The 129,654-nt window shown below is 32.8% G+C and overlaps 2 protein-coding genes across 2 annotated transcripts; one reads left to right on the top strand and one right to left on the bottom strand.

The window, feature by feature from the left end:
- Window positions 1-26,050: 26,050 nt before the first annotated feature.
- On the bottom strand, window positions 26,051-62,309 carry LOC139481074 (uncharacterized). Its single transcript, XM_071264149.1, has 12 exons — window positions 61,925-62,309; window positions 59,392-59,517; window positions 53,662-53,799; window positions 51,342-51,479; window positions 49,022-49,159; window positions 46,700-46,837; window positions 42,560-42,685; window positions 41,518-41,793; window positions 37,987-38,111; window positions 35,622-35,802; window positions 32,102-32,239; window positions 26,051-30,249 (listed from the first exon to the last, which is right to left on the bottom strand). The coding sequence occupies exons 1-12, from the start codon at window positions 62,253-62,255 to the stop codon at window positions 30,152-30,154; spliced, it is 1,953 nt and encodes a 650-aa protein (XP_071120250.1). The 5' UTR covers window positions 62,256-62,309; the 3' UTR covers window positions 26,051-30,151.
- Window positions 62,310-108,572: 46,263 nt separating this feature from the next.
- Window positions 108,573-122,568, top strand: LOC139481068 (uncharacterized). Its single transcript, XM_071264138.1, has 5 exons — window positions 108,573-108,688; window positions 118,858-119,187; window positions 119,657-119,752; window positions 120,102-120,188; window positions 122,062-122,568. Exons 1-5 carry the CDS (start codon window positions 108,616-108,618, stop codon window positions 122,490-122,492), a joined length of 1,017 nt encoding a protein of 338 aa, XP_071120239.1. The 5' UTR covers window positions 108,573-108,615; the 3' UTR covers window positions 122,493-122,568.
- The last annotated feature ends 7,086 nt before the right edge of the window (window positions 122,569-129,654 follow it).

Raw genomic sequence — 129,654 nt, 5'->3', positions numbered from 1 at the left:
TCCATGGATTTATGAGTTTTGAACAGCGGTATACTACTGTTGCCTTTATTTAAAGTCAAGATACAAGACAGTACGTGTACTTATCGAAACCATAAACTCTTGAACACGTTGTAAATTTGGATTTCCAAAATGGCGTCCTGGGACGGCAACGAAGTCTTAAAAAACATTAAAATTGACACGGATATGTCAAAGATAGATACAGAATAACCATCTAATTGTTTACCAATAAAACTGAATAAGCGTACCGGTAAAGCAAAGAAATGTCAATTTGAGGCTATTGATGTAAATATGTACGAAGAAAGTGCCCATATGATTACATTTCACACTTCTGTAAATAGAATACAACCCTGGATAAAGGCTCTCAGCCTGCTTTACTTTGACAATATGGGTAATCAAAAAGATAATGTAATTAAATGGTCAGATGTACCAGAAAGATGGTCTGACAGACATGATGTTGCTAACTCCATATTAATAGAAATCAGAGATCCAAGTGAACATATCTTGAAATATAATGTCACCTTTTTTGTAACAACAGGTACTATTAGAGTACAAGGAAGTAACTACCTCTCCTTTGTTGAAAAATATTTCCCAATTCTGATTGAAATAATGAAGCTGTTAGATACATGTGAAAATGACGAGACCCCCTTGAAAACAATCGAAGGTCGTGAACCTAATGAAGTGGTCACACAGCAAACAATAAATGATCAAGTAATGACGGTTTCAGAAAAACAAACCAAGACTGATGCTAACAATATAAATGAAGAAAAATCTGAAGTTTCACAAAACCTAAAACCAACCAACCCAAAAATTGATAATAATAACAATGCAGCAGATACCCCTTCACAAACTGAAGTCAATTTGTCTCGTCTTCAACAATGCTTCCTTGACACTATATGCAAACTTCAAATTAGTCAGGAAAAAGACACTACAACTATAGTAGAAGCTGTTAATGGGTGCAAAATACTTCTTTTGCAAGGTCAGTCTCAACTTGACCAAAAGAGCACTGATAAGGATACTCTGTCTAAAGAATTACAATCAGTACAACAAAAAATCAAAACATTACAAGAAGAAAAAGATTCTCTGAAGTCACAACTACAAATTGAAAAGGGTAATGTTACGCTTCTAAAATGTCAGTATGACGATTTGAATATTCATAGTAGAAATCTGCTAGTAGAGACTAGAAAGGAATTAGAAAAACTTGTCTCATCAATAAACTCCGAGCTTGACTTTAATGCAAATAGGCTTATTATAAAAAACCAAGAACTACAAACACTTCATGAATCTGAGCACAATTTAAGGTTACAGTTGGATAAAGCGATGGATGAAATACTCAACCTGAAAAGTCAAATTTCATCATTAATGGATATTTCTGGTCAACACGCTGGAACTGCAACATCCAAGTCACAACACCAGACTAAAGAACAAGTTGACCAACAACCAATTTGGAAACCTAGTGTCCTTCTAATAGGAACGTCAAATATTCGTGGGATCAATGAAAGTAAATTATCGCCAAGTATAGATGCTATTAAGGAAATATGCTTTACTCTGGATAAAACAAATGAATATATCCTTGGTTATAATCCTCAAACTCCACCAGCTGTTGTTGTTTTACACATACTTACCAACGATCTAAAGACAAAAAACCCACAGAATTGTGCATGTGAGCTGTTTGCACTTATATCCACTATTCAAGAGAAATGGTGTGAAGTTAAATGTATAATATCACTTGCTACACCAAGAAAGGATGACATGGTGCACCACACTAATGGGCAGATTGTTAATGCTCTCATCAACCAGAATTTCTATGGAAGGCATTACACAGAGCTTAAGAAATTCCAACTAATAGAACATAATAACATGTACTATGAAGGTCAAGCGAACGAGGATTTATTACAAAATGACTTGTATCACTTAAACGATAAAGGTGTGTCATTTCTGGCATCAAACATAAAACAAGCAGTACACCAAATTCTCAATATTCCGCTCCCACCCACTCGTCGACCTAGGAGCCAATCGCGCAACAGACGAGGAAGAGGTAGAGGTCGTGGCCGTGGCCGTGGAGATTCAGATTAACTTTGTATAATAATACTAATGTCAATTTTATTCTACACATATATAATGTATATTGTTCATATTCATATCACATAATTCTCTTTTTATTACAAATACATGTATATGCAGTAGAACTTGCATGTTCTATTTTTTTTGTTTTCCATATAAAATTCAGGATGTCATAAATGAACAAACGTTATATTGTAAACTTTTAATATTGTTCATTATTATTTGAAAAGTTAAAAGTCATATATAAATTCAACTTAGTTCTAAATAACATAGTGAATATCAAATAACGCAAGGATTGCCTTAATTTTATTCCCTTTATTACAATTGAATGTGTGAATTGCACACAAGGGAATTTTGGTACACTACTAACTAAGTTTATAAAAAGAAAGATAAAAAAGGAATCAAAATCAAGTCAAGGACAAAAACAACTGATTTAACTTGACGGCCATTTAATTCTAATTCTTTAATTGGCACCTTATAAAAAGGTTTATCTTTTTGCATATATTCTTTATCATATTGTTTATAAAATATTTATATACTTGGAAAGTATTTAAATAATTCTTTTTCATTTTGCTTTTAAATTTCTTTGATATTTAAAATAAATACAAGAATAGAAGGGACTATGTCACCAAGAACAGTCACATCATTAAAAATGTGCTTTCTTAATTTAGGGGGCCTTATGAACAAGGAGGGTAACAAAACGGACGATCCCCTTTTCTTAAACAAAATTGATAAATATGATTTGGCTTTTTTTGCTGAAACACACATTGGATATGAGTCCAATATTCATAGAATAGGTCCTTTTAATTGTTATAATGTATGAAGACCTAAAACTAGGGCAAACAACAGATTTTTTGGTGGGTTGGCAGTATTAGTTAAAAAAAATATCAAACCTTATGTAAAAATTCTCAAAAACACTTGTACTGACATTATGTGGATAAAGTTAGAAAAGGATTTTTTTGGTTTTCAAAAAGACTTATATATGTGTGTAGTGTATAACCCACCCTCAATGTCATCATATACTCAGGGACTCGACCGGGACATTACTGAATGTTTAGAACAGGAAACTGCAAAATATATGAAAATGGGTAATGTTTTACTGTGTGGTGATTTTAATGCAAGAATTGCCAATTCCCCTGATTATATTTTAAATGATGATCAATCTTATTTACCTCTTTTTGATAACTATCCAATTGATAAGCAAATCTTGAAAAGACAAAGCAGTGATACAACAATTGATTCAAGGGGAAAGAGTCTATTAGATCTCTGTATTCTAAACCAGTTAAGGATACTAAATGGTCGAGTCCTAGGGGATGTTTTTGGAAAGTACACATGTTATACGCCAAACGGCAGTAGTGTGGTTGACTATGTGATGGTGTCGGAGAGTATTCTGGATCAAATTATATATTTTTATGTTCACAACTTTATGCCTACTATTTCAGATTGTCATTGTATACTGGAATGGGAAATGTCAAGTAAATTTACTGTTGATGATATTAATGATTGTAATATTAATATGTTTGATAAATCTCCAAATTTCATATGGTCAGATGAATCACCTACAAACTTTCAGACAGCTCTATTATTACCAGATATACAAACACAAATTGATACATTTAATAAAAGTATAATCAAAGAGTCTCAATCCTCTGTCGATGAGGCTGCAGCAGAATTATCACATATTTTCCTGTTTGCTGCTACTAATTCTTTAAGAAGAAATAAACTAAGAAATAAGAAAATAAAGACAAAAAAAATGGTTTGATGGAGATTTGTACCATCTTCGAAACAAATTAATAAGTTACGGTAAAATATATTCAAAATTTCCTTATGACCCATTAGTGAGAGGTCACTATTATAAGCTTAATAAGCAATATTCTAAACTAAGAAAATTTAAGTATAAAGAATATAAAAAATCACTTGTTGAGCAGTTACAGAAACTACATGATGATAATCCTAAATCTTATTGGAAGTTAATTAATGATTTAAAAAATAATAATAATAAGGACCATAGTTCTGCTGTGGCACCATCTGTGTGGGTTTCACATTTCAATGGATTATATCAATTACATGAGTCATTCAAAGAAAGAGTGGCTAAGTTGGAAAAAAAGCTAGATAATCTTGAAAAAAAATGTTTGTTTTAATAATCTTGATAAACTTATAACAGAGAAAGAAATTTCTTTTGCCATTTCTAAACTACGTTGTAACAAATCACCAGGCTTGGATAACATTTCAAACAATATGATTAAACACAGTCAAAATGTTTTACTATCGTCTCTTTCAAAAATATTTAATTCTTGTCTGTCTCATGGTTTATACCCAAGAAATTGGACCGAAGGTTATATTACAGTATTACATAAGTCAGGTGAAGTCACTGACCCAAATAATTATAGAGGACTAACAATCACTAATGCAATTGGTAAGCTTTTTAACAGTATACTTAATATAAGGTTGGATAGTTTTTTAGAAGAAAATAATGTAATTAATGATTGTCAAATAGGTTTCACAAGAAAGGCAAGAACATCTGACCATATGTTTGTTTTAAAATGTATTTTTGATAAATACTGTAATACTAAGGATGGGAGAGTGTTTGCTTGCTTTGTTGATTTTCATAAAGCTTTTGATAAAGTAATACATACAGGAATTAGAATTAAGCTGTTAGAGATAGGGGTTAGTTCAAGGTTTTATAGCGTTATAAAGAATATGTATCTTGAAACTAGATCTTGTATAAAAATACATGATAAAATAACTGAATTCTTTCAAACAAAGCTTGGTGTTAAACAAGGAGATAACTTGAGTCCTAACTTGTTTAAAATATTTATAAATAGCCTTCCAGACAATTTTACACGAACCAGAGATCCAATTATGCTGGATGGCAAACTCATTCATTGCCTTATGTATGCTGATGACATTGTAATTTTATCTAACTCAGCTGAAGGACTACAAGAGAAATTAAATGAACTTCATAATTTTTGCAATGACTGGTGCTTAGATATAAATACTAAAAAAACTAAGGTGTTGATATTCAACAAGGCAGGCAGACATATCTCTCAAAAATTTATTTTCAACAAAGATGAGCTGGAGTGTGTATCTAATTATAAATATTTGGGTATCCAATTTAATGCATCATGTTCTTTTTCATATGCTCAGAATGATTTATACCAAAGAGCCTTAAAAGCATACTTCAAACTATGTAATGATTTTTTAGTGCATAATCCTACTGTTAAAAATGCAATTCATGTTTTTGACCATACAATAAAGCCTATACTTTTATATGGGTGTGAAATTTGGGGATATTTCAATCCCTTTACTGCACGTTTAAAAAAAGAAAACATAACAGTGGATACAATTTACTCAAGGATACTTTGTGAAAAACTTCATATTAAATTCTGCAAATATATTTTAGGCGTTAATAGGAAGAGTACAAACTTGCAGTTTTGTCTGAATTAGGCCGTTTTCCACTTCACTATGATATAGTCAAACATGTTTTAGGATATTGGCATCGTTTAGAAAATATTGGCTCATCATTTCCCTTGTTAAAAGCTGCATATAATTGTTCTAAAAAGCTATTTGAAACAAAAAAAACCCTCTTGGTATGGATCAATTAATATTTTAAGGGAAAAAATGTCAGGCATAGAAAAACATATTCTTGAAAAATACTCAACATTTAAACTACACTGTGGTCAGATAGTTAAGGGATACTATACTGCATTGTGGAAAAAACAGCTAGACAAACATAAAGATGGTAAACTACGAACTTATGTAACAATCAAGTGCAACTATGGTTTTGAAAATTATTTGTCAATAATTCGACATTTTGAGCAAAGGAAATGTATTACTAGATTAAGAATATCTGCTCACAAATTGCAAATTGAATCTGGTAGATACCAGGGTACTCTTCGACAAAACCGAATTTGTCTCAGGTGCACCTCAGGTGAGGTTGATTTTTTATTTAAATGTGACACTCATTTATTAAAAAGAGAGGAAATGATGCAAAATATATTAAAATCATGTCCAAACTTTCAAAATTTAAATATTGATAACAAATTAATTTGGATAATGAATAATGAGGATCCTAATGTACTATTTGCATTTTACAAATATATAGAACAAGGGGTACAATCAAAATCACGTGATGGACATACACACACCGGAAGTAACAGTCGAGCAGACCGCTTGAAAGGTAAGTAGTCGTATTTACTTGTTTATATCAATAAAATTTAATAAATAAGCTAGTGCACCGAATGTCGGATACTATCTAGTTTTGAAATACACAATTATCCTTGCTGGAAAGCGTGCAGTTAATGCTAACACTTCGACACAGTTCCAAAATTTCACCAGATAACACACACACCTCATATGTTTTTATAACAAAATTTCTGAAAAGTCAATGTGAAGGGTGTTTTTAGTGGAAAAAGAATGCATTTTTTAATTCATCATCTTTAATTTTGATTTAATCAATCAAATAATTACGATAAATGGTCGTTTGACAGTAGAATAGCCGATTTTCACAAATGATACCACACACACCCCATTAATTTAACGGATAACACACACACACAAACCGAAACTGAAGGTATGTACAAAGTTTCAAGCAAAGTCAAATGATGTATTTTACTACATTATACTAAAAACATAAGAACAATTTAATATAAGCCTTAACCTATATAACATTTTAATTGAAAAGCAATGAGGTCAGCAATCTCTCATCGCTTTAATTTTCTTGTATGTCGCGTGGTGTATCTTACAAAACCTGGTTAGAGGTCTTAAAAATTTATACAAGTGAACTCGGAATGGTGTTCTGTTCGACAAATCAATCATTTTGCAGTTCACGACCTTGATTGTTAATCGAAGGGACTTAACGCATTTGTATAACGAAGGGCGAACAGGTTTGATTAACATACAGAACCTAAATCATCTCATTTGCATATCAATATAAATACATAAATTTCAGTTTTCCTACCGTAAAGGGCTTTATAGCCAGTCATAGTCGTTAACTTCTCCCGTAGTAGTAACTCACGCATGACACCAACATATCTTAAAACAGAAGCGATGAGAGATAAGTTTTTAAATAGATTATATCTATTGTTAGATTGTTTTTCTTATATTCATTTTATAGAATATGTCACATTTGTGCAAGCACTGTGGAAAGAAATTTAAAGGTCGAAGTGGTTTACGACAACATGAGATAAGGCATGATGGACAGGGGCCATATTCATGTAATGAATGCAAGCTTGTTTTTTTTCAGCAAGTCAAACTTTACTTCCCATTATGTCCTAAAATTAAAAAAAATAAACATTTTACAGAATACGTAAAAGCATGGCATGATCCAATCACAAGTCGCACAAATGTTGCCGCATTTCTAGCCAAAATTTCATTATTTATACGAGATAAACTTAAATAATGAATGGTTTAGACTATAAACTCATGAAGACAACCACTTAGTATACGAACTGTATGTCATGATGATTGTTTGTTTTTACGTTCTTTGCGATTAGCTTAAATAATGTGTGTGTGTTATCCGTTGTTTTTTTCGGTGTGTGTGGTATCATTTTTGAAAATTGGATTTTCGACAATAAACCAAGCGTTTATCGTAAACAAATTTATTGTATAAAACAATAGTAGCGGTGTTGAATTGAGACATGCATTTATTTTGCCAAACAAATCATAAAGAAAACAATTTTATCAAATTTTGATTAAAAATATTCAAAGTGTGCGGTTATCCGTTGAAAAAATATTGAGTGTGTGTGTTATCCGTCGAAAATTTGCCCAAACAGAAAAATAAATGAACAAATTGCTTTCAAATCGTATTCAAATCTCTTTCAAATCGTGATTCTGCGATTTGTTAGTACCATTTGCTTGCGATTCATTAAACAAATCATAGACAAATCAGAATTTTCTAAATTCCCTAAATCTGATTTCTATGTGATTTCTTTCTATTGTATGATTTGTAAGCCATTTGTTTCTGTTTTTGTGTGATTTCTTTATGATTTGTTTACTTAGAATATCGTATGAAATGATTTGAAAGAGATTTGTTAACTTTGTTAGCTAGAACGGTGTGATTTCGTTATGATTTGTTAACTTTGAATATTCTATGAAATGATTTGAAAACGATTTGTTAACTTTCTTAGCTATCTTGATGTGATTCATTGATGATTTGCTACAATGAATAAAATGTTAATGCATTCCAGTTTTCTTTGTTTATCTATCTCTCTGACTTCCGGTTGAGGTCAAATTCAAATTTCAAATACTGTTCTATATGAACTGAACAAAGAAGGTTGCAAGATGAGGAGTTTTATTCAGTCTATGAAAGATGACGAATGGTAAGGAATCTTTATATTTATAATTTCACATATTTAACTAATACTATTCAAATGTTAACCTTTAAAATTCAGAAACTTTGCATTTCAGTATCTCGTTATAATCATGATAGTTTAGTGCTGTTAGGATTAATTTTAAAAATAAAAATGTGTAAAAGATGTGTAAGCAGATCAAAACATTTCAAGAATAGCTTCCCGAGCCAGCAGATAAAATTCACTGGCAAGTTTAATGTTTTAATTGTTGTTTACTGACCATGTCCCGGGCAAAATCTTTTTTTTTGTATTTTTATATATTGACATTTCTCCGCACAAACTACTAATGCCTCATGTTTGTCTTCTCAAAGTGAAGATACACTTACCGGGTGCACTTGAGTCATTTTCAACATAGTATTCATTGAATAATAATACATTGCTACTATTTCGTTGAGTGTATTTTCTGTGTTATATTATTTTATTTTATTATTTTTATAACACTTGTTACATATCTTTACTGTGTGTGTATTGCATATGTTATTGTTTATAATAATATTGTCTGTATCATATGCCCTCCTGGGGCCCTAATTTGGTAAATAAAATATTCTATTCTATTCTATTCTATTCTATTCTATTCTATTCTATATAGTTATACCAAGCATGGTATCAATAAGCTACAATGAACAAAATGTGAATATAAAGCACCTGAACCCAAAACGAAGTCGCCAAACACAGGGGTTAATAATATATACATAAAAAAAAAAAAAACCAACAACATCAAATCAAGAATATAAAAATACACCGGCGAAAATACCCTAACACTAACTACCAATCAAATAATTCATAGCTGACGTAACCCGATACATATCAACACTAGCTTGTTTAATGTAAGTCTGAAAACAATCAGATCTCCAGTCTCCGTGATGTTTCAATAAAATCTCAGGAATGCCAGCCTTGGTGGCTAATGTAGCTCCTCCGTGTCTCAGCGAATGAAAAGAATAAACTGAAGGGTCTAAACCAACAAGAACAATTAACTCTCTAAAACGGTTCAACAAAACGGATCTAGATAAAGGCAATAATTTACCATGAACAGGTAAAGCAAAAACGGGAGCATTCTTATCACCAGGTATTAAAGACACAAGATGCTTATAAGCTCGAGCAGGACATATTGATGGCTCAACTGAGCAACACAAAGAAACCTGATGGGTGTAATCATGATTTTGTCTAGTCTTTGACCATTTCAATAAAAGGAGGATACCCTTTTCACTAACAACAACATTATCTCTGATCAATTGTTCACGGGAATTAAAAGATGTAGAGCTTCTGCTGACCAGGTTTGACGCCCTAAGCATACCAAAAAAAGCAAACGTTAGAAAACACCATAAACAAGCATCTAAATAATCATAAATATTCAACAACCTAACAATATCAATTAAATGTGTAGGTAACAATGGTAATTTTGACACAGCCACATGCTGATTCTTATGACTCAATCCTCTTAAAGTCAATTTGAATTCTGTAGATAAAAAAGGTTCCACAGTAAAACCAAAAAGTTGACTCCAGGTCTTAATGCCAGAAATATAATTCTTAACAGATGAAAAACTGCTTAAACTCTTGGATAGAAAGCATGCATAAGCACACAATATATCCTTAATACAAGGAAATGGTCGAAATTTATAATAAACACAAAAATATGGTATGCATTGAGTTGACTCTTCAAATTTGAATAAGTACCAGGCCGAAAGGCTGCACCCTTAGCAAGCTTGACCTCTTTCTGCAAAACTGCTCTTCTGGACTTAAGACCTGGAAGTCATAAACAACAGTAATTAGATAAACAACAATGTCATATTAATTATCAAAGTTAGTCATATCTGACACTAAATATGCGCAAAAAAAAATGTCAATGTATCATGTATGAAAACCTAAACGTTTATAATATCATTAAACATATGACCAAACACTTCTTTCTCAATAAAATCTGAATTGTAAAGTTTAGATTCTATAAAAAACTGTGATCTGTTCTTCTCCGAAAGATTCCAACGGGATAGCAAATCCGATAACCTATTTTCAACAGATGCTATACAACTCACACGCAGTTGAACATTATTTGACGCACACAAGTACCATATTTGAGGTGCCAAATTCAACATTTCCTGATCACGTCCTGTTCCCCTATTTAAAATTTCAACACATGATTGATTGTCACAAAACAGCTGTACCCGTTTATTTGAGATACTTGATGTCCAGAATTGAATTGCTATGTAAATCGCAAACATTTCAAGCACAGATATGTGCATGTCCCGCAAAGACTCCGGTATATCCGAATGAAAATATTCAAATGTCGTGAAGTTGACACCACCAATACCCTTGAGACACGCGTCAGAGGAAATAATTGCGTCTGGTGAAGACCAATCTACATCGGGAATTATACTTATTCCATTATAGTCATGTAAAAATAATAACCACCACCGAATGTCTTGTCTAAATTCATCTGTAATATGAACACGATAATGATTGAAATGGTATTTTCGTAATGTCTGTAACATGCGTGAAATAAAAAGTCTTCCGCTTCGGACACATTCGGAAATAAAAGCCAACTTGCCAATAACTTGTTGTAACTGACGTTTGGTGCAATGTTTTTTCTTTTCAAATCTTTGTAACAACTCATGAGTCTCCTGTAATTTAATCTCTGGAATTCGGACTGTCATGTCAATTGAGCTATACTCCTTGCCGAGAAATGTCAAAACTTTTGTCGGCGGCAAACACTTTTCTTTGCTGACTTCTAATCCTAACCTCTGAAACAATTCTAAAACAAAATTATAGTCATGTTCAGCGTTCTGATTATCACTAACACCACCAAAATCATCAACATAGTTTATTGTATGAATGTTAGATTTCCATAGCATATAGGAAACAGCATTCGTTGTTCGTTGACATGCCTGTGGCGAAGAGCGCATACCAAAAATAAGACGATTGTCAATAAAAATTAGTCCCCTCCATTCATAACCTTGTAAATGCAAGTCGTGCGGATCTAATACTAGCTGACGAAAAGTCCGGGACAAATCCAACTTTCAAATGGCACAACCACGACCGTGATTCAAGAGCAAAGCAATAAATTCTTCGTGTCTAGGATAATAAAGTTTAAAAGTTTCATTCAAAAAGATGTCCGAAGGTATGCCTTCATTTATGGACAAATTATTGCCATGCGAACAGTCAACAATTACTCTCCTATCGGAATCTCCCTTAGGAACTGTGAATAATGGTGATAATGTTAAATGACAACAAAGAGGGTTCTTTCGGAAAGGACCATAAATAGCCCCAAGGTCTGATTCTTTTGAAATATATGAATCAATAAAACTTGAAAACTGATTAAGATGATTTTGTCGACGTGTGGGGGGATCGGGCAGTGTATCTTTGATATAGTTTAACGGCCATCCATACTTCAAAAATTCAACGACTATTTTATCATGATAATCTTCTAAAAGTTGTTCCCACAATTGTATGTTGAAATTAGAACGTACTGGAATTTTACAATATGCAAAATTCGGCTTGCCACTGTAGAACACGGCTTCATGAACACTTGAAAAATTATTTATATTCATTTCACAAAATTTGGTTGATACATCTTTCAAAATATTTCCACTCATATCTGGTGAATACTCAAAATCAATAGACCCTGCTGTTTTCGTAAACCAAGGACAAATACTTGAAGCTAAAAGTACATTATTAGTTTCATCAACAACATTGTAATTCATGTAATTGTTATCTTTGACAACAGTGTCAAAATCAGTGCTACATAATAAAGATTGCAATAAATATGAATCATTTTCATAAATAGACACACCTGTAAACACAGGGGACGTTTTTTCCCTACAAGCATTGTCACAATAACCAACGCCTGTTAAATTAAAACCTACGGAACTTGACTCGCCTATAGATTCACATGACGAAACATCATAAATATTACTCAAAACATCTGCCTCATATGCAGAGGATATTCCTAATGAATCTTGTGAATTATCAAACAACACACCTATATTTGCAGGGGAATAAGATTTCGTTAACTCATCATACACACCTGAATAATCAGGGGAAGCAATCGCACCTGACATAATTGCAGGGGGGTTCACAACATCATTTTCGTAATTATCACACAATAACACACCTGTAATTACAGGGGAATATAATTTCTTTTGAATAATACTATTACTGATCATTTTAGTAGATTCACAATGTAGCACTGAAGTTGAACATCATTGATGATGCGGACAATCCTTCGAAGGATGTAGCACAGACGCATCACTCGAGTCTTTTCCTTTACGGACGCACTTTCTGCAAACATGCAATAGTTTTTTGTCTCCATAGGCTCCGAAATGATCTCCGGATCGACTACAGTTTCCCGCTTGATATGCGCCGCAAATTGGATTGCGATTAACCGGCTTATCCTTGAAAACTGTTTTAGTCGGGGTAGACGAAGACGAAGTGAGGGGGGTGACGAGAGTACGGCCTTGTTCAAATGCATGCGACCAATTTTTGTGACCTCTTTCTATGGAACGCAAAACTTCGGCGTGAAAATCCTTTATCTCCGCAAAGGGGTATTTTTCAACGAGATAAAGCAAATTAATGAGATGTTTTTGTCTGTGCACAGAAATGGCTTGTTTTTCAATGTTATGCATAATGAATGTTTCACCTCTGACTAGTTGTGCTAGACCGAAATCTTTATCAGAATAATTGACCGATTTGGTTTGTGCATGCTCATGTGGCCACGGCACATCATATTTAACTCTATCCTTAGCAGCTCTTGCTTCACCGGAAACTGCTGTTCTTTTTTGTTTATCTTTGAATATAACATATGGTAAATCATTACCTTTGATTTGAGCTTTGTCCTTATCCTCGTCGTTTTCATTTGAAGAATCAGAATCAGAATCATCGGAAGAGGACGAAGATTGATTAAGCAGCTGTCGAGTAAGCTCTTTAGCCTGTTTTCCAACTTTATCTTGATTCCGTAACTCATTAAGCGATGGAAGCTTTAATGTTTTAACTTTTTTACCATTGTCCTTCGCTTTGGTTCTTGAAGATTCACCACCGGGTGTTTTCTTGGCTACAAGGAGCTCGTGTTGTTTCGCCAACAAATCACGTTCCAAAATTTTGTTTTGTATTGTTAATTCTTGAATTGTCTTATCAAGTTCACTCACAATGTTCGTAGATGAAGGTACTTTTGGACGAACGCCAGCACTTGCTTCGTCTGATTTCGGTGTTGATGTCTGACGATGAACCACGATTTCAGAATTAATTATATCTCCAGCTTCTGTAACTGAATCGAAATCCTTCTGCATTTCAAAAGATGATAGAATAAAGTCTTTTAAGTACGCTGGAGGTTTTCTTGTTCTATTGTTTTCCATCGGATGTCCAAAAAAAATGTTTTATATCAATTACATAATAAAAGTGGCCTGGGACATGCTCTTTTGCTTAAAACCACATGGTAATATAAACCCGGATGAAGTATCAAAGGGAAGCAATTCTTACAAGGTGTTATCATTTATGTACAATGAGAGTTGCCTCCCATTGTACGCAATTGTATTATTTATTTTAATTGGAAATTCATTGAGTTCATATTGTACTCATATTATTATTCCTGAACCATTGGTTATAATTTTATATTTAATTACAGGGTCTTTTGTTTACAATAATAAAGAATCCAAAACCTGAGGAGTGTTTTATTTGTGTTTAAAGCCAAGAAAACCACTCGACAACATTTGCATTGAAGTCTATGGAAAATCTAGAGGAATCTTATTGGCATCACCTTTCAACATTTTTTACATAACACAAATGCTAATCATTGATTGGTCAGCTACATGTTGTGATGTCACTGCAGATCTGAGAATTGTTACCAGGACGGGTCTTTGGGTGTTGCTAAACGGCGAAAACGGAAAACGGAACGGAAACGGAAAGAAATATTGATATGGACGGAGTTAAGGGGGAAAATGACAACAACTACGATAATGAGTAAAGACTGAAATCATACGGACTTGACTACAGGTCAGATATATTGCACGTTAATCGTCTACGTGCATTTGAAAAACGTATGCCCCTACTATCCAACATTGGATGGATAGTACGGGCATACGTTAAGTCTTGAAATGCGCATAGATGATTAAAGGGCTATATATCTGACTTGTTGTCAAGTCCCTATGACTGAAATAACAAAATCACATATTATGTAGGTTAGAAATAGGGTAGGCGATATCAAGGAAAAAAGGAAACGGATTTGGAAATACATAACAACTAAAAAAAGATGACATTTAGATTTATAGATATGACAATTTTCTTTTTTTGTTGATCTTGCATTGCTGAACATTTTCTGTATGCAGTTTCTTCTTCAGTTTTTACCCAAAATACAAAAGAGCGTAAATGTCGTAAATAATGGACAATTACTCCTAAGAAGAGTTTACTCACTATTTCTTCATGTTTGCAGAACGTGTCTTGCTGATCAATTTTGCTATTTACAGTTGTTTCTATTTATCTTTTTCATAACATGTATTTCTATTCGCATCCCGGCAAAGTACGATCTAGAAATAAGTCAACATGACCAATTAAAGTTGTCAATTAACCCCTAAGGCTTTAGGAGTTATTGCCCTTTCTAGTCAATTTTTCTTAAATTTTTGTAATCTTCTCCATGCACTTTTAAAATCTATCGGAGCAAATAGAATTAAACTTAGACACACTTTTCAATAAGGTATTCTGATTATAAAATGTACCCGATGACCACGTAGTTCAACCAACAAGGCCACAAGTTCAAATGATCACAACTTGAAACTAATTAAAATAATGATAAGGGGTCTTCAGTAACTATTGTAAGACGAAAAAGGATGACCTTCTTTAAATTTAACTACTGGGACAAATCAAACCAAAGTTGACCTCAATCATTATTAGGGTATCTAATACTAGTTGCATTTCGTAAATACAACTATGTACAGTCATCAATTGTTGGACAAAACCACAGGCACTCGGCACTCGAGACGAGTGCCTGTGGAAAAAAACATCGGTAAAGTACACCAAACAGACATGTTGATATTAGAATTTGAAAAAGCCTCGACACAACCCAGCATGAACTACTTAGTACTAGCACTTAAATCTTAATTATCACAGTTAGTGACTATAAAGTAAAACACTATGTTGGATTGACTCATTCCTATGCCATACCGCTAGCACAGAGTCATGATAAGCTCGACAAAATCAACTGGTTCACCGTTGATACTGAAGTACCTAAAGGCACTATTCTGTGTCCTCTGTTTTTAGTCTACAAATCAATGATATCTGGGATAATCGGATGTTTGGCAAAATCGTAAAATAAAGAATCATCGTCATAAAATAATGAAATAAAAGAACAAGTTTAAACATTGCTTTAGCATGATTGAATATAAATGCATAAATATGTTAACGTTTTTTAATTAATTTTCAAAGAAGAATTTTAAAAGCAGCATGATATTCGAAACACTTTGGACTGATTGATTTTAAGAAACCATAGGACAAGACTACAGCTAGCTTGAAAAGGGCATTCTATCAATCGTATATCCATGTATTGTTTTCCGGCCAGTTTTTTTCAAATCATTTCGTATATATTTTTATATTTAAGTCTAGGAGAGCATCTGATAATGCTTTCCCGGCGTTAATACCGACTATATACCTCGGTGTCGATAAGAAAGGCTTCAAGAGTTGTCACGTAGACGAATGATTTTGTCAAGCGTTAGGTAAAGATTAATTGTATGCAACTTTCTATGTCTAGTTTCCAGGTTCCCATATCTGTTGTTGTTCATAATTGATTATCCCATCGTGTTTCTCTAACGCCTTCTTCATTATACTGGGGTAGATAACAGGAAAATCACCATTGCAAAACAACACAAGATACTCTACATCACTCATCCTAATTCAAAGCAATTAAAAAAGAAACAGAGAAAAAATGATGAAAAGCATTCCCCTAAAAAATTTAGTTTCTCCACAACCTATCTAGAATCGATGCGAATGTCCATTATTTTAGGACTATATAGATTAACTTTTGGTTGGTATGTTACTATCTTATTGATGTTTATTCCACATATCTTTTTCTTTCTTTTTTTTTCTTTTGGAAAATTAGAAATGTCACACGGTCTAGTGAATTGCATGAACGACTAGAGCGTTCATGATCTTTTAAGAACATAAGTGGAATAACAAATACATCATTTAATGGAACACTTGTTAGTGGATACCGATTGCAATTACATTATGTACAATATATATATAAGCTTGCCATTGTTAAACAAAATAAGGCTCATCCTCCTATTATTCATTTTATTTCTTGTAAACATGTGATATACAATATACGAAATGATTATGAACAAATATTACCAAAGAGAACAGATGTAAAATTCTGTTTGTTTCCGTATAGTAACGAATAGGTAACGAATAAGGAATAAGTAATGAATAGGTAACGAATAAGGAATAAGGAATAAGCAACCAACTTGACGTCCATCAAAGACAGACAAGAGCAAAATAAAAAGAGGCAGACCAAATACAAATAACCAACATTTCTTAAAAGTGCTTGATTTTTTGGAAGATAACCACGATTAACAATTAACCATCAGAGACATAGTTGATCGAATGAAAGCTTTGTGTGGTGATGAAGCATATAGTCAACCATACACGAAGCAGAAGGTACTAGAAGATTATGGGACATCAATTTTAATAACAGACTTCAATGGAAAAAAAATGTAGTAACATTCCGAGAAACTACGTCTACTATAATTCACAATTTCTACAAAGAATCTATTAAGCTAAAGAAATCAGACGAAGACAACAAGAATTTTAATCAAAACAACATCAGCACTCATTAAAATCGAAATTAGATCTATGTCAGTGGACAAGAATTTTATCCAAGCAACACGATATTTTGTCACATGAAAATCATATTCCCGAAAGTTTCAGTATTTTTTAAGGTCTTATTTATTTATTTATTCCAGTTATAACATTTGATCAACCACTTTACTGGAAATCTGTCATGATCACAAGTGGGGAAGAATGCAGTAACATTATTGTACGATTAGGTGGTTTTCATACACAGATGATTTTTTTTGGCATTATAGGGCTGATTATGTCAGACTCAGGACTGAAAGAGGTTCTTGAACTTATTTATGCACCTAATGCAGTGACACATATGTTTATATGGAAAAGCCGTATCCCGTCCTGTTCGTGGATTCATGCTCGTTGACACAGCTCTTTAAACTTTGATGACAAATGCAATTTTTGGACATGACGTTTTAGAAGAACATGAGAACTAAATGAATCATTCCCTAAGTATTCAACATTCATTGCTAACGGAAGCTTGTGAAATATACGAAAACTAACAGGAAGAGACAAAATCTCTACAAGATGCACTTGAGAGTCAAACTTTACAAGCCATACAAGAACTGCTTCAAAAGAAACGGAATGAGCTAAAACAATACAGGACATCTAAACTTTGGCTGTCCTTTCTAGACATGATGGCCATTTTAAAACGTTTACTAATTGCAGAAAGGACTGGGGATTGGCTGCTACATTTATCAACACTGAAGGAAATGTTACCATATTTGGCAGCTTCAGGCCACAATCTTCACACTAAATCTGCCTATTTTTACCTGTCTCAGATGCAAAACCTAGAATCTGACCATCCAGATATCCATGCTCATTTTATGAATGGTAAATATGTTGTTCGAAGAAGTGACCGATTTTGGGCTGGCTTGTCAACAGATTAGGTGATAGAACAAGTGCTTATGAGAAGCGTTAAGTCAACCAGAGGATTACCTAGGGGCAGAGGTATGGGAGAAGTCCAAAGAACACTATGGCTCTTGTCTATACCAACTTTAGCCGAATACAATCATACCATGCAGCATTAAATTTTAACTGACACGGGATATAAAACTAGTGACAAGCACATTGAAAACAGCAAAACTAGAATGGAAAAAGACAACAAAGATTCAAATCTGCTCACTGAATTCATGACAGAGCGAAATCCCTTCACAAATGACAAGACACTGTGAAACATCAAAACTGGAATGGTAGCGGATAGCGATGCCAATGCAGGGGAAGCAAAGATATTCGACGATAAAATTATAGTCTAAAACTGGAAATCTTGTTTCGGAAATTTCATTCTAAAAGAAAGAACAAATTGTGACACTTAACACGAAACGACCATCAGGCTCAAATATCTCTCAACAGCCACAAGTCGATCAGCTAATGTTTCAACGACTAGCAGCAGTATGACAAGACTCACGAAATAATACAGCAGAACTGTTTGAATACGAACTTCAAGTTTTCCATCTTCTTTGTTTGAGGCTAATGGTCTCCGGTAGCAAGCAGCAAAAGCAACACTTTCAGATGCTATTTGGAACATGGGTGACTGTCAAGCTCAAGAACTACCTGAAAGCAATATTCATTTGTTCATGTCATTGACGGAGGATCTCTATTAAATAGAATACCGTGGGTTAAAGGTCAGTCATTTTCTCAAATTTGTATGAAATGCATAGATCATATCAGATTTTCAAACCCAAAGGTAGTCATGGATAGCTACAATAGTTCAGCAACAAAAGACATCACTCTCTTGAGAAGAAGCAAAGAAGTATAATCAAGCAAAATCACATTCACAAGAGACATGGCACTACGAATTAGGAAAGAAACATTTCTCTTAAACCAATCTAACAAACAATGATTTGTTGAAATGCTGATTGATACATCTCAAGAACATAGCATCGAGGCTATACAAGCCATGGATGATGCAGATTTACTTATAGTTAAAAAGACAGCTGTTGAAAAATCAAACAGACAAGAAGTTGTGATATACGGAGTAGACACTGACTTGTTGATACTGCTTTGTCATTTTGCAGAAAAGAATTCTCATTGCATATTCTTTACCGCTGACAAGCAAATTGCGATGAAAAATTCAAAAGTTTGGAATACTGTGGATTCATTTATTTTCGTGGGTACCAATTTTCGTGGTTTGAGGAAAACTTACATATTCGTGGATATTTTATTTCGTGGTTTTGGCAAAGTCTACACCTATTCCTTTGGAAAACTTCTAATTCGTTGCACATTTGAATTCGTGGTTCTCCTCTACCCACGAAATCAACGAAAATAGGTATCCAACGAATATTAATGAATCCACAGTATACAAAAAACACAACAAGTTCTTGGTGAAGATGTATGCCATCAACTTCTGTTTGTTCATGCCATTTCTGGTTGTGACAAGCCGATTGCATGGAATAGGTAAACCTGCCGTATTGAAGAAAATAAAATCAGGCCATCATCTTCAGACTAAGGAGAAGTTTTTCTAAATGAATCAATGGGAAAAGATATCGTTTGCAAGGCTGGTGAAGAAGCACTAGTAAACTTGTATGGCGGCATGCCCTTAGAAGGACTTGACATACTTCGGTGGAGAAAGTTCACCACCAAAAAGATGGCACTAAACAGATCATCTGACTATTGTGTATGTTCAGACTCTCCCACCAACTTCTGATGCTGCAAAGTTTGAGTTCATCTTCAGTGTCATTATAGGAGGGGAAAACCGCAGAGGAAATTGATCCCCTGCAATGGGGTTGGACTTTGGAAAATGAAAAACTCTTTCCAATTGAAATGACAAAGCAGCCAGCACCTGAATTTCTCTTGAAGATAATTCACTGTAATTTCAAGACTGATTGTGACAACCGTCACTGTAGCTGCCGCAAGAATGGAATTCTTTGCTCCAGGCATAGATTACCTTAGGCTTGGCCGTATTTGGCACAACTTTTTGGAATTTTGGATCCTCAATGCTCTTCAACTTTGTACTTATTTTGGTTTTATAAATATTTTGATATGAGCGTCACTGATGAGTCTTATGTAGACGAAACGCGCGTCTGGCGTACTAAATTATAATCCTGGTACCTTTGATAACAATTTACACCACTAAGTCGATGCCACTGCTGGTGAACGTTTTGTCCCCGTGGGTATCACCAGCCCAGTAGTCAACACTTCGGTGTTGAAATGAATATCAATATTGTGGTCATTTTTATAAATTTCCTGTTAACAAAACTTTGAATATTTCGAAAAACTAAGGATTTTCTTATTCCAGGCATAGATTATCTTAGCCGTATTTGGCACAACTTTTTAGAATTTTGGATCCTCAATGCTCTTCAACTTTGTACTTATTTGGTTTTATAAATATTTTGATATGAGCGTCACTGATGATTCTTATGTAGACGAAACGAGCGTCTGGCGTACTAAATTATAATCCTGGTACCTTTGATAACAATTTGCTCCAATAGTTGACTTGTGGGGAGTGCCGGGGAATTAATTGTTCCAAACTCGCACAAGAGTAACTTAATGTTTAAGAAAACGAGGACACTTGAATATATAATTTTCTGTTGTTGCTAAATTTGATAATAAATTGACTAATGATAAGGCAATCACTAAACTATTCTTGGTAAAATTAAAACTAGAGGCTCTAAAGAGCCTGTGTCGCTCACCTTGGTCTATGTGAATATTAAAAAAAGGACACAGATGGATTCATGACAAAATTTTGTTTTGTTGATTGTGATGTGTATGTAGATCTTACTTTACTGAACATTCTTGCGGCTAACAATTATTTCTATCTATATTGAACTTGGCCCAGAAGTTTCAGTGGAAAATGTTAGTAAAAATTTACAAGTTTTATGAAAATTGTTAAAAATTGACTATAAAGGGTAATAACTCCTAAAGGGATCAACTGACCATTTCGGTCATGTTGACTTATTTGTAAATCTTACTACGCTGAACATTATTGCAGTTTACAGTTTATCTCTAGCTATCTATAATAATATTCAAGGTAATAACCAAAAACAGCAAAATTTCCTTAAAATTACCAATTCAGGGACAGCAACCCAACAACGGGTTGTCCGATTCATCTGACAATTTCAGGGCAGATAGATCTTGACCTGATAAACAATTTTACTCCATGTCAGATTTGCTCTAAATGCTTTGGTTTTTGAGTTATAAGCCAAAAACTGCATTTTACCCCTATGTTCTATTTTTAGCCATGGCGGCCATCTTGGTTGGTTGGCCGGGTCACGCCACACATTTTTTAAACTAGATACCCCAAAGATGACTGTGGCCAAGTTTGGATTAATTTGGCCCTGTAGTTTCAGAGGAGAAGATTTTTGTAAAAGATTACTAAGATTTACGAAAAATGGTTAAAAATTGACTATAAAGGGCAATAACTCCTAAAGGGGTCAACTGACCATTTCGGTCATTTGACTTATTTGTAAATCTTACTTTGCTGAACATTATTGCAGTTTACAGTTTATCTCTATCTTTAATAATATTCAAGATAATAACCAAAAACAGCAAAATTTCCTTAAAATTACCAATTCAGGGGCAGCAACCCAACAAGGGGTTGTCCTATTCATCTGAAAATTTCAGGGCAGATAGATCTTGACTTGATAAACAAGTGTACTCCTGTCAGATTTGCTCTAAATGCTTTGGTTTTTGAGTTATAAGCCAAAAACTGCATTTTACCCCTATGGTCTATTTTTAGCCATGGCGACCATCTTGGTTGGTTGGCCGGGTCAGGCGACACATTTTTTAAACTAGATACCCCAATGATGCCCTTAGAAGGACTTGACATACTTCGGTGGAGAAAGTTCACCACCAAAAAGATGGCACTAAACAGATCATCTGACTATTGTGTATGTTCAGACTCTCCCACCAACTTCTGATGCTGCAAAGTTTGAGTTCATCTTCAGTGTCATTATAGGAGGGGAAAACCGCAGAGGAAATTGATCCCCTGCAATGGGGTTGGACTTTGGAAAATGAAAAACTCTTTCCAATTGAAATGACAAAGCAGCCAGCACCTGAATTTCTCTTGAAGATAATTCACTGTAATTTCAAGACTGATTGTGACAACCGTCACTGTAGCTGCCGCAAGAATGGAATTCTTTGCTCCAGGCATAGATTACCTTAGGCTTGGCCGTATTTGGCACAACTTTTTGGAATTTTGGATCCTCAATGCTCTTCAACTTTGTACTTATTTTGGTTTTATAAATATTTTGATATGAGCGTCACTGATGAGTCTTATGTAGACGAAACGCGCGTCTGGCGTACTAAATTATAATCCTGGTACCTTTGATAACAATTTACACCACTAAGTCGATGCCACTGCTGGTGAACGTTTTGTCCCCGTGGGTATCACCAGCCCAGTAGTCAACACTTCGGTGTTGAAATGAATATCAATATTGTGGTCATTTTTATAAATTTCCTGTTAACAAAACTTTGAATATTTCGAAAAACTAAGGATTTTCTTATTCCAGGCATAGATTATCTTAGCCGTATTTGGCACAACTTTTTAGAATTTTGGATCCTCAATGCTCTTCAACTTTGTACTTATTTGGTTTTATAAATATTTTGATATGAGCGTCACTGATGATTCTTATGTAGACGAAACGAGCGTCTGGCGTACTAAATTATAATCCTGGTACCTTTGATAACAATTTGCTCCAATAGTTGACTTGTGGGGAGTGCCGGGGAATTAATTGTTCCAAACTCGCACAAGAGTAACTTAATGTTTAAGAAAACGAGGACACTTGAATATATAATTTTCTGTTGTTGCTAAATTTGATAATAAATTGACTAATGATAAGGCAATCACTAAACTATTCTTGGTAAAATTAAAACTAGAGGCTCTAAAGAGCCTGTGTCGCTCACCTTGGTCTATGTGAATATTAAAAAAAGGACACAGATGGATTCATGACAAAATTTTGTTTTGTTGATTGTGATGTGTATGTAGATCTTACTTTACTGAACATTCTTGCGGCTAACAATTATTTCTATCTATATTGAACTTGGCCCAGAAGTTTCAGTGGAAAATGTTAGTAAAAATTTACAAGTTTTATGAAAATTGTTAAAAATTGACTATAAAGGGTAATAACTCCTAAAGGGATCAACTGACCATTTCGGTCATGTTGACTTATTTGTAAATCTTACTATGCTGAACATTATTGCAGTTTACAGTTTATCTCTAGCTATCTATAATAATATTCAAGGTAATAACCAAAAACAGCAAAATTTCCTTAAAATTACCAATTCAGGGACAGCAACCCAACAACGGGTTGTCCGATTCATCTGACAATTTCAGGGCAGATAGATCTTGACCTGATAAACAATTTTACTCCATGTCAGATTTGCTCTAAATGCTTTGGTTTTTGAGTTATAAGCCAAAAACTGCATTTTACCCCTATGTTCTATTTTTAGCCATGGCGGCCATCTTGGTTGGTTGGCCGGGTCACGCCACACATTTTTTAAACTAGATACCCCAAAGATGACTGTGGCCAAGTTTGGATTAATTTGGCCCTGTAGTTTCAGAGGAGAAGATTTTTGTAAAAGATTACTAAGATTTACGAAAAATGGTTAAAAATTGACTATAAAGGGCAATAACTCCTAAAGGGGTCAACTGACCATTTCGGTCATTTGACTTATTTGTAAATCTTACTTTGCTGAACATTATTGCAGTTTACAGTTTATCTCTATCTTTAATAATATTCAAGATAATAACCAAAAACAGCAAAATTTCCTTAAAATTACCAATTCAGGGGCAGCAACCCAACAAGGGGTTGTCCTATTCATCTGAAAATTTCAGGGCAGATAGATCTTGACTTGATAAACAAGTGTACTCCTGTCAGATTTGCTCTAAATGCTTTGGTTTTTGAGTTATAAGCCAAAAACTGCATTTTACCCCTATGGTCTATTTTTAGCCATGGCGACCATCTTGGTTGGTTGGCCGGGTCAGGCGACACATTTTTTAAACTAGATACCCCAATGATGATTGTGGCCAAGTTTGGATTAATTTGGCCCAGTAGTTTCAGAGGAGAAGATTTTTGTAAAAGTTAACGACGACGGACGCAGGACGACGACGGACGCAGGACGACGACGGACGCCGGACGCAAAGTGATGGGAAAAGCTCACTTGGCCCTTCGGGCCAGGTGAGCTAAAAATGGTTAAAAATTGACTATAAAGGTCAATAACTTCTAAAGGGGTCAACTGACCATTTTGGTCATGTTGACTTATTTGTAAATCTTACTTTGCTGAACATTATTGCTGTTTACAGTTTATCTCTATCTATAATAATATTCAAGATAATAGCCAAAAACAGCAAAAATTCCCTAAAATTACCAGTTCAGGGGCAGCAACCCAATAACGGGTTGTCGGTTTCATCTGAAAATTCACAGGCAGATAGATCTTGACCTGATAAACAATTTTACCCCATGTCAGATTTGCTCTAAATGCTTTGGTTTTTGAGTTATAAGCCAAAAACTGCATTTTACCCCTATGTTCTATTTTTAGCCATGGCGGCCATCTTGTTTGGTTGGCCGGGTCACGCCACACATTTTTAAAACTAGATACCCCAATGATGATTGTGGCCAAGTTTAGTTTTATTTGGCCCAGTAGTTTCAGAGGAGAAGATTTTTGTAAAAGTTAACGACGACGGACGCCAAGTGATGGGAAAAGCTGACTTGGCCCTTCGGGCCAGGTGAACTAAAAACGGCAAAATTTCCTTAAAATTACCATTTCAGGGGCAGCAACCCAACAACGGAATGTCCGATTCATCTGAAAATTTCAGGGCAGATAGATCTTGACCTGATCAACAATTTTACCCAGTGTCAGATTTGCTCTAAATGCTTTGGTTTATGAGTTATAAGCCAAAAACTGCATTTTACCCCTATGTTCTATTTTTAGCCATGGCGGCCATCTTGGTTGGTTAGGCAGGGCACCGGACACATTTTTTAAACTAGAAACCCCAATGATGATTATGGCCAAGTTTGGTTAAATTTGGCCCAGTAGTTTCAGAGGAGAAGATTTTTCTAAAAGATTACTAAGATTTACGAAAAATGGTTAAAAATTGACTATAAAGGGCAATAACTCCTAAAGGGGTCAACTGACCATTTTGGTCATGTTGACTTATTTGTAGATCTTACTTTGCTGAACATTATTGCTGTTTACAGTTTATCTCTATCTATAATAATATTCAAGATAATAACCAAAATCAGCAAAATTTCCTTAAAATTACCAATTCAGGGGCAGCAACCCAACAAGGGGTTGTCCTATTCATCTGAAAATTTCAGGGCAGATAGATCTTGACCTGATAAACAATTGTAATCATGTCAGATTTGCTCTAAATGCTTTGGTTTTTAAGTTATAAGCCAAAAACTGCATTTTACCCCTATGGTCTATTTTTAGCCATGGCGGCCATCTTGGTTGGTTGGCCGGGTCAAGCCACACATTTTTAAAACTAGATACCCCAATGATGATTGTGGCCAAGTTTGGATTAATTTGGCCCAGTAGTTTCAGAGGAGAAGATTTTTGTAAAAGTTAACGACGACGGACGCAGGACGACGACGGACGCCGGACGCAAAGTGATGGGAAAAGCTCACTTGGCCCTTCGGGCCAGGTGAGCTAAAAATATTTCGACTTTTCAACTTCAAATTTATTTTTCGATCACCAAATTCATCAAAACATTATATTGTAATACACAACAAACAGGCTTTGATAGTAGATACAGAGATATCATGTGATAAATACAGTTTTAAAAGTTTAACATGTTTAAATATTACAAATATATAATAAGATTCAATTTCAAACGAAAAAAACCACCATTAAACTTTTAAAAATTTGAATTTTGCCCGGTATTAGCTGATTTTGTATGATGTTTTTTCTCTATGATAATGATAATATATAAACAAAATGATTGCAGACAAATTTCTTACTATCCTTTAACAATTCATTCATTTAGGTTCTGCATTCTAGAGAAAAAAGAATCCGCATTAGTAAAAAAAAAAACACTGATTATTTTTTTTTGCCCAAAAATAATCTATTGTCTGTCCTAAAACAGTTGTCAATAAGAGTTGATTAAACGATGTTTATACAGTATAGTCCTTTATTTTCAAAAGTTTTCCCCCTACATGTATTCCCACATGAATGTTAACATTTCCCACAAGATTTATAAAAAGTGGGAATAGAATGAATGAACCTGCAATATATATATGAGCAATAGTGCACTCCCTTTATTGTTTTGGCATTAAAACTAATCAGATAAAGACCAAGTTTGTATCACATAAATTAAAGATAATCGAAAAGATCCATGTACACCTTGCAATGGTTCTATATATATATATGTACTAAACATCCATGTAGATAACAGACATATGCCAGACAGAAAAGTCAGGCCATATAAAGGCACCTGTTAACCAAATATGGAATATACAGTTCTTTCATAGAAAAAGCTTTATATGTTGTCACCACTAAATAACATGACTATACATTATATCATTCTGAAACTGCTGCAGACAAGTCAATAATTTTAAAGCAGGCTGAGTTTAAAATTTTCTATCAAAAACGTTTTACAACAAAATTATTCTTAAAAAAACCAGTTTTGAATGTCAAATTGAACAAGAATTTCTGATAATCTAAATAAATAAAAGACATTATGACAGTCAATACAGAAGATTGCATACCGGTGCAATGAAATTTCTTACTGGCTTAATTGATCCTGAATGAATATCTTGACAATATTGAAATTTATTTTTGATCAATAAACCATTCAAATGAGGTCTAGGTCATATAAAATTTGTCAGACCTACAATTAATAAAAGAGTTCCATTGGCACCTGTCATCAACATAATTCATTTGTCCAAAAACAGTATAGAAAAAATATATCAGTTGTCTAAACTTAATAAATATTCTGCAGGATTTGTTTTTGCGAGATTGGTTATTATGCTATTTTCCTTTGAATTTCTATTGATAAGGAGCATTTCCCCTGTAAAAAAAAGCTGATTGGCACAGATTGTTGAACTTTTCAAGGTCTTGCTGATATAAAACTGTCAATATAAATTTCATGAAAATATTGTCAAGAAATGTAGGCATGGCAGTGCTTTCAATGCAATTTTCTCCAGATAAAAATATTTCAAAGGGACATAATTCCTGTAAAAACAAGTAATTGACAAGAAATGTACACTTGATACTGCTTACAATACATTTTTTCAATAAAATTTACATTTTCTTTAGGAAAATGTGACCAACATTTGATTAACATTTTAATTACCACTACTCATTGAACCATGGAAATGAGTTCAGGGCAATTAATTACATCATCATGATTAAATGGACATATTTAACACTTTTTTATATTTTCTCATAGATCAAATATATCTTTCGTCCCTTTTTTATTTGTTCAGTTTATGTTTACTTGTTATTGTTTATATGTTTTTGATTGAGTGAAGTCATTTCAATTTGTATTTTATAGTGTGTCTTTCTATGTTATAATGTTTCATTGCTATTAAAAAAAGTTAGGGCGAACGATGGTGCCTGTTCAAAGGTTTAAACCCGCTGGATTTGTTTGTATTTGTCTTAAGTAAGAAACCTGTTGTCGTTTGTTAATATGGTTCAAATGTGTTTCTTATTTTTCTTGGTTGTCCTGTTTGAATTGTTTTGCACTAGTCATTTTAGGGCCTTTTACAGCTTGCTGTTTGGTGTGATCCAAGTCTTTGTGTTGAAGGCCGTACTTTAACCTATAATTGTTTACTTTTTACACATTGTGACTTGCATGGAGAGTTGTCTCATTGCCATTGGCACTCATACCACAATTTTTTTATTTCTAAATTCATTGCACTTTTCAATCTAAAATTATTCTAACTTTAAACCAAATAAAGTTAGCATATTACTCATAGTTAAGACTTTCCTATCCATGAAAATGATAAACCAACTTTATTGACCTGCTATTCAGTAATATTGCTTGACGCTGAAAAATATTGAAGTTAAAATCATTTCTACAAAAAAGTTAATTTTCAAGTAGCAACTGAGGTTTGACTTTAAAATTTGATCATTACATATATACTGTAAATCAATTACACCCTTCTGAGTGGCATAATGCAATATTTACCCTTCTGGAACCCTATTTTAAAAACTTTATAAATGAATTATTTTAACTTCCAAAAGTAAGCAGTTATTAAACAAATAATATTAAGACATCAAAAAACTATTTATGTTAAAAATAAAATGTTCATAACATTCTAGATTAAATCTCACCCTTGAACAGGCCTTCAAAATGCCATTAATCGACACCATTCAAAATATACTACATCAAATATATAAATTAAACTAATAATAATGTACATCAATATACAGAAGTATAAAATTAAAGTTCACATGACAGCAATTGGTAGGTACAATTATCATCCTTACCAGCACAGACAAAAAACAAATCATCTGCAAGATACATCATGTACTGTGTTACAGTCCTAGATATAACGGATGTGGAAAGGCACTTTTGGACTATAAACAATCAAACAAGAGCCATATCTTATAAATCCTAGTTAATCAAGTGGTCTAGGGCGCTGGACACAGAGCAGACAGTGTTGCCACAATGTTACAGAAGCAGGGTTGCAAATCTCGCATAGGAAAAACATAATTTTTCTATAAAATGATCTTTTTTGGAATCATGTAAAATAATGTTAAAATCATAATTAATAGTATAAGACATCCTAATAATTGTTGAGACTAAGTTTGATTTAATTTGGTCAGTTGTTGAATTAGAAGCAAGTGATCCCATTGAAGTCTAACGATAGTTTCTGAAGACATTCTCGTTATTTAAATTTTCCCTTAGACTTCTATTTTCAACCATTGCACATTGGCCAGATAAGCTAAATTTAATTAAGACACAAACATACAAATTTATAATAATGTGTCTATGGGTCACAAATGCCTACACCTGTAAACATGCATAGGTCAACTTCCACATACAGATGCAGGATTCATATAGACTGTTCTGTGATGACATGCATTGTGAGCTATGATGAAATTTAAAAAAAAAAGATAGGAAAGGATATTTTAGTTTAAAAAAGGTAGGGTTAGCAACTTGTCAAAAACAAAATAAATCCAGCATGACAATTTATGTAAAAAAGTCAGAACAAACTAATAAAAAATAAGGCAGAACGAAATAGAGTGAAAAAATAAGAAAAAAAAAGCAATTTTCATGTTTATAAAGGAGCACCACAAATGAATGTTAAAAGTACCCAATTCCAGCTTAATCTGTGTTTGGTGGTAAAATGTATCATGTATTAGTTTAAAAACATTTTTTGAGGCAAAAGTGAAATCACAAAAATACTGAACTCAGAGGAAAATCCAATCGGAAATTCCATAATCACATGGCAAAATCAAATGACAAAACACATCAAAACAAATGGACAAGAACTGTCATATTCCTGACTTGGTACAGGCATTTTTCAAATCTAGAAAATGGTGGATTAAACCTGGTTTTAAAGCGCTAAACCTCTCACTTTATTGACAGTCTCATCAAATTCCGTTATATTTACAATGATGCGTGAACTAAACAGACATAATAAATAATATAATCAAAATATGCAAAGTAAAGTTAGAAAATGGAAACAAAAAGTGAAGCAATTTTTATGTTTATAAAGGGACATAACCATGAACGGTAAAAATCACGCTACAAAAAAATCACGCTACACAAATAAATCTGTGTTATGTGGTAATAATCATTGTGTAAAAGTTTTATAACATTTGATTGAGGCAAACTAAAGTTACAGAACGGAAACCAATTTTGAGGACATATAGACCAGCCACCATTGGACTGGACGGATAAAAATAATACTTATTGCGCCTGATACCCAGCGGTGGAGGCATAAAAAAAACAGCAGACTGATTAGTCGATCTGCATGTTTTGATTATTCATCATAAGTGCTTCTTATACAGCGAATGCAGTTATACTTTTATTAATAATCAGTTAGTGTAGATGTCTGTGTTCTTCTGGAAACTGCATCATCGTTCGTATTTGCCATAGGTTCCGTTTCATATCCTGTGTTATCTGTTTCTGTAAAAATACAGTACATATTTCCTTCAAATGCTTAAACACGCAAGTCATCTACAAAAACTTAATCAAACTTAATCCTATTTGCTCAATAAATCTTATAGACAGCAAAGTCCTCATTACAGTAGAAAAGTCAATAACTAAAAGAGTAAATATAAAATTGCTAAGTTTCTGTTTTTGTTTTTAACAATTATGCACAGTAACCAGCTTTTCCCTTTAAATGATTCTTAATGATTTTTATACCATATTTAGAAGGAACATTCTATTTGATTTTTTTTTATATTGAATTTCCAGAGAGTATAATGGCAAAATAAGGACTTAAAATTTATCCTCTTTCACATGTAGTCTAAGACACTACATTTTGTACCTCATACGAGTCAATTCCTTACTTAAATAGAGAATGGTTTAGAAGATCTTAATGTCAAATTGTGTTGTTTGTTTACCCGTTTCTCTGTTTTGATACATCAAATTCAACTGGAATCATCGGTAGAATATTATCTTTTCAAAATTGAATGTCAGAATTTCAAATCAGTTTTATTCTTAACATGTCCTTTGTAGTTCATCTACAGATTTTCTTTCTTAGGCTAAAGATGTCAGTACTTTTCATTAAGAAAAAATATTTATTTAAATAAGATTATACATCTGAATTTGAAATAGTATATAATGCATCACAGGGAAACCCATATGTATTTCTATTTATCAAGCATGCATACTACAGAAAAAATTGGTTCATAGATTTTTTTTACATATTATATAAGCCTACTTGACCAAGGTTGTAAGAATATGTCATTCTAATGTAAATTAAGGTGGCTCGCGGGTCTAAATCGAATTATTTTCTTAATATAGGATTTCGCTATATTTTTCCATAAATGAAGTTTAACTTGTACTAAAAAGAAAAAGAAAATAAAATAATTGGTCCACCGTTCATTTACGCTCATAATCTGCCTTCGAAAGTATCAAACATTTTTGTAAAGGTCCCTTTTTTCTGTTGAACTAATAGGAGTTAATATTGAAATAAAAAAAAGAAAGAAATTACAGAAAACTCAAAATTTACAATAGTTTAGTTTAGGTAAGCTTATTTGAAAATAATAATAAAAAATAAAAGTCACCGATGAGTTAACAATAAAGGCAACAGTAGTATACCGCTGCAATTCATAAATCGATAGAGAAAAAAACAAATCCGGGATACAAACTAAAACTGAGGGAAACGTATCAAATAAAGAAGATATTTCAATTTAAATGCTAAAATATGGCATTTTTGCACCAAAGGGAGATAATTTGGAGCTTTTTCAGTCATATATACATTTTCAAGGTGATCTGACGAATGTATATTTTTGAAAGATTTTTGTACCATATGATAAAGTAACAACTAATAAAAGTAATTAATAAAATTTGTAATGAAATTATTATTTTTTTTATTTTTTTCTAAATTGTTTATACGGGTCCGTGAGCCTCCTTAAGACATACAATTGCTTTAAATTTTGACACAAACTTATAACTGATAAAACATTTTTTTATAAAATAGGTTGATGTGTCTTTGAACCACTATAAATGTAGTATTTTTACCCAAGCATATTCACATTACAACAAACATTAAAACAACTTTTAATTGGTGCCTGCTAGTCTTCCCTTTTAACTGGTTTATTTCATGGAATGTTACAGATATATTGGTTAACAATCCCAATCACAACTAGAATTAGTCATGTAACTTTTAAAAATACCAGAGGTAAACTTTCGCAGTTTATTTTGAATATATCAATGATTAAGACAATGAATACATCTTATTTGATTCCTGTGAAACTACTCTTATAATATCTTTTGTAGACCAATCCCTAAACCTAAATCACAATCTCACCTTTTTTGAAACACAATAAATCTTTCTTGTACACAATACAAAAGGAAGCAGCTGCTAGTACCCCTAAACCCCCTAGACACAGTAGAAGAACTTGACACACTTTATCACCACATGGGATTTTTAATGAGTCTTCATTTCCTGAAATAGAAAAGACAATTAATATTAATACTTAAAACAACTGTAGTATTGATGTTCCTCATACAAAGAACACATATAAAAAAATGGAAAACAACACGTTTAATAATTTATTGCGTCCAAAGCTCTTTTCTGGATTTACCTTCATAAGGAACGCTCAAAGCCAAACATTTGAAATCCGAAGATGGATAAGTACCGAAAATCGTTACCTAAAATAACAAGTCAGAACAACAAAATGAAGGAATATCTTAGTCCATAACTTTTTACTGTTCTTCAATAATTAAAAAAGAACTTCATGAGTGTATTTATCAACTTTCATTAATGAATACTATTGACCTTTAATTAATATTAAATTTAACTTAACATTGACTTAATGAACCATGAATATTAGGCCAGGGATGAAACCTATAAGACAGACATGTACACTTAAAAATCATTCCATACACCAGTCATAGTTGACTTAACTGTTTATAACGAAAAGGACTAAACCAGCCACTCAATATTGTGTCACAGAGAAAAGTGAGTATTTAACATCACTTAAAAACTGCAAATCTAGTTTTAGTAGTTGCTGAACCATGAAAACAAGTGAAACTGCGACCTTCAGTTCACCTATGATACTCCCGTCAACCGGCCAAATATAATAATGTAAAAAGCTGCAAGTGTTCAGTTAAGAGGACCTTGTTTAAAGATGAATCTGAAAACGCATCACAATGTATAAACAAACTGATATAAATCTTCAAACCAAGTTTTAGAAATTCTTATGATGAATGTCCTGAGAAAGATGCAACGAAAAATATTCATGGGACAGATGGATGGACTGACGAATGGATGAATGAACATAGGGATGAACAGACAAAGGTAAAACAGTATACCCCCAATTTTTATAAAGCGGGGTATAATAAAGTCAAGGACAATGCATATATAAAAACCTTATAAAAAAGGTATACAAGGTATGAATCATAAATCATCCAGATCTTCTACCCGCTTAAATACTCAGGTTCGTACAAAAACACCACTAATTAGTTGTCTTTATGTCTTTCAATCCGATAACATTCTATTAGATTGACAACAATGTGTGAACAGGACAAACACAATAGGTATTAATGTAAAAAAAACAGGGGTGCAACAGTCAAATTTGTGTTATTTTCTTAACCACTATTAAAAACAAACAAACAAAAAATATTTGTTTGTTCACACAATACACCAAAGACAAATTTGATCAACTTAACAAGTAAAGTTGAAGCAACAAGACATCATTAAGATGGGAAACATCTCTGTTGGCCATGCTGTGATTAAATTGTGGTAAAAAAGTTGTATCTTTACCATAGGACATGGGGTTGTCAACTGAAACCAAAGTTGTTGACCTTGAATTTTGAACTGGTAATATATGTTAAGTATAAACTTTGCAATCATAATAGATCTCAATATATAAGGCAGACACAACCGTTACCATAGGACAATAGGGGTCAACTGAAACCAAAGTGTTTAACCTTGACCTTTGACCTAGGAAGTTTTACGTACTTTATGACACACCCTTTAGGGTTTGTCAAACTTTGAAAGTATAAAATTTCCCAAGATATAGAGTAGATATGAACTTTGCAATCATAATAGTTCTCAAGATATAAAGCAGACACAACCGTTTAGTTTAAACATATTTATTCATTGTGGATTGGGAAAAAAGTTTTACAACTTATATTAATCCCTTTCCACTTTGTAGGTGCGAGTGCTGCCTTGTAGCGGCATTAGATAGCTCTTTTTCTAACTCTACAATTGTATATTTAACGTGCAAGAGATATGGCTCTCTCTCAACATGGGTCAGTCTTTTATCGTCCCTTCCGACGAACTATCGTCGTTTCCTCAAGACCATACACGCAAATGGTGTCAAGGGAGAGCCGAAAATTCAGACACAACTGTTACCATAGGACATCAGGATGTCAACTGAAACCAAGGTGTTTGACCTTGACTTTTACCTAGGAAGTTTTACAAACATTGTGACGCACCTTCTAGTATTGGTTATTATCCCCGGCTTAGTATATTTCTAGGATTTCAATTGGTTAACGCAAGTCGTTACAAAACCCATAGCCCCTAGGTGTTGCTAACCCATATCCCCAGACGTTGCTAACCATTATCCCGGGGAACTTCACGCAAGTTTTCCTTAGTTCCATGATTGCTCCTTGTGAAATATTGAATTCTGTAGATTATCCATGATGTTTGTAATTAAATATTTAATTCATTAACGATTTTGTCCTATTATGTCGATCATTTACACTCAATTCATTAACTGAATCACTTAACTGCCGCATTTTCAAGGAATGGGACTACTGACCTAGCTATGCAAATGACCCACGTTGACGTCACACCATCTATACGTAACTCTCACAACATTGAGCGCCAAATTTGACTCAATCCAGTTTCTCTGTCTCCGTATTAAAATTAAAATGTCTTATATTTGACTACCAGAGTGTAGGCTGCTACCCTACACCCCGTAAAAACTATGTAAAATTTCAAAATTTCAATAAAACTTGTTTAGATAATCTATTAATGAAAAAAACGTTGTTTTCACGTTACACTTTGTTCCCGAATTTCCATAAAACTCGCCCGATTCGGACTAAGAAATTATAACAGTTCTCTAAATGGACCACAGTTTGTAACGAATGGATGGACAAACTGAGCAATGTAGGGCTTATGCAGTGGGCTTTAGGGTATCAAAATAGCAATAGATAAAACAGTTAAACAAATTGCAGTTTGATTACTCTTCCTACATACTGAACAACTGGTAAAATATCTAAACAAATTGCTAAAGTGAAAGGTTGTTAGAATGAAGTGCGTGGCTGTGCTGTGAAAAAAAATATTTTACAGGCTTATTCTACTATGAATTAAACTCTTCAATCTTTATACTAATTTGCTGCATATGGATAGAATTGATTTCTCTTGGAATGATACTGCTCTCATATCTCCAGTCATCACTTTTTTCTAACTAAGGTTTTTTGTATGAAATTATGTTTTTCGATTCAAATTATTAACAACATATATTTTATTAAAATGTAAAATCAGTAAATATAATGAAATTTAATAATTAACATGAAAGGAAAGCATGACTGATCATAATATTTTTAACAAAAAAACATTAAGCTTCATGCAAAACTTGAAGGTCACTTCTTGCGTTGAATATAAACAAATAAAACTTTTTTTTTTTAAATCACATGTTAAATTGTGGTTTGAGTCTTCATAATGATTAAGATTGTATTGAAGCTTACTTGAGAAATTGAGTGAACGATGTGACCAAACGCTACAAGGTCAGATAAATAGAATAACAAAATGAACTGACATAAGACTTACTAAAACCCAATGAACCCTCCCTGAAAGGTGAAACAAACTGACATACCTCTGCATAACTTTGTATTAATGACTTTCTTGATTATAATTTTTTCTTTGAACAAAATCATCAATGTTTTGTTATTGTCTTCTTCAGTCAGTTTAAGATTTAATTTGATCCAGGTTTCAATCCATGATCCATTCTTTGTTGGATTTTCAATAGATGTTAGGTGTTTTGTTATATTTTTATCCTGAAAACAATATACAATGTTCAATTAAGATAAGATATCTTAGGGTACTTACCTGACCCTGTCATATTGTGACAAAGAAATTGTTATTATACATTTGGGCCAATTTAATGCCCATGGGTTTAATTAAGCTTTATAATCAAACAATAAATTGAAAAAGACTTGATACATTGTACATATATATTTCAACTTCATTTACATTGTAATAAACTAGTCAGGTCACATGATGATAAATGCATTTAATAGCAAACATGTTATAATATGACTATATGTATATCGAGAAATTTTAGGAAAATAATTTCTTTTGTCACTATTCCAAAATTCCTCCTTCGGTACATCGAACGTGTAAGATAGCATACTCATCCTGGGTCTCATTGTCACGTAATTGGAGGTCATACAATGTTACAGACGCATAAAATAGTCAAGCGATACCAATCAGTCAATGGACCAAAACTCAGGAGTTCAAGTTCTTTTTTTTTTATGAAAATTTATGCAAGTAACCTCCCAAAAAATAACAGTTAAATGACATTGTCAATAGATAGGTAAGATGTTCAAGCATGAATAGATCAGAGGTACAGAAAAGTTTTCTACATAAGTCTTTCTTACGGAGCGAAAGACGGACATACAAATTGAAAGACAGATGTACAGAGTCTTGAGTAACCGACCTTCTTTCTTGCAATGTCAAAATTTTTAATCTTGAAATTAAAGATACTACCGACACAGATAAATCTGCTTCACATTTAGACCTTTTTCTCGAAATGACTACTTATTGTAGGTTAAATATCCATAAATTTATGACAAACGCGATGATTTTAATTTTCCTATAGTCAATTTCCATTTCTGTGTAGCAACATCCCAGCGGCACCAGCATATGGAGTATATGTATCTCAATTGATACGTTACTCTAGAGCTAGCTCAAAGTACGTTGATTTTGTTGAACGAGAAATACTGCTTTATCAAAAGTTGCTGAGACAGGGCTATGAATCAATCAAATAAGGTCATCACTCTAGAAATTTTACGGTCGCGATCATGAGCTGAAGTGTGTCAGAAATCATATCTGATATTCTTCCTCAGTCATAATAACATTCATTCACTACCGAACTGAACAAAGAAATAACACGACGGGTGCCGTATACGGTGCAGGAAATGCTTACCCTTCCGGAGCACCTGATTTCACTCCCGGTTTTTAGTGGAGTTCGTGTTGTTTCTTATTTATTATTTGTAACTGTTGATGTAAATGTCTTTTGGTTTTATGAGTCTTTGTTTACTCCTTGGTTTTGATTGTTATTGTCTTCTTTACGAAATACAATGAATGAAAAATGAATTGTCATTATGTCATCAATAATCTCTGGCATAGAAGTTATGAGGGATGTGCATACTCTATATAATGAAAGGGTGAAGTCCATGATTTTGTTAGGGAAATCCAAGAAATCATTCGGATGAAAATGTAAAATTGGAGATCTGGGACTATCCATATTATGGAGATGTACGAATACATAACAATATAAATGTGAGGTGAAATTTCTTTTAAATCAATGCTTTGGGTTAAGTAGCAATTTTGTAATTTTTCCATTGATAAAGGGGCATAAACAAGGCCGTTAGTTTTCTCGTTTGAATTGTTTTACATTGTCTTATCGGGGCATATTATAGCTGATTATGCGGTATGGGCTTTTCTCATTGTTGAAGGCCGTATAGTGACCTATAGTTGTTAATGTCTGTGTCATTTTGGTCTTTTGTGGATAGTTGTCTCATTGACAATCATACCACATCTTCTTTTTTATATAACTCTAGAACGATCGGAAAATGATACCAACATTCAAACGTGATCTGTATTTTGTGACAATAAGCATTGTGTAAAAGTTTCAAAACTTTTGGTTTAGGCTAACTCAAGTTAGAAAACAAAAACTAGACATTTTGCAATTTTTCCAATTAAAAAGGGGCATAGCTCTAGAACTAGAGGTAGCTTGATCTGTGTTTTGTGGTTATAAGCGTTGTGTTTAAGGTTCATAACATTTGGATGAGGCACACTCAAGTTAGAGAACGTACACGAATTTAGGACGTACAGACGGACAAGGGTAAAACTTAACGCCCCCTCCGCTTCGACGGGGACATAAAAAAGTCGTTTTGTTGTTAATACTAGCAGTGCCTTAAAAGGTAATGTCAAGATGAAAGTGTAAGAATAAGTACCTGAATAAAAGCAGTGAATGAAGGCTGTCTATTGGTATGCAAAACTTTGGCATTTAATATCAAGTTATTCACTCCATTGATACGCTTGCATTGAACCAAATCAGCATCAAATGGTTGATTCAAAACTGGAATGGAGTATTTGATCTGTTATATGAAGATCTATGGACAGCACTCAAATTCAAAACCATAAGTCTTTTGGTAAAGCATGTTTATTCAAAGCTTGATGATCAAAGATATATATATAATAATATATGCTAACTGTTGAGACTCAATAAAATTGAGAATGGAAATGGGGAATGTGCCAAAGAGACATCAACCCGACCATAGAAAAAAACAACAGCAGAAGGTCACCAACAGGTCTTCAATGTAGTGAGAAATTCCCGCACCCGGAGGCGTCCTTCAACTGACCCCTAAACAAATATATACTAGTTCAGTGATAATGAACGCCATACTAATTTCCAAATTGTACACAAGAAACTAAAATTAAAATAATACAAGACTAACAAAGGCCAGAGGCTCCTGACTTGGGACAGGCGCAAAAATGCGGAGGGGTTAAACATGTTTGTGAGATCTCAACCCTCCCCCTATACCTTTAGCCAATGTAGAAAAGTAAACGCATAACAATACGCACATTAAAATTCAGTTCAAGTCAGTCCGAGTCTGATGTCAGAAGATGTAATCAAACACACTATGAAGAAGACACTTGCTTCATGCATGGCACAGCTTGATATAACAACAGAGGTTGAACACTGAACAATTACGGCAAGTATGGACACTATATTAAAGCTTGACACAGCTATGAATATGAATTGTGATTAAATATTTGACACAGTTAAGGTTTCTGACATAGATTGAGTATGGTCAAATAACGGAAAAAAATGAAATTAGACTTTAAAACTCTTATGGTCAACATTTAATTTCAGCATTATCTCGCCTGCATACACCGATAATTTAATTTATTAATTCATTTGTATACAATGTTATTTAGCCAAGTTTTTAAAGGAGTTCACTTATTTTAAAAAATATATGTTTATTCAACAGTTCTCGAACAAATTTACCAAATAAATGGGGAATGTGTCAATGGGACACAGATGATGCCCAACTAGGATGTAGTATTATAGAGGGATATAACTCAAGAATGATAAAAGTAAGAGAATGGATACAAAAATTTCAGCATTTTTTTCCATTTGAAAAGGGACATTACTCTACGAAGGTAAAAGTGACGCAACCATATTCAAACTTGATCAATGTTTTAACTTTACGGTAATAAGACTATAGTTTCATGACATTTGGTCGAGACAAACTAAAGTTAGGGAATGAAACCAACTTTAGGACTAACGGACGGACATAAACAGGGACAACGGTAAAACTTAGTGCTACAGTAGGGTTATAAAAATAATAACATTCCTTACCGACAAACCATGTACATGAGGTCAAGGTCAGATGAACAACCTACTAGACTGAAATGCACCCTTACAATCATCCACATTGCTGTTCAAAGAAAAGCAACTAAAGTAGGTTTATTTTTTTATCCTTTCAACCTTAATATGGACAAATGTGTAAACCAGTTTAATGTTTATCCTTTGAACCCAAATGTAGACAAATTTGCGAACAGATTCGAAAAAAAAATGCAAAGCCATAGTTAAATTTGGCATATCAAAGAACCCTGTAAATTCTTTTTTTTCAGAAATCAAACAAATTTTAATTTTTTGGACCATTGGATCCTCAATGTTAAATTAAAAATTTGGGGCACAAAATCGAAAATCACATTTACATTCTCGTTCAATAAATAATCAATTTATACAAAGTATTAGAAAAGTATCGTTCATGACTCATTTTTCCATAATGGTTCGGACAGTAATCCCCAAATTCTATCCCGACCAACCTTTTGAAGAATAGAACCTTGTGTGGCATTTCATAGAGATCCATACACAAGTTATAATCTTGAAACAAGCAAAAGGCTTGTTTTTGGCCCATAATTCCTTAATGGTTTGGGCCATAACTCTCAAAATCAATCCCAATTACTTTCTTTAGAGAATTGAAATTTCTGTGGTACAATTTCAAAGAGATTCATACACTTGGCTTCATCTTACGGGGTTTATTTTTCACAACTGGTTCGAAACGCCGTGTCTGGTTTCTTTTATTATTTTAATGAACGCAAACTATGTAAATCATTAAGTCCGGGATTTCATTACCAAAAAATAGTTTAAATCTTGACTTAATTTTTCCATTGATAAAATATTTGGTTTAAAAGTTTGGTTGTATCTGTAGAAAGCTGAATTCAAACAGGATACCAGATCCTTATTTTTACGGAGATTTAGTTTACCTTGCATGAAAATTATGAAACTATCCAGTTAAGCTTATTGATCCTAAATGAATAAACTCTTTCTAAAAATTCACGGATTCCACACTGTGATAAGATGTATGAATATTGTTTTTATTGGTATTAATATTGATTTTCTTACCAGTAAACTAAAAACAAAATAAGTACTATTGTTAAATATATATAAACATTCATGACTACAATCTGTCAATATCTATAACTTGGCATTGCACAATATTATGTTATTCTCTGACTGTTAATGACGTCTTTACACTAAATGCATCGGAGGGTAGATGTGTATTTTGAATTGTTAATTCAGTCTTATATCCATGCTTTGTTTTTATTAGTTGTTATTGGCTCTGAACTAGCTGTCTATAACTGTGTGTACTCTCAGATCTGTGCTTAATATTGTTTTGTTGTTGGGAGGTATATGTACCCGACCATGTCCACTCTGTGTTCTGTTAGATGTATTTCTATTGGTATTCATCTAATGAGTTTATTAAGCCTTTTTCAACTGATTTTTATAGTTTGTTCTAATGTTGTACTGTTACATCACTGTCCCAGCTTAAGAAAGGAATGAGCACCAACTTCTATGTGTGACCCCGCCCTATTCTGTAAGTGCCTATTCCAAGTCAGGAGCCTGTAATACAGTTGGTGTTGTTTATTACTGTGTAACATAATTGTTTATTTCGTTCATTATTTTGTACATAGACCAGGACGTTAGTTTTCTCGTTTGAATTGATTTGTCCTTTCGGGGCCTATAACTACGAGCTTAGTTGTTAATTTCTGCATTATTTGGTCTCTTTTGACGAAATTGTCTCGTTGGCAACTATACCACACCTTTTTTTATATTGACGAAAACATGAATACTGAAATCTAATAGACTTAATTCCAAGGTCGTTACCTTTGAATGATTTCTTTTGAAAAATGATACTTTTTTGTTCAAATTCAAGAGATAAAACAGTGACCTTTATCAATAAACCCATCTCCGTGCACATTGACATTTCAATCTATCAATATAATTTCTCTCAATGATTTTTTCTTATATACTGATTACTTTGAAGAAATGTGATATTTACATTTCAATCTATTCAATTAGCAAAAACGAAAGTGTCTCTTCATCTTTGATGCAAGAAGCCCTACGATTATTTATAATTGGAAGAGAAATCATTAAGCTATTTAACCATTAGAAAAAACATTATTCATACCTGCTCTATTTACTATATTAACTATAAGTTTAGAAAATCCAAACCAACACTTATAATTAGCTTCAATATCTTCACGATTCCAGTTTTGAATTTGCATTCCAAACCATTTTTCACTTTTGCCATCAATGAATCTCACTTTTTCAGTTCGTTTTGTTTCTACATTGAAGAGTGTTGTACCACTTTTCCCACCAGTCCATTTTAAAGTACCTTTGCAATGTTCATTGTAGAAGCACTTTAATAACAATTTGTCTGAATACAGTTGACCAGCAAACATCACTATAATGAAATCAAAAACGTAATAGCTAAACAACTTGATTTTGAATGATTTGTCTTAATTAAACATAATACAGATTTAACCTGTCACAATAAAAAAAAGACTTTTTGTGTATCAACATAAATTTGTTTTATTTAATCAATATCATTATTAGGAAAACTAGCTTTGTATATAGATGTGATATGATTGCCAATGAGACAACTCTTCACATAAGACCGAAACGACACAGAAATTAACAATTATAGGTCACCGTTCGACCTTCAACAATGATCAAAGCCAATACCGCATTGTCAGCTACAACTGTGAGTGTATCCCTATGTCATTTCATTGTTATCCCTATGTCTCGCATTCTGTGACGTTTTTCACACTCTAGACAAAATCTGTTAGCTAAAGACAAATGAAATGCAGACGCCACAAATGACGCTGTTGATGAAATGTAGGATAACTCTGTCTGGCTTTAATGGCATCTCTGTAATATCGACTTAAAAAAGTGCGTTCATTTTTAAGTAAAATACAGAAATTAAAAAAATAGATAACTGTGGATTCATTATCAAACGTTGTAATTGATGAAAAATGCTTCATCTGGGTTTTTTGCTCTATCAATTATATAGATATTATCTCATCTATATAAATATTTTGTATTTAAAGCAGATGACTAGGTAATATTTATGTAGGAACTTTGGTTCTTTCCAACCATACAAATTATATATATTTTTAGTATGCAGCTAATTTTTTACAAAAAACTTGTAAGTGTTAAAATAAACATACACTGACACGGTGGGTTCTCTGTTGATTTTCCATATGTTCCACAAAAGCATACCATAAACAAAAGAAGTTGTAAAATTGTTGAACATAATGTCGTGAGCCTGACATATTGAAAGGCACGATTTAAATCTGAAAAGAAATTTAAGATCAACTCATAACTGTTTTAGCAGAGCAAGATTTTTTTCAGTGTGCAATGCATTTCTTGTTGCAATGTTATAAATAATCTCTGTATTTTAAACATGTTTGCCAATATATGGTAAAATGATCTGTATCCAATTTTATTAAGGAAATGCACATTGGATATTCACATGTTTACCATATGTACATACAAATGTATCAATTACACATGAGGACCTAGACCACCTAATCTATATTATTATACCTCAGTATGTTTTTTCTATATAAAAAATTATGAAATAGTTGTGCTATTTCATTCCACAGACTATTTGCCAGTCAATCGCTTCAAAGACTATTACTCGGTTACAGCAGATTTCAGTCAGTATGTAGCTAATGGTAATATCTTTGGTTTGCTTGCTTGTTAGCTGAACCGTGACGTCATTGTTAGGTAAAGTAAACTTCCCTCCTTTAATAGTAGACTAGCCCAACAGATAAAAAATCTATCTCTCTGTATAACTAAGCTACTTTAAAAGGAGGGTAGTTTACCTTACCTAACAATGACTTCACGGTTCTGCTAACAAGCAAGCTAACCAAAGATATTACCATTAGCTACATACTGACTGAAATCTGCTGTAATAGTTTCATAATCATTTTAAATTTATCATATGTACGGAAAATTTAACACCAGTTTTTCTTGTCTTGATTGCAATTAATGAACTATTTACAAATACAAGAAGAACTATAAAAAAAAAACCCGTATAGTTCATTTTGTGCATGTCAAGTTATGTGACATTTTTTTCCTTTTTTTGAAGTTTCAGATGATATATGTACATTTTTAGAAAATTAGTTAATTTGGTATATAAAAACATTTAATGACTGTGTTGTTCAGTATAATAAAACACCTAATGACTGGTTGTGCGGGTCATAGCAAGTTTGTTGTCCCTTCGAATACCAACTATTGCTCTCGGCTTTGCCTCGAGCAATAGTTGGTATCTCAGGGACAACAAACTTCCTATTACTCTCACACCCAGTCAATAGATGTACTATTAAACGAGAAGACGTTATTTTGTGTGTCGCTTATCTTCCTTCTGCAATAAATTAATCATCATGCTTCTGTGTCCTTTAGGTACCATGCATAGTCGCATTTGTCATCCATTCTTATGATTATTCAGTTGTTGTATTTTTTAGAAAAACGAAAATAAGGCGTCCGGATATTGTTTCCGTCATCTGACCGACTTTTAAGTCATACACACGACTTCCGGTTGTAAACTTTTAAACATACCATAATTACTCGGGGACAGGACAATTATTTTCACGTTATTCTGCATGTATACTATGATTATACTCCTATAGTATACTATATAGGGACTCTCTATATACTACAACAGAGATCGCCGTGCAGAAGAAACTTCGAATTGACAGTTTATAGCAAATACACTTTACTTATAATATACGTATGTTTATAGTATACAGTAACGCGAAAATCATGGAATTTAACAGATAAAATAACGGACTTTGTAAAACTAGAGGCTCTCAAGAGCCTGTATCGCTCACCTGATTCTACTTGGGTTTTTGAAATCAAATAAAAAAATATAAAATTTGGCTAAAAGTGACAACACAACCTCATTTATAAGGAAAGGAACATGATTAATTTCATTCAAAAGTCCCCCACTGGCGGCCATCTTGGATGACGGATCGGCTACAAAGTAACAACACTTGGTCAGCACCTCATAAGGAACATTCATGCCATGTTTGGTTTTATTCCATTCAGTGGTTCTCTAAAAGAAGTCATTTGTATGCATTCCCAATAGGGTCCTATGTTAAACTAAGTCCCACGCTGGCGGCCATCTTGGATAATGGATCAGCTACAAAGTAACAACACTTGGTCAGCACCACATAAGGAACATTCATGCCATGTTTGGTTTCATTCCATTCAGTGGTTCACTAGGAGAAGTCATTTGTATGCATTTCCAATAGGGTCCTATGTTAAACTAAGTCCCCGCTGGTGGCCATCTTGGATAATGGATCGGCTACAAAGTAACAACACTTGGTCAGCACTCCATAAGGAACATTCATGCTATGTTTGGTTTCATTCCATTTAGTGGTTCTCTAGAAGAAGTCATTTGTATGCATTTCCCATAGGGTCCTATGTTAAACTAAGTCCCCGGCTGGCGGCCATCTTGGATGATAAATCGGCAACAAAGTAACAACACTTGGTCAGCACCTCATAAGGAACATTCATGCCATGTTTGGTTTCATTCCATTCAATGGTTCTCTAAAAGAAGTCATTTGTATGCATTTCCCATAGCGTCCTATGTTAAACTAAGTCCCCCGCTGGCGGCCATCTTGGATGATGGATCGGCTACAAAGTAACAACATTTGGTCAGCACCTCATAAGAAACATTCATGCCATGGTTGGTTCCATTCCATTCAGTGGTTCTCTAGAAGAAGTTCAAAATGTAAATTGTTAACGACGACGACGACGGACGACGCCGGACGACGGACGCCAAGTGGTGAGAAAAGCTCACTTGGCCCTTCGGGCCAGGTGAGCTAAAAAGGGAGAGGGCTTAAAATAATTTTCCTTTCTCCAAGTACCTTTGACTTTTGATACCTTTTCTGAAATTCTCTAGACATTAAATTACAAAAATTCACCCTACAACAGTTTAAATTCTTTCAACAAAGATCTAAATGCCCGCGATTTCGACTACCCTGTAGGGTATTGGGCCAGATTATCATACAGTATAAAAATTATTCTATTTAATTTTTCATGTTTACAAATATATTTTATAGTGTAAAAAAACAATATTACTTGTAGATGTTTGTGAGTTTTTTTCTTAATCCATTGAGTCGTACCATTTGACTGATTAATTAAAATATCGGAGTTTTACTTTAAAAGTATATTCAATGATTTATATAGAATTAATTATCTACGTTAAAGGTCGTGGAGAAGAGTTAATGTGTAAAAAGCTTTGAATTGATCAATTATTGATATAAATGAGTTAGTAAAATTTGAATTTTTGTGAGAAGTTGAGTGCTTTATAAAATGCATAATGCAAAAGATAAGGACCATATTTTTTTCATTATATTCATCCCTTTTTTCTGAAATGTTCTCAGAGGTGCACATATTTGCTTTAATACAAGTACATCTCAGCTCATATGTCCTTAGTGAATGTGATATTAATTCTTCATGCTGTGGATTTGACAAAATTATACCTTTATTATATGTATAAAAATATGTAAGAGTGTGAGCACGTGTGTGAGCACGTGTATACATATAGTGATTTTTTAAAAATGTTTTTCAAAATACAACTTTCAATCAAGAATCCTAATAAATGTGTCTCGGGCAGTTGTTACTCATTTATAGATTTTTTTTTGTTTTGAACTGTTAGTAGGCCTAAACATAAAGATACTAAAAACATTATTTACATTCACTCTTTACAATTAAGGAACACCAAATTGTCATGTGACACTTTTATTGGTCGAAAGCACGTTGCTTTATTCTAAATAGGATAATAATAAAATTGTATATCCAACAGACAACAATTTTAATGATATAATAATCTGTGTTTATTTTGTTTCATATATTTGTTTAACAATTAAGTACTTCAATAATCATGCTAATGAGCATTTAAAATATTATAGATATAGGTCCATTATTTATGTTTTTTACTTTCAGTAATTCCTCGCCATAAAAATACACGCGAATTCATGGACAAAAATAAATTCCCGAAATATAGTACATGTAAAACACAAATTTACAATAATCTATCCCTAGGGTCGGAAATTCATAGTAATTCGAAAAATTCAAAGTTTTGTAACAGATAATTTATGATTATGACAACATAACTGATGATTCATGTCAACACAGAAATGCTGACTACTTTGCTGGTGATACCCTTGAAAGAAAATCCCAACCAGCAGTGGCATCGACCATGTGGTTGTAAATAAATTCTTAAGATACTCAATATCAATCCCCCTTCCACCTGGCCTATTTTGAATAATAACAAGTAACTTTGATGTACAAACCAAATGGGTCTTTCCATTGAAGTTTCTGTTTTCTTAAGTTTCGGTAGCCCTTTATTCCCTCCTTCCTGACAGCCACTGACAACACCTTCCCTCTTTTCTTTATTTTCCAGTTCTCCAATCCTTTGTTTTCCCTTTCATCTAAAACAGAACAATAAGTACATTTATCATAAGCAAATGCTTGTAAAATGAAAACAAGAGGCTCCTATATAATTAAACTAACTGGATATAGCTGAAAAGAACAGACTGTGAAATTATTATGAGTTTATTCTTATATCAATGCGCAGAATGAGACTGAGTGAATTTGGCCACAATAATTAAGAACGTGCAGTACTTTTGTGCTGACATGAATTATCATTGATATGCTCATGTTGATAAATTAACTGTTTACAAAACTTTTGCATTTTTGAAATACTGAGGTTTATCTACCTCAGGAATAGATAATCTTAGCTGTATTTGGCAAAACTTTTAGGAATTTTGGTCCTCAATGCTCTTTAACTTCGTATTTTATTTGGCCTTTTTGAATTCCAGCGTCACTAATGAGTCTTTTGTAGACGAAATGCGCATCTGCCGTAAATACAAAATTTAATCCTGGTATCTATGATATGCAATTTTCTTTAAATCACAATATATACCTACAGTTTTGTCCATTCTTCTAAAATGTCAATAATAAATGAAAAGCATTAAATAGTTTCTGAATTTAAAGTATACTTTTTCTTGAACTACAGATGAGTTTAAGTTTCAATTGTATAAATAACTCTTAAGAAGATGTTTGAGAAAAAATATATTGATCTAATCTATTTTTTGCAAGGTACGCACATACCAAATATAGTTATACTATCTCTTATAATAAGAGAGAAATTAACATTACAAAAAATCTGAACTTTCTTTCAAGTAGTCAATTAACCATGAAAATGAGGTCAAGGACACTTGACATGTGAAAGACCAAACTTCGTAACATAAGGCATCTATATACAAAGTATACAACACCCAGGTCTCCCACCCTGTAGGGTATTGGGCCAGATTATCATACAGTATAAAAATTATTCTATTTAATTTTTCATATGTACAAATACATTTTATAGTGTAAGAAAAAAAATATTACTTGTAGATGTTTGTGAGTTTTTTTCTTAATCCATTGAGTCGTATCATTTGACTGATTAATTAAAATATCGGAGTTTTACTTTAAAAGTATATTCAATGATTTATATAGAATTAATTATCTACGTTAAAGGTTGTGGAGAAGAGTTAATGTGTAAAAAGCTTTGAATTCATCAATTATTGGTATAAATGAGTTAGTAAAATTTGAATTTTTGTGAGAAGTTGAGTGCTTTATAAAATGCATAATGCAAAAGATAAGGACCATATTTTTTTCATTATATTTATCCCTTTTTTCGGAAATGTTCTCAGAGGTGCACATATTTGCTTTAATACAAGTACACCTCAGCTCATATGTCCTTAGTGAATGTGATATTAATTCTGCATGCTGTGGATTTGACAAAATTATACCTTTATTATATGTATAAAAATATGTAATAGTGTGTTTGTGTGTGAGCACGTGTATACATATAGTGATTTTTTAAAAATGTTTTTCAAAATACAACTTTCAATCAAGAATCCTAATAAATGTGTCTCGGGCAGTTGTTACTCATTTATAGATTTTTTTGTTTTTGTTTTGAACTGTTAGTAGGCCTTAACATAAAGATACTAAAAATATTATTTACATTCACTCTTTACAATTAAGGAACACCAAATTGTCATGTGACACTTTTATTGGTCGAAAGCACGTTGCTTCATTCTTAATAGGATAATAATAACGTTGTATATCCAACAGACAACAATTTTAATGATATAATAATCTGTGTTTATTTCGTTTCATATATTTGTTTAACAATTAAGTAATTCAATAATCATGCTAATAAGCATTTAAAATATTATAGATATAGGTCTATTATTTATGTTTTTTACTTTCAGAAATTCCTCGCCATAAAAAAAACACGCGAATTCATGGACAAAAATAAATTCCCGAAATATAGTACATGTAAAACACAAATTTACAATAATCTATCCCTAGGGTCGGAAATTCATAGTAATTCGAAAAATTCAAAGTTTTGTAACAGATAATTTATGATTATGACAACATAACTGATGATTCATGTCAACACAGAAATGCTGACTACTTTGCTGGTGATACCCTTGAAAGAAAATCCCAACCAGCAGTGGCATCGACCATGTGGTTGTAAATAAATTCTTAAGATACTCAATATCAATCCCCCTTCCACCTGGCCTATTTTGAATAATAACAAATAACTTTGATGTACAAACCAAATGGGTCTTTCCATTGAAGTTTCTGTTTTCTTAAGTTTCGGTAGCCCTTTATTCCCTCCTTCCTGACAGCCACTGACAACACCTTCCCTCTTTTCTTTATTTTCCAGTTCTCCAATCCTTTGTTTTCCCTTTCATCTAAAACAGAAAAATAAGTACATTTATCATAAGCAAATGCTTGTAAAATGAAAACAAGAGGCTCCTATATAATTAAACTAACTGGATATAGCTGAAGAGAACAGACTGAAATTATTATGAGTTTATTCTTATATCAATGCGCAGAATGAGAGTGAGTGAATTTGGCCACAATAATTAAGAACGTGCAGTACTTTTGTGCTGACATGAATTATCATTGATATGCTCATGTTGATAAATTAACTGTTTACAAAACTTTTGCATTTTTGAAATACTGAGGTTTATCTACCTCAGGAATAGATAATCTTAGCTGTATTTGGCAAAACTTTTAGGAATTTTGGTCCTCAATGCTCTTTAACTTCGTATTTGATTTGGCCTTTTTGGATTCCAGCGTCACTAATGAGTCTTTTGTAGACGAAATGCGCATCTGCCGTAAATACAAAATTTAATCCTGGTATCTATGATATGCAATTTTCTTTAAATCACAATATATACCTACAGTTTTGTCCATTCTTCTAAAATGTCAATAATAAATGAAAAGCATTAAATAGTTTTTGAATTTAAAGTATACTTTTTCTTGAACTACAGATGAGTTTAAGTTTCGATTGTATAAATAACTCTTAAGAAGATGTTTGAGAAAAAATATATTGATCTAATCTATTTTTTGCAAGGTACGCACATACCAAATATAGTTATACTATCACTTATAATAAGAGAGAAATTAACATTACAAAAAATCTGAACTTTTTTTCAAGTAGTCACTTAACCATGAAAATGAGGTCAATGACACTGGACATGTGAAAGACCAAACTTCGTAACATAAGGCATCTATATACAAAGTATACAACACCCAGGTCTCCCACCCTGTAGGGTATTGGGCCAGATTATCATACAGTATAAAAATTATTCTATTTAATTTTTCATGTGTACAAATACATTTTATAGTGTAAGAAAAAAAATATTACTTGTAGATGTTTGTGAGTTTTTTTCTTAATCCATTGAGTCGTATCATTTGACTGATTAATTAAAATATCGGAGTTTTACTTTAAAAGTATATTCAATGATTTATATAAAATTAATTATCTACGTTAAAGGTTGTGGAGAAGAGTTAATGTGTAAAAAGCTTTGAATTGATCAATTATTGGTATAAATGAGTTAGTAAAATTTGAATTTTTGTGAGAAGTTGAGTGCTTTATAAAATGCATAATGCAAAAGATAAGGACCATATTTTTTTCATTATATTTATCCCTTTTTTCGGAAATGTTCTCAGAGGTGCACATATTTGCTTTAATACAAGTACACCTCAGCTCATATGTCCTTAGTGAATGTGATATTAATTCTGCATGCTGTGGATTTGACAAAATTATACCTTTATTATATGTATAAAAATATGTAATAGTGTGTTTGTGTGTTAGCACTTGTATACATATAGTGATTTTTTAAAAATGTTTTTCAAAATACAACTTTCAATCAAGAATCCTAATAAATGTGTCTCGGGCAGTTGTTACTCATTTATAGATTTTTTTGTTTTTGTTTTGAACTGTTAGTAGGCCTTAACATAAAGATACTAAAAACATTATTTACATTCACTCTTTACAATTAAGGAACACCAAATTGTCATGTGACACTTTTATTGGTCGAAAGCACGTTGCTTCATTCTAAATAGGATAATAATAACCTTGTATATCCAACAGACAACAATTTTAATGATATAATAATCTGTGTTTATTTTGTTTCATATATTTGTTTAACAATTAAGTACTTCAATAATCATGCTAATAAGCATTTAAAATATTATAGATATAGGTCTATTATTTATGTTTTTTACTTTCAGAAATTCCTCGCCATAAAAAAAACACGCGAATTCATGGACAAAAATAAATTCCCGAAATATAGTACATGTAAAACACAAATTTACAATAATCTATCCCTAGGGTCGGAAATTCATAGTAATTCGAAAAATTCAAAGTTTTGTAACAGATAATTTATGATTATGACAACATAACTGATGATTCATGTCAACACAGAAATGCTGACTACTTTGCTGGTGATACCCTTGAAAGAAAATCCCAACCAGCAGTGGCATCGACCATGTGGTTGTAAATAAATTCTTAAGATACTCAATATCAATCCCCCTTCCACCTGGCCTATTTTGAATAATAACAAGTAACTTTGATGTACAAACCAAATGGGTCTTTCCATTGAAGTTTCTGTTTTCTTAAGTTTCGGTAGCCCTTTATTCCCTCCTTCCTGACAGCCACTGACAACACCTTCCCTCTTTTCTTTATTTTCCAGTTCTCCAATCCTTTGTTTTCTCTTTCATCTAAAACAGAACAATAAGTACATTTATCATAAGCAAATGCTTGTAAAATGAAAACAAGAGGCTCCTATAAAATTAAACTAACTGGTCATAGCTCAAAAGAACAGACTATGACATTATTATGAGTTTCTTCTTATATCAATGCGCAGAATGAGACTGAGTGAATTTGGCCACAATAATTAAGAACGTGCAGTACTTTTGTGCTGACATGAATTATCATTGATATGGTCATGTTGATAAATTAACTGTTTACAAACTTTTGCATTTTTGAAATACTGAGGTTTATCTACCTCAGGAATAGATAATCTTAGCTGTATTTGGCAAAACTTTTAGGAATTTTGGTCCTCAATGCTCTTTAACTTCGTATTTTATTTGGCCTTTTTGGATTCCAGCGTCACTAATGAGTCTTTTGTAGACGAAATGCGCATCTGCCGTAAATACAAAATTTAATCCTGGTATCTATGATATGCAATTTTCTTTAAATCACAATATCTACCTACAGTTTTGTCCATTCTTCTAAAATGTCAATAATAAATGAAAAGCATTAAATAGTTTCTGAATTTAAAGTATACTTTTTCTTGAACTACAGATGAGTTTAAGTTTCAATTGTATAAATAACTCTTAAGAAGATGTTTGAGAAAAAATATATTGATCTAATCTATTTTTTGCAAGGTACGCACATACCAAATATAGTTATACTATCACTTATAATAAGAGAGAAATTAACATTACAAAAAATCTTAACTTTTTTTCAAGTAGTCACTTAACCATGAAAATGAGGTCAAGGACACTGGACATGTGAAAGACCAAACTTCGTAACATAAGGCATCTATATACAAAGTATACAACACCCAGGTCTCCCACCCTGTAGGGTATTGGGCCAGATTATCATACAGTATAAAAATTATTCTATTTAATTTTTCATGTGTACAAATACATTTTATAGTGTAAGAAAAAAAATATTACTTGTAGATGTTTGTGAGTTTTTTTCTTAATCCATTGAGTCGTATCATTTGACTGATTAATTAAAATATCGGAGTTTTACTTTAAAAGTATATTCAATGATTTATATAAAATTAATTATCTACGTTAAAGGTTGTGGAGAAGAGTTAATGTGTAAAAAGCTTTGAATTGATCAATTATTGGTATAAATGAGTTAGTAAAATTTGAATTTTTGTGAGAAGTTGAGTGCTTTATAAAATGCATAATGCAAAAGATAAGGACCATATTTTTTTCATTATATTTATCCCTTTTTTCGGAAATGTTCTCAGAGGTGCACATATTTGCTTTAATACAAGTACACCTCAGCTCATATGTCCTTAGTGAATGTGATATTAATTCTGCATGCTGTGGATTTGACAAAATTATACCTTTATTATATGTATAAAAATATGTAATAGTGTGTTTGTGTGTTAGCACTTGTATACATATAGTGATTTTTTAAAAATGTTTTTCAAAATACAACTTTCAATCAAGAATCCTAATAAATGTGTCTCGGGCAGTTGTTACTCATTTATAGATTTTTTTGTTTTTGTTTTGAACTGTTAGTAGGCCTTAACATAAAGATACTAAAAACATTATTTACATTCACTCTTTACAATTAAGGAACACCAAATTGTCATGTGACACTTTTATTGGTCGAAAGCACGTTGCTTCATTCTAAATAGGATAATAATAACCTTGTATATCCAACAGACAACAATTTTAATGATATAATAATCTGTGTTTATTTTGTTTCATATATTTGTTTAACAATTAAGTACTTCAATAATCATGCTAATAAGCATTTAAAATATTATAGATATAGGTCTATTATTTATGTTTTTTACTTTCAGAAATTCCTCGCCATAAAAAAACACGCGAATTCATGGACAAAAATAAATTCCCGAAATATAGTACATGTAAAACACAAATTTACAATAATCTATCCCTAGGGTCGGAAATTCATAGTAATTCGAAAAATTCAAAGTTTTGTAACAGATAATTTATGATTATGACAACATAACTGATGATTCATGTCAACACAGAAATGCTGACTACTTTGCTGGTGATACCCTTGAAAGAAAATCCCAACCAGCAGTGGCATCGACCATGTGGTTGTAAATAAATTCTTAAGATACTCAATATCAATCCCCCTTCCACCTGGCCTATTTTGAATAATAACAAGTAACTTTGATGTACAAACCAAATGGGTCTTTCCATTGAAGTTTCTGTTTTCTTAAGTTTCGGTAGCCCTTTATTCCCTCCTTCCTGACAGCCACTGACAACACCTTCCCTCTTTTCTTTATTTTCCAGTTCTCCAATCCTTTGTTTTCTCTTTCATCTAAAACAGAACAATAAGTACATTTATCATAAGCAAATGCTTGTAAAATGAAAACAAGAGGCTCCTATAAAATTAAACTAACTGGTCATAGCTCAAAAGAACAGACTGTGACATTATTATGAGTTTATTCTTATATCAATGCGCAGAATGAGACTGAGTGAATTTGGCCACAATAATTAAGAACGTGCAGTACTTTTGTGCTGACATGAATTATCATTGATATGGTCATGTTGATAAATTAACTGTTTACAAACTTTTGCATTTTTGAAATACTGAGGTTTATCTACCTCAGGAATAGATAATCTTAGCTGTATTTGGCAAAACTTTTAGGAATTTTGGTCCTCAATGCTCTTTAACTTCGTATTTTATTTGGCCTTTTTGGATTCCAGCGTCACTTATGAGTCTTTTGTAGACGAAATGCGCATCTGCCGTAAATACAAAATTTAATCCTGGTATCTATGATATGCAATTTTCTTTAAATCACAATATCTACCTACAGTTTTGTCCATTCTTCTAAAATGTCAATAATAAATGAAAAGCATTAAATAGTTTCTGAATTTAAAGTATACTTTTTCTTGAACTACAGATGAGTTTAAGTTTCAATTGTATAAATAACTCTTAAGAAGATGTTTGAGAAAAAATATATTGATCTAATCTATTTTTTGCAAGGTACGCACATACCAAATATAGTTATACTATCACTTATAATAAGAGAGAAATTAACATTACAAAAAATCTTAACTTTTTTTCAAGTAGTCACTTAACCATGAAAATGAGGTCAAGGACACTGGACATGTGAAAGACCAAACTTCGTAACATAAGGCATCTATATACAAAGTATACAACACCTAGGTCTTCCACCTCCTAAAATATAAAGCTCTTTAAGAAGTTAGCTAACGCCGCCGCCGGATTACGATCCCTATGTCGAGCTTTCTGCGGAGGCCGGACAAAAATGGAATCGTAGATACAAAAGTCTTGTTATTGATTATTTTAGTTATAATCATTTTTATTTTGTGAAGAACACACTGATTATACTAGAAAATATACTTATAAGATGATATTAGAAAATATACTGAAGATGATTCTATCAAAATGCTGGACTTTTGATCGTTGTTTATATATGTTGATTTGGGGGGGGGGGATTGCTATTTCAACAGACAGTCAGTATTCCAATGGGTACTTATTGTGCACCTTTACTGGTTGATTTGTTTGTATACTCGTATGAAGCAGAATTCATTCAGAACCTTCTAAAAGACAAAAAGAAAAAGCACTGTGCGAAAATCTTTTATTTCACTTTCAGATATATTGATGATGTCCTATCACTGAATAACCAATATTTCTGCCAATACTTACATCTCATATATCCCAGTGAACATGAAATTAAGGATAGTTCTGATACTATAAGGGCTGCTTCATACTATGATCTTTTCCTCAATACTGACACAGATAAAAATATCTTTTGTTTAGAAAGGTACCATTCTCCCCAACAATATCATTTACAAGTAGAATACCCTTACTATGGCAGTCTTTGAAAAACATTAGGTTGTTGGCTATTTGGCAAAGATTATTCATTCAAATAGGACTGGAAAGAAAATATTCCAGTCAGGCAAATTCATTTCTTTTTCAATTACCATTTTCCAAGCACCAAGTACATGTACACTTTTTATCAATTTCGGAGTGTTTTCCGATGAATCTAGACATCATGAAATATTATAACATAATTTTTTATGCTTACTAAGACTCTTCAAAAAAAATAATAGGGGAGATTATAAATTAATATCTCCTTTCATACCAGCAGTTATGACCATTCTCAAAAGCAAGAAAGGATCTAAAGATATGTATTTGGTGATTAACAAAAACAACACTGTTCCTACAGGAGGGAACAGATGGGAATTAATTTTAGTTTTAGAAAATCAGAACTGGAAAAAGATTTTTCAACTACCATTTGCTACAACAAAAATACTAAGCTACAATGGCTTCAGTATAGAATAAATCATAAAATTTTGGCAACAAATAAGTTTTTAAACAAAATAGGATTAGTGCAAAACCCATATTGTACTTTTTGTGAGACTGAATTGGAATTAATTGAATATGTATACTTTGGGATTGTTAGTATTCTGTTTACACAAGATATTTTTTTGTTTGGAAATTTATCAGGAATGTACAAAGGTGACCCTCAAAACAATATTTTTCTCTTGATTAAACAATATATATACAATACAAGATATTTTAAAGAAGAATTAAGTTTAACAGCTTTAATTGAAAAAATAAAATCATTATATTTTGGAGAAGAAGATATCAATCAAAAATAAATGTTTCGATACGTTTAACCAAGCTTGGTCTTTTTATTAATTTCCTGTTACAAAACTTTGAATTTTTCGAAAAACTTTAGGATTTTCTTATCCCAGGAATAGATTATCTTAGCCGTATTTGGCACAATTTTTTTGGAAATTTGGGTCCTCAATGCTCTTCAACTTTGTACTTGTTTGGCTTTATAACTATTTTGATCTGAGTGTCACTGATGAGTCTTATGTAGACGAAATGCGCGTCTGGCGTACTAAATTATAATCCGGTACCTTTGATAACTATGTATATCATATATGTTGAATAAAAATAAAAATTTTGACACAGATGAACGACTTCACACTTAAAGCTATGACAAACGGTATGATTTCAACTTCCCAATTATCAATTTCCCATTTCTCAGCAGTAACATACCCTATGTCCTATTGTATGGTGTTTACGTATCTCAGTTGATACGTTATGCTTGTGCATGTTCACACTATATGGACTTAATATACTTGAATGTGCTCCATACGCAGAAACTGCTCAAACTAAGTTATAATTTTACGGACGCCATCACTAGTTGGTTGACCGTTGTGGAATAACCGTTTCACAAATGGTATCGGATATGTTCCTTAAGTCGTAACATCAATCTCCTTCCATTTCATGAATGTGACCTACCGAATTAGACTATTTGCCAGATTTGTTTTAACATTAGGAACACGACGGGTGCCACATGGAGCAGGATCTGCTTACCCTTCCGGAGGACCTGAGATCACCCCTAGTTTTTGGTGGTGTTCGCGTTGCTTATTCTATAGTCTTCTATGTTGTGTCATGTGTACTATTGTTTGTCTGTTTGTCTTTTTCATTTTTAGCCATGGCGTTGTCAGTTTATTTTCGATTTATGAGTTTGACTGTCCCTCTGGTATCTTTCGTCCCTCGTGTATGAGGAGGAAAGATTAAAAATGACACTTCGTAAATTTGATGGACACCATCCTGAATAGATTGATCCATACGATGTGTCTGTGTCTAAACTAACTAAGATTATTTTTGCCACGTTTAAGATTGTGGTTTGCTATTTGCGTCGTCCGGTCTTTTGGGTGCCGAACGTGACCTATTACTGAGAGAGACTGTTTAGCTGAGTGGGGGTTCCCATTGCTGTGGGACGTGTCGCGATATTTGTTTGGCCAGCATTCGTGTATTTCGTTGTGATGTTGTGCTTGTAATTCTGGTAGAGTGATGTTAAATGTCGTGACGTTTGTGGTTATGGTTCTGATTTTTTTGTTTTCTATTCGTATGTAAAAGTAAAAGATAACTAGTCACCCAATTCATTTATATGCTTTTAGTTTAAAGCAACTATATGTTCATGACTTGTTTGTTTTACAGTTTGATTTGTTAGAAATACTGACATAGCTAGATAATACACTTACTTATCAAATTACTTACACTGTTCTGTGCTGGTGTTCCTATAATTGTTATATGATACATCAAGTGACATGATTTGAGTTCAAATTTTAAGGATTTGCGTGGCGTCGCTTTTGTGGCGTTGATCCAGTCGTGTGACGGACATTTCATGGTTCTGTTAATTGCTGTTTTTGTGTACTGTCCTAGGTTGTTTTATCTGTTCGCTTTTGTTCTGCTGTTGGCATGTCGAAATGTACTATTGTATTGTTTGTTTTATGTTTTTCTGTCCTGTGTGTTCTGATATTTATTAGAACTGTGTTCGTGTCATGTAGTGTTGTCATTTTAGTGTATATTTAACATTGCCATAAAAGCTCGAGGTTTGGCTAGACACAAAACCAGGTTTCACCCATCATTTTTTCTTTTCCTGTACCAAGTTGGGAAAATGGCAGATTTTTCAGTGTTTCTGTTGTTTCGTTGTTTTCCTCTCGTAGTTGATCTCATAATGAATCTGAATAAAGGCAACAGTAGTATACCGGTGTTCGAAAGTCATAAATCGATTGAGAGCAAACAAATCCGGGTTACAAACTAAAACTGAGGGAAACACATCAAATATAAGAGGAGAACAACGACACAACAGAAATACTAGAGTGCAGCAAAAAAACATTTGATATTCGTGTTAACCCTATGTACAAATGTACAAATGTAACAATTACACTTGAGGACATAGACCACCTTATAACACTTACCTATATAGACCAAACATCTATCATGTATTAATGAGGTCAAGTTATTGTACATTGAGTTGTCAGCTGTCCTACTATGGATAAACGTTATGTAATGGTCAATTATGATTACCATCAAAGTGGAGAGGTCTATATACAATTCCAAGTATTGCTCCACCCTTTGTGTTCATTTTACTTTTATCATGACAGTTGTCAATCACACTGATATTGTATCAATATTCACTCTTAATCAAAAAGACAAAACTAGCCAGTAAATTAAAACTAGAGGCTCTCAAGAGCCTGTGTTGCTCACTTGTATTTACTGATGCTTTGCAAATCATGTAAAATGAGGTTAAAACATAATTAATAGTATTAGATATTAGATATTAGTATATACTATAATGATATCTAAGATAAAAACAAAAAACTGCTAAATTTCCGTAAAATTTCTCAGGGGCAGCAGCCAAACAACAGGTTGCGGGATTCGTCTGAAAGTTTCAGGGAAGATAAATCAAAATCTGCTAATCATTTTTGCCACCAGTCAGATTTGCTCTAAATGCTTTTAAAGATTTAAAGATATAAAAAAACTGCATTTTACCCTTTTGTTCTATTTTTAGACATGTCGGCAATGTTGGTTTGAAGGCAGGGACATCGGACACATTTTTAAAACAAGATACTCATATGATGATTATGGAGTATTGTTAAATTTTTTTCAGTAGTTTTAGAGAAGAAGATGTTTGTAAAAGATCATAAAAATTTTCGAAAATTGTTAAAATTGTCTATAAAGGGCAATAACTCCTTACGGGGTTGACTGACAATTTTGGTCATGTTGACTTATTTGTAGATCTTACTTTGCTGAGCATTATTACTGTTTAAAGTTTATCTATAATTATAACGATATTCAAGATAATAACAAAAACTGCAAACTTTGCTTACAATTATCAATTCAGGGGCAGTCATGTTGAATTATTTTTAGATCTTACTTTACTGAACATTATTGCTATTTACAGTTTATCTCTATCTATAACAATATTCAAGCTAATATGTGACGAATGCAACATTTCATTTTGATATGAAGGTTGATTAACTAACACTTGTTTAATACATGAACATACGATTCTTTATCCCCACCCCCTTTCCTCTCCCTTTTTTATAAATTCACAAGTAATCCAGGTGTACAAACCAAAGGAGCGTTTCCGTTGAATTTTCAATTTTCTAAAGTAATGGAAGCCTTTTATTTCATCCTTCCTGAGAGCATTTCCACTTTTCTTTATTAACCCGTTCTTCAACCTTTTGTTGATCCTTTCATCTAAAACGGGGAAAAAATATAGAACATTTCTTATAAAAAAATGCTTGTAAAACAAGTGAAATAAAACAAGATGCATACATTAGCATCCAGCTTTTTATATGAAATCACAATATTTATACCTACATGTTTTGTCCATTTTTCAAAAATGTCAATAATAAAACCAGGAAGGAATTTCTGAATTTATAGTATACTTTTTCTTAAACTTCAGATGAAACTATATAGATACTGGGATACAGGTATATTTTCAATTAAATAAACAACTCTTTAGAAGAAGTTTGAGAGAGAAAAAAATATTGATATAATCCCATTTTTGGTCCTTAATTTATCTTTCATCCAGATATGTCATCAGAACATACATCAACCAGTACATATGGTACATGTAACTACAAGTACTTTATAAAGAACATTACAACATCGTTTGATTTCATTTGATTTCATCAGTTTCATCTTTTCTTGAAATTAAGACATCTTATTGACAATACCATGCATACAGCTTCCATTTTGAATTTCAATTTGGAAGTAAAAGTAGGAGCAGTTATAAAGGAAATTCAAAGAAACATAATTGTTAGATTGACAATGTTAAAAAAATAATTTGCTGCAGTGGTTGAACTTTGTAAATTAATTTAAAGACCATTGCAACCCAATAGTTCAGAGAAAAAGGTCTCTCCACCCAAATTCATACGATGCTTAAGGTCCTTTTCATAAATTAAAGGAGATAATAAGCCACTGTTGGTTAAATCAAAGTCGTTTCCGGTATCAAATAGAAGCTTACTTTACGATAATTCCAAAAATATATGGTTACTCTATACTTTTGCATGAAAACTTAGAACTGGTTTCATATGAAAGGTTAATTCTCACTGCATGGTTCTAAAAATATATGGTTTTAAGTACTTTCAATGAATGGCTACTACCGGTTTATAAAAGAAGCCTTTCCGTTAATCTTTTCAATGTCATATGTATTCAACTTCATGAAAAAACTTCATTGTTTTATGATGTTAAAATATATTTTATGGCAAAAGTCAAAATCTAGAACGCCAAATTTACCATACAGAGATACTTAAATACAAGTAATTTTGATGTCCATTTGTCAACCGTCATTCATAAATTCGTTGTCATAAGACTCATTCGTAGCCTTTGGTTGATTTTAGAACCCCTCACTCTCCTTAATTTTAATGGGTGAAACAAATCAACCAAACATGTACAAACAGGCGAGAATTTTCCTTGTCTATTTTTTACTCACAAGTCCCACATCAAATTTATCAGTACATAGCTTTGGATCCATACTATCATTTTATGAAAGACAATTAATAGGGAAAATACAGGATCAAAAATGTCCAACCCTTACGCTTTACAGCAACTACAAAATAAACATGCCCCACGACAGGAACCGTTTAAAAATTGCATGTTACATTACACTTATTTTATGTTTTTTAGCCCAAAACAGGTCCAAAATTTTTTTTCGTCTCGCTACGCACGGCAATCTTTAAAAACTTGGCCCCCACTTTACAAAATCATGGATCCGCCCCTGCTGTACATCTATAAAGCTGGATATAAACTGTACAGCTGCAAAGCTGTATATAAACTGTAAGCCTATAAACTGTAAAACTGTATATAAACTGTGAATAGATATCGTATCACACAATATGCAGTGGTAGAATCAATATGCTTAGCTTATACCCAGATTTAAACATATGCAGTTACTATGCATTTTTAGAATTGCAGTTTATATACAGCTTTATAAGTTTACAGTTTATATACAACTTAATAGATGTACACTTTATATACAGCTTTACAGCTGTACAGTTTATATACAGCATTATAGATGTACATTTGATATGCATCTTTAGAACTGTACATCAAGATTACTTGTACTAAAGTAGCTGTGTAGAAATGAACCTCAATTTAAAGGTTATCAAGCAAAGACCTTAGGTATCTTCTATGTAACTTGTAAATGAGTTATGTTCCAATACAGTTCATTTTAAACATCGAAGGGGCGAAACTCCCATTAAATGTAACCGTACCATTTTAAATAAAATATATATGTTACAACATGTCGCAACTAACAGATAAGTAGAAACCTTGTGTTGATATATTGTATGGTTTTTAAGGAAAAGTGATAGGCAAACATTTTTTATTGAGTTTAGAGCGGAAGTGTCCGGGTACTTGTCTATCGCAACAACAAAAAATCACTAATTACTGATCTGAGAGTACCCGCAGTTACTGACAGCTAGTTCAAAGCCACTAACAACTAATAAAAAAAATAGTTTATTATCATACCTCTTCTATCTTTCAGTTTGTTAATTATCCAGATTGGGGCATGTGGTTTGCAACTGTTTGTATTACATAGATTAGTGGTTATTTCATGTACATGTACAAATGTATTATATGAATAAACATATAAAAATACCTTTCACACTTTTATGCAACTCTTGTTGTACGGAACTAGACTTTTTAAAAGGAGCTACCCATTTTGCTTCCATATTTGACTCCTCACATGCTTGCGTGGTATATTTTTCAACAGGTGAAATTGGTGGCGATTTACTTGTCACCAGGTTATAAGTCATAGATGAAAAAGGAACCGCCTGTTCACTAAATGGTAAAAATAAATCCATATTATCCTCTTTGTTTGTGATATCTTTTGGGCAGTGATCTGTTGAATGCTTTTCTGATCCAGCTAGTAAGGATATTTTATTGAAATTGGCGTTTTGGTCTTCATCGCTTTTGATTGGTCCTGCCATCTCAATTTTCTCCTTTCCCTCGTTTGTTCAAGTTCAACAAGAGAATCCGGATCAATCTAGCTGAAAAGACAACCACATGTAGTAAAAATACATTATGTACTCTGAATATGCATATATCTAAAATAAAAAGAGACTGGCAGAGTGACAGCAAACCGGATTTTCCTGCCGAGGTCGAACTCTGGACAGTTGAGCAAGTATGGAAACTACATTTAAGCTTGAAACAGCTCTGAATGTGGATTGTGATTAAATATTTGACACAGCACAGGTTTGTGACCCAAAATGGATTTTTTCAAAGAACTGAAATATTTGAAATTGCACATTTACCTATTACGGTCCAATAACCAAAATTTAAGTACATTGCCAGAATCGGTATATCAAAGAACTCCAAAACTTCCATTTTTTAAGAAATCAAACAAAAGTTAAATTTAGGACCTTATAACAACAATGTAGACCAATGTGATAAAGGAGCCCACAATCCAAAGTCTTTCAATACAAAATATAAATGTAATTATTTATAAATATTTCGGATCAGTATTATTGTGATGTTAAATGAATCATATATCAGTCTACTTAGATTAAACTGTAACAATCTTGAAATTTATATAATACAAAAGTCAAACCGAACATCAGTTAAGACGCTTGCACCATTCTAAAAAAATATATGTTATAAAGCTAATTACAACAGAGAGTGCAATATATACTTTAAATAAAAATAATAATGTGCGATATGAACTAGAACAGTTCTCAAACTTTAACGCTGACGACAGTTATGATTTTACAAGAACGATTGAGTCAATAAACATTCCAAATAAACAGCACTGAACGATCTAAATTTGTGAATATTTCAAATATGACAACGATAGAGTATTTACAACAGAGTCTGCGTAATTTAACATCGCAAACAAAAGACCGTTAAAATATGATAATAAATATATTATTTGTATTTAAAGCATATATTTGCACTCTCTGTTTCTCAAAATTCTTCAAACAATTTACCAAAGAAAAGCAAACAAAGACAAAAAATGTTTTCAACATTACAACAATGTCCTTTAAAAATCAATAAAACATATCTGTAATTATCTTCACAATGTTACTGAAGCCTACAAAAGACAGTTAGTGTCAGGTGGAGTTTTATTTTTAACTCGTTATAACGACTTAGCTAACGTGTTATAACGATTTAGCATATTTATCTGGTTATAACGACTTAGCATATTTATCTAGTTATAACGAATTAGCATATTTATCTAGTTATAACGACTTAGCATATTTATCTTGTTATAACAACTTAGCTAACTCGTTATAACGACTTAGCTAAATCGTTTAAACAACGTTTCATATACGATTTAGCTATCTCGTTTATTCAACTTATCTATCTCGTTTATACAACTTAATAGCTAAGTCGTTATAACAAGTTATCTAAGTTGTTAAGATATATATCGAATGATGTCAGAGTGGTTGCAAACCGGATTTTTCTGCAGAGGTAGAACCCTGAACAGTTGACCAAGTATGGACACTACATTTAAGCTTAAAACAGCTCCGCTAAATTTGGATTGTGATTGAATATTTGACACAGCATAGGTTTGTGACCCAAAATGAAATTGGTCAAAGAACTGAAATATTTGAAACTGCACATTTACCTATTATGGTCCAATAACCAAAATTTAAGTACATTGTCAGAATCAGCATATCAAAGAACTCCAAGAATTCAATTTTTGATGAAATCAAACAAAAGTTAAATTAAGGACCTTATAACCACAATGTAGACCAATTTGATAAATGAGCCCACAATCCAAAATCTTTTAATACATGGTTAGATTCTGCATTTCAAGGAACCTCATAAATTCATTTTTTTGTGAATCAAACAAAGTTTAATATTGGACCCTGATTTGGAACACTTGAAAACTCGGCCAAAAATATAATATTTAAATACAACTAAATGACAAAATTTATTCTTTTATTTGGGAAAACAAACCTGACAAGATAAAAAGAGAAATATTATGTTCTGTACACAAATTAGGAGGGCTGAAAATGATAGATATTGACAAATATATAAAAGGATTGAAACTAACTTGGATTAGAAGGTTGTTATAAAACAACCCAAAACTAAATAAGCCGTAAAAAAATCAGTATTGAAAACCTAGTTTATGTATGCCCAACAAAAAGATGTAAAAATCCTTTTTGGGAAGAAGTTTTAAAAGCTTGGACAGATTTACAAAATAAATTCATACCAAAAAATGAAGACGAGTTTGTATCAGATTCGCTCTGGAATAATAAAAACATAAAAATAGGAAGAACATCTATTTTCTATAAAGACTGGATAGATAAAGGGATCTTTTTGATAAATGATTTATAAAACAATGAGGGAAAACTAATGACTTTTCAACAATTCCAAAACATTTATAAAATTAAGTGAAACTTTCTTACTTATAATGGGATCATTTCATCAATAAAATCAGTGAAAGAACTATATATCCATAAAAAAATCGTTGTAAAACACAAGGACCAATAATGCCGAATAATATAAGAATATTTTCTTTATCAATAAAAGGCTCGAAAGATATGTATACTGTTTTATTTGAAAAAAGCAGTACTAAACTTAGATGTGAAGAAAAATGGTCATTAACTCTCAACAAAAATTTTAATTGGAAAACTGTGCATAATATGTCTTTTTACTCTACAAAAAGCTCAAAACTCAAATGGTTCCAATATAGAATAATACACAGAATATTGGGCACAAATAAATTTGTATTTAAAATAAAAATGAAACAAAGCCATACATGTACTTTAAGCAATGAAGAAACCGAAGATATTGAACACATATTTTGGACATGCCATAAAATAGCAGATCTGTGGATAAGACTCATGGACTGGATTTATAACCAAACACAGATAATTATTTCAATTAACATGGATATAATTTTATTTGGAAACTTAGGAAAAGAGAAAATAATAAAATAAAAATTCTAATAATACTTTTATCAAAATTCTTCATCTATAGAACAAAACTGTGTGAAAATCAAGTAAATTTGGCAGGGCTGAAAACTATCTAAAAGAAAATCTAATACTAGAAAAGAATATATTTTTTTAAAACAAAGCCTATTCACATTGCCAACCTCTACTGGGACCCCTGGCTCCCATTACTAGAATAATGTACATTTTGTACATTTAAAAAACTTAGCATTGCGCTATGTAATGTTATTGTGTATATTGTTTTAGCTTTCTTCACACCACCATATATAAGTTTTATATAATATACTGTTATATGTTGTTCATTGTTTTTTGTTCTTGTTTTGTGCCTTAAAATAGCATGTACATTGTTTAATATCTGTTTTGTGTTTGTATGAATTATTTACAATGGAAAACCAACGTTACCAAATTTGTTTAATGTTGTATCCTAAGAAAAAAACACTGCTGCCAATTTCCAAATATTAAGGATTTTTTTTGTTTTCCTTTTTATCTTTTAGTTTTAGTTTTTTTGTTTTTGTTTTGCATTTTTTTTTTTATTTCTTTATTATTTTCTCTTCTCTTCCCACTTTCTCTTTAAAATAAATTCTCTCTTTATTGATCAATATTGAAATAATGGATACGCAAAAATATATTGCATATATGTTATAATTTTGAATACTAACAATTACTAACAAATTTTCTAAATATACAATCTAAGGTTTAACGAGGCCGGGATAAGGTACCTGTACTTTCTGTATCAAACTAATAAATGTAAAAAAAAAATCAATAAAGTATATAATACCTAAAAAAAAATTAAAAAAAAATTAACCAAAATTTAAGTACATTGTCAGAATCAGCATATCAAATAATCAATTTTTGATTAAATCAAACAAAAGTTAAATTAAGGACCTTGTTAACCACAATGTAGACCAATTTGATAAAGCCCACAATCCAAAATCTTTTAATACATGGTTAGATTCTGCATTTCACGGAACAACAAAAAATTCATTTTTTGTGAATCAAACAAAGTTTAATATTGGACCCTGATTTGGAACACTTGAAAACTCGACCAAAAATATAATATTAAATACAGCTTTAGATTCAGCATTTAAAAGAACCCTATATGTATTTAATTTAAGTTGAAATTTTATATATATCTTTTCTGTGTAATACCGCAGTCCCACAAGGCCACGATCGCGCAACGATCTGTAAAAAATGCAAATTTTGATGATCGTAGTACGATTGTGTAGATCGCAGTAAGGTCGTATCACGGTCGTGGTGAGGTCTTCAAGATCGTGATGAGCGTGGCCAACTTTGAACATGTTCAAAACAATCGTGGTGTGGTCGTGGCGAAATCAGGTCGTAGTAGAAGCGTAGTGAGAGCGCACTCAGATCGTAGTAAGATCGCAAAGGTCGCTGTACTATCGTTGCGAGAGCGTAGCGAAAGCGTGATTCTATTCGGAGATGCTGCGCTACGATCTCACAGCGACGTTATTACGAACTAACTACGACCATCACGTTCTCACCGCGACCCAACTACGCTTCCACAACGACAATACCACGTTTTTCATGACCATAGTACGATTCTACCACGCCCTTGTCGTCCTCATCACGCTCTTCTTACGACCTGACAACGTTCATACTACGACCATCATTCTCATTGTCATTTTCACATGAAATATATTAAATCTGTCCAGGTTTGGGTTTTTTTTTTTTTGTATGTAATTTGGACTTCTTGTCCATTTTCTCTAACGGCTCAACCATGCTTCTCGTTTTTATATAGATTAGACCGGTGGTTTTCCCGTTTGAATGGTTTTCCACTAGTAAATTTTAGGGCCCTTTATGGCTTGCAGTTCGGTGTGAACCAAGGCTCCGTGTTGGAGGTCTTACTTTGGCCTATAATGGTTTACATTTATAAGTTTTTACTTGGATGGAGAGTCTTCCTATATCTATTGACACATCTGTGTCATCTCTGCTATCGTTCACTGAAATATCGTCATTTGAGCTTTGTGGACCAGCAGTAGGTTGTAATTTAGGTTGGATTGGTCGGTCTGACATATCTGCTTTATCATGATTAGTTACTATCAGAGCTCTCTCTGTCTCTAAATCTAAATCAACCCCTACCACGTGTTCTAGTAGATTTTGGTGGCAAGACTGTATTGTTTCTGAGAAATCTACGTATTAATCAGAAATACTAGTAGACGGAATGGAACTGTATTGATATGGAACACGATGTTGACGTTATTGCTAAGAACGTAGTAAGATCGCGGTATGAACGTAGTATAATCGTAGTAAGAACGTGCTATAATCATAGTAGAAGCGTGGTAAGCGTGGTAAGATCGTGTTGCAATCGGATAACTCGTGGTATGGTCGTAGTGAGAACGTAATGAGCGTAGAGAGATCTTGATATGCGTAGTGAGGTCGCAGAACAAGCGCGGTGACAACGTGGTATAATCGTAGCGGGATCGTTGTAAAAGCATAATGAGGACGTAGTAGCATCAGCAACGAAAATTTATATTTTCATGCCGCTCATACGATCTGAATTTATTTTAGATCGCGGAGAGCGTGGTGCGATCGTGGTCTAGTGGGACTGGGGCTTTAAGGGAAATAACTCAAACTGGATAAATAAATACTCTAAAGATAACGGTAAAACTAAAGATAACGGTAAAATTGATCATTACGGCAAGATATTATTGAATTTATGTAAAAGTACTCAATTGTTCTTTGTAAATGGTCGTTTTGGTGAAAGGGTGTAGGTCAAACTACATGTAACAATTCTTTAATTGACTATGTAATTATAACTCCTGAATTATTTAGGGCTATTGTAGACTTTGATATATTATCATATGATCCTATTCATAGTGATGTGCATAAACCTGTATGTTTAAAATTATGTTGAAATATTAGATCTGACTGTGTTCAGTGTGGTGTTACTGGTAGTTCTAGATCTGACTGTGCTCAGTGTGCTGATACTACTGGTAGATCTGAGTGTGGAGAAAAAAGTGATAATGAATCACACATCAAACCTAAATGGTATAGAGACCGGGCTGCAGTATTCCAAGAAAACCTAGATGTTAACAAGATAGATGAACTTTTAGTTAGACTGGCAGACATTGATCACAAAAATACAAACATTGTAACAATTAATGATATAGGTGAAAATTGTAATAGTATCATTAAGAATTCTGCTGAATATGCTGATATGCTGATTAAAACTACTAGCAATGTCAAGAAACATGGTTGTAAAAAATATAATCATTGTAAAAAATATTTTAACAGTGAATGTTATACAAAACGCAAAGCTTATTGTAAAGCAAAAAAAAATACCATTATAGAGTACGTGCTGTTGTTGATCACAATGATTTGGTACGTAAAAGCAAGGAATATAAGAATATACTGAAAAAACAATTTTGTGAATTTCAAAAGTCGTTTATAGGTAAACTCAGAGGTCTGCGTACCTCAGATCCTAAATCATATTGGTCACTACTAAATAAAGGTTGTGAAAAAGGTAAAGCTACCCAGCAAACAGTAGCTATGAATGTATTTTTTTATCATTTTAAAAATTTAAACAATGATGTAAATGGTATTGATATTGTTTTACCAGATAATGTTACAGAATAAAATACTGTTATTAATGAGCATACAAGTGAAAAAGATGTTGTAGATGCTATAAAAACATTAAAGAATGATAACGCTTGTAGTAATGATATGATACTAAATGAATTTTTGAAACATGGAGCTGTCAAATTATTGCCTGTTTATGTCAAGATTTTTAATATTATATTTGAAAGTGGTATTGTACCAGATTCTTGGTGTCAAGGTTTTATATGTCCAATATACAAAAACAAAGGTGACCCCGCAAGTGCGGACAATTATAGAGGTATCACTACACTTAGTTGTTATGGCAAACTATTTACGTATATTCTTAATAACAGATTATTCAATTACCTTGAATGTTTGGGTTTATTATGTGAAGAGCAAGCCGATTTTCGGAAAGGCTATGGTACTGTTGACCATATTTTTAACTTTTAATGCCTTATTGATATGCATTTATTTAGAAGGAAAAAACTGTACTGTGCTTTTGTAGACAATCGAAAAGCTTTTGATTCTGTAAACAGGGTATTATTATGGCAAAAACTGTTACGTAATGGTATTGACGGTTGTTACTGTCCAAAACTTGTATAAAAATCCTAAGTCTTGTGTTAGATCTGGTAGCAACTTTTCAGAACTTTTTGCCTCCAATGTAGGAGTTCGACAAGGTGAGAATCTCTCACCTTTATTGTTCTCAATTTTTCTAAATGATTTGACAGATTTTTTGTCACATGCTTATAATGGTCTCTCTTATATATGTAATATGCCTCATTTATTATTTGATAATGATGATATTGAAGTTTTCTTTAAATTGTATTTGTTTATAGTATATGCTGATGATACTGTTATATTTGCTGAGTCTGCTTCTGAATTACAATCTGCATTAAATGCCATGTATTTGTATTGTGAAACATGGAAGCTTAGTCTTAATGTAGCCAAAACCAATATTGTGATATTTTCAAAAAACAGACAATGTGAAAACACTCAATTTTTCTATAACAATGAACCAATAGCTGTGTGAGATGATTTTCTATATTTGGGTACATTTTTTTCTATAAAAGGTACTTTTCACAAAAATAAGGTTAGACTTGTACAACAAGCTAGAAAAGCTATGTTCTATGTTTTATGTAAAGCGAGAAAGCTTAGTTTGCCAATAGATATTTTGTTACAATTATTTGATGGAATGGTGGCACCTATTTTGTTATATGGTGCAGAAGTATGGGGTTATGAAAATAATGACATTATTGAGTCTTTGCATTTAGAATTTTGCAAGTATATATTGAAGGTTAAAAAATGTCCGCCAAACTATATTGTATATGGCGAACTTGGTAGAACACCCATGTCTATATGTATTAAAGCTAGAATGGTTGGTTTTTGGCAGCGAATTTTAAATGGCAAAAAAGAGAAAATATCTCGAACATTGTATGATATGTTGCATAAACTGAAAGAAGGTGATGTGTACCATTCTAAATGGTTATTATATATAAAAGATATTTCAATTGAATGTGGTTATGGAAATTATTGGTATGACCAATCTGTATTAAAAAATATAAGCATGTCTAAACATGTAAAGCAAGTTCTTCATGAAAAAATTGTAGAAGGTTGGAAATTACAAGTATATGACTCACTGAAGTGTATCAATTACCGTATTTATAAACCTGATTTTAACTTTGAGAATTACCTTACTGTACTTCCACCTGACCTTATGTATAATCTTATTAAATTTAGATGCGATAGCCATAAATTGCCAATTGAAGCTGGTAGATTTTTTAGTATCAATAGAGCTGAAAGAATTTGTGATCTTTGTAATAAGCAAGAACTGGGTGATGAATTTCATTATAATCAGATATATTTAATTGCAACTTTTTTACTCAAGAAAGACTCAAGTTTATACCTGATCATATATATAAAAACAAAAATACTGTAAGCCTGTCAAATTTAATGAATAGTCAAGATAAGTATGTACTTGTTGGGTTGGCAAAATTTTGCAAAATTGTTATGTCTGTATTTCAATGATAATATATGGATATTACTCTTTCATCTGCATACACCTACATCATATGTATATATGTTAGTTCATGCATTACTATTGTTTGTTAAATTTATTGTACTATTATGCCTCATGTGAGGCCTTTAGTGAAATAAAAAGTTTCAAAGTTTCAAAGTTTCAAGATTATAATCAATAAACCAGTGATGACTAAGTTCTATAAATTAGATATGATGTAATTTTTCAAATTCTGATCAATAATATAATAACAGCAACCAGTGACGACTAAGTTCTCCAAAATCAGATATGATTTAACACTCAAACATTGGTAAAATCAGCATATATAAAAGAACCAAAATATTACATTGTTGATTAAACAAAAGTTTAATTTAGGACCCTTTGTACCTCGACATGGTATTATATACTAGTAATTGATAATGAAAATAAATACGATTTAGATTCAGCATTTCAAAGAACCCTTTATACAATTCAATTTATGTTGAAATCAAACACAGGTTAATTTTGGGTATCACCAGCCCAGTAGTCAGCACTTCGGTGTTGACATGAATATCAATTATATGGTCATTTTTATAAATGTTCTGTTTACAAAACTTTTGAATTTTTGGAAAAACTAAGGATTTTCTCACCCCAGGAGTAGATTACCTTAGCCGTATTTGGCACAACTTTTGGGAATTTTGGGTCCTCAATGCTCTTCAACTTTGTATTTGTTTGGCTTTTTAACTATTTTGATCTGAGCGTCACTGATGAGTCTTATGTAGACGAAACGCGCGTCAGGCGTATACAATTATAATCCTGGTACTTTTGATAACTATTTACACCACTGGGTCGATGCCACTGCTGGTGGACGTTTCGTCCTCGAGGGTATCACCAGCCCAGTAGTCAGCACTTCGGTGTTGACATGAATATCAATTATATGGTCATTTTTATAAATTTTCTGTTTACAAAACTTTTGATTTTTTCGAAAAACTAAGGATTTTCTTACCCCAGGAGTAGATTACCTTAGCCGTATTTGGCACAACTTTTGGGAATTTTGGGTCCTCAATGCTCTTCAACTTTGTATTTGTTTGGCTTTTTAACTATTTTGATCTGAGCGTCACTGATGAGTCTTATGTAGACGAAACGCGTGTCTGGCGTATAAAATTATAATCCTGGTACTTTTGATAACTATTGGACCCCAATTTAGACCAAATTGAATACTGGGTACAAAATCGGAAATCTAAATATATGTTTATTAATAGAAGCTTATTAAATTTCTGAGGATTCACTCAATCACTGAATCAGTTTTCCAATTTTGCCATTTCTCTAAAATCCTTGAAAATGCCTTATGCATTGTATTTTGTGCAAAACGTCCATTTCTATTTCAATTGATGTTAAAAGCTCTTTTTTTTTGCTAAATTATTCCAATGGTCAGGAAATAGCATCCTCTTAAATTTTATTACATGGAATTTCTCATATTAGATGTCTTATCAGCCAGAGGTTCAGCATCTGCCTATATTCACCTTTTTCATTCTGCCAGACTTTTCAAGATCAAATGTGTCCATATATGAAATTTATCTATTATTCACAGTCTTTCAAATAAAACCCCAATGATTATATATAGAGAATAATACATGGCAAAATCCGTATCATGTACCGTATCATCCCAAGATACCAATATCATCCCGAGGGTCTTTAGGCCCAAGGGATGATATTGGTCGAGGGTGATACGGCATGTGATACGGATTTTGCCATGTTTTATACGCTTTATCGTATATTTTAACAGGAGAGTATATATATGAACTGCTTTCTGATCCCTAGCACCTGTGTTTCTTTCAGTTCTACTTTTGTCTTGTTTTAAAAGATTTAAAATAACTGCTCAATTACTCATCCGAAGCACCGGGGGTAACCTTACAATTTGCGTGCTGTTTTTTTAAACATTTTGTTTATAAAAAAAATTGTGTTTGTTTTGTATGGTATTTTATTTAGTTCTTTTTTATAGTTGCATTTCGTGTGGCAGAAAATGGGTCATTCCAGTTAATTTCTTACAGGTGGGGATGAATTACTGGGGAGATTTTTTTTCATACCTATCAGAAGAAAACATCATGAAAAACTAGCTATTAGATCTATAAATTAAGACCTATCAGATGTAGAGTTTCTGTTCATATTGGGTGGATGGGCTTTCATGGGAAAAAATGACCAATCAGAATTTTTTACTGCAAGGATTGTACCCATCAGAATTTTAAATACAATACCAGATAATGCATGATACGAAACTGTCTACATTCCAAAGCACCCCTAAGATCTGAAACAGGTATTTTTTGTAACCCCTAAGATGTAATTATTTTTAATTATTTACTGCTGCAAGACCCTCCGAAATTTTCGCGTATAAGTGTACGTGTCAGATGAAAAAACCAAAAATTGCACCCCTAAGATGTCTAAATTGTACACCCCTTAGAAAAGATTATCCATCCCCCTTTATCAGATATTAACTGGAATGGCTGGGTCATCCCACACATTTTTTAAACAAGATACGCCAATGATGATAGTGGCCAAGTTTGGTTAAAAAAAGTAGTTTCTGAGGAGAAAAATTTTGTAAAATATAACAAAAATTTACGAAAACTTGGTAAAAAATGACTATAAAGGGCAATAACTCTTAAAAGGGGTCAACTGACCATTTTGGTCATGCTGACTTAATTCTGGATCTTACTTTGCTGCACATTAATGCTGTTCACAGTTTATCTCTATCTATAATAGTATTCAAGATAATAACCAAAAACAGCAAAATTTCCGTAAAATTACCAATTCAGGGGCAGCAACCCAACAACCAGTTGTCCGATTCATCTGAAAATTTTAGGGCCGATAGATCTTCACTTGATAAACAATTTCACCCCAATCAGATTTGCTCTAGATGCTTTGGTTTCAGAGTTATAAGCAAAAATCTACAATTTACCTCATGTTCTATTTTTAGCCATGGCGGCCATTTTGGTTGGTTGGCGGGGTCACGCCACACAATTTTTATACTAGATACCCAAATAATGATTGTGGCCAAGTTTAGTTCAATTTGGCCCGGTAGTTTCAGAGGAGAAGATTTTTGTAAAAGTTAACGACGACAGACGACGACGGACGCCGGACGCCAAGTGATGAGAAAATCAGCAATTTTTCCATTTGGAAAGGGTCATTACTCTACATTTAGTGACAACCCTAAATTCAAACTTGATCTGTATTTTGTGGTATTAAGCATTGTTTACACGTTTCATAGAATTTGATTGAGGCGAACTAAAGTTAGAGACCGGAAGACGAAAAATTAAGAAATAATTCATGGCAGCCGTAGATTTGTTTTCATTTAACCATTGGTTGGGAATTTATATTCAATTATTTTACCCTGAGCGTTAGCGAGAGTATTATTTACTTGCAATATATAATTCGGCCTCATTAAATCCGTATTCATATAAACTTCAATTGAACCCCTTAGCTAGTGATGAATAACACGTGAATTGTTTGTGTTTAGTTTTTTAACAGTTTAAAGGAAAATAATTTCAAAATTGAAATGAAACAATTGTAAATCATTTAATTGACTTATTCGATCCACAAAAACTCGTTTTTATACAGATTAATACGATGATTAACTAATACTTTTAATCATAATATAAAATTAAACAGACATAGAAAAATCCAATTACACGAGTTCGCTTTATCTATTTATATCTTTATTTATGTTTATATCACTTATATGGTCATCGGAAGTATTCGGAAGCTAACTCGATAATTAATTAGATGGCGTCTATACTAAAATACACACGAAACGAAGCTGCATGTTCTAGACCCTATGTCATGCAAATTGCTTATTTTAGACTTTTTATGATTTAGATATATGTTTTACATTGTTATTAATCAAATACTAGAATTTGAATCATATCGATGACCATGAATTTGACAGGTAGCATTGCTAGTGCCCCTTTAATATGTTTACACTGTATTTAAAAGAATGTATATGTAGAATATAATTAATACTTTAATAATTTTGTACATTTTACTGAGCTTTTTCCCTGGAAATTCAGTAACTAATAACAGGGAAAATCGGGATAACGCTGTAATCCGAGTAATTTGTTGAAACAGCAGATATGTAATAAAAGGTATTTACTTTGGGAAAAAAATCCATACCTTTCTATAGCCTATGTACATTTAACAAAAACAGTTCGGGATATGGCCCCCTTTTTCTTTTGGTGCTCACTTTGTCTCGAGTGTGAACCATATGGTTTTATCCTAAAAAAAAATATCCTTATTCCCAAATTGATAAAAAAAAAAAAAGTCTGTTCAAGCAGAGCTATAGGACAAAAAAATGTATTCTGAATCCAGAACTAGGGTTAAATTTTGAACGAAATAATTTTATTAATAGATTTGAAAAACTAAATCAATTTGTTCACGCTTTGGGCGTGGAAAAAATCTGACTCAAAGGAAAAACATTAAGCCCTTGAAAAAATGGTTGCTCTCTAATGCTTACGAAAATTAAAAAACTTAACAGCATGTGCACTCTTTATACATATATCTAGGTTTTACTCCTTCCTCCATTGGGCACCTAACCATATGTACATGCCCAGCTTGGTTGTTCTCTATATGCAGCACTGTTACTACCTCCATCATTCGATATATATATGATATATATTTGATATTCATGCACATATTTGCAGTGAATGGTAGCGAACATGATTTTGCATTGTTTTGGGCGCACGAACCCGTATTCTCCATTCCTCGAGCTCCATTCAGTCTCCCACATTCGTCAAATCTTTCTGATAAACTTTCAACACTAAAAATAGTTTCCACCATTTTGTTTTATATTGTCTGCAATATTTTAATGTGTAAAGGCTATATTTATTATCCATACAACCCTGAGATACAACCAGTACAAACTCTACTCGTTTTGTAATTCAAAAAAAAGGCAGAGATAGTTTCAAATTCCCAAGTGTGTAAAATGTAAATGACTAAAATGTGATTAGCACAATATATATTAGATCATATTACCTTGAGACTAACTGTTCTTGAAGTTAATCTTGCAACCATGTAAAAAAATTTCCACCTACACCATGAACAATATATATATAGATATAATTCGTCTATAACAAACACGGAAGTATTTGTTGTCTCACGGTAATCTATACAATACAAAGTGATCAACGGCCCGTAATGAACTTACGATCACTTACTGATAAATCAACACGTACTTTACGATAATATGATTTGAAAATTCACAAATATATAAAAATTTAATTATATATCTTAATAATTGTCATTTATCATTCTTCCCTACCGCTGTAATATCAGCTTCCTCAACATATCCGTAAAACTCGTATACAGTTAGCAAGTGCAAGTGAGGAGACATAATCAAGTGAACAGGACTTATCAACAAATTCTCCCAACATATTGCCTTGTATTGTAATGGTGATAAGTCACCAAATATATTCTTTTAATAAAACAAATTACACTTGCAGTACTTATTTTACAATTGACCATTTTTTCCCCCTAAAATTACTTTACATTCTGAAACGAGATGTTGATAAAACGGTGTCGACGGCAGTCTTGATAAGTTCTCCCGGGACTACTTTTTTGAGTACTGAACTATTTGACCTGATTTGAACTATTGATCTGACCTGTATCGAGATCAATCTGTCGATACAAATGTCAACAATGCGGGGGTGGCAGTTTAAATTATTAAAAAAAAACGTATAGTGAATATCAAATTCACTGTAAAATTAATAATAAAAATTGATTAATTAAATGCACACTCTAGATTGAACGTTTCATTTTACTGAATAAAAAAATGGCAAAAAAAAATCTACAGCAATACAACAACCCCTTTCTGACAATTCTAAGGTCTTATTTTCGTCTGCTAAAACAAAACAAAACAAACATACAAAATAGCTACTGACAAAAATGATGCTTTTGAAGACTGGACCAATCAACCAGACAAATTTTTACATCAATTCGGGGGACATTCAGCACATGAAAGTCAAAGTCAAACTGATGATGATGCAATATGGGAATCAGAAGAAGACACAAATGAACTCTTAAGTGAAATGGATAGCCCATGTTGTAATTATTGGGACTTTTCAAAACCTAGATCAATAGCGCGGTATAAAAATCTCCCGGTAAACATCCAATCCAATCAAATTACACAAAAACAACAAGATGATAATGTAAACTCAGAAAAAAAATTTGAAGATATCGCAGCAAAAAATGTAAACAAAAAACAAGCAACCACTACATCAACAGACCATGTAACAGACGTTGAATTAGAATCATTCTTAAAAGAACAAGAAAGCAAAAATACCTGCAGAAAAACCCAATCTGATCTCAACATCTTTCAATCATATTTGAAAACTAAACATAATGATACCGGAAAAATTGATGAAATCCCCCCACATAAATTGGACCGCTTTTTAGGTTTCTTTTTTATCAGTGCCACAAAAGAAAGACAAACCAATGGCACTATGGAGTACGAACCAACATCGTTGAAATCCATCCAACAAAGTATCAGTCGGTATCTAAAAGACAGCAACTACCAATGCAACATCATGACGGATGATGAATTTTTATAAAAGCAGACAAACATTAAGTGCAAAATATAAAAAATTGAAGTCTCTTGGATTGGGAAATAAACCAAATGCTGCTGACCCATTAACAGACGATGACATTGATAAGTTCTACTCTGAAAATTTAATGGGTGCAACAAGTCCGCGCTCTCTAATGAATACAATATATATAAATAACAACTAGCACTTTGGTCTACGGGGGGTTACAGAACATTACAATTTATGTTGGGGTTACATAACATTAAAGGTGGTCACAAATGGAGATGAATATCTCCATGCAATATTGTCGCGAACGAAAAATAAAAACAAGGCAGAGTGACAATCTTTCCAATTTACGGAAGACAGGACCCATTGCAATGGAGAATACAAATGACCACTCTAGTATTCGCATACAAACTTTATAGACAGAAAAGACCAGAAACAATGAAAAAAGATGATTCTCCATTTTATATACAAGCCACAACATTCCAAGACGATAATTATGGCTTAAAATTACTGTGGTACAAAGGTCAAAGGCTCGGTACAAAATCAATTTCAAAAATAATAAAAAGTATGGCAACTGAAGCACTGCCTAATAATGACAAGAGGCTCACAGGTCACAGTGCAAGGAAAGGGTCTATACAAAAACAAAAAAATGCAGGAGTTCAGGACACTGAAATTGTTCAAAGGACAGGACATAAAAATGTGAACAGTCTCTTATCATATTCAAAAACTAGCTTAGAGCAGCAGAAAAAGACTTCAATCATTGATGAAATCAACAAATAATCCAAAAATATCAAACAGTGAAACACATACTATTACTAAACCTGTCGAAACAATAACACAGTCTCAGTCAGCAGAAGTTATTAGTAACAGTGACAGTAATCAGTCGATCTATCATGGGAATTTCAATTTTCCTAACGTGCATCCAGCAATGAGTGGTCTTTTTACAAATGCAACCTTTCATGGTGGAAATTTTAACTTTACTTTTAACAATGGAACATCATCAGATCAGGAACTCTCTAATAAGAACAACTTGAACAAAGTGAACAAACGAAAACGTACTTGTATTATTGACAGTGATAGTGATAGTGATAACTAAAACCGAAATCATTCATGGACATTGGATTTTACTTTATTCTATATTTCATTTATGCATCAGTATAAAAACTGATAATTTAAAATACTTTGTTCAAATCTGAAATTAAAGTGATATCAATACATTAATTTAATGTTCACCTTACTTGGTTTTCTATGATTATCAAATAGCATGTATAAGTTGTAAGGTTTTCTATTGATACATGTATAAATATCAGTTCAAGTTACAATGTGAAAACTGGTATCGGGACCGTTCGCCCTAATAACATGTTCGCCCTGGGTACGTTCGCCCTGAGATCGTTCGCCCAGAGAGTCCTTTCGCCCTATTAAAAAATATTGATATTCAGGGCATTGAAGTTGAAAAAACTTATTCAGATATTTCTACGGTATATTTTCTTGAAATTTATGGAAACAGGGAAATATTTAAAAGTTTATGGCTTGTTTAGGATCGTTAATTGTTCAATGACAAAATAATCAAGATCACTGATTATTGTGATACTTGTCTTTTGATGGATTATTAATAAAAATCAAACGTTTTGTTTTGATAAAACATTCAGCTTGAAATTAATAAACACAATGATGTACGAACTGTTAATCATGAAACGGATTTACAAGTTCATTATTAAACTCGGAGACTAGTCTCAGTTATACTGCATACATTCATGATTGACTGAATACAATTATTTTGTTAACAAATATCAATGAAGAGAAATACATTGTATACCAGCATTCTACTCTGTAAATCAAGAGGAAAATGATAAAATGATTGCGGCAATATAAATATTCTGTCAATTTGTTAACAAACTTTAACATATTTTGTTCAAATACTTAAAATTATGGGACTTGACAACAAATAGTAAAAAAATGAAAATCTGGGCGAATGGAACCTGGACGAACACGTAGTATGGCGAACGTGAATCAGGGCGAACTTATTTTTAATTATTTACTGCTGCAAGACCCTCAGAAATTTTGCGTATAAGTGTACGTGTCAGATGAAAAAACCCAAAATTTCACCCCTAAGATGTCTAAATGTTACACCCCTCAGAAAAGACCATCCACCCCCCTTTAGCAGATATTAACTGGAATGGCTGGGTCATCCCACACATTTTTTAAACTAAATACGCCAATGATGATAGTGGCCAAGTTTTGTTAAAGGAGTAGGTTCAGTAAGACCCCTTTTTAGTCCCAAAATATAGCAGTTTTACAAAATTGTGAAAATGTAATCTTTAAGCTATATTTTGGAAAGTACAATGCTTCTGCTACATAAATATGAGCTGTTTTTAACAATGCAATGAACAAATACCGCATCTAGTCATGCTAAATTTCTGAAATCTTCAAAATTTTAGCATTTTGGTTAATTTTCAGACGGTTTCCGTCTAAAATGAAAGTGGCCGCATTCGTGTTCATTCATAATGTTGAAATGTAAGTTGTATTTGATGATAATACAAAACATATATAAAGGTTGAGCTAATTTTACCCTGAGCGTTAGTGTGAGTATTATTCACTTGCAATATATAATTCGGCCTCATTAAATCCGTATTCATGTGAACTTCAATTGAACCCCTTAGCTAGTGATGAATAACACGTGAATTGTTTGTGTTTAGTTATTTAACAGTTTAAAGGAAAATAATTTCAACATTGAAGTGAAACAATGGTAAGTCATTTAATTGACTTATTCGATCCGCAAAAACTCGTTTTTATACAGATTAATACGATGATTAACTAATACTTTTAATCTATACTATAAAATTAAACAGATATAGAAAAATCCAATTACACGAGTTCGCTTTATCTATTTATATCTTTATTTATGTTTATATCACTTATATTGTCATCGGAAGTATTCGGAGGCCAACTCGATAATTAATTAGATGGCGTCTAGACTAAAATACACACGAAACGAAGCTGCATATTGTAGACCCTATGTCATGCAAATTTCTTATTTTAGACTTTTTATGATTTGGATAAATGTTTTACATTGTTATTAATCAAATACTAGTACTAGAATTTGAATCATATAGATGATCATGAATTTGACAGGTAGCATTGCTAGTGCCCCTTTAATATGTTTACACTGTATTTAAAAGAATGTATATGTTATATATAGTTAATACTTTAATAATTTAGTATATTTTACTGAGCTTTTTCCCTGGAAATTCAGTAACTAATAACTGGAATACTCGGGCTAACGCTGTAATCCGAGTAATTTGTTGAAACAGCAGATATGTAATAAACGTATTTACTTGGGAAAAAAATCCGTACCTTTCTATAGCCTATGTTCATTTAACAAAAACAGTTTGGGATATGGCCCCCATTTTCTTTTGGTGCTCACTTTGTCTCGAGTGTGAACCATATGGTTTTATCCTAAAAAAGATTATCCTTATTCCGAAATTGATAAAAAAAAAAATCTGTTCAAGCAGAGCTATAGGACAAAAAAATGTATTCTGAATCCAGAATTAGGGTTAAATTTTGAACGAAATAATTTATTAATAGATTTGAAAAATTAAATCAATTTGTTCACGCTTTGGGCGTGGAAAAAATCTGACTCAAAGGAAAAACATTAAGCCCTTGAAAAAAATGGTTGCTCTCTAATGCTTACGAAAATTAAAAACTAACAGCATGTGCACTCTTTATACATATATCTAGGTTTTACTCCTTCCTCCATTGGGCACCTAACCCTAACCATATGTACATGCTCAGCTTGGTTGTTCTCTATATGCAGCACTGTTACTACCTCCATCATTCGATATATATATATATGATATATATTTGATATTCATGCACATATTTGCAGTGAATGGTATCGAACATGATTTTGCATTGTTTTTGGGCGCACGAACCCGTATTCTCCATTCAGTCTCCAACATTCGTCAAATCTTTCTGATAAACTTTCAACACTAAAAATAGTTTCCACCATTTTGTTTTATATTGTCTGCAATATTTTAATGTGTACAGGCTATATTTATTATCCATACAACCCTGCGATACAACCAGTACAAACTCTTCTCGTTTTGTAATTTAAAAAAAGGCAGAGATAGTTTCAAATTCCCAAGTGTGTAAAACGTAAATGACTATAATGTGATAAGCACAATATATATTAGATCAAATTACCTTGTGACTAACTGTTCTTGAAGTTAATCTTGCAACCATGTAAAAAATGTCCACCTACACCATGAACAATATAGATAAATTAAACTCGTCTATAACAAACACGGAAGTATTTGTTGTCTCACGGTAATCTGTACAATACAAAGTGATCAACGGCCCATAATGAACTTACGATCACTTACTGATAAATCAACACGTACTTTACGATAATATGATTTGAAAATTCACAAATATATAAAAATTTAATTATATATCTTAATAAATGTCATTTATCATTCTTCCCTACCGCTATATCAGCTTCCTCAACATATCCGTAAAACTCGTATACAGTTAGCAAGTGCAAGTGAGGAGACATTATCAAGTGAACAGGACTTATCAACAAATTCTCCCAACATATTGCCTTGTATTGTAATGGTGATAAGTCACCAAATATATTCTTTTAATAAAACAAATTACACTTGCAGTACTTATTTTACAATTGACCATTTTTTCCCCTAAAATTACTTTACATTCTGAAACGAGATGTTGATAAAACGGTGTCGACGGCAGTCTTGATAAGTTCTGCCGGGACTACTTTTTCAGAACTGAACTATTTGACCTGATTTGAACTATTGATCTGACCTGTATCGAGATCAATCTATCGATACAAATGTCAACAATGCGGGGGTGGCAGTGTAAATTATTAAAAAAACGTATAGTGAATATCAAATTCACAGTAAAATTAATAATAAAAATTGATTAATTAAATGCACATGTTATATACACTCTAGATTGAACGTTTCATTTTACTGAATAAAAAAATGGCAAAAAAATATCTACAGTATTACAACAACCCCTTTCTGACAAGTCTAAGGTCGTATTTTCGTCTGCTAAAACAAAACAAAACAAACATACAAAATGGCTACTGACAAAAATGATGCTTTTGAAGACTGAACCAATCAAACAGACATTTTTTACATCAATTCGGGAGAAATTCAGCACATTAAAGTCAAAGTCAAACTGATGATGATGCAATATGGGAATCAGAAGAAGACACAAATGAACTCTTAAGTGAAATGGATAGCCCATGTTGTAATTATTGGGACTTTTCAAAACCTAAATCAATTGAGCGGTATAAAAATCTCCCGGTAAACATCCAATCCATTCAAATTACACAAAAACAACAAGATGATAATGTAAACTCAGAAAAAGAAATTGAAGATATCGCAGCAAAAAATGTAAACAAAAAACAAGCAACCACTACATCAACAGGACATTAAAGATTCAGAGATGTAACAGACGCTGAATTAGAATCATTCATAAAAGAACAAGAAAGCAAAAATACCTGCAGAAAAACCCAATCTGATCTCAACATCTTTCAATCATATTTGAAAACTAAATAATGATACCAGAAAAATTGATGAAATCCCTCCACATGAATTGGACCGCTTTCTAGGTTTCTTTTTTATCAGTGCCACAAAAGAAAGACAAACCAATGGCACTATGGAGTACGAACCAACATCGTTGAAATCCATCCAACAAAGTATCAGTCGGTATCTAAATGACAGCAACTACCAATGCAACATCATGACGGATGATGAATTTTTAAAAAAGCAGACAAACATTAAGTGCAAAATATAAAAAATTTGAAGTCTCTTGGATTGGGAAATAAACCAAATGCTGCTGACCCATTAACAGACGATGACATTGATAAGTTCTACTCTAAAAATGTAATGGGTGCAACAAGTCCGCGCTCTCTAATGAATACAAAATATATAAATAACAACTACCACTTTGGTCTACGGGGGTTACAGAACATTACAATTTATGTTGGGGGAACATAACATTAAAGGTGGACACAAATGGAGATGAATATCTCCATGCAGTATTGTCGCGAACGACAAACAAAAACAAGGCATGGTGACAATCTTTCCAATTTACGGAAGACAGGACCCATTGCAATGGAGAATAAAAATGACCACTCTAGATGTCCAGTATTCGCATACAAACTTTATAGACAGAAAAGACCAGAAACAATGAAAAAAGATGATTCTCCATTTTATATACAAGCCACAACATGCCAAGACGATAATTATGGCTCAAAATTACTGTGGTACAAAGGTCAAAGGCTCGGTACAAAATCAATTTCAAAAATAATAAAAAGTATGGCAACTGAAGCACTGCATAATAATGACAAGAGGCTCACAGGTCACAGTGCAAGGAAAGGGTCTATACAAAAACAAAAAGATGCAGGAGTTCAGGACACTGAAATTGTTCAAAGGACATGACATAAAAATGTGAACAGTCTCTTATCATATTCAAAAACTAGCTTAGAGCAGCAGAAAAAGACTTCAATCATTAATGTTATCAACAAATAATCCAAAAATATCAAACAGTAAAACACATACTATTACTAAACCTGTCGAAACAATAACACAGTGTCAGTCAGCAGAAGTTATTAGTAACCATGGTAACAGTGACAGTAATCAGTCGATCTATTATAACGGGGCTTTCTTGTGTGTGTCTTAGAACTATGTCATTATTTCGGATCTACGTATCCGGGATCGTATAACTCCATCTTGCCCGTTAATATAGGGAACTAGCTATAGTATATATGCCACCATAAAGTCACTGTTAGAATTGAACTAAGTCTCCTTAATGTTCACATGTTTAATCTTATAAAAGTACATGTATATATATAATATATTTGAAGGTTCACAATTATAACTTCCAATACAAAACGTTACTAAATTCCAGCTCTATAAAACAACATGTTACTTCAAGCTACTACTCCAATATAACTGACCAATACATAAAGTTTCTCACAAGATCGAGCTATAAACATGTTCTTAATTTATGTAAGGCATTGATTAATGGTCTTAGATTATTTGGATAAACTATTGCAGTTCAACTGTACAACTAATGTATCGTATAAAGTGTCACATTAAACAAGATGAAAGATCATTAAACTGATTAAGAACTGACCATCAAATCTTAGATGTAATTGATTACGCCACATCACTCCCCGCTAAACAAAATTCGTTTTCACTCGAATTAAAAAAAATCATACCAAAAATATTACACAAAGTAAACAGATAAGGGGAGGAAATGTGAACATTAAAAAATAAACTTTTTCTTTTACTAAAACTACTTAAAAAAATCTAAACTAATAATAATGGAAAAAAAATAATGATAATTGCTATACCATGTAATTTATCAATTTACGTCGTGAATAGTTGTGGAAAACTTGCAAAAAGATTAATCTTAAAATCTAAATTAACAATTATCCTTTCAACTTCAAACTCTTGATATTTATAACTACAAAAGAGGCACTAAACAAAAATCATAAAAATATATAACACAAGTTTGACAATTATTAATCTATTCAAATACATTATGGTAAGGTCTTTCCGGAATTTTGACCGTTAATCCAAGCGTAAACAAAATGATAAAATAATTAAAAGCATCAATTAAAATCAACTAATCATTATCTCTGGGCCATCAAATAAATCAATTTACAAAGAAAATCAGCATCTCATTAGCTGCAATTTCACTACTATGTGACCGTATCACCATAGAACTCTGAATGACCAACCTGTCAATCTATGTCATGGGCACTCCCATATACATTAAAATAGTATAAGTAACCCTTGTTACTTAACTATACACACAACACGCCCACTCTCGTAATGTAAAGAGATTAAATCTAGCTTAATCAAACATGTGTAATACACAAAATCAAACAAAAGTTAATGCAAACTAAGCATAGGATAGTAATATATATATATAAAAAAAACTAACTAAATGAATAAAAATGAAAATTGAAAAGTTATTTACAAAAATGAAAATATTGAATTCAAAGCACTTTCAAAAATTTATTTAGATGAAGGGATTTTGTTATGCATTTCTTTAACATATTCCTGGCATTCTGGTGTCAAGTCCTCAAATTCCACCCACGAATTTTCAGCGGAACCATACCCTAACCATTTAACTCTGTAAGTCCATTTCTTTCCAACTTTCTTCTTTTTTATGATTTTTTCTATTAAGAAGACGTTATCGTCTTTATTGTTATTAATATTGTCTTGAACATTTTCATTTATTGGAACTTGACTTGGTTGAACTTCCGGTTCCACTTGTTCGAAATTGTCACCAGGAATGTCATGTTCATGTATTTCCAACGGTTCTAGTTCATTGGGTGGTGGTTTTGGATCACGAGGTTCGCGGGTCCAAACGAAACCAGGTTTTATCCTGTCGACGTGTACTCTAGTCTTAAGTAGTTTACCGTCGCACTTTCTTCTCAGTCGGACGTGTATTTTGGACAATCTTTCCACAATATAAAAAGGCCCCGTCCAAGGGCGTCGTAGCTTCCTACTCAAATTTGGAGTTGTGGCTGGCGTATACAAATAAACAAGTTCGAATTTTCACGGTTTCTATTCGCTTTGTTTAACATCTCAGTTTTGTGCTCTTGAAGATTTTCACGTGCTACAGCTCTGGCTTTTTCAATGTTTTCTAAAGTTTGCACTATGTATTCTCTCGCAGTAACGTTTACCTCCATGTTTGGTAAATGTGTATCTAAAAACGATTTCGGGTGACGACCATTTACTAAGAAAAACGGAGAATAGTCTGTTGAATCTATTGACGGCGAAGTATTATATGCAAATTGTATGAAAGGTATATATCTGTCCCAGTCGGAATTGTCTTCAATATACTTTGACAACATATCTTTTATTGTCGACATCATTCGTTCACTTTGTCCATTACACTGCGGTCTATAACTTGTGGTTTGAGTCTTTTTAATGTCCAGTAATTTACATGTCTCTTTAACAATATTAGACAAATAGTTCACACCTCTATCTGAGTGTAAAAATAATGGTGATCCATGTCTACACACTACGTTGTGTAAAAACGCTGTAGCAATAGTTGCTGCTTTGATGTCACTTAACGGTATTAGTTCTACATATTTTGTAAGATAACAAATGAACACCAATACATACTGGTTCTTTGATTTTCCAGAGTTTGATACCGGTCCTAATATATCTGTACTGATACGTTCAAACGGCTGTGAAGCTATTGGCATAGATGAAATTGGCGATTTTGTTGGTTTTTGAGGTCTCTTGCGCTGACTACATAATTCACAAGATTTAACCCAGTCCGCTACATCAGATCCAATTGAAGGCCAGAAAAACGATCGTTGAGTTCTTTGTATTGTTCTGTTAATTCCTAAATGACCTGATAAAAGTCCATCATGTGTCTCTTTCAATACAACCGGTACCAATTTGCGCGGTACTGCGATTTGAATTGTTACTTCAGTGTCTTTACAATGTCTCTTATCTTTCTTGTTGACATGGTAAAGTATTCCGTCATTGATGAAGTAGAATGGTTTCAGAGTTAATATATTTCTTCGCCACTTAGAATTTTCGGGAAGTTCACCGGATTCAAGAAATGTAATTATGTTCTTAAAGTATGTGTCCTTTCTCTGTTCAACTTTCAGTTGCGCCATAGTGAACATATTCACACTTTCCTTAGTAGTATTGTCAATTTCGATATTGTCATTATCCGTAATATTACGTACAAACGGGGAATGCTTCTTCACTATTTTAACGTTATTACCAGTTTTGTCAATTACAGCCCCATACGGCAAAATATCTATTAACGACTCCATGTCCTGATCAGTGACATTGTCATATTCACGGCGACTTACTCCATCCGCATTTCCATGAGTAGTTCCGGGGCGATATAGTATTTCCATACTATAAGACTGTAACAAAGCTATCCATCTAGCAAATTTTCCAGTTGGTTCTTTCAAAGTTAATAGCCACTTTAGTGCTGAATGATCTACATACGCAGTAAATTTTGTAAAACGCAAATAACAGTCAAATTTCTTCACTGCATACACCAACGCTAAACATTCTTTTTCCGTTATTCCGTATTGTTGCTCTTGTTTACTTAACGATCGTCCTGAATAACAAATCACTCTTTCTGTCCCATTTTGTGTTTGACATAACACCGCACCAAGAGCAAATGAGCTTGCATCCGTATATAGTTGAAATGGTTTGTCAAAATCTGGATAAGCCAATAAAGGTGGTGAAATTAAAGCTTCTCTTAGTAGTTTAAACGCATTTTCACACTGTTCAGTCCAAATAAAATCCACATTCTTCTTAGTAAGCGCATATAAGGGGGATGCGATTTTAGCATAGTCTTTAATAAACTTGCGGTAGTAACCTGATAGTCCAAGAAATGCACGAACGTCCTTGAGACGTTTTGGTATCGGATAGTCTTTGATGGCACTTATTTTATCCGGGTCCGGTAAAATCCCGTCACTGCTCTATATGTCCCAAATATTTTATCTGTCGCTTGGCAAATGTACACTTTTTAGGATGCAGCTTCAAACCTGCATTTTTCAAACGTTCAAACACTGCTGTTAAATGCTGAACATGATCTTCAAAGTTTTTGAGAATACTATTATATCGTCAAGATATATGAGACAAAATTTAAATGTCAACCCGTGCAAAACAGTTTCCATGAGACGTTGAAACATTTGTGGTGAGTTTTTGAGACCCATGGCTAAACGACGAAATTGAAACAGCCCTAAATGACATCTCCATGCAGTATAAGGTCTAGACTTGGGGTGTATACTGGACTGATAAAAACCACTTTTTAAATCTAGCGCCGAAAAGTACGTTGGTTGCTTAGCGCCGACGCTTTCTAAAGCATCTTCTGTAGTCAATAAAGGATGTGCGTTTAATTCAATGCATTCATTTACTCTTCGATAGTCAACCACGAATCGATAATCTGTATTTGTTGTATTATTACTCTTTTTAGCGACCAATAAACAAGGTGCTGCCCACGGAATAGTGCTTGGTTCTATAATACCGTCTTTCAACATGTCTGATACTACATTTTATAATACCTCTTTTTGTTTTGCGCCCAGTTTGTATGGCCTTTGCCTTATCGGTTTACACGTGTCGGGGATGTGTATTTCATGTTCGATAACATCACATTGACCTAACTTGCCCTCTTTATTTACAAATACGTCAGAGTATTTCCTAAGTAAATCATTCAGCTGACCACGCTCCTCAACCTTCAAATCACGTGACACATCTGGCAAATCAATGTCTCTCTTGTTATTAACTCCGCCCACTTGTTGTGTATTTTCTAACTTGATATCGTACAACTTATCATCTCTAGAAATGCATACAAATTTCCCAACATTGGAGTTTTTCTTAATTTTAATAGGCTTATCAAAAATATTACACAATCCATGCATAACTGTTCCATTGCTAACATGTGCAATCGAATTTGCGGCTAATAACCCACGAGAAGCCAAACTAAGTGATTCTGACGCTAAACCTAAAACATTTTCCGGTAATTGCGCACCTTTAATTTTTGCCGCAATTACCACCTCAGACTTTGGCGGAACAGTTATATCTGACTTGGCAATTAATACATGTCGGGGATCAAAAGAAATTTTCTGTGCATTAAAATCAATAACAGCGCCCTGATGATTTAAAAAAATCTAAACCTAAAATTAACTGTGGGGTCAAACAAGGTACTAAATAAAATTTAACATCTGAACTCTCATCACCTACTTTCAAATCAACATTAATTGTCCCTACAATTTCTACATGTTCATCATTTGCAGTAATTATTACTTTCTTATCAGATGGCTTAACAACAACATTAATACCCACAGAGTCAAGTTTAGATAAAATTGACGGATTAGCTACACTAATGTCCGCACCTGTGTCAATCATTGCATGCATTGATAAACTACCTATATTTACATTGATAAAATTGTTCAATAAAGAAGACTGACACATTGATACATAATTATTGTCAAAAGTTCCATACTTGTCACTTACATCAGGGCGATTATAATCCAAGTTCATCTCGTGCCTAACAAATTGCCCGTCTTTGCTAGGCGCCTTTAGTTTTCCGTGCACTCACGCGCAAAGTGTCCTTGTTTTCCACAGTTATAACACGCACCATTCCTTTGCGGAGTCCTCATGTTTGTGCTTGCGTTCAACAGACGGCATATTTTTGCTTGATGTCCGAATCGATCACACAATTGGCATTTATTGTTAGAGTTCGTTCTTTCTCTAGCGGAATTTATACGTGCACCGTCATCTGCTGCCTTCATTTCTTGTATCGACTTTGTAAGCAGTTGAATTGCTTCCTGTTGCTCTTTTAGCGTTTGCTGAATAATGTTATTTGACCCAGTATCAAAAGAGGGAAAAGCTGCCAGAGACTCCTGTGCTAGTCTCGCGGACTGAATTGCTTCTTTAAAATCCTTTGGGTTCTTTTGTATCACAAATAACCGAACAGAGGCCGGGAGACCACGAATAAACGCTGTCACTGTCTCCCTGTCAGTTTTCAATAATCTCGTACACCGTCTTTGTATGTCCGTGATGTATTCCTCTAGACCCTCACCTGAACTTAATGAGCGTTCGTATAGCTGTTGCTCCAGCATCCACGTTGGATGAAGAGATAGAAAATGGTCCGAAAATCCCTTGAACAATGCACTTGTACTTTGCTTTGTCATGTTGGGTAGAGCCTGAAACCATGAGAGTGCATTGCCCTCAAGTTTAAGCTGCATTGCACTGACAGTTTTGTCCACATTTTGTAACCAGCCATTAAAAACAATCCAGGCCTCAAATTTTTCCAGCCATTGTTTTGCATCTTCGGAAGGGTGTCCTGAAAAAGTATCCATAGCGATGTTTGACGCACTGTTGCCACGTTTTGTATTTATTTCCATCACATGAGTCATTTTATTGAGGGTAATAAGAAGTTCATCCAATTGGGGTTCCTTTGTCTCCAATTTTCCACCACTAGCTTCTGCGGATTTATGCTCGTCTCCAGGCATTTCAGTTACTTGTCTATTTCTTAAATTGTATGACATTCAACCCGAATCCTCCACCAGATATAACGGGGCTTTCTTGTGTGTTCTTTTAGTACTTTGTCATTATTTCGGATCTACGTATCCGGGATCGTATAACTCCATCTTGCCCGTTAATATAGGGAACTAGCTATAGTATATATGCCACCATAAAGTCACTGTTAGAATTGAACTAAGTCTCCTTAATGTTCACATGTTTAATCTTATAAAAGTACATGTATATATATAATATATTTGAAGGTTCACAATTATAACTTCCAATACAAAACGTTACTAAATTCCAGCTCTATAAAACAACATGTTACTTCAAGCTACTACTCCAATATAACTGACCAATACATAAAGTTTCTCACAAGATCGAGCTATAAACATGTTCTTAATTTATGTAAGGCATTGATTAATGGTCTTAGATTATTTGGATAAACTATTGCAGTTCAACTGTACAACTAATGTATCGTATAAAGTGTCACATTAAACAAGATGAAAGATCATTAAACTGATTAAGAACTGACCATCAAATCTTAGATGTAATTGATTACGCCACACTATCATGGGAATTTTAATTTTCATAAAAGAGGGACGAAAGATACCAAAGGGACAGTCAAACTCATAAATCTAAAACAAACTGACAACGCCATGGCTAAAAATAAAAAAGACAAACAGAAAAAACAATAGTACACACGACACAACATAGAAAACTAAAGAATAAACAACACGAACCCCACCAAAAACTAGGGGTGATCTCAGGTGCTCCGGAAGGGTAAGCAGATCCTGCTCCACATGTGGCACCCGTCGTGTTGCTTAAGTAATTACAAATCCGGTAAATATTCTAATTCGGTAGGTCATATTCATGAAAGGGAAGGGGATTGTAGTTACGACGTAAGGAACATATCCGATATCATTTGTGAAACGGTTATTCCATAACGGTCAACCAACTCGTGATGGCGTCCGTAAAATTTACGAAGGGATGATTTCAACTTCACCATTTGGAACTCTTGGTTTAATAGCTTCCTTGTGAGCAGCAAACCTCTATCAAGAAAATCATGATAGGAAATGCAAGCACGGGAATATCGTATCAATTGGGAGATATATACCCCGTATGCAGGTGCTGCTAGAATGTTGCTACTTAGAAATGGAAAGTTCACAATTGGAAAGCTGAAATCATCTCTTTTGTCGTAAAGTTTTGTTTTCAACCGACCCTCATTGTCAATTTCTAGATGTAAGTCAAGATATGAAGCCGACTTAACTGTATCTGTAGTATCCTTTATCTCTAGTTCGATTGGATAGATGCGTTCCACATAGTCACCAAATTTTGAATTGTTTAGTGAAAGAACATCATCTATATAGCGGAAAGTAGAGCTAAAGGATATTGCTAACTTCTTATCTTTCTTCCTAAGAAGTTCCTGCATGAAGTCAGCCTCATAATAATAAAGAAACATAACGTGCATCCTGCAATGAGTGGTCTTTTTACAAATGCAACCTTTCATGGTGGAAATTTTAACTTTACTTTTAACAATGGAACATCATCAGATCAGCAACCCTCTAAGGGACCGGTCAAAATTTCTTGATGCATGGGACCGGTGCAAAAAGAAAATTGTCTGAAATAATTCTCTTGATCCCATGGTTACTGGCAGAATAAAAATATGCTTGTCCCATGCACTTTACCTAGTAAAAAAGTGTGTGTCTATGGCGCGGAATCAGGGTCATAAATATCGATTTTAGTATATCCTAAAATGATTTCAGTATATACTAAATTACATTTTAGCATAACCTAAATTGATTTTAGGATATCCTAAAATGATTTTAGCATATACTTAAATCATTTTAGGGTATCCTAAAGTCAATTCAGTATATACTAAAATCATTTTAGTATATACTAAAATCATTTTAGGATACCCTAAAATCAATTTAGCATATACTGAAATATTCAGCTTATACAGAAATATAGGCGCGGAATCAAGGTCATAAATAACGATTTAAGTATACACTTAATTGATTTTAGTATATCCTTAATTCAATTTGCTAATAGTTTTGTTCACCAATGAAAAGATCGCTTTCTGGACGAGTTGGAAAGACAGTCACTGCGGACCTTGCTGAGATGTGGCAAATGTTCTCTCACTTGATTTCATTTTCAGTTGTTTTTATTTTATTTTTTTAAATATTTTTGCTGGAAATGTATAGATATAATTGATTGTTTAGCTGCAACGGACATACATATGTAAGGTGAAAATAATTTGTATGTTATATGTTTATATTGTATAAATGTATTCAGCTTTAAAAGACCAGCACACTGAGTTGAAACATAAAGTTCTATCTTTTAATATTATCCTGACTACAAGCTACTCATACATGTATTTGGTTTAAATCTTAAGTTCAGTGTGTATAGCGGATAACAGTGTAGAATAGATATCAACAACCTCCTACGTCCGAAGCCAACACCAGGTTCATTGCGACCCCTTGGATTCAGTATTACAACCCATGACAAGAAATTATCGCCCAAAAATTTTGTAGACCTTCTACGGCACCCATCAGTAGTTACCGATTTGATTTCATTCAACAAATTAATTTATGACCTGCATTGACGTGTCGCTTAAAACACGGTTATGATTATTCGTCCGTGCTATTTGCTCTATGGGATGTTTGCATAATTTCAACGAAGGCAATTTGGCATGGTCACGGCCGACACTCGGCTAACCGAGAGATTGGTCGGTTAATCTATATTGAGTATGCGGCTATATCGGCGGTTGGTCTGTTAATCGGGTTGGCTAAAGTCTGTTAATCAGGTGTTATCGAGAAAATCATTGAAAGTTCAGCATGTTTCATGGTATAACTTTCTAAATATATTTTCATCATAAAAAGTATTCATGTCTAACAAAACAATTCAATGTACTGAATTCAGTGGTGTAATTATTATTTTTCTAGCTTCGATGTACGATCTATAAAATGAAAAGGCGGGTTACTCATCAATAAATTTATACACATTTTACACACATAAAATGTACACAAAATGACACATTGGTTAAATTTACTTGCATTCAATATTTTGAACATCGAAAAAAGAAAGGCATTATGTTTGTTAACCATATTGATATCATTGTGTGAAAAATCTACACGAAAATCTGTATTTTGGTGACATAAATCAATCTTTATTTAAAACCTGGTCTGTTAATGGGTCGGATGTATAAAACTCGGTCTGTTAATTGGTCTGTTAAGAGTTATGAATGGCAATAAAAGTATAATTTTATTGATATATGGGGTGTTATCGGATCAAATGAGTAGGTTCAAGACGAGCGGCTAAAATATACGGAAACACCACATGAGCAATGAAACATAGCATATACGGAAACAACACATGAAATTGAAAATTGATAAAAATGGTTTCAAAAAGTGTAATATTAAAGTAATATTAATTTCATCCAAGAATGATCGCATATATCATGTTGATTCTGCTTAATTGTCATGCATGACACAAATTTGTCATCTACATTGGTAACCAATATATATAAATCAGAGATAAACGTCGTAATTAGATATAGGAAGATGTGGTGTGAGTGTCAATGAGACAACTCTCCACATGTCCCATGTTAAAGCACAAACACATGATCAAAGTTGTGGATATATTTCATGCTACAATGTATTTGGATAGCTGAAAAATAATGCTACTATGTGTGAACTGTATCTATTTTGCTATTATAAAGTTAACAAAACAATACATAGGCATATGTTATTGCCAACACAGGAGCCCAAACAGATGACAATATGTTATTGATTATAATAAATGATACATGCAATATTAAACAATTAACATGTATGAAGTGTATGGTAGAATACATTTTTTCCAAAAAATTGCAGCTTCATTTAGAATCTGACTATTCTAAATTAACAGTGGGTAGGTAAATTTTCCAAAAAAAATAAATTACAAAAATATGATTTTTTTTCTTCTAAGAATAAAACAATCCCCATTATTTGAATAGTCATACCAGAAGAAGTGAACATCTCGAGACAGTTAAATTTTCAAAATTTAAAACGAGAGGAATGTGAAAATAGCATCAAAATTAAAGAAGTGAACATCTCCAACTTCCACTTACAACAATATTGTATTTTAAACATTTTTTTTAAAAGTGGGAAAAAAGTAAAATTTACTATCTCAACATATATGCAGCTTGATTGATTATATATTTATATCTGGGCTATTCAGAGCTTGTTGGGTGTGGGTTCCAGATTTTTTGTGACCTTTGAATGAATATTCAAATCATTTCTTTTGGTAGTATGCTACTGTATTTGTTATATTTCCACAAACATTCTTTTTCTACAGCCAGTATGTATAATAAAAAAAAAGAGTTTTCATTCTACAATGTCTGGTCAATGAATTTGCATAATCATGATAATAACATTTATGATTAAGGTAGTTCAGGGGGTCATCACTGAACATCATTTCTGAGCATGTTAGATTTTTGTCAGTTTATTTAAGGAATTATGGTCTACATGTACAAAATAAAACAGAAACATTAAACAATTCATTTTGTTTAATTATAGTTGAAGTAGCACTTTTAATTGCATGGCCATTTTCAAAATTTCTGTTTCAATCCAAGGGAGATAATTTGTATAGAAAGTACATGGAAATCACACATTTTGTCAATTTTCTTAAAAGTATGGCTGGTTTATACACCACATTTCTTTTTATTGAAACTTTTAAAGCATATGAAATGGAGATTTTCACAAATTTATTTACAAAAATTTTGGCTTTTCTGCGAATATTTTTTCATATTAAACACACAAATATCATCATGATACTGGTCTCAGATAAAAAATAAAAAGTGATGTTTAATAAAAATACCTTCTGCCAGGAAAGGCAACTCTGGTAAATGGGAGACAACTCTGCTTCATGGGAGGACAGATTTATATTTGACAATCATGCTTTTTTGTGCAGAAACACTATCCATGTATTCGTTTTTTTTACATTTGTTAAACAGTTATACATGTAAAATATCTAATCAAATTTTTACATATTTTTTTTAATTTTATATCAAAGTGTTTTTTCATGTTTATTCTGTTTCAAATTTTTTTTTGTTGCCTTCACTGTTCTTTAAATCTTGAAAATGAATTTGCTATGTTGTAACTGTTAAATTCACATTGCTAGATGTTCATGATGTTATTTTTGTTTGTTATAGATTTATCAAATAATTTTTTTTTCATATACAGACATTGTTTCAAAAAGTTCATGTCCCATGCTTGCCAATAATGAAAAAACATTGAGTCCCATTCCTGTAAACACTGCAAAAAGTGCTTGTCCCATTACAGTTTGCACCGGTCCCATGCATCAAGAAATTTTGACCGGTCCCTAATAAGAACAACTTGAACAAAGTGAACAAACGAAAACGTACTTGTATTATTGACAGTGATAGTGATAGTGATAACTAAAACCGAAATCATTCATGAACATTGGATTTTACTATATTCTATATTTCATTTATGCATCAGCATGATCAGTATAAAAACTGATAATTTAAAATACTTTGTTCAAATCTGAAATTAAAGTGATATCAATACATTAATTTAATGTTCACCTTACTTGTTTTTTTATGATTATCAATTAGCATGTATAAGTTGTCAGGTTTTCTATTGATAGATGTATAAATATCAGTTCAAGTTACAATGTGAAAACTGGTATCGGGACCGTTCGCCCTAATAACATGTTCGCCCTGGGTACGTTCGCCCTGAGATCGTTCGCCCAGAGAGTCCTTTCGCCCTAGTAAAAAATATTGATATTCAGGGCATTGAAGTTGAAAAAACTTATTCAGATATTTCTGTGGTATATTTTCTTGAAATTTATGGAAACAGGGAAATATTTAAAAGTTTATGGCTTGTTTAGGATCGTTAATTTTTCAATGACAAAATAATCCAGATCACTGATTATTGTGATACTTGTCTTTTGATGGATTATTAATAAAAATCAAACGTTTTGTTTTGATAAAATATTCAGCTTGAAATTAATAAACACAATGATGTACGAACTGTAAATCATGAAACGGATTTACAAGTTCATTATTAAACTCGGAGACTAGTCTCAGTTATACTGCATACATTCATGATTGACTGAATACAATTATTTTGTTAACAAATATCAATAAAGAGAAATACATTGTATACCAGCATTCTACTCTGTAAATCAAGAGGAAAATGATAAAATAATTGCGGCAATATAAATATTCTGTCAATTTGGTAACAAACTTTAACATATTTTGTTCAAATACTTAAAATTATGGGACTGGACAACAAATAGAAAAAAAAATGAAAATCTGGGCGAATGGAACCTGGGCGAACATGTAGTATGGCGAACGTGAATCAGGGCGAACTTATTTTTAATTATTTACTGCTGCAAGACCCTCAGAAATTTTTGCGTATAAGTGTACGTGTCAGATGAAAAAACCCAAAATTTCACCACTAAGATGTCTAAATTTTACACCCTCAGAAAAGACCATCCATCCCCCTTTAGCAGATATTAACTTGAATGGCTGGGTATCCCACACATTTTTTAAACTAGATACGCCAATGATGATAGTGACCAAGTTTGGTTAAAGGAGTAGGTTCAGTAAGACCCCTTTTTTGCCCCAAAATATAACAGTTTTACAAAATTGTGAAAATGTAATCTTTAAGCTATATTTTGGAAAGTAAAATGCTTCTGCTACATAAATATGAGCTGTTTTGACAATGCAATGAACAAATATCGCATCATTAAGTCATGCTAAATTACTGAAATCTTCAAAATTTTAGCATTTTGGTCAATTTTTCATAATTTTTTGTAATCTTTTACAAAAATCATCTATGAAACTACTGAGACAAATTTAACCAAACTTGGCCACAATCATCACTAGGGTGTCTTGTTGTAAAATTGTGTCCGATGACCCAGCCCGATAACCAAGATGGCCGACATGGCTAAAAATAGTACATAGGGGTAAAATGCTTTTTTTGGTTCATATCTCTGAAACCAAAGCATTTACAAAAAAGTAGAAAGACCTAAGTACATTTTTTAGCTAGGATCATAAAAACACAATTTTTATCAAGTTGTTATTTAATTTACCTGTGCACTTTATTTTGGGACCTCGTGTCATCATGAATGATAAATTTTATTGTGTAATGAAGTTGATTAAGGAATAACGCGATATTGCAGTGTAGCCAATCAGAATAACGTCTTTTAATGAAACATACATCTAATGTAATTATTATATTATATATAAAAGGTTTCGGTTTTTACATGCACTTTACACTCAATCATGTTATATATAAGACATGTTAGATATAAAACCTTTGATTACCAGATATTTTTTTCAATTGACGTTTACTCTTCCTGATAATCCATGTCATAATGATGTATGCGTGACTGGACATTAAGCAACAAACAATCAATCAACGATGTTTTAGTACGGTTATTCGAGATTGCTTGTAAAACTAAGAATTGCAAAATTGGCCACAGCTTTTTTTATTAATTATTAATTTAAATATTTACACAAAGACATATATTGTTTAACTAGATAGATTCAAAGATATATATTGTTCAACTGGATAGATTCAAAGATATAGATTGTTCAACTAGATAGATTCAAAGATATATATTATTCAACTAGATAGATTTATAAAAACTCATTTTTTGCGTTGATTATTTTTCGGTTTCCTCTGGCAACCTACAGATAACTAGCTAGATATATATATATATATATATATATATATATATATATATATGTAGATAGATAGATGTATGATCCTGGGATACAGCGATCCACAAAATGTACTTTATCATTAAAATAAAGACAAACTGTAACTGTAGTTTATCACACGCAGCAAAGTTGCCAAATTAATCAGGTACGGTATATGTCAACCTCAACCGTACCAGATCAACCGCCACTAAAGTTTGGACTAAGCTGCCATTGAGCTGTGGACCAATACTGGTTTAAAGATAATTAAGATATATACATACATACAATACATCAGGAAATGTCGAATAATTATAACCAGAACAAATAAACGTTTCAAGTGCACCTTGCAAAGTATTCATAAATATGTCATTTTATAGATCTTTTAAATGAAATCTATCTTCCTTTATATGGGTACTAGTAACAAATGTATCTGGATTTATATCTGGATAAATAAACTCATCATAGATACCAGGACTCAATTTTGTATATACGCCAGACGCGCGTTTCTCATCAGTGACGCTCGAATCCAAAAAAATTAAAAAGTCCAAATGAAATGCAATTTCTACTCAAATATTTTAAACCGAATACGAAAATCGAAGCCTTTTCTACTATGTGTGACATTTTTTGTATATAAATATATATTTTGCATGGTCAGGTCAGTGCAATGACCCTTTTGATACTGATTGAATAATAATATGTACACTGCTCTCAACTCCCTACATGTAATTTCTGTTGTGTATATATTCCAGGGGCGGATGCAGGAATTTTCGAAAGGGGGGGTGCTAACCCAGGGCAAAAGGGGGGGGGAGGTGCAAAACATATGTCCCGATACAAATGCATTGATCGGCAAAAATAAAGGGGGGGGTGCGCACCCCCGGAACCCCCCCCCCCCCTGGATCCGCCACTGTATTCATGTATATCATCTAATTGTAACAAGACATGTTGTATCAACAGGTTCATATTATAAACAAATATTTACTCACCATATCTTTGATATTAATCCTTATTGGGAATCAAAATCATTAATCCATTTTTTTTTATGAATGAACTACACATCCCTTTAACAAATCGCACGTGGTAAATGATCACTCGACCAGAAATTTAATGTAATTGAAATTAACATAACAAAAGACTTGATGTACGATAAAATTGAAACTGCTTAATAAATACAGGTAGCCTTTGTGAGAAATAAATGAAGATAAAAAACATACTTTATTCAAATAATTATATATGGTGAGAGTTATAGATATATAGATCGATATTGATTGCAGGTACATGTACATTTGTACAAGGATAGATAATATTTATAAAGGTTGATGTTAATAATTTATAGTGGGAGTTTTTTTCTCATTTGCTTTTTCCCCGACAAATGAGACTGTAAAAAATTGGGGCCCCCTTAGTTGCTTCCCTGGGCAACTGAGGGTTGATGTAACAGGTGATTGTTAATAAAATATGTTTAATATAAAAAAAAAAAAAAAAAAAAAAAAAGTCCAAATAAAGTAGGAAGTTGAAGAGCATTGGGGACCAAAACTCCTAAAAGTTTTGCCAAATACAGCTAAGGTAATCTATGCCTGAGGTAGAAAAGCCGTACTTTTTCAAAAATTCTAAATTTTGTAAGCAGTTAATTTATAAATATAACCATATCAATGATAACTCATGTCAGCACAAAAGTGCTGACTACTGGGCTGGTGATACCATCGGGGAAATAAATCTCCACCAGCAGTGGCATCGACCCAGTGGTAGTTAATAAACTCATCATAGATACCAGGACTAAATTTTGTATATACGCAAGACGCGCGTTTTGTCTACAAAAGACTCATCAGTTGTAATATATATAGGAGGTTGAATCCGCGTTTCCGGAAATACTGTTCAGTCCGTATACGATTTTGTTATATACATGTATGTAATCGTAATCACAGGTACTGTCTCTTTTTCGTTTTGCAAGCGCCATTAAAGGATGTAATTTTATGAGTTCCTGATAGTTTGCCTCTCGTATCCCCACACAGGATTATTACACAGTGACGCTCGAATCCAAAAAAGTAATTTATATAATGTTCTCATTCTTTAACACAAATGATGCTTTGCACTATTAATCCCAAGTCTGCAATGTCATCATCATGTAATGATGACTCTCTGAGTAACGCCAATCTGTTCTCGGTAACTAAAATATTTGACCAATTAATCGAAATATTAGGTGAATAACTATTTACACCACTGGGTCGATGCCACTGCTGGTGGACGGTGTTGACATGAATTTCAATAATTTGGTCATTTTTTTTTATAAATTTCCTGTTTACCAAACTTTGAATTTTTCGAAAAAACTAAGGATTTTCTTATCCCAGGAATAGATTAACTTAGCCTTATTTGGCACAACTTTTTGGAATTTTGGATCCTCAATGCTCTTCAACTTTGTACTTGTTTGGCTTTATAAATATTTTGATATGAGCGTCACTGATGAGTCTTATGTAGACGAAACGCGCGTCGGCGTACTAAATTATAATCCTGGTACCTTTGATAACTATTTACACCACTGGGTAGATGCCACTGCTGGTGGACGTTTCGTCTCCGAGGGTATCACCAGCCCAGTAGTCAACACTTCGGTGTTGACATGAATATCAATAATGTGGTCATTTTTTTTTATAAATTTCCTGTTTACAAAACTTTGAATTATTCGAAAAAACGAAGAATTTTCTTATCCCAGGCATAGATTACCTTAGCCGTATTTGGCACAACTTTTTGGAATTTTGGATCCTCAATGCTCCTCAACTTTGTACTTGTTTGGCTTTATAAATATTTTGATATGAGCGTCACTGATGAGTCTTATGTAGACGAAACGCGCGTCGGCGTACTAAATTTTAATCCTGGTACCTTTGATAACTATTTACCATGCATGGTGCCCTTAATCATATATCATTTTAACTAGCCCATTTTTTTCTTGCCTTAATCATTGCCTGCAATATGTATGACAACATATTTCGGTAACTCAATATTTCAGGAGTTATTTTATAGTTTATTCCAACGTTTTATTAAACCACCACACCATACCCTGGTCAACATAATTTTTCATATTCTTTGATGACCTAAATGAACACCGACTGTTTTTCTTCTTGCCTGAACAAATGCATTTTTTTTTTCATAGATGAGCCTACTATTCTATACTGACACGTCTTGGCCTTTTTTCTTTCTCTTCTTACATTTACTTGTTACTTACGTTCAGCTGGATTGTTTTTTTAATACATGTACATATGTATATTATGTAGTTTATTCATCAAATGTTATGTAACAACTTATTAAATTTTCATGATACTGCCATGAATTTGATGTTTACCTTAGAAAAGACTCCAATCCAAATAATGGTAAAAGTTTGTCATACCATGTTATAACAAAGTTGAGTGAAGAACTGAAAGGAAAATTCCATCATAAAATTGAGAGTGGAAATGGGGAATGTGCCAAAGAGACAACAACCCGACCATAGAAAAAAAACAACAGCAGAAGGTCACCAACAGGTCTTCAATGTAGCGAAAAATTCCCGCATCCGGAGGCGTCCTACAACTGGCCCCTAAACAAATATATACTAGTTCAGTGATAATGAACGCCATACTAATTTCCAAATTGTACACAAGAAACTAAAATTAAAATAATACAAAACTAACAAAGGCCAGAGGCTCCTGACTTGGGACAGGCGCAAAAATGCGGCGGGGTTAAACATGTTTGTGAGATCTCAACCCTCCCCCTATACCTCTAGCCAATGTAGAAAAGTAAACGCATAACAATACACACATTAAAATTCAGTTCAAGAGAAGTCCGAGACTGATGTCAGAAGATGTAACCAAAGAAAATAAACAAAATGACAATAATACATAAATAACAACAGACTACTAGCAGTTAACTGACATGCCAGCTCCAGACTTCAATTAAACTGACTGAAAGATTATGATTTCATCATATGAACATCAGGCACAATCCTTCCCGTTAGGGGTTTAGTATCATACCATCATAACATATATGAGAATAACATAACCCGTGTCATACCAACAACATGTTTACTTTGATAGTTTTTCACATCCGTTCCTTTTGCTGTCAACCTTTTAGAAAATGGGATTTACATGTGTGATATAACACGAAAGAATCGTAGGCAGTTTCCATAAATGCTGACGAACATTCCTATCAGATTGGAGCAAGGACAGTATGTTGGACGGCAGTGTCGGAACTTAGTGACAGTTGTGTGGATGGATAAAAAACATGTCTTCCTGTTGTCAACAAATCAGTCTATAAAACATGTACATTCACCTTCCATATTCATTTTATGTACATATATTTGTGCATTAAAAAAATAAATATCATAAAAAAGTTATTGAATTTTACAGGAAGTTTTCCCCCTTTTTACTTTGTATAAACACAATCTAGCCAAAATAAGACTTGGTATAAAAAGCACAAAACCATTTTATGACATTAACATTTAATTTGTGAAAACTTTGTTATATACATGTAAACAAAATTTGGTGTGAGTACAATGAGATAACTCTTTATCCATGTAATAATGTATCAAAAGGTTAAAGGTTAAAGGTTATAAATATAGGAAGATGTGGTATGAGTGCCAATGAGACAACTCTCCATCCAAATAACAATTAATAAAAGTAAACCATTATAGGTCAAGGTATGGCCTTCAACACGGAGCCTTGGCTCACACCGAACAGCAAGCTATAAAGGGCCCCAAAAATTAGTAATGTAAAACCATTACTCATATATGAAGCTGCATGCTTCAAACAAAATTTTAAGGTTAGCAAACAAGTTTAAACTGTCAACTGAAATCCAAATTTATATAAAATACATGCATAAATGAGATACCTATAGCACATAAAACATGTACTCACATAATGTATCAATTGATGTATACTTTTTGTTTTAGAGTGACATTACTAAAAGGAGGCAAACAGATGGTACTGTGAAACAGATCACAAGACAAGACACAAGACCACGGATCATCACCAATTACCGTGACAACGATTACATTTTGTGAACAATTTTTTCGTGTTTAGACTGAGTGGAAACCAAATAATTATATCTTAGTGCAGCCTGTAATGAATTATTGGCAGGACGATAAGAGTTGAAAAAAGGAACATTAAAAAGGTGTTTACATGAGCGTAGATTTAACTCCGTTAGTAACTTAAAGTTTTCGAGCTTGATGTGTGTGGTGTAGTCTCAAAATTGAGAAACCCTGTTTTATAGAATTTATATATATAAATCCTTTTACATAAGGAAATGCCTGTACCAAGTCAGATCACTGACAGCTGTTTCCATTCGTTTGATGTGTTGAGCTTTTAATGTTGCCATTTAATAAAGGACTTTCACTTTTGTTTGTTCCTTGGAGTTCGATGCTTTTACTATTTTACTTTTTACTACAACTAAGCCGATGTCACGTTTCTTCCTAGAAGAAACTTTACTGCTGATTGAGTCTTGAAGGTACCAAGACCTTGTTGATAAATATTCCGCATCAACTTCACAAATAATACAAGATAGTTTTGAAGGATAGATTATGAGTACTACGTTGTTTATCATTTTAATAATGTATTATAGTAAAAAAAAAAATTTGTCTTTATGAATATTAATTTTACTGTTTAGTCTGATTTGATGATATCCATGTGATGCGGTCCTGTACTTATACAGCAAGTCATTATGTTATTGTTCTATGGTAAAAAAAAATGTATTCTTGTCTCTTATTTTTGCTAATGTGCTTTGTCTGAATACCTTAATAGGTTTCTTTGTTTAGGGATTTCCCGTTTTGAATTTTCCTCGGAGTTTAGTGTTTTTGTGATTTATTTTGTTTAAATAGTAAACCAGCTGCCGGGTGCGGAAATTTCTCGCTGCATTGAAGACCTATTGGTGACCTGCTGTTGTTGTTTGTTCTGTGGTCGGGTTGTTTTCTCTTTGACATTCACTATTTACATTAATTCTCAATGTTAAGGTAAATAACTTACAAAGACAAATAAAAAACACTATTACAGGCAGATAAGATGATAAGCATCGTCAGTTTCTAGATATCAAAAAGAAGATGTGGTATGATTGCCTCTTCATAGGAGACCAAATGACAGAGAATTGACAACTATAAGTCACCGTACAGCCTTCAACAATGTGCAAAGCCCATAGCGAATGTTGAAATCGAAATTTTGGGTGTCGAAATCGATTGCTGAATGTTGAAAACGAATGTTGAAAACGAATTTTGAATGTTCAAATCGAATGTTCAAAACGAATATTGAAAGTTGAAAACGAATGTTGAATGTTAAAATTGAATGATGGACAACGAATGTTGTATGTTGAATACGAAAGCTGAATGTTGAAATCGAGTGTTGAATTTTGAAAATGAATTGTGAATGTTTAAATCGAATGTTGAATGCTGAAAATGAAAATGAATGCTGTATGTTAATATCAATTGTTGAATGTTGAAATCGTATGTTAACATCGAATTCTAGATGTTGAAAACGAATGTTGAATGTTGAGACAGTAGGAAACAAAAACAAAATGAAAATATTTTGTTCTTCTTTGGAATGATCATTGTTGAAATCGAATGTTGAATGTTGAAAACGATTTTTGAATGTTGAAACCGAATATTGAATGTTGAAAACGAATGTTGAATGTTGAAATCGAATGTTCAATACGAATATTGAATGTTGAAAACGAATGTTGAATGTTAAAAACGAATGTTGAATGTTGAAAACGAATGTTGAATGTTGAAATCGAATGTTCAATACGAATATTGAATGTTGAAAACATATATTGAATGTTGAAAACGAATATTGAATGTTGAAAACGAATATTGAATGTTGAAAACGAATGTTGAATGTTGAAAACGAATGTTGAATACGAATATTGAATGTTGAAACCGAATATTGAATGTTGAAAACGAATGTTGAATGTTGAAAACGAATGTTGAATACGAATATTAAATGTTGAAACCGAATATTTGTTGAAATCGAATGTTGATTGTTGAAAACGAATGTTCAATACGAATATTGAATGTTGAAAACGAATGTTGAATGTTGAAAACGAATGTTGAATGTTGAAAACGAATGTTCAATACTAATATTGAATGTTTAAAACGTATATTGAATGCTGAAAACGAATGTTGAATGTTGAAATCGAATGTGCAATACGAATATTGATATTGAAAACGAATGTTGAATGTTGAAAACGAATGTTGAATGTTGAAATCGAATGTTCAATACGAATATTGAATGTTGAAAACGAATGCTGAATGTTGAAAACGAATGTTGAATGTTGAAATCGAATGTACAATACGAATATTGAATGTTGAAACCGAATATTGAATGTTGAAAACGAATGTTGAATGTTGAAATCGAATGTGCAATACGAATATTGAATGTTGAAAACGAATGTTGAATGTTGAAAACGAATGTTGAATGTTGAAAACGAATGTTGAATACGAATATTGAATGTTGAAACCGAAAATTGAATGTTGAAAACGAATGTTGAATGTTGAAAACGAATGTTGAATGTTGAAAACGAATGTTGAATAAAGATATTGAATGTTGAAAACGAATGTTGAATACGAATATTGAATGTTGAAACCGAATATTGAATGTTGAATGTTGAATGTTGTAATCGTATGTTAACATTGACTGTTGAATATTGAATGTTGAATGTTGAAACAATAGAAAACAAAAAACAAAAATGAAAATATTTTTATTACTTTCGATTGTTGAAATCGAATGTTGAATGTTGAAAACGATTGATGAATGTTGAAAACGAATGTTGAATGTTGAAATATGATGTTGAATGTTAAAATCGAATGTTAGAAAACGAATATTGAAAGTTGAAAACGAATCTTGAATGTTTAAATCAAATGTGAAATGTTGAAACAGATGTTGATGGTTGAAAACGAATGTTGAATGTTGAACTCAAAGATTTTAATGTTGAAAACGACACTATTACGGTATATTGCTGGGTCTTCCAAGTGCTCCACAAAACCTCTTTCTAAATTATTAACATCCATTTTATCAGCAATCAAAGACGGGCTTCAAAGTTATTGTGAAACTGCCTATTCTAGAGGTGGCGTGAATCAGATGTGGATACTTAAAAATTCCAAAGATCTTTTAGAGTACATACAATCTAACTCTCTTTCATCTTGTAACAGTATTAAAACATTTGACTTCTCTACTCTTTACACAAGTATTCCACATTCCAAACTTAAAGACAAATTAAAAGAGTTGGTATTACTTTGCTTCATAAAAAAGAATGGCCAACGTAGATACAAGTATCTTGTCTTAGGGAGGGATAAATCCTACTTTGTAAAGAATCACTCTGATTCAAACAAAAAATTCTCTGAAACCGATATTATCAAGATGCTTGATTTCTTGATTGACAACATATTTGTTACGTTCGGAGGACGTGTTTTTCAACAGACTGTCGGCATACCAATGGGAACAAACTGTGCCCCTCTACTTGCTGACTTGTTTCTTTATTATTATGAGGCTGACTTCATGCAGGAACTTCTTAGGAAGAAAGATAAGAAGTTAGCAATATCCTTTAACTCTACTTTCCGCTATATAGATGACGTTCTTTCACTAAACAATTCAAAATTTGGTGACTATGTGGAACGCATCTATCCCATCGAATTGGAGATAAAGGATACTACAGATACAGTTAAGTCAGCTTCATATCTTGACTTACATCTAGAAATTGACAATGAGGGTCGGTTGAAGACAAAACTTTACGACAAAAGAGATGATTTCAGCTTTCCAATTGTGAACTTTCCATTTCTAAGTAGCAACATTCCAGCAGCACCTGCATACGGGGTATATATCTCTCAATTGATACGATATTCCCGTGCTTGCATTTCCTATCATGATTTTCTTGATAGAGGGTTACTGCTCACAAGGAAGCTATTAAATCAAGAGTTCCAAATGGTGAAGTTGAAATCATCCCTTCGTAAATTTTACGGACGCCATCACGAGTTGGTTGACCGTTATGGAATAACCATTTCACAAATGATATCGGATATGTTCCTCACGTCGTAACTACAATCCCCTTCCATTTCATGAATTTGACCTACCGAATTAGACTATTTACCGGATTTGTAATCACATAAGCAACACGACGGGTGCCGCATGTGGAGCAGGATCAGCTTACCCTTCCGGAGCACCTGAGATCACCCCTAGTTTTTGGTGGGGTTCGTGTTGTTTATTCTTTAGTTTTCTATGTTGTGTCATGTACTATTGTTTTTCTGTTTGTCTTTTTCATTTTTAGCCATGGCGTTGTCAGTTTGTTTTAGATTTATGAGTTTGACTGTCCCTTTGGTATCTTTCGTCCCTCTTTTACAGAATGTCCTTTAAAGTTTGATGCAGTCAAACGCATAAAAGACACTCAGCTAGTATTAGACACATACAGCAACACAAAGCTCCACACAATCGACTCTCTTAAATTGTCTGAATGCTAGCATCGATTACTTCCTATTTCAGTTTGTGATCACCTTGAGAGGAATTATATATATGGTAAACATCATCTTCGTTCCGCTTGTATTTTCATTTACGAAAAATGTCGATTTGAATCAACCCTCTCTAATGATGAAAATTTTCTTTGAGATCTCACGCAGAGCGCAAAGTAGAAATTCTTGATTTAGACATCTTATGAATACTCTGAATTTAACAGTAAAGGAGTCCTCTGTTATATCAATAATGAGAAAGTGTGATAAATTATATACGTCGCTAACAGAGAATCAGGAAGTTCAGCGGTCTTAGTCGCTGTAATTACGTCCACCAATTAACTATTTTGGCGTTTCATTGACAAAATCCGTACCATCTCACGAATTGTCAATAGGTATAAAACTACTTCTTACCCCGACGACCCACAGGATGACGATCAAGATATTTGTTTATCTTTATAGAAACAAAAAACAGTAAATAAAGTAAGATACGGTGTTCAATCGTCATATATCGATTGCGAGAAAACAAACCCGGGTTACAAACTACACTTGGGTGATTATGCTTTTTGTTCCAATCCAATTTGTATAGAAAACCTGCTAAAAAATACCAATATAGAATATTTAAAATTTGGATAATTGTTTTCAGACTTTCGAATATTATCATTCTAATACATTCCAGTAACTTTCCGATCTTGAGCCTGATAGTTAAAAACACACAGTAGAAATTCACATATCTCATTGACTATGTAGGTCTTTTAATCTAACTATATTGAAATGTATTTTTGACAATTTATTGAAATATGTATATTTTAATTTTTTTCTGACTAAAAGTCTCTGCCAAAAATAGAACAACTAGGGGGAGAATCCCGATAAGTAACAAATACGAACTTGAACTTTGACGATTGTATGTATTCTATTATCACCGGAAGAAATAAGGTTACAATGAGGAAGATATATGCAAATGCTAATTACAATTTTCCGTTGTGTAATTTTAAAATAATTCCTGTTGGTTAAATTGATCTATTTTATTAGTGAAGAAAGGCTGATTTTGTACTGATGTTTAAAAATGAAAACTGGAAGGTGATGCATAACACTAGTACTTTGCTTCAGGTTCTATTGGTATTTACAGGTAGAGTTTTAACAAATTTAATAATTTAGTGATTTATAATTGAAGCATAGAATATACTTGTAGAATAGTGTTTGAAGACTAGTCACGGCGTCAAAATTAAAAGCTGAGCTGCAAAATTACATTAAAAATAAACTCATCATAGATACCAAGATTACATTTTGTATTTACGCTAGACACGCGTTTCGTCTACAAAAGACTCACCAGTGACGCTCGAATCCCAAACAGCTATAAAGGCCAAATAAAATATGAAGTTGAAGAGCATTGTGCACAAAACTTCCAAAAGGTTTTGCCAAATACAGCTAAGGTAGGGGCAGAAAAGCCTTAGTTTTTCTTTAATTCAAAAGTTTTGTAAACAGTTAATTTATAAATAAGACCATATAAATGATAATTCATGTCAGCACAAAAGTGCTGACTACTGGGCTGGTGATACACTCGGGGAATTTAAACTCCACCAGCAGTGGCATCGACTCAGAAGTTGTAAATAAACTCATCATTGATACCATATTTACGCAAGACACGCGTTTCATCTACAAAAGGCTCACCAGTAACGCTCAAAAAGTAAAAAAACAAAAATACCGAAATATAAGGAAACTTCAAAACGGAAAGTCCATGTAGGAACCTTTTGAAAGCTGGAATGCGATTGGTAAGTATTGGCTTCAAAATTTAATGAAAAATATAATGATAACTTTTTTGTATGTAAATGTTCAAGTTCAAATGATTTAGATATGAACCAATTACCACAATTTTATCAGAAAATTATAAATACGTGGTCAGGATTCCTTCAAAATATTGATGCACTATCAAATAAAAGTGAAATCAAAAATACAGGAATATTTGGAAACTCTACTATTATGTTAAAAAAAACATTGTTCTTTTTTAAAAAGCGATATCACAACTATCAAAGACATTTGGAATTCAGAAACTACAGTTTTTATTAGCGGTAATGAAATTTGTAGGAAGCTTATTGATTGAAAATAGTCTTTCCAAATTTTCTAAAATTAAACAGGCAATTTCTAAAGATTTCGTGCTAAATTTGAAATCTTGCGGTTACCTGCATTTGCATAATGAAAGGAAATTAAAGATATCAAATGACCTTAAGATTGTGAACTCAAACAACCAAACAATAAAACCACCAAAGTTAAACTACATTATATTCTTACGCTATTAAATCTTCAAAATATCAAATAAAGTGGGAGGAAATTTTTGATAGCAACATACATTGGGAAAATATGTGGTCGGGATTAAAACAGCAAAATATAAGAAATAAAGTAAAAGAATTTCAATTGAGATCCATGCACAATATTGTATATACTGAAAAAAGATTAAAAAATGAAGATATCGAAAGGAAAATGGCACATTTGTCAAAATGAATACAACATAGAAACCCTACAACACTATTTTTTTTAGCTGTTTTACATTACAGTTAATTATCAACAAGCTCAAATCAATAATTATCAAATCAAAATAGGAATAAATAATCCTATTGTTGAAAAGAACATGCTGTTAGGTAAAATCACAGGAATACTCAAATATGATAATTTTCTAAACACACTTAATATATTCTAAATTGACTCTGGAAAATTAGGAATCCAATAAAATAAAACAAAACGCCTAAAGCACATCAGGATATTTACGATATCTGGAAACATAGATTGAAAAATAATCAAAAAATTGTTCTTCAATTGATTTGCATTTACATCATCGATAACACAAAATTGAAGTCGGTGATAATGAAAATTTAGACAATAAATATAGTATAAACTTGAAACAATAGATATAGGAAGATGTGGTGTGAGTGCCAATGAGACAACTCTCCATACAAATAACAATTTAAAAAGTAAACCATTATAGGTTAAAGTACGGCCTTCAACACGGAGCCTTGGCTCACACCGAACAACAAGCTATAAAGGGCCCCAAAATTACTAGTGTAAAACCATTCAAACGGGAAAAACAACGGTCTAATTTTTTATGGTTTATTGAATAAAAATATCCTTTTAATCAATATCGCATATATAAACAAACAGCTGCGCCACGAGAGCATGACACGCCCATCGTCTTGTGAAAGAAACATAATAAATGTTTTTGGAATAAGACGGGGGTTGTATAGAGGGTCATGCTATGTATATCATGACTTATTCCTTATTCCTGCTCAATAGGAAGTTTATATAAGAAACCGAAAAAATATTGCTCACAACATGTTTTTTGTGACACCAAATAGAAGCAATAATTATAATTAAGGGAGCAAAGATGGGATGTAATATGGAAACCCGGCAACCCATTAGCGTGTAAACTTTTAAGCAATAGAGATACAGTGCAAAATGTGACCAAAAAAGACTTCCTTGTTTACCAAAAAGCTCAATAAAAATTCAATAACTCAAAAATAAAATAAAGAAACATCACCAAAAAGCATACAGATGTTCAGATTAATATAACTAACTGGTGTGTGAAGATGTAAGCAATAGTCATAAATCGTTTCTGAGATACGGGTAAACATGTGAACCCCCCCCCCTTTTTTTTTACAAAAAACTCAATAACTCATCATCAAAAAGTATAAAAAATCTTTGGATTAATATAACTAAGAAGTGTATACAGTTTTGAGCAATAATCATAAATCGATTTTTGAGATACGTCGTGACATGTGCATTCACCCTGATTTAGTTACAAAGTCCCGTAACTCAAAAAGTTTTAATATTATTCTCACCATAAAGTATGAAGATCATTTGACCATCATAAGAAACAACTATGTTAAGTTTCACGAAATTTGGATAATTTGTTCTCAAATTACGGTGAGACATGTTTACGACGGACAGACGGACAGACGGACAGACGGACGGCGGACATTTGTATACCATAATACATCCCTTCAAAATTTTGACGGGCGTATAAAAAATGATAAAAAAAAGTGTTCGGCTATCATGTGTATTGTAGTAAGGCACATATTTAAGTGTTATTCATGTGCGCTAAGTCTAAATATAGGGATAATATGTCTTTGTTCATTATTTAGATTTACATATGATTTAATTTAAACTGACATTTATACACTCTTTATGTACGAAATTTATTTTTCCCATCTCTCAAATCTTTTATATTTTAATCTCCACAGAAAAAAAAATCAATTTTTATATTGATAATTTGTAAATATCTTTATCAAGATGTAGAAGTTTTAAAACTGATTGATTTTTTCCCGGTCATGATAATTTGCCCTGCTCGCGTAACTCTGAGGATTCATGCATTGTACAGATAATTATATTAACTAGTTACTATATTTTACTTCTAGAAAAGTGGATAACTACCATATCATCCTAACAATGCTGGTGGTGAATATTTGTGGTTTCCTTATTTAACTTATATTTACACATTTTAAAATGCATTTTTTTGTTGTTCAAAACGTTTACATACACTGAAGATCACTGAATAGAAAGATCATATTATCCGGGGGTTATTCAATGTATTGTATTTTTTTTTAATCTCAACAGCCTACTACAATGCAATATAATAGGCCTCACAGTATGGTCCAAAATATTTTAAAAATGTTGTTTTATCTTTGGCGTTCGATTTCCTAATGCTTTAAAATTTTTAAAATATGCTGCTATTAGCATTTTCATGATGGAAATTTTTAAATATACTATTCCTTATGAACATGGATGAAACATGATATATGTTTTGTCTTCTTCATATTTACCCCCTATGCCCCACATTTTACAGTATTCTCGTAGCCTACCAATATAATAGATGAATGAAGGCCTTCTGCTGATTTTGAAATGAACACTAGATTGAGTGTACCAAGTTGAACTCTTCTATCATGTTTATTACCAAATACATATCATGGGAGGTCATTAATAAATAATTTAAAAAGGAATGGACTTATTACACACTATCTTACTCCTATCTAAAACTTAAAGAAGGGAATTGACCCTTACTGTTTATTCAACACATAAATAAGTTTGTTCATACATATCTTTAATGACAATATAAAACTTATCTCCATTTTTAATGCTCATCCGGCAGAAGATTTTGACTACACGGAACATGTCATACTGACAGAATTATATCGAGACTGTGACACGGGAGAAGAAATTTCTTGCTTAAAAGATACAGAGAAAAGGAGTAAGTTCCCCCTTGATTCTGTAGATAAGTCACTACTATGGAAGTGTTCCTCAAAAAGAGATCGGCAATGATTCTTGATAAGAGAATCGTCTAGGTAGGAGTGAATGAGTACTGCCTGAGTATGATGATAAGACACGATAATCTGAAAAATCGTGGTAAAAACTATGGGTGCAATAGCCAGACCAAAAGACATAGTCTTGAAACTGTAAATCTTGTCTGCCCAAACCAGTCTCAGGAAATGACAAAACTTCAAGTGGAGATATTTTTAACGGAGGGGACAACACCACACTTACCCTGCTTCTTATTCTTTACAATTTTAGCTTTCTTTCCACATGAATGGTTAGTACGAGCAACAGCTGATCTTTACATAGGCTTCGAAAAAGAAAAGGAAGAAGAATCCTTGGTCTGAAAGGAGGAAGAAGGCTTATTAATCTTAGTAGATGACAAATCTTTTCCCATTAGTAACCTAAAAATAACTTTGACAACAGGCCTCATTAACCTCCTGTAGCTGATCCATGGAAACAGAGAACAACTTATCCTTTCAGAGAAGAACTGAGAAGACTAGAGGGCTTCAGAAACAGTATTTTTCAGGAATCTCCTGCCTCTTTGCAAGAGTAAAATTGGTCAAGAGGGCGAGTAGAAGGAATAAAGACTTTTCAAGACTCTTGCCTACCAGTAAAACCATAGACTTCACCTCTGACTTTTTTTCCATTGTCCTTTAAAAGAGACCCAGCTGCCGACAAAAATTATTCAGCGGTCTCAAGAACGACACCTCAGATTATTCTCCGACAGTATATATGAAGACTGAGAAAGGTTGAGACCGTCCATAGGTTTCAAACCAAGTTTACCAGATTAAGCCGACATACCCAAAAAAGATCGATCAATCTGAAATTCCTTGGATGTGCATTTCCCTAGGTAAGAGGCAGATCCAAAGCAGAGAGAACTTATTTGCACCCGTTTCACTAGTATAAGCATGGTTCTCGGGAAATCTCAGCCAAAGACGAGTTAACAAAACATAAAGGTGATAAACCCGACTCTGGAAATCATGCTTGTTTACCTTTTTTTTAAATTGTTATTTGGATAGAGAGTTGGCACTCACACCACATCTTCCTATATCTATTGACTAAACCAGAGCAAGCTATAAAATTTGAATGGGGCAGACGAAAGTCTTGGTAGAGAAGACATGGACATTACCGATATATCGCTGTGAATAGAACAAACGAGACTCCTAAGATATTCATATGAGTTGCCTGAAGAAGGCTCCTTAGAAATCATAGCATATCCATCTGTGCTACCAATACTGTCATTATCAGAAGACGTACCATGGTCTTCAAGAAAATGATCTTCTTGGGTTTTGGGAGCCAAAGAAATAGAATCATCTTCACCAGATGTCAAGGAGGTCAGGGAGTGTCATGTCCAGTATCCTGGTACATACCCCTAGACTCCATGAGGGTACGCCCGTTACCTCACGCAATGAATTTTCCATTAACAGTTGATTGTATTTTATGGATAAAAGTGGTAAGAGTCCTCATCTCATTCTTAAAAGAAGATAATTCTGGAGACGGTCTTCCACCGAACCCCAAAGCAGACAAAACTGGCTGAATACAGATCGCAGGGTTGAGGACAAGGAAGCAAGTTTATCATTCCCATAGGCATTGGAGGCTAGACAAAATTCATATGTCACCTTATCCTGGAAAAGGGTTCACTCAAGATGCAAGCTGGTCCTGTCTCCTACATACTTGTTGTGCAAGAAACAGGAGATATTGATATCTCAGTAGGTTTAGTTACGGTATGTGATAACCTTCTAGGCCTAGATAACCTCAAATGATTTGCGTCAGAAGTGTAAGGCAAAGTCCTAAAAGGGTATGCGTCCTGTTTCAGACTCACACAAGAAACAACCGAGATACACCCTATTCTCCAAACTCATCCGAATGAGTGGCCGAAAGCCACTGGCACTTGTGTGTGTGTCACTTACCTCTTGACCTTGCGTTGCTGAAGTTGGTGTTTTATCCATTATTTCAGATAATAAAAATACTCGAATAAAACAAATAAACAAAACAAATTGCTATTACAAATAATATAACTATTAATTTTCTAATACTAAAAGTGACAACAGTTTAGTCAGCGATCAAAACATTGTAACGAATAACTCGATTCAAGTATATGCAAGAGAATGATAGTCCCTTTCTTCATGATTAAGTACGAGCGTTAGCGTTAGTATATTTATTCAGAAGTTATATTAGAAAACCAAACAATTATAAAATTGAATAGCATTGAGGACCAAAATTCAAAAAAAGGTGGGCCAAATACGGCTAAGGTTACCTATGCCTGGGATAAGAAAATCCTTAGTAGTTCGAAAGTTCATACTTTTGTAAGCAGAAAATTTATTAAAATTACCATATAATTGATTTTCATGTCAACACCGAAGTGCTGACTACTGGTCTGGTGATACCATCGGGGACAAAACGAACACAAGCAGTCGTATCGACCAAGTGGTGTAAATTGTTATCAAAAATGTCAAAGGTACAAGGCTTATAATTTTATACGTCTTGTAAGTGCTCAATGGTGCAAATAATTTCTTGAAGGTTTGTATTCAAGAATAAGTTTCATTGTCAGTTAATGTTTATAATTGATACATGACTGCCTTTATCGGCATGCCATTTATGGATTAGTGTTAGTGATGTAAGGACTTTCTTATCATAAGACATTTGGAAATATCTTTTAGAAAAGCGTTATAAATATTACGTGACACAACAGTACAGAAAAGGTAGAAATGGATTATGTTTCCTGATTGTGAGTATGAATGTAAATCATGTAATATTTTAGTGAGGAATTATTCTTTTTCTATTTACAGTTTAAATGAATTCCTCCATTTGAGTTTCAACTAAATTTGATCTCACAGCCAATAATTTGAACCGGCTTTTTACATTAAATACTATTTCACTATGTCAGGGAAATGTTTAAATAAAATGCCTGTAAAGGTTTTTGATATATTCCAAAACCTTAATTAATTAAGTTTCTGTTTTATATCACTATTTCATCGGGTCTTGGGAATAAATTTTCTTCCCAACCGCTGATTCAGTAATCAAAGTTTTGGAAAACTAAAGATTTATGATTTTTTTTTTTATTGTAAAGCTTTTTTTTATTTCTTTGCATTGCTTTGATAATGTTTAAATTTTTATCAATTTGAAGTTATTGATATCTGCATAGTAACATTCAGAATACCAATTTAACTACAACAGTAAACTTGTGCTTATCTCAAGTTTTTTTAGTTTTTTCCAAATTCAACTGTTAGTCAGTTTCAATCAATATGTGATAAATCCTGGTATATGTACTTCGGGACAGTTGTAACTCATTTGTAGAAACTCTGTGTTTTGAACTGTAAATATATCCAAATAATAGGATAATTAACCCCTTACTAATAACATGATTAACGTTCATTCTACGCTGAGATTCTACAAAATTAAGAGGCTTCAAATCCTACAAGACTTAGTTTATTGATCGAGAGCACTTTGTTAAATTCTAAAAAAACGATACAAATCACCAATGACGAGTTCACCAAACATTGGGATACAACCCTTTTCAAACTTTTTATCGTACCCGGTATCATCCATCACCATCCAACAGACACAACACCCTAAGTCATTATAGGGATTGACATATGTACGTTATTAAAGGAGATATGTTAATGTATGAGAAGATTTGAACTAAAAAACATCCTTGATAAAATAGAAAAACCTTAAGATGAAATAGACACACTGTATAAACTGATGGATAATGAAAATCTAAACTGCCAAGACATAATTGGTGATGTTGAGCACAGCGTTGAGCTCTTATCAGACGTTACAGACGAACACATAGCTCTAAAAAAAACCAGACTATCTCAGTAGAGGTAGTGAGTCAACAAATATACTATTAAGACAATTATACAATTATTAGTGATAAATAGAATCCAAAGAGAAACTAAGTCTGCAACACAATCTATTCTCTGTTTTGCAAAAGAAGAAAAATTCGAAAAAAAGTGGTGATACACGATGCTGAAAATGAGGTTTAACGGGACGAAAAAAAGTAAAACTGAACCGTCTACAGAAAACGAAATTTGCGTGGAAACGATTTTTGACTTTTATAAGCAGAAACTTGTAATAAAAAAAATCAAACACAAACATCAAGATTGTACGGGCTATCGATTCGGAAAACCAATTGCTAAAGCTTCTACACCTAGGCCAGTTATAGTTAAAAGTTGTGTAATGTCTGTCTGAGGTGTGTCTAGATTAAATGAAATAAAGTTTAATACCAGTCCGCATTTTCCACGGGATGTGAGAAAAAAAAAAGAAAAACAATTTATTTTCGAAAATACTTGAAGAGCGCAAAAACAAAACCGGTTTTATCTATTCGGAGATAAATTATATGTAAACGACAACTTATGACAAGGATAGGGACATTCGAGGTCTCATTTTAAAGAAGACAGTAATAAACCAGAGCCTCACAACAGTTATGTTATGAAATATTTCAAAAAGAATATGTATTCAAATGTCTGGAAATTCGACATAACTAAATAACTAAATGGGTTATGAAAAAGAATACATAGACTAGTCAGGACAAAATTCAACAGGTATATGTAATTGTGTTATAAGAAAAAAGGATTAAACCTCTTTTTGTAAAGAGCTGTGTTGGTAGTCTGATTTCGTTGAAAATTGATGAAATTATATTGTGTGATAATACTCATGTATATATGTTCTATAGATACGCCTCCGTCTCAAAATATGTGCTATTGTAAATATGATACCAATGCCTGTTATAACGAACAAGAACATATAGAACTTTTCAGTTACATTGGTGCATTGGTGTGCAATGTGTCCACAACTGTGCGGTTATATAGACAAGCAATTAGAAGACAATAATTTATTCATTAATTTTGTAAATGGTGATGCATATTTAAAACAGATACTCGGAAGATAGTAAACCACTAAAAAGTTTTCATGTTCTAGCTTATAGTGCAGGGCAAAAATACGGGTAGACTTTATAAGATGTAACACAACCAACATTGAACACGATTTCAATCATTAATTGTGCTTGAATATTTGTCATTCAATCCGATATATATAAAAATACATATATATATGCCTTTTGCGAAGTGTTTTGTTCAGGTTAGCCAGAAGAATAGGTATACATGTTTATCCTGCAATCAGCCAACTGTTGTATAAATAACAGGTACATAAATCAAATTTTGCAGGCTTTATTTGTACTTGTACAAATAAAATTTTCTGATAACACGCTTCGACTTTGGGCAAGCGGATATGTAGATATTGTTTTTTGCATAACAGTTCATTTTGAGGTTCCTCTTTGTGGTCCGCGTTTAAACTTTGTTGAATTCTTTGTAAAAATAGAGACAATGATTTATATAAACAATTAAAGTTTCAAGTGTGGGTGTAAATTTCAGGATAAAAACAATATCTGAACATTCTTTGAAATTATAAAATGTATTTGTACTCACTACGAAACAGGAGAAAAGCTTAGCGAGCCTCGTTTTTCGTCCTGTTTTTAAAGCTCATAAATCATTTTATTTACATTTTAGGACAATGTACTTATATCTATCATTTTCCCCGTCATTTGCGCAGAATGTATGTTTAATATCACTAGCAATGTCATGTTGCGCGGAAAGTTATCCGGATGAGGTGGCGGATTGCTGCCGAGCGTATGAAATGCACGTTTTGAGAGTTATTTAATATCGTGTATTCAAAGATATCACAATGAAAATAAATAGGTACGTGATCTAGCCAGAAAACTAACCGCTGTCTCATTATATTTGTGCAAATTTCTATATTTGAAATTTGTTTCCTGCTAATATAGCATTATCTTGTCTAGACAATCCAAGGCATACGAACAACATTAAGTGGTCGGTTATTTCTTAAACTGTTTTAGAATATTTTGTGATAAGAAAATAACTGCCCCGCATCATTTCTCAGCCTTGTATTATTTCATCCGTTTTTCATGAGAGAGAGAAAAAAATGTGTTACATGTATCAACTTTTTTCCATTTATATCTTCTTCTCTTTATTGTAGAGTCGTCACCAGTCAATGATTATGCTTACTCTGTAGTCGGTGATACTGCTTTGCTTAATTGTAAAACTACCCTTGGAAGTAATATTATAGCTTTACAATGGCTTCGACTAAATCCAAGTAAAAATGTCACTGAGAGTACATATACAGACGGAAGTATTGTTAATGAGGAAATACAACACCATAATAGAATAAGTACAATAAGTTCTCTAAATGGTACATCATATGACCTACAAATCGTTAATGTGACAGAGTCTGACGCAGGGGAATACCGATGTGTCAGTGTAACTGGAAAACAGGTTCAGCATTATGATGTTCGACTTATTGTCCAAGGTACTATGTACTATATATATATACTTTATATACGTATACCCTCTTTTACCTGAGGGTATGAAACTCCTTCACCGTCAGGCGTCAAACGGGCATTTGTGGCTACCGTTATTAGCGTCAAATTGGTTAAAATTGTACCGTGATTCGTCAAAAAACCCTTGTCGTGATTCGTTAGAGGACTCAAATAATTATCGTTACCGTTATTTTTAGAGAAAAAAACTACTGTGTAAGAGCAAAGTCGAATTTCCGGAACATTTGATAACTTACCTTTTAAAAAAATATCAAGAATTTAGAAAAAATTACATACATGCCGAAGTTCGCTCTGCGATATTTGTATGCATATTTCAAGTAAAAAATTTGCTATGAATTTGTTTAAAACCTATACATTAGTATATGAGTAGGCTCCTATAATTGATTGACATGACAGTATGTCCAGCATCATAATGATAAAATAGTATTGGGATTTTTTCAGAGGAGATGTCACCAAGTACCACTGTAAATTATAAAGCTGAAAACAGTACAAAAAGTACACACTATATGGAAACAGAGAATGAAGACCAATCTTTTGGTATATAAAAAGTGCTATTCGCTTATTTTTAGACATTGAGGTATAAGCTTATATATAATGTTGGTCTCTTGTGGATAGTTGTCTCATTGGTAATCATACCCTATCTTCTTTTTTTTATATTAACAAGAAAAGACACAAACTGGCGTGAATAAAAGTTATGTACATGTGCTATATAAAATCATGCACATGCCTTGTGCAAATGAAACACAAATGCTAACATTAGAAATTTAAATCAGATATCTAATGATTTTTATAATTGAATGCTTCAATTATAAACTTATCACTTGTATATGAATAATAATTAAAAAGAAATGAGATATTGAATATAATTTTTATATTTTCCCCTTAGATATAACAACTTTATCCACCGATTTGTACAAGAATACAACTGATGAAAATGTCACAAAGTTGAATGAACAGGCCAAATATGATACAGGTGAATATCACTCGAGTATTCTGTTATAAAGTGGAATAGAAATAATGTCTCGTACATCTTATGAAGGCAAGCAGTGTCAAAATTAGTGCTTAAAGACACCATTGGAGGATCCAGGGGGAGGGTTTCGGGGGTTGGAATCCCCCTTTTTGGGGACGATCAATGTATTTGAATGGGGAAATATAGTTGGACCCCCCCTTTTTGTCCTGGGTTGGGACCCCCCCCCTTTTTTTTAAATTGACTGGATCCTCCCCTGGACATTGTTTATAAAGTTAAGATCTGCTAGTGATTTGTACGGGGCCAATTTTTCAACCATCTCATTGTTTATACGTGTCTCAATTTACAAAAAAATACCCAAGGCGAGACAGTCATGCCTTGGTGACAATGTTTAAATTCAATTATATTCCTATGTCGTAATGAATTGACCGCTACAAAAATGTTATTGGAACTGTAAAGTCAAAAACATTGAGCATTATGATCACCATGGCAATACTGGGAAAATTTGTTTGATTTTTTAACAGTTTTGAAATTCGCCTATTTAACATTAAACTAAATACTAGTAGTCAACCTATTTAATGGAGTACCCCACTTAGTTATTCTTTCTTGTACTTATCTCACCAATTGGTATAATTCATTGAAGTATTAAATGCTTCTGTTTGTAATATATTTGAGGTGTAAAATCGTTGACCGAGAAAAAAAATTGTACGAAACGTGGTAATGATTTTTTTTTTAAAACGAGCATTCATTTCTATAGTATTCTTCGTCGTTAGATTTTTAATATAAACGGCATAAGACATACGGTATTTATATATACAATTGCCAATAGAAAACTCTCCACAAGAGAACACGTGACGTATAAGTTATCAACTGTATGGGTACCGCATGTAGCTTTTAAAAATGTGCGAAACTTGTACCGCATAAAAAGCTATAAAGGTCAATGATATTACAAACGTAAAACAATTAAAAAAAAATAAAAACAAAAAAAGTAATGTTTGGTTTATCATCTTTATAAACAAAGCAACAAACGAAAACTAATATGATATACAGCAACATACAACAATCACTGAATCACAGGATTCCTCCATAACCTGGGAGAGTGATGCAAAGAAGAGAGAACAATCTAAAAATACCAATACAAAAAGGCTTACTTCAGGTCAATACCAAACAAAAAATAACAAAAACACAAGTCTTTTGTAGACGAAACGCGCGACTGGCGCATGTACTAAATTTTAATCCTGGAATCTATGAAGAGTTCAAATGCCCAGAATCGATGTTAATGAACGGTAGTACAAATGAAAATTTAAAAAATCTTTTTTCTAATTAGACTTAAATATCAAGAAGTACGCATCCAGCATCCAACGGATATTGTGTAAAGACTTCATTAACAGTCATATGTAAATGCAGTATGTTATAATCAAACCATTTTCTTGGTGTAAAATCCAAATATTGGATTGTTACCTAGACAAACATGACGAGATGCTACTTTTGCAAATTTGAAAGTACAAGTACAAATTAAAATGTTATAAGAATCAATAGATATAGGTAGATTAATATCTATTTAAACATAGTGTACAATCGGTCCTGTGCGAAAATATGATATGTGTTCCGTCTTCGAAAGACTCTTATGCCAAGTTAAAAAGGTTTGAATAAAAAAAAATAGAGATCTACAGTGTCATTCAATATTCTATTGGAGTTTCGTTAAAATCAATTTATGCTGTTGGAGAAGATGATTATCTTTCCCGGGTATCCTACTAAAACGCTATTTTGATTGTTTGGATACTTAACCTAGCCTTCAAAATCTTCATACTGAGCTTAACAAATTTATGTCTGTAAACATATAATTTGAAATACAAAATAACAGTAGTATATGTTTCAGATTTTCAGAATGAAGCCATATACTGGGTAGTCGGTATGGTCGGAAGTGGTGTCGTTGTTTTTATTACAGTTTTCCTTTCTTATATCTACTTAAAGAAATTGAATGATATTGTGAAAAACGCCAATCAGGGGCATACAATGTCGATAGAATACAGAGAAGAACAAACAAACAACATTGGCAATGACAATATTGAAATTTATGAAACAAGTGAGAATGTTCGGGAAAACAAACATGCAAGGTCAGCCACACGAATAGAGAGACGCACAATCAACAATGAGGTTTATGAAATTGTCCAGCAGGATGAACCATCTCCGAACATACAGATGGAACATCTCACACAAGATGAGGGCAACAGGACTTATCAAACAGTGTCCGCTGACTTGTCAAATGATGATCATATATACAAAGAACTTAGTGATGGTCAATGTTAAAAAACTGGAACTGTATATAAATACATTATTGTTTTCATTTATCTTTTTCATTTTATTTATTTGTTTGTTTATGCATTGATTGGTGTATGTATCTTTTGTAAATTAATTTATTATTGATTAATATTTAAATTGAACAACTCAACCTTTATTTTTGATTTGTATCTTATGATGTTCTTCGCTGTATTCATAAAAATCAAGATTTGAAATTTATTGATTTTAAAAAAAAGGAGATGTGGTATAATTCTCCATAAGACAATTTACGAAAAAGATGTATGACAGACATGAACCAACGACAAGAGCTGACCTTTATGCTCCTGACTTTTATTAGGCATCTAAAGAATGTGGCGACTCTAACATGTTTGTGAACGCGTAACTTCCACCTTAACTGTGACAGGCCTGTATCAGAACACCATAAGAAAAAAACTAAAAATCAATTGCAGAATGTTCAACTCGAAAAGACGAGTCTGGTACGCAAAAGATCGGTACAAGATTCACAAACAAGCTACATGCATAAAAACAATAGACACAAAGCAACCGATGTAAGTCTACTCTAGATACTAGAAATTCAGTATGTTTTCAATGCTATTCAAGTCTGTAATTAATTGAAATTCAAAGAGCTAAAAGCATAATAATATCGCAATATGATAATATATATAAGGAATAACATTGGGGAACTAAAAGTGAAATGTTTTCGGCTTGCCTCATATTAACAAAATTACGATACTGTTGTCAGGTCATTATAAAGGATGACATATGTTGGCTTTAATATTGATTTACTTATAGAGGTCTTTGCATCGGAAATAAACACATTTATTTAAAACCAGTAGTTGGCATGATACGGGTGTTGTTCTTCTCATATATTTTATGATAGCATGATACTAAAACTTAACGAAAGTGATTGTGCTAGATATTCATAATGATGAAGATATAATGTTTCAACCAGTTTAAATGAGATCTGGAGCTGGCATGTCAGTAACTGCTAGTAGTCCTTTGTTAATTTATGTATCATTATCATTTTGCTTAGTTTCTCTGACATCGGACTCGGACTTCTTTTAAACTGAGTTTTACTGTGCGTATTGTTGTGTGTTTGTTTTCTACATTGGCTAGAGGTATAGGGGGAGGGTTGGGATCTCACAAAATATGTTAAAACCCCGCCGCAGTTTTGCGCCTGTCCCAAGTCAGGAGCCTCTGGACTTTATTAATCTTGTATGATTTTTAATTTAAGTTCAATTATATATTTCAGAGTTTAGTACGGCGTTAATTATTACTGAATTAGTACATATTTTGTTTAGGGGCCAGCTGAGGACGCTTCCGGGTGCAGGATTTTCCCCATCTTCGCTAGCCAAGGGTTACGATCCACTCCCGTTCTCTTCACCCTTGGCAGATTGAGCCAACATTTGTGAAAGTAATGTTGCGCCATCTATCGGAAGATTAAAGTCACGCCCATTCCGAATACATTATTCTTGACCAATGGTAGCACTTGAACTTTTCAATTTGGAGGTAAAAACACGGTAGCGTCTAGAACCTACACGCTTGATAAAGCCGGAAACGAAAATATACACGGTCAACATTCATGCTTTTGTGTATGAAACATACACAGGAACTTCTTCTTATTGATTAAAAACATTCAAGTTGTCACTAAATATAGTCGTATGATTATAGAATGTAAAGACTTGTTGCACAATAAACACGTGGCAATTGTTTACAAACACTTTCTACATTTACACGTGATCATGTTATAGGCGCTTTTTGATTGGATGCAGCGAGTTTCGACTGCAACCAATAAAAATCCTTACCTTGTGTCTCCGAAATTTTATCTCAATCCGCCAAGGGTGAAGAGAACGGGAGTGGATCGTAACCCTTGACTAGCGAAGATGGATTTTCCCGGAGATGTGGGTTGATTTCTAATGAGACAACTATCCAATAAAGTTCAAATGAAGTGGATGCAAGTAATTATAGACACCCGTACAGCTTTCAAAAATGAAAAGTCATACTGTATAATCAGCTATAAAAGGCACCGACATGAAAAATATGAAATATCTTAATTACGTCCAATTTATTTGAACCTTGGCGGATAGTTGTCATATTGGCAATCATACCAGATCTCCTTTTGTCTATGATACATAACATACTTTATTTCAAGGTTGATTATTGATATGAGTACAAATGAAACTTTAGATTGCATACTATGGCAAGCCGTTGTGGAATTTATTCCCTATTTATTAATATTAATAAATCATTTATTAATATTAAATATTATTTTTTAATATTAATAAATCGAATTTTTAATATTAATAAATATTTTTTAATATTAAAAAATCGTCATTTTTTAATATTAATAAATAGGTTTTATTTTTTAATATTAAAAAATCATTTTTTAATATTAAATATTCGATTTATTAATATTAAAAAATAATATTTAATATTAAAAAATAGATCCTATTTATTAATATTAAAAAATCATTTTTTAATATTAATAAATCATTTCTTAATATTAAAAAATCATTTTCTAATATCAATAAATGGTCTTATTTTTTAATATTAAAAAATGAATATTTAATATTAAATATTCAGGTTGATTTTTTAATATTAAAAAATCATTTTCTAATATTAATAAATACGCCACCTATATGTAAGAGTTGTTTGAGCGCTTTTATTTACGATGATCATACCTTACTGCAAGCATGTAGCTGAACTAGATCAGTGGAAAATATGAATAACAAAAACATCTACGAAACACCTGCTTTTATCCGGCAATCAGCCAATTATTGTAAAAATAACAAGTTGAAAAATAAAGTTTTTTTTTTTTACTTGTACAAATAAAGTCTCTTGTTACTCCAACTCCATATTGAGCAAAGATCAGCAAACGGTAATGAGAATATTTCTGTTTCTGCCGTGACCACTTCGCGGTCTGCGTTTAAACTATGTAGATTTCTTTGAAAAATGTTTAGAATCAGAGACTTGGATTTAAAAAATAAACTTTAGAGCCCCAGTTGTAAATTGTAGAATATAAACAATAGATGTACATTGTCGAAAATACTAAATGTATTTGTACTCGCTGAGAAAGAAGAGAAAACCACGGCTAGAGTAGCTATTCGTTCTGTTTCTAAATCTTCCCGGAACAAAAATGAGTGATTTTAATAACTTAATGATTATGTAATTACAGGTGACCAGATTATCAAAGCTTTACTTGTGATATATGACTGACGTTTAATTGCTATAACAACTGCCCCCAATAAATGTTGACATAACCATGATAACAGGAAAAAGGCAATAAAAGTTATTTTCATGACTGTTCAAAACAATTATAAATTAATTCATGCACGAAAAAGAAATTTTGAAAGATTTATATTCTTATACGGTTGTTGTTTTCTCTTTTTCTCTAATCTTTTATTCTGATATTAACCTTTTTACTTGAAAACTTGCAAGACACAATCCAGTGATAAGAAAACTGTTTCGTTTGATTAGATTTAAGAAGGTACATATCTTTTTAGACACTCATTTTTTTCAATGATACGGAAATCTATAAAACATTTTGTTTATTATATTTAATGAAATTACTGTTAAAAAATATTACTAAACATGAACATATTAATAAAAGCTGCCCATTTAATAGACATAAATGGTAAACAATAAAAGGTCATAGGAAATAATCTTTCTACAATAATTAATAGCTCTTCAAAACTAGTCGAAGAACACTTAGAAAAGAAAGTTCAGTGAAAATGGACTTCATACTAAACTCCAAAACATATAAATGAACTAAAATTTAAAAAAAAACCATACACGACTCAGTAACAAAAGCCAGAGGCTCCTGATTTAGGACATGGGGTTAATAGGTATAGGAAGATGTGGTATGGGTGCCAATGAGACACCTCTCCATCCAAATAACAATTTATAAAAGTAAACAATTATAGGTCAAGGTACGGCCTTCAACACGGAGCCTTGGCTCACACCGAACAACAAGCTATTAAGCATAATAAAGGGCCCCACAATTACAAGTGTAAAACCATTAAAACTGGAAAACCATTTCTTTTAATGAAATTTGGTTTATAATTTATGTCGAGCCTGCAACTTTTGTTGCAGAAAGCTCGACATAGGGATAGTGATCCGGCGGCGGCGGCGGCGGCTACGGCGGCGGCGTTAGCTCACTTCTTAAAAGCTTTATATTTTAGAAGGTGGAAGACCTGGATGCTTCATACTTTGTATATAGATGCTTCATGTTACGAAGTTTCCGTCAGTCACATGTCCAATGTCTTTGACCTCATTTTCATGGTTCAGTGACCACTTGAAAAAAAAGTTCAAATTTTTTGTAATGTTGAATTCTCTCTTTTTATAAGTAATAGGATAACTATATTTGATATGTGCGTACCTAGCAAGGTCCTCGTGTCTGGCAGACAGTTTTCACTTGACCTCGACCTCATTTCATGGATCAGTGAACAAGGTTAAGTTTTGGTGGTCAAGTCCATATCTCAGATACTATAAGCAATAGGGCTAGTATATTCGGTGTATGGAAGGACTGTAAGGTGTACATGTCCAACTGGCAGGTGTCATCTGACCTTGACCTCATTTTCATGGTTCAGTGGTTATAGTTAAATTTTTGTGTTTTGGTCTGTTTTTCTCATACCATATGCAATAGGTCTTCTATATTTGTTGTATGGAATGATTGTTAAGTGTACATGTCTAGCGGGCAGATATCATGTGACCTTGACCTCATTTTCATGGTTCAGTGGTCAAAGTTAAGTTTTTGAGTTTTTGTCTTTTTATCTAATACTATATGCCATAGGTCATCTATATTTGGTGTATGGAAATATTTTATGATCTTTATGTCAGTCGAGCAGGTTTTATTTAACCGTGACCTCATTTTCACGGTTCAGTGCACAGTGTTAAGTTTTTGTGTTTTGGTCTATTTTTCTTAAACTATAAGTAATGTGTCAACTATATATGTTGTATAGAAGCATTGTTAGCTGTACCTGTCTGCCTGGCATGGTTCATCTGACCTGGACCTCTTTTTCAAGGTTCATTGGTCTTTGTTTAGTTATCTTGGTTAATGTTAAGTTTATGTGACAGTTGTAATAAAGCTTAGCTTTATACTTAGGACTATCAACATAATATCAATGATTAGTATAGAAGGCGAGACATTTCAGCGTGTGCACTCTTGTTAAATGTATAAATGATTTGGTCCATATTAGAGGTCATGTATAACTCTACCTCCATATCCATGGACCATGGTGCGAATCACTTACTTTGGTCAGCAGGTAAAAGTTCAGGTGGTCTTTGCGACAAACCAGACACCTCATACCATATCCACTTGTATTTTTGTCCATCTGATGAGTTAAGCCTTTTTCAACTAATTTTTATAGTTCGTTCTTATGTTGTACTGTTATACCACTGTCCCGGGTTAGGGGAGGGTTGGGATCTCGCTAACACGTTTAACCCCGCCACATTATGTATGTTTGTGCCTGTCCCAAGTCAGGAGCCTGTAAGTCAGTGGTTGTCGTTTGTTTATGTGTTACATATTTGTTTTTCGTTAATTTTTTATATAAATAAGACCGTTAGTTTTCTCGTTTGAATTGTTTTACATTTTCATTTCGGGGCCTTTATTGGCTGGCTATGCGGTATGGGATTGGCTCATTGTTGAAGGCCATACAGTGACCTATAGTTGTTAATTTCTGTGTCATTTTGGTCTCTTGTGGAGAGTTGTCTCATTAGCAATCATACCATATCTTCTTGTTTATATTCAAAACTTTTACAAGTCTGGTATTATGGGTAATATTAGAGACCATGCCTACCTCTACTTCTGGTCAACATGGAAAATATCTTATTGGATAATAGGAAAGTTGGCATATTTGCCATACCAAGACACCCAAACTCCCAATTTTTGCTGACATATACGTATGGGTCTAAGCTTTAATTGCTTTAATTACTTTGGGAAATCCCAACCCCCCTCTCTGTTTCCAAGGCACACGTAACAAATCTCTTAGTTTGGTTATTAAACTTTGCTGATAAACTCGTACAGTTGTAGGGTTTAAAATGCTATATTCCATTTAAGATTTTCAAGATTTTCAAGATTTTATTCATAACCTCAGACACATACTTGTGTACAAGAGGACAATATATACAAACATATTAAGATAATGCATAGCGAGACAGGACAAACAAAACACAAATACATAGTATATTATAAAAGACAATTGGTATAATTAGATTAAGTATTTTATAATTTTCTTCACGAAAATTGATAATTTCCTTTGAACTTGTACGTTACATATAGACAACAAGCCAGTAAATTTGTTCTTGCTTGGATTCATTACATAGTAATTTGGTATAAACTTTGATCTAAGAGCAGAAACATCAGCATTTTTACAGGTAAACAATATATGAAACTCATCCCCTATTCCCTCATTACAAAATGTACATATTCTATTTTCCCTCGCGATCCCCGCCCATCTACCCGTCTCAATATTCGAGCATCGAAGTTTAGATATGTAATACCAATAGGACATTCAACAAGAACCTGTCATACTGTAGGACATTCAACAAGTACCTATCATACTGTAGGACATTCAACAAGAACTACTATACCAATAGGATATCCAACAAGTACCTGTCATACTGTAGGATATTCAACAAGGACCTACTATATCATTAGGACATTCAACAAGTACCTGTCATACTGTAGGATATTTAACAAGAACCTACTATACCAATAAGACATTCAACAAGTACCTGTCATACTGTAGGATATTCAACAAGAACCTACTATACCAATAGGATATTCAACAAGTACCTGTCATACTGTAGGACATTTTACAAGTACATATCATACTGTAGGACATTCAACAAGAACCTACTATACTGTAGGACATTCAACAAGAACCTACTATACCAATAGGATATCCAACAAGTACCTAACATACTGTAGGACATTCAACAAGTACCTATCATACTGTAGGACATTCAACAAGTACCTACTATACCATTAGGACATTCAACAAGTACCTGTCATACTGTAGGACATTCAACAAGGACCTACTATACCATTATGACATTCAACAAGTACCTGTCATACTGTAGGATATTCAACAAGAACCTACTATACCAATAAGACATTCAACAAGTACCTGTCATACTGTAGGACATTCAACAAGAACCAGAATATTTA

The sequence above is a fragment of the Mytilus edulis genome, chromosome 7, assembly GCF_963676685.1.
Source record: "Mytilus edulis chromosome 7, xbMytEdul2.2, whole genome shotgun sequence".
NCBI classification, from domain to species: domain Eukaryota; kingdom Metazoa; phylum Mollusca; class Bivalvia; order Mytilida; family Mytilidae; genus Mytilus; species Mytilus edulis.
This window is presented reverse-complemented; position numbering and strand designations above follow the sequence as displayed.

Bases quoted from the DNA above. Each gene is read 5' to 3' on its own strand.
- LOC139481074 (XM_071264149.1), bottom strand. From the start codon at position 62,255: ATGGCAGGACCAATCAAAAGCGATGAAGACCAAAACGCCAATTTCAAT. The intron at 53,800-59,391 runs GTTTGTACACCT...GTTCTGTTTTAG, and splicing joins TCAACGGAAACGCTCCTTTG to ATGAAAGAGAAAACAAAGGA. The intron at 51,480-53,661 runs GTTTGTACATCA...GTTCTGTTTTAG, and splicing joins TCAATGGAAAGACCCATTTG to ATGAAAGAGAAAACAAAGGA.
- LOC139481068 (XM_071264138.1), top strand. From the start codon at position 108,616: ATGTTTAAAAATGAAAACTGGAAGGTGATGCATAACACTAGTACTTTG. The intron at 119,188-119,656 runs GTACTATGTACT...GGATTTTTTCAG, and splicing joins TGTTCGACTTATTGTCCAAG to AGGAGATGTCACCAAGTACC. The intron at 120,189-122,061 runs GTGAATATCACT...TATATGTTTCAG, and splicing joins ACAGGCCAAATATGATACAG to ATTTTCAGAATGAAGCCATA.